This window comes from Cuculus canorus, chromosome 2 (genome assembly GCF_017976375.1).
Source record: "Cuculus canorus isolate bCucCan1 chromosome 2, bCucCan1.pri, whole genome shotgun sequence".
NCBI classification, from domain to species: domain Eukaryota; kingdom Metazoa; phylum Chordata; class Aves; order Cuculiformes; family Cuculidae; genus Cuculus; species Cuculus canorus.
Genome location: NC_071402.1, coordinates 132,983,714 through 133,119,082, shown reverse-complemented (window position 1 = coordinate 133,119,082; position 135,369 = coordinate 132,983,714). Strand labels below are relative to the sequence as shown.

The window sequence follows — 135,369 nt, the reverse complement described above, 5'->3', positions numbered from 1 at the left end:
GTGCAGACCCATTTTGAATATCGTGATTCCAGTGGCTTCCTTGGAGTCAAAGGTGAAGTGTTCTGGGCCATCTGTTTGCATCAGGTACCTTGGGATTTGAAAATAGATATTTTGTTCACCAGGTAAATGTTTTGGGGCTAGTGTGATAGTTTTGACAGACACAACAAGAAAAATTGCTTCAGGGTTGTTTCCAGCCAGATCCAGACAGATGTTGAGTCAGAAAGGAAAGAAGGACTTTAGGTCAGTGGTGAAAGAAGGACAGACAATCAGTCACTGCATCACATATGGAAAACTCTTGCAATTCTCAATATCTTAGGCTTTGATCCCTGGTAGACTTCAGCCTCTCATACTTTTGTCTTCATATAAAGCTCAAGTACGTGTTGTAAAGGAGGGTGATAAAAGGTGAGAAATAGTTGTTGAGAAAAGTGTTAATCAAGTTAGAAGGAAGAGAAGTAGGACAAGGATAAAGGAATTGAAAAAACAGACCGAATTAAAAGCCTAAATAACAGACTAAAACTTATGACCTTTTAGTTTTCATGCAGGTGTTTTTATGAAAGCATCTCTTAAAATGTCTATGACTTACGACAAATGTTATTTTAAAGTATTAAATATACATCCAGTAATCTTGAGTATGCGACAGTATCAGGAATTAACCGCAAATAGAGGAGCACTGAAGTGAGCTCTTGTACGAAAGCACTGGCAACAAAAATTAATATTATTAACTATTAATTTTAGTTTGTTACAAATCAACTTTTGCTTTGATAGTCAAGCTTAGCACAAAATTTAAAAGAACAAAAGATATGATCTCTCCTAACAGTACAAGATTAGTGATCATTCCATTTGCATACATGCGGTTCAAGGACAGTGCATTGTTTTGCTAATGTGATTTAAAAATGTATTCACTGTTCTTTCTATCATAGGTAAACAAACAATGTAATGGCAACACATAATAGATGATGAAAACAGTACTCTATTATAAAGCATGGGTGGAAATAGGCACTTTTCTCTGATTTTCCCACAGGGATTACATATACATCGGCCTTTAATAAAGATGCTGATCTTTTCTTGTTTCTTGAAAATTCTTTGGAGTAGAAATCCACTGATGTATTTAGGATAGACACATGAAAGCAGTAGATATGGTTGCTAGAATAACTTTGTCATGAAATACCGGATTTATATTTCCAGAATATGAGTATTTGTGCATTTCAGCCTTCCCTTCCATTTTCACTATGCACTAAAAAATTATATTTCTAAATATAGCAACATATTTTGTTCTTCTATAGCACTTCAAAATGAACAAGTAGAGCTCTCATAGTAAACACATTGACTTAGACCTGGTATTCTGAATGCAAAAAAAAGATTACCATGGGTCATAGATTGAACTAGTGTAACTTCTCTTAGCTTCCTTGCCAGTGTTAAATGACAAAATCCAGGACATGAAAGTTTGTATTTTTTTAATCACTTCCATTCTGATGACCTTGGATATTTATAAAGTTGTATTACTCCTTTCACTGTCACATTAGTTTTGATCAACAGTGTCAAACATTGCTCATTTTGATTATAACTTCATCAAGAACAATTTTTATATTAATAATATTGTTTAGATAAAAGAGTAGAAGGGTGAGATAATAACAACCCTGAGAATAGCTGAACTTTAAGGCTTTAGTCTAAAAGGATATTTCTAGTTGAAATTTTGCACCTAATTCATTGCTCCAGTTCTTAACACTGGTCGGTTACGTCAGGCTACACTTAAGCACTACTGGCAGCTAAACAGAGTTTGTTGCAGATGATGTTTTTATATAGAGTTATTCAAGCCTTTAGCAGAAACTTACAAACAGTAACTGAGGAGAGACTAAGATCAGCCATGTCTGCCATTCTAAGGTTTTTGAGGTGTTCTGCTGATTGCTATGGACTTTCAATCTAATTGAACTACTTACCTTATTTCAGAAAAATACCAGATTTATAGAGTAAAAGAAAGAGTTGGGGCTGTGCCTTAGAAACCATTGTCTAGAGTGTGTTGTATATATAATTATACAACACAACCCATGTCTGCTAGAGCATGATTCACAGTTTACTTTGGGACTGTAGCAGAGTTGTTTAACCTTTTTACACTGAGAAGCACATAGGAAAAGTCTAGGCTGGTGGCCTTCCAGTCTTGTAATGGCAAGCATGATTTGTTTTTATACTTTCAATAGAGTTTGATCCAGTTTTGATCTCACCTGTAGATGTGAGCTCCAGTGGCTGTAGATGCAGAACTGATCACAACTATCCTTGCTTTTGAATGAACTATCTAGTAATTACAGAGTCTATTGAGCGTGTTTATCATCTAGCGATGCAGAGGCTGGGACATGTGGCTCAAATAGGCAATGCCTGAATGTTCAAGATATATGCTGAACTAGAATGCAGAAAGAGCCTGGTTGTCCTTGATACTAAGGACACCCTAAAACCTCTGTATTATTTACAAACTGAAAACATTTTTTGTCTGCAGACAGACAGTGATGTGATAGATGTGTTGAGACAAAAGATCTTTGCCATGCTTTGATCTGAAAGGTTACCTGTTCACCTAGTGTAGCCTATATTAAAACCATACCTATAAAGATATTTTCTTCCTCAGTTTTGAAGCTGATGTAGAAGAATCACTTAGGTGAAAATCTCAGTTACCTGTGAACTGGTTTGCTTCTCTGAATCCTTTCAAGGTTACCCTGAGTGCCGAACTATTGTTTGGGGTGACATTCTCATGCACTAAGTTTCATATTTCTGCCCTGTGCCTTTGGCCTTGATACGACCATTTTAACTTTTGGCCTGCGTTCAGCAGTGAGTAAATGCACAACCTCATCACTGAGTGGGTGATGAAAGGCTGAGTATATACAAAAAACGTTTTCCTTTGCCATCTGCACGTGACAGCATCAACAGCTAAGATGGCATACATGGTGTATCCCACTTACTGGTAACGCTGGCCACCAGCAAAGTACAGCTAGTTCTCTGGAGGAAAGGGATTGACAGGGAATGATTTATACCACAGAGATGTATTTGTGCCAAAATGATGCTCAGTGCGGCTTCTGAGGTGAGATGCCTCTATTGTAATTTTCTTAGCTGCATGCATCATCACTAGCTCAAGGCTGTTTCTGGAAGTACAGACCAATCCCTTTCCATTTGTTTCTCATGAGCAGGGCTCAGCAGCAGCAAGTACCTTTATCCAAGGAAGAATGCCATCTCGTTCCCTCCAGAAGTGAATGACAGCTAGCAGTTAGACTGCATATTTTCAGGAGAGAAAGACTTTCACAACTCTAAGCTGCTTTTAAAAAAATCCTGTTCTTTTAGTATATGATTATATCAGACTTCCCTTTTTTTTAAGAGCATAGTACTCTATATAAGTCTTATTTCCTATATTTACTTGCTTGTGTTCTTTCTTATAGGAAGGTTTCATTCATCATAAGCAAATAAACAAATCCTCTAACAGATAAAACTTCTCCTATTGTCCTGAAAGACTTTGAAATGGTTAGTCTTCCACTCATTCTCAAATTTGCTGTTCCCAGGTAAAAATTCAAGCCTGCTTATCATGTTTATTTTTAGTGAATATCAAACTAAATACCTGTAACAAGTGCCAAATTGTCTATTTGTTTCTGTTGTTGAGTGCATAGAAACAGCACTGAGAAAACTCCTTCAATACTAAACCAGTACATTTTGCTTTCTCCAAAGGACAAAGAGACATGATTTTCTTATATGGATTACTTTTTCCCATCTCTTACTCCTAAAAACACATACTGTTTGACCATCAATGCCACTAATAACTCTGCCTAAATCTCTTTGTAAGTAAATCTCTATCCCTTTATAAAATAGTTCTCTTATCTTTGTTAGCTCATCTTCATTATAACTAAACCTAATTCAATCTCTTCTAAAGGATTTATTTTCTACCGGTATTAAGGGAATGACATTTGAAATATTTTCTTTGGAAAACAAAAAATCTGTAAAATCTAAATATGTAAATCAGGTTAACATTTGTTTCTGTGCTATCATTTTAACAAATGTAGAATGCAGACACACAGCACTTTCCTCCATTTTCAAAACCAGTCATATAAGAGAGAGCTGAAGAAAAAAGAGCCCTCTACATGCATCACAATTCTTTTCTTGCTGCAGCAATTTCTGATATGCTTAGGTGATACATCCATCCTCATTAGATAATGTTCTTTATGGGCAGACTATTTTGAACAATCAACTATACTAGACCTTATACAGGATAAAAAATAACATATCTTTATTCCTCTACACCCTTCTCTATGGTTTTTTGTCTCATCTTCCAATTACAATCTTTTTCAAATCATTAGAGACTTCATATTTAGTCCTGTGTGTTCATATATGCCAGAAAATTACATTTTATATGCATAAAATAGTTATGATACGTATAAGAGAGTAAAGTACAGATAAATATTATCTTATTAATGTAAGATACAGACAGTAAAATATGTTCTTGTCTACATAAGCCAGGTGCCCAACCAAATGTCTTTTACACAATGATATCTAAAGTCATTGGCTGAGGTACTTAATGACTTCTTTACTTCAATCTGTAGTAGTACCGTAAAATTTTCTCTGGTTACTCAGCCTTGTGAGCCAGAAGACAGGAAGGGGGAGTGGAACAAAGCTCCACTGATCCAAGATGAAATGATTAGAGACCTGCTTGGCAAATTAGGCATCCACAAGTCTGTGGGGGCAGATGGAATCCTCCTAAAGATAATAAGGGAGCTGGTGGATGTGCTAACCAAATCTTTTTCCATCATTTACCAGCAGTCCTGGCTGACTGGAGAAGTTCCACTTTACCGGAGGTTGCAAATGTTACACCCATTTACAAGAAGCGTTGTAAGGAGGATCTAGAGGACTCTAGGCACTCTGACCTTGGTGCCAGGGAAGGTTATGGAGCAGGTCATCTTGAGTACTATAACGCAGCACACACAAGATAAACAAATGAGTCACCATCCCCAGAGGTATAGAAAAGGCAGATAGATGAAGTGCTCAGGGATATGGTTTAACAGTGGACGGGAGCAGTTGGACTCAATTATCTCAAAGGTCTTTTCCAAACAACCAATTCTATGATTCTGTGATTCTATAAAATGCCATTAACTAACACTTGGTCATTGACAGGACAAGTTGTTTGTAGTCCCACACAAGTTTCATCCAGAAAATTTGGATTAAAAAAATGAACAAATGAAAATACCATCACTAAGTTAGTGTTAAATATCTTACAATTTGCATCTGCCCTTGTGAAAAACGCTCATGTTGATCAGCTTCATATTTCTGTGGACCAGATGACATCAAGTAATTTGAAAGGAACATATTCTACTAGTAAATGAGAAGTTAAGAATTGCTCTTGTATCTGTACATTCTCTTTCATTGTAAAGCTCTCACAAGACACTGTCCTGCTCCACTTTCTCTTTCTTCACCCAAGCCATGACACAGATATGAAAGAGGAAGGTGTATGGGAAAGCATGAGAGAATGGATTTATGCAGTTCTGTGTCTATTATACAACTGACACAGTGGAATTTAACTCCATCATTACTTTATTACCACTGATATAGTAATATAAATAGTTAGGTCAAATAGATAACTTATATCCACACTTGGACCTGCAGCTGTCATTTTCTCTGTAACTGTTCTTCCCTAGTCCTTCCTTGAGGAATGCATGCAAATCAGTGAAAACTGAGTCTGACTTGTTAATAGCAAGAATGATTTTATGCATATCAGCTTGTGGTGCCTCTCTGAGGAAGGTGCATTGTCCTGTTTCTAGTCATACTGAATACTTAGATTTTCATGTGAACCGAAATTCCATAAACTAAATTATTTTATATTATCTATTACAACAGATTTGGGTAAGGCATGTGAAAATTCATAGTGCATTGCTGCTCTTCTGTAAGTAATGATGTTGGCCATGTTCCAGCCTTTAATGTTTTCTCTTGGGCTTAATAAACTCATAAAAATATCCACTAAATTACTGTAATTTGTTTTCTAACTCTTTTCAGTGATCTTAAACTTGAATGTATACACTCTGATCTTAGAGTGTTAACATTGTGCAAATTTCAAACCCTTTAATAATCATTAACTCTGTAATCAAGATACTTTCTAATTTCTTTTCTTTTGTCCTGGTAAATCTAATTTCTGATGTAGGCAAATGTTCATTGATTTCATTTGTACAGGCTGTGCTTAAATAATTGTTTAACTTGCTTTCTATTTTCTTATCCTGTGTTTCTCTAATTCTGTGCTAATCACTTTTCTGAAGGTGACTTTTTCTCCTTTACCAGTTAGCAAAAGTGGACAGGATATTCTTAATTCTTTATGTGATAAAGCCTTCACAGAAACGTCCTTTATTATACCTCCTTTTATATGAGGTCTCTTTATTTTTATGTGCAACTTTCTCTTCCAATGCAATTGTTTGAAATTACCCCACTGAGAAATTCAGATATAAATATTAATCATATGTTTTTCAAGACAGGAGAAGCAGGAATTGAAATCATGGTTAGAAATGTTTCAGAAATATCCATAGTGAAGAGTGTGCAAAAAAGTTTTATAGCCTCCTACATCATTTCTGGATTCTGTGTTAGTCTTTGCCAGTACCTTAACATTTGTTGATAGTTTCTTTTAACTTCATGTTGGATGGCTCTGCAGAATTAAACACGAAAATCTACAATGCCCTACTGCATTTATTTTATAGCATTCAGTCATTTTCTCTCTGTTGCTATATTTTCAGTTTTTCACATTTCAGAGTTTTCAGTATCAGTGCTAAATAAGCTTAATCTAGAAACCTTGAAGGTCAAAGCTGACTCCAGGTTCCAATAGACACCTCCTATGGTTGGGCAACAACTGTGGTATTTGACATCAAAGAAAAGTGGCAGAGAATATGGATTAGTGGAATAACAGCATTATGGATGAGATTAGTGTGAAGCAGTTAATAATGGAACGGTTAACACCACTGATGTTTATATTATCACCTCCAAGTTTCAGTGTTGACTCTTTCTTAAAATGAATGGGATGTTTCATATTACTCAGAAGTGTTTTGTTATTCTACTTGGTCAGTTTTTACATTTTGTTCTTGTTTGAAAAGATATCTTTCCATTCATAAAGGACTTTACTTTTAAACAGAAATATGAACAAAAAACCCCCTCCCTCAACTGAGCTTTGGTTTATAGTGTCATAATTCCAGATTAACTTTGTTATGGACTTGATGGTCATCACGAGATAGAAAGTCTATTTTTCCTTTATCTTTACTTTTACTTTTTACCATTCGTCTAAAACAAGTGTTCAGATTTTTTCCTTTATAAATAGTTTTGAGAGTGATTTTATCACAGAAATTCCTATTATAATGAACTCTACTACATCTTTGTTACATCTCCTCTGGAAAGTCTAATAAACTAATGAGTTTTTTCATAAACATGTCTTGGTGAAACTTGAGATAAACACCAAGGAGCAGAATTTCTGTTGTCCTTCCCCAGGCTTCTGTGTTTTATATCTTAGTAAACTCAGCATCCAGGAAGCACTATCAGTTTTCCATTCTGCCCCATTACAGACACCTGCCTGACACAATTATTACATGTGTTATTTCTTAAAGATTCTTTTCATGTATGTGTTCTTCATTAGGTGACAAGATTTCACGTCACAATGTACATGGAGAAGTAGGATCACAGATTGAGACTGGTAAGACACAGATCAAATACAGAGCACTGGAAATTGTCGAATAAAAAATAAATATCTAAGTACAAAAGATGAAAAAAATATTTACTAGGTCAGCATCCCTTTCTTCTGATGATAGGAGTTCTGGAAATATTATTTCCTTTTGATCCTTCAAGAATGATAATCTCTTTATAATAGTGTAAAACGAGTAGGATACATACAGAAGATATCTTTTACTCTGAATTGTTTCTTAGATGAGAAGGAGTCTGCCTGCAGAACATATTGGGAAGTAAGGGTCTAATGCCATTAATGTAATGAACTCTACCAGATTTGAACTTGGTTAAAACTGGTCCCATTTGATATTTCTTGTAAACAATTAGGGTCAGGATAGACTTCTAATGAATACATTCCTTTGCCATTAGTAATATGTCATGCTTACTTGACTTTTTTTTGCTAGTGAAATGTCAAAAAAGGTCTGTTTCTGGAGTAAGGATCTCTATATTTGATAAAGGAAAAGTACCTTATGGAAATCTTTCAGTGAGCCATAAGACAAACTTCTCAGTATGCTGTATATTTTGTCCCATTATTTCCCTGATTGCTATGACATCCAGCATGCAAGACTGGGGTGGTATTACAGCCTTCGGTGCCTGAGTGCCTACAGAACAAGACCCCAAGACCTGGTGAATGAAGGAGTGGGAATTTTGGGCAGTCGGAGGCAGGGATGGTTAGGGTTCCTAGGCTCCCTGTCTTCTCCTTTGTAGTCACTGAGTCTCAGAGAGATATGTTTTGAATTGCTGCACAGCAGCTTGTCCTATCATTGAGGACCTAGCAGGCTTTTCTGAGTGAGAGAACTGTGAGATCCTGCTAGGTCCTGTGGCTCCCCGGTGGAGGATTCCCACAACACTGGCAGATTATTTTAACTTCTCCTGGGGAGTCACATACCGTGGTGAACTCAATGGCCCTGGATTTTTGTTTTGAGGAAAAAAATAAAGCAAAATTAATTTCTCTGAATAATAAAAATGAATATATTATTTTGTATAGAAAATCATGAAACTAAGTTTTCACCTCAGTTGATGTGAAAATTTATTTGAAAATTTGGGACTTTTTCTGGAATGAAAATACAGTATTTTGATCAACTCTGTCCACAACTGTACTATTTTGTTTATAACTTCACACTGCCCCAAGTCATATACTGCTATTACTGAAGCAATTGATGAAACATCTCATTGTGCAAATAACTCCGCAGAGCACTTTAGTAGACTTATGTGAACTACAGCCTGTTTTCCTACTCCCTCTTGTAGGTGCCCTTGGACATTTTGGGTCATTGTAGGGGAAGAATGTCTGAGTATTTACTGCAAGTATACTGCTCCCAGCACTTTACCTTTAGTTTGAACCACACGAGGTAACCTTGCTACAGCTTCTTGATGTCTTGGTGAATCAATGCAGCTTTTCATCTCTCCTACCATGACGGTCACTAATAAAATCCAAATAAAAGAGTTCTGTGCTGCATAAGGAGTACATACTCATCAAAGAAAAAAGATTTTATAATATCTTGAGGGACTGACACTGCTTCCTTTCCTGGTGGCTCCTCAACTTCATACAAGATGGAGTGGTTCATGCTTTATATGTAGGTGAAACATAACCATGTGAAACCTTACTGAAGCTCTGTAAGATCAGAACTGAGAATGAAAAGATGTATCCCACTAAAAGTGCAGTGAAAAAAACGACAAGAAATAGCAATTAAAAGGAGGATTTTTATATGACTTTAGGGTTAACATTTCTCCTATTGTAAGGAAAAGAAGGCACTTTGGAGAATTTGATTTTTTATTTTTATTGGCAGAAGATTATTTGTTTTTTTTTTTTTGTTCTAGACACTGGTTCACATGGCTCCAAACTGAAAAAAAGACCTGAAGTAAGTTGAGTCTTGGTGTCTCAGAACTAGTATCGACTAAGCTCAATGTGGTTGGCATGTCTAACATCGTGGATTAACAGAACCTTTGCAGTCAAGATTCACTGCACATCCAATGCAGACTGTTATGACTATACAGCTGACATACCATGAAAGTAATTTTAAGCCTCTGCTCATATATGGTAGTCTTCTATGTTGTTTACTCCCTAAAGCTGGCTGGGAAGCCCAGACTATCCCAGGACTGCTAAAAAGATAGTAATTACTACTTATGCATTATTGTTAAATAGTCATTACTTAATGCTATAATATACCAAATAGACGTCATAAAAACTGTCCATGAAAGAGTTAAAAACAAAGCAGTAGCATTCAGGAGCTATTAGATACTAGAGTTTTACATTTAGGATACTCAAAAGAAATGGGAAATGTTCTGGTTTGCTTTGTTTTCTGGTAGTGAAATATTTGATTTGTGCTATTGTGTTTTGGGTGGGTAGTGAAGACATTTCCTGAGCAGGAATTACTTCCACTTTATTGTTGCCAGTTCAATTAAACCTAAGTTGAATTGAGCTGTCAGTAAAATGGGCTGCTATTTTTTTTAATTCACCTCTGGACTGTTAAATGACACTGTTTCAAACACAATATGCTCTGGCTGCTGTTGGGTGTTCATAGCAAAGATATGTAAACAAAATGGACCAAGGTTGTCCCTGGCATAATTTACGGGAATTTAGCAGTGTGACACCTGGGGTGAATTTGGCTCAGTGTTTTGGCATTAGCAGTAAGGGTCACTCCTGCAGTTTGCCCTTACTATAGAAAGTGTGATCAAAAAGTTTTCCATTTTATTTCTCTTTTGATGGTCACATTAAATCTTATTACGCTGTTGGTACTTACCTCACTGGAGTGTCTGTGGGTTTTCTTTATAGGTAAAGCTTTCACCCCTGGACATCCATAAATTACTCTACTCACCACGCTTTCTTCTGCAGCCACTGAGTTAGGTTTCACAGCTAAGACAAGTGTTAGTTTCCATGTTCTGCAAATGGATTTCTGCTTCGTTTTGTCCACTTTAGAGCAATTGCATGTTAAGAAGGGCTTTCTACCCCTGGATCCTCCATTCCAATCAGCTGCATCTGCATGTTCTCCCCTGCACCATGCCTTTGATAGGACACTTATACAATTTTTCTGATTTAAGTGGATTCACTACTGAAGATACAGAGCTCTTGAAAGTAGTGGCTGCTGCTGAAGATTCTCTTTTAGAAGATTTCTGAAACAGATGCCACAATAAAAAGACAAAAACTGCAAAGTGCATATTTCTTCAATAAAAGGCTTAGTATTTATATACTTGGGGAAGTTATGACTCAGTTGTGCATTATTCAGGACTTCATTTGTGTAAGTTTCTTTCTGATTAGTTATTGATTATAATCAGAACTCTTGGAGCTAAATGTGCAATAGAGCTAATAAGCAGATCTTCTGCAGATGAAGAGGATCCTTAAATATAGTTTTGATTTTATAGTTTTGACTCTACACTTTATTGAACTTTGTTGCAAATCGCAAATTGCAGCAGGTTATTGAAACTACAGCAGTAGGAAAAGATGTGTAGTATGCTTGTAAGGAAAAGAAGAGTGTCTCAAAAAAAAGGTTTTGTTTTTCAGATTCTGAAGTCAAAGCAATACAATGAATTTGAACATATTCCAGAGTATCTAACTCAGTCTGATGCAGGCTGGTTAAATCTTACACATTGACTGTAAGACTCTGACAGTTGGTAACTCCCTCATCAGCTCTCATAGGTCAGATAGGGCACTCACAGATGAGATTCATTTGAATGAATTGGAAGATGGGAAGTGAAACAGTCAAAATTACAGCATAGTACAAAACAAGAAATAGTGAATTTGCCAATGTACATGAAATTATTTCAGAGAGAAACCCTGAAACTCCTTGAAAATGATGCATTCATTGATGACCTCTGTCCAAACATTTTAGCTTGTAATGAAAAAAAAAAAATCAGTGTTTAAATATAGGTCAAAATTTTAAAATAAAATAAAAAAATGTGTACATTTGCCTTGTTAATACAAAAAGCTCTAATACTGTGACAAAAGCATATGAAGCTCTAATACAAACTCCACTAAGACTTCCACGATGAAAGATCTTCAGCTGACATTTTTTTACCACTTGATTCATTCCTGTTATTTGATCCAAGATTCATGGCACGTCTTCCCTGCATTTTAGTTATGAAATTGTTTGATGACAATCATAAACCCCTGCCTATTAGATATAGTATCTGCAAAACCTTTTAAAATTAACTCTTGAACACACAAGAGCAGAAGAATTTTATAAGGCAGACAAATTAATGATTTTATTTTCTAAAACACCTGAAATGTCAGAACAATAAAGGCTTTCACTCTCCTGGTCAACAGAAAGGGAGACATGGTGCAAATTTATATAAAAAATCGCCGATAAATTAGATTAATACGTCACAGTGTCAGATTATGGAAGAATTGGATTCTCCCTAGGCTGAGGATCTGGCTTCTTTTATCCATTCTTCTCTGCAGAATTCATAAGACACTAACGAGTCACCCCAGATGACAAGTCCCAGACTAGATGATCATTCCACATTCTCATTCTGGAAAGTGCCTGCCTCAGACTGCCCATGCAATTAAAATAAATGAGAGCTTTGGGATTTTCACTGTTATTACACTATCTGGACTCTTCTATTTTGTATGAGGAGGAGAAATCATGAATGCAGAGAAAAAAGTTTTCTAAATGCTTCAATTTAATTTCAATCTGTATTTTATATGGGCCCATTTATTTGATTTTAAAAGGGTCTCATTAACTGATTTGAAGCTGGGTTAGAGCTTTAGAGTTTCTTTTCACTTTCTGATGGCTTAATATCTCATTTAATCATGTCACACTTTAATTCTAGCAGAAGTAAACCTAGACAACAATAATAAGTATAATAACTGTTGAGATATATGAAGTGAGATACATACCCTTTAAATCCATGTATTTACCGATTAGGATTCTTACCACTATTTTCTATGACAAAGCAAAAAGTCTTTTGCATGATTATAATAATTAAAACTGTTACACTCTCTAGAGTTAACTCCACTTACACATTGACACTTTAATGACCTTTCCCTACTGTCTTTGGGCAGGTTCTTAGTTTCAGAAGGAATGATTTGTAGGCCGATTATATCTATCTCTAACAGAACATATTATGTATTTTCTGTGCTTTCATTTAAATTGAAGGATTTTCAGTACAAACACAAGGGCTGCCAAAGTATGACTGGACAGTCATGTAGTATCTGGGACTGACATCAGACCATCAGACTATCCTTATTAAAGCCATCAATACAAGGGATGTGGTTATTATTCTCTCACTTTGTGTATGTGTATACTATACACTAGAGTGGGTGGATATTTTCCTATATGTGCTTAAAATTTTAAGACTCCAGGGCTATAAACCCCTAGTCCTAGAAAATAATATTTTAAAAATAATTTTATCCTTTGGAATGAATTTTTTTAATCTCTATTCAAAATGGATTGAAATAGAGAAAAGTCTGGACATCTGGAGATATAAAAATGTATGTACTGTGTGTGAAGTGAAACACGGTATTATCCAAAATACTCTCTAAATGTTACTAGATTTCTAATCTATTCTAACAGTCTTGTGTCAAAAATAAAGCCAAACCCCAAACCTAAACCCAACCCCCAAAACCCCAAGCCCACAAACACCTGAAGAATTTCCAGACGACATAGCTGTAGATCTGTGCTCAAAAAACATTTTGTGGTGTTGAGGATGGTAGGTATAATGATATAACAGAGTGTGAGCTTAAGAGAGCTACCAGTGATTTTGACTGTTTATCACCTGGGACTTATGAATAATATTTCCTTATACAGTAAATAGAAAGAAACAGGTACTACAGTATGATAATAGGTTCATATTATCTATGAATATTATACAAGAGTACATTTATGGTAACCCATACATTTTTCTATTAACTGGCACTCATGACTAAGAGAGAAACTGGACCTTTCATCCCGCTTTTAAACTAACAAATCTTCCCTAGTTTATGTAGGTATAGCCAATTCTCCTCACACTGAGTAGTAGAAAGTTGTATTACAGGAAAAATGATATTTTAAAGGGAGCCAGTGTGTGGAATGTTGTGGGTAAGTACATGAGGCCATGGTGAACATCTATGGTAAAAAGTTCTTTGGGCTCAGCTGTGAAAGACAGACTAAAATCTTTTGGTGTCTTCATGAAAATTCTTAGTTCCGAGACTCTACACACTCCAAAAATTTTATATATTAAACTCAGGGACGAAAATTTCCTGACCAGGCTTGTCTTCTTCATTCAGTAGAGACAAATATATTCCCTTCTCTTTTTGTGGAAAACATGTCACATACTGTACCTACATCTTTCTTTCAGGCATAGATGTGTGTTAAGGGTAGAGCACTGCCAGACTGCCAATTGCAAATTCACTCCATGGGGTGCATGTTTTAAAACTTCAGTAACTTTGATAAATTAGAACAGTTTTCAGCAGACTGAAACACAGCGGTCAACTGTACCTACTTTTTGCTTGGAAAGAAGTGACATTGTTACAAACAGCAGAAGATAATCCTTCAGGAATAGCAGCTTCGATTTACAAAAATGTGAGTAGAGATGATGCTTTTCAATAAAATTTTTGGAGCTACACTCAAATGCTCTGATTTATAATTGCTTAATGTTGTGAGAAAGATTCTTGCAAAATCATGTACAGCACTAAATAAAAATCTCAGCATTTCAAAACCAAGACATTAGGACAAGACTTTGAAAGAACTTTTATACAGTTTCAGTCCCTTTATCGTGAAATTCAGATGAATTTGTGAAAACGTCACACAATTTAGAAATAAAGCAGCTAACAGGAGAAAAAAAACATGAGGAGCATGAGTCTTGTCTAACTCTACGGTACATACTCTTTTTCAGTCAAGTGTATGTGTATATTTATGCATATGTATAACAGGTCCAAAGACATGACAGATTATAGAAAAATGCAGGAGATGATAAGACACAAAAGCAGAAGCTGTGGCTAGTAAAATCAAATGAAGTAGAAAAGATAAGTGTAAACAATAACAAAGCAAAGCAAAAAAATTTTGAAAAGTAGCTTCCTTAAGACTTCTTCAGACAGAGTAAAACAAATCTGGCAGCCTGTCAGAGTATCTGTAGAACTCATATACAGATCAAGATCTCAAATGAGTTGTCAAAGAGGATGAGGACATCAAAAAATACCAGAATGAATTATTTCACTCAGTGCTCAGTTTAGAATTTATGAAATCTAGACCTGTTGTCCAAGTGGGATAGGATAAATGAACTACCTCTGCTTGTGCTGCCATCATTTAAAGTTCTAGAAAGAACAGATGAAATGAACATTAATGCCTCCATGACTGGATATTTTTTACCCAAAAATTCTAAAGAAATTACCACATGAATCTGCCAAGTTATTAGTTGTGGTTTATAATTTATCCATTGAATCAGCCTTTGCACTGGAGAAGAAGCAAGATTGTAAGCACTAAAAGGTTTCAAAGGAAAATTTAGAGAACTGTAGGCTACTGACCCTGAAGTTTGTAATGGCCAAATCTGTTGAAACTACAATAAATAGGCTCAGTAGACACCTCATAAGGTGATAAAGTATCAGATGGCTTTTCTAGAGGGAAACGGCATTTATTAAATCTACTAGAGGTTCTTTTTCTTCTTTTGAGGAAAGAAAAACACTTGAGAGAACATTGAGTTTTGCTCATATTTTGTTATTTTTCAACATGTTTCTTAGCAAGGAATCATAACCACTCATGAAGCAAAAGGAGCGTTCCAAGGGATTTAACAAAATATAAGAAAGGGGATTTTCATTTCTGTTGGAGGCAGGATATTAGAGTGATCCCAATTAATGGATCAATTAATTATATTCGTAGGTCATCTGAGAAGAAAAAAAGATAACAACAAGTTTGCTCATAGTGCAATTAGTTCAGATGTACAACACTAACACTTCAAAGCTGAAGAGTGTCAGAGTAGCATTATGGGAGATGATTTTTTTAAACATGCAGAACAATGACCCTGAGGAAACAGTCCTGAACATGTGTGAATGATGATGGACTCAGTCTTCTTTGTTGCCAGAGAAATCAGAGAGTGCATCTGAATTATTTCTCCAAACAAATGATTATATATTAGTGTTTATAAAGAAGATTACAGAGAATGAAACAGAAATCTTAATACCCAAGCAATTAGATGAATTATTACGTGAATATTGTGCACTATTTCAGTTAATCCCCTCTCCAAATCAATATTATTGGATTTCATAAGTTACAGGGAAGTGTAACGTGAGTATTTAGAGTTATCAAATGACCTCAGTATAACAAGAGATAAAGTAGATTAGAAATTTATTTGAAAAAGACATATGTCAGGGAGGGATATTTGATAGAATACCTGTCCTGAAATACTTCATTAAGTTCTGAATACTTTACCAAAGGATATTTGGATGCCAAAAGAATATTTGAATTAAAGGGGAATAAGGACCAATCATGGACTATTACATGTAGATGTGAAGATTCGCTTATTATGAAGTCTAGAATGTGGGTGGGTATATGAAAGGTGTCGTCATACTGAAGTTCTTACTATTTTTTACAAAATTTCTTCATACAAAGTGTTACTATCCCCTTCTCAAGTGTAATTTTGGGCTAAAAGGATGACTGTTGAATTGCAGTGGCTGTTTGTATATCTTTTTGAATATGAAAAACTAGAAATACTTGTATAGTCATCGAAACTGTTAGACATTTTTAGGAAAATGTCATAGAAGCAATTGTCTTCTTGAGATGCAGATATGCATTAATACAGATGTGATAGAAGAAACTAGTTGGAGTTTTGTGTTTTTATGGAAGGGTACCCTGCATAATGCTAATTTAGAAACAGTTCAGCTTGAATCCCTGTAATGCATAGGTTGCCAGACATACCTATGTAACAATAGATCACAGGTGATAAGCACCACATGCAGGCAGAGTGCAATCCTGGTTCTTCAGTCATATTTGATGCAGAATAAGATACAAGTCATTCAAACTGATAGTTCAGTCTATAAAGAATTTTATTCCTAGAAATGACTGTGTGTAGAACAGTTCAGGTGGAGACTTCTCATACTCTTTTTGCTCAGGGTACTAACAAAATGGTAATGAAAACCTGCTGAAATGTCTCTTGGTGCCAGTGAATAACAGTGCTTGTAAGCAATTTGACTCACTGGGCCATTTCAGTTTGAATGTGTAAAATGCTTAGCAAACGGGTAAAATTTCTCTCACAGAGGTAGAGTTTACTGTGACTTCAGCAGACTATGGTAAAATCTGCTTTCTACAATCTTCAGTTTGTCTCATCACATGACAATTCATTCAAAGGGTTAATGCAGAGTTATGTAATACAGTCATATAAGTATGAACATCGATTAAATTAATGACACCACTTCAGGCTTTTTTAGCTTTTTTTCATACTGAAAATGCAAGATGACTATTAGAGTGTAGAGGCACAGAAAATCTTGTTGAAAAAAAAAGCTTTTTACAGTATTCTTGTTTAGAAGTGATATTTATTGCCTTTGTGTTCTTATGGTGTGCTTCTAAGTCAATTGAAATGCAAGTGCTAATGAAGACTCTACATAACACTTCATTCTTTCTTACACCAAATGAGTCTACTACAAGATATAAATGACTTACATATATCTGCTGCTCAGGTTTTATTGTTTTAGGTTAATTTATTCACTGTAATATTCTTAATGAAAGTAATGACTCTTCCAGTAGTTTGTATATTCATATATTGCAATTTTATTAAATCATGCTGTGAAAGTTCACATTGGCTGCTCTAAACATTCCTGAAGTTTTATGTTACACTTAATATATAAATGCAATCTTCTAGCAGATTATCAGCATAGTATATTTTGTTATTCCTTGCTCTTCCTAATTTGCTCACACCAGGATATATCTAATATACAAGGGTACTTGTACGAGCAGTGCTGTAACATTCTTATGCATTTTATTAGCACAGACCATTGCAAACACAGATCAAACTCTACAAAATAGAGCCAATTTAGCACATATATTTATGTATTTTTAATATAATTTATTGTTATCAAAACTTAGTAAAAATTTAGTGTTCTAGGAAAAAAAAAATTTGTTATCTAGAAGTGACAATTAAGGTTTTTACCTTAATTGCTCAATTTCACAGAATCACAGAATCACAAGGTTGGAAAAGACCCATTGGATCATCGAGTCCAACCATTCCTAACACTCCCTAAACCATGTCCCTCAGCACTTCATCCACCCATTTCTTAAACACCTCCAGGGAAGGTGACTCGACCACCTCCCTGGGCAGCCTGTTCCAATGACTCTTACTGTGAAGAATTTTTTTCTGATATCCAACCTGAACCTCCCCTGACGGAGCTTCAGGCCATTCCCTCTTGTTCTGTCCCCTGTCACTTGGGAGAAGAGGCCAGCTCCCTCCTCTCCACAACCTCCTTTCAGGTAGTTGTAGAGAGTAGTAAGGTCTCCCCTCAGCCTCCTCTTCTCCAGGCTAAACAACCCCAGCTCTCTCAGCCGCTCCTCGTAAGACTTGTTCTCCAGTCCCTTCACCAGCTTTGTTGCTCTTTTCAGGACCAAACAAGAAAGAAAATAATCTGGTGGCTAGAACCCTTTCACTTGTTTCACACAACTCTATAATTCTGATTACCAGCCACATGTAATCTAAACTATTGGATAATACAGGATCAAAATATATGATCAAAATCTCCTAGATTTTGGTACCTCTCTTTTGGTACCTAAACAGCTTGCATTTCCTTTTTTACTTCCATTAAACTTGTTCTGTCAATACTGCATTTCACACTTACAATATTGTTCAAACACTTGTTAGGGAACATTGGACTTCTTCTAAGAAGAAAGGATTACTAGGGCCAGTGTACAAGGAAAAACTTAAAGAGCAAAAAAAGGTTAGGTGAAATGTCCAGGGACACAGCAGGCAATAAAAAGAAGAGGTTGTGGTAACAATAAACCCTTTTCTGGCCGCTGGACTACATTTAAATCTAGCATAATCTATTTTAACAGAAAATGAAGAACATCAAGATATGAGTTTACTGACAATACTGCAGTTCTAGAAGACTGTTACCAAATTATCTTAATATCTACCAGGTGATTTGTCATGCATCATATATAGATTAGCATAAAACAATGCTTGGAATCAATCTCAGGATTATTCTCCATCCTTTTCCACTATTAAGTTAAAAAAAAACAGGTTAAAAAAACATAGATTATGAATCCTCAATAACATGTGGAAAGTCACTGAATGTTAAATCCTCTTTTTGTAAATGGCACATAAGTTTTCACTGTGCATTCTTCTCTTGCTTGCTCTACATGTAAACCAGGAACTGCTTCATGGAAGTAGTAAAGACTAAAAGTATTCATAATTGTATGCACTGGGGCAGTCAGCAATTTAATTTCCACCCGACAGCACTACTCACAGGTAACAGTCTGTTGTTTTACTGTTATGTCAAGTCACTGCAGACAGACTTTGTTTTCCAGTCCATCCTATACCAGTGCAGACGATTGGTTGGATTCTGAAAAATGTATTTTAAAATAATGAACTACTGAAATAAAACATGTTTTTCTGACTGCATTGACAAAAATGTGCCCTGCCATGCATGTTAAATTTTGTTGTATTTCTTTTTTGTAAGTTTCTTAACATGGGACATATCAGTGTCATATAATTACAAATATAGGTGCTACAATAAATGTCCATAGATAGTTTAGAATTTAGATAGAAACCATTTTGTCATTATTGCTCTGATTTGCTGAGTCTCCCTCACAGGTTTCAGATTATTAGCGACATCTAAGAACTGAGGTCATAGAAGTTCGATGCTACCTAAACTTTTGATGCCAGTCTCCAAAACAAAATCTATAGGAATCTCTCCACGGGGGTTGGAGAAGTTAGCATAAAACTCGTTAAATTCACATGCAACTAGAGTGTGTTTCAAATGTCAAGCTAAATTTGTATTATCTCTTGCTGTGAAGATGCATGGGTGTGTCACTGCAAATCTGAAATGTCACATTTCTAAATTATTCCCTTCTCCTAACTATCCAAACAGAGACTTTGCTTTCCTATATTAACATAATGACACGATACTTATATTATAACACATCAGTGAATCCCGACAAGTTTTCCAAGTACAGAGGTGTAACATACAGGAATATCCATGAAAGTCAACAAAAAATGTGTGCACAAAGTTACAAATCCAAATTGCACTGAAATTCATGCGGCTGTCTCCGGTATCTTCAAGGGACTTTGGCTTCAGCTGTCATAGCTGAGTGCAGGACACGGCTTTATATACTTTGGAATGATCATAAATATAATTTGATCACAATCCCATTAGAAGTCACTGATTTTCTGATGAGCCTGCTTTCCTCTGTGATACAACTTTGAAACATTTTGAAACCTGAAAGTGCACACTTTTAGAAATAACACTTGCAATATAATTTGAAGCTCTCTTTATGCAAAATCAACTTTCTGCATAGTTTAAGATAAACAGCTTCAGGTTTTTAGTCTAACGGCTAGAAACATTTTGTCTGTTTTTGTTCTCTCCCTTCAACAAAAGAACAAACAAAGCAGCACAACATTCTCTCTAAATGTTTAAAACAAGTGGAAAATATTTAAATGTGGGAATTTCTCTCAAAATAATCACTTAACACATCACATCTTTGTCCAGAATGTATCCTTCTATCTTCCACATTAATTTAATTCAGAATGTTAGTAGTCTGAAGGAAACTGCTGCCAACAGGTGTGTTTGAGAAATAGGATATAGCCACCCTTTTTAAGCTTTGAGCATCTCTCTGAAGTTCTTCCTCAGAAAAGCATGATTTGGTTCTGCACATTGGAGTCTTTGCTTCCTTTAGAACAGAGTCACTGTGTCTCAAAGTCAGAGACAGTCTGATGCCTGTTAATGCCAGTAACCCTAACCTGAGTACTCAAAGAAGTTTATGAATCCAGATCTCACTGAAATCCTGTCACAGCAATACGATTAGGAATCTCTGCCTTAAGTATGTAAGATGTATGGAGAACAGCAGAAGTGGAAAAAACTGGCCATGCTTTACAAAGAGCTGGAATACATATAAAACCAAGGTATTTTTGAGATTGCATGAGAAACATTTTAATGTGATTTATATCCTGTTTGAAACAAATATATATATTTGAAATACTTATAGCACTTTTCATAATTCCTTTGCTCACGTTAAGTAATCCTCACAATGAAGTGGGTGATAAATTAAGGCAGATGAAGAATTCACAACAATTAATTTATCTAGGAAATAATTATTTTCCTGAGTCTGAAGTGTCCAGAAACAGACAGGGAGATTTACTGGCTTATTTATACTTCACATCAACTGTGTTAAGATTTTATGCAGGTGTAATTCAGTCAATGGATTTCTTGCAAAATATTTAATGTGGTTGGTTTTGATGTAGAATCTTCAAGAAATTAACTGTCCATTTTTCATTGCTGTTGAGCCAAGAACACTTCTAGGCTCCTCATGCAGAACCTGTGCATGCCTTGTCCCTGTTACTGGGTAGAAACCTGTCTAAATACCAGTATCTCTTTGAAGATTGGTTTTGGGGAGGAAATTTGGGCATGTCATCTGGACTGGAGTGGTGACAAACTTCCCATTTGCCTTGGATGTGCAAGGCTGGGGGTTTTGCACCAAGAACATGTCATGGTTAAACCAGGTGCACAGCCCAATTTCGGTCAAGATACAACAAATTGCACTTGATTTAACGGCTTTTTCAGATTCAACATAGGTGGAAAATGTCTGGCCGCTTTAGCTGTTATTCAGTATTTGTAGCTTCATCTTTAAGGTGAGCTGACCGTGTTACATCAACCTGTAGTTCCTACTACCATTGCTGGTAATATGATGCAGACTACTGGTACTGACTCTTACACTCTGTATGATAGTTTACTCACAGCTGATAGTGACTACATAATTTATAGCTTCTTGTTTTACTTGAGTAAACCTATTCCAGCTTGCTTTGCGCTACTGTTTTAAGTATTAACGTCAGGAAAAAAAACAGTGAGATAACCCATTGCTAATAGAATAAAATAACTATTTTTATGAGGGCACTTTAAACAGCAGGTGAGCTATGCATAGAGTAAAATAGGAAGGGTACATGCGAGATCACAAATTTGGAGTGAGAACTTCTGTGATAATTGCCACTAATTTGTATTATGGAAAATGAGAATATTGAGTGGAACCTGCAGTAATATAATAATACTGTGTGGTGTTGTTAAAGAAAGCATTTAGTCACTTAAGAAAGAGTTCTCTACTCCATGATGGAGAAAACTATCCTCTCCCTTTAAAAGTACATCTTCTGTAATAGTCAAAGAACATAAAATATCCATGCTGAGAAACAAATATGAATGATAGCAGAAAATGAATACTTCAGGTAAATATTGTGGTTTGTTCACAGTACTGAGGTGAATTAGTTGCAAAAGGAAAGAAAATAAATAAGGATTCTAGCAAACCTTGGCCATCTATCTGAAAAGCCTAGGCTAAAGGTCCACTCAATAGAAAAAAACAGGCACCTTTAAAGGAAATGTTGCTTATTTCCAGCAGACAGTTCATGTAATTTACTTCTTTTTGCTTACCCTCCTGAGATCTCAGGTTGATCAGGTTCCTCTGTCAGTTGCTTCTTGTGGGTAAGACGTGATAGAGTAGAAAGCCTTCGTGTGAGCCAGCTATGATTTGACCAGAGCTGCCAAAGAGCAGATTTCCTGATGCTGCAGGACTTTGTCCTAACCTGCTCCAACACAAAGGTGTGATGCTGGAGGAGGGAGCTTCTCCATATCCTCTTCTCTTCACAGTGCTCACAGTAATAAGCAAAAAAAGCTGTAAGAACAGCTTTTAAATACTTCCATTCAATGATTTGCAAAAAGAATTAAGGATGTACTGAAATCTGAGAAATTCAGAACAGATCCTTTGAAATCTTGTCTTTGGATTGCATTCAAAGCTTCTAATTAGCTTTTGATTTCTATTATTTACTTAGAGGTGATCAATGACAAATCATCTTCAATATGTAACTTTCTGGTGCTAGAACAGAAATAAGATTTCCAGGCTGAAGTCAGATTGACCCTGGCTTTAACTTATTGTTGAAAGAAGGATTTAAACCTAGTCCAATGCCAGCCGTGCAAAATGGAAAACAATTCAACGTTGCCTAATTGCACGGCGTCCCATTTTTTTAAGTTAATAAAAACATAATCTATTTGTACCTGCCATTTGCCTTAGTAGAGAGCAGAAGATAATGAAAATATTTTACTATCTATTTTCGAATTATAAGCTGTTGTTTCCAAAGAAAGTCAAAACCCATGTATATTATCACATTATTGTTCTCCAGGGACTGCAGTCACTATAGTGATTGTAATTACATGGCTTCATTAACTTTCTACATTCTACCTGTTATGGGGGTTTCGCATTAAGAAAATTTGCATATACAGGAAATGAATGCTGTTTGCAAGGAGCTAATGTCATTAAACATTTAAGCAGCTTCTCTCAAGTAAACAAGGGATTTTCACTAGAAAATCCTTTTAGTGTGTGTTTAAAACTAATGCAGTTCACAATTGTCACTTTAAAGAAAAACATACAAAAACTATTTAGAGTAAGCAACAGCCATCTTTACAAAAGTACTTTAAAATTGGAAATACTTAAAGTACTCTTATAATCATTACAATACATAATCATGTGTAATATCGTCCTGTCAGATTAATAGTAACTTATGTTAAGATAGTGTATGTGTGCTTATAATATACTGCAAGCAGTGACCCATATTTAAATAGCATATTCAATGACAACTTTCATTTTCTAATCTGTAGTTACCTAATTTTTGCTATCAAAGGATTACACATAAAAATAACTTTGCATTTTTAAGTATGAGTTATAGAAAGCAAAAAGATTCTGTCAGAACAGACGTTTGATTCCATAGTGATAGGAACACAAATGCTTTGTAGTCTGTCACATTTCCATTTCATGGGCTTGATGCAAGCCCACCAATGTCAAATGGAGGTGTTTTTTTTCTTCTTTTTGCTTGACCCAGTTTTGACAGAGAATAGCTGTTCATTTCAGTAGGCAAAAGATTTTAGAAATTGTTCAAGTTTTGAAGCCCTTTGCCTTGCCCAGAACTCTTATTGTAGCATTATGCTTTAATATAGCACCTCACGTGTGCCTATATTTTTTGAAGAATCTGACTTGATTCTGATTTAATCTCTTTCTGTGTTGTGAGCATACCTAACACTCTTCTCATAGTTGTGTCCTTTGTCTTGGCTGTGATGATCACACCTTTGAGACTTTTCACTATATATCAGCTCAGTGGACAGCACAGGTGCACAGGCATTAGGAAATCAGAATTAGGAAACCCCAGGGTTTGTTCCTTCCTTGGCCCATGGGCTTGCATGTAAGATTTTCCTATAACGGCTGGGTTATAGGCAAGACCTGGTCAGCCATCCTTTCAAATGATGTCCTTAATGTTTCATCTAGGAAGCTTATTGCTCAATGTGCAGGGTTTGGGGATCATTCTTTTGATGTAATAGTCCTATACAATGTAAGAGATATTAGAATGTATAACTGTCCTTTGTAGATTCTACTTTAAGGAATTTAGAGGTTCAAAACTGAAGAATGGCCACTCTAGTACCTAATTTATAGAAATTTAAAGGCCTTTATTAGTTCTTATTCTTCATACTTTCTCCTCAATAACTCTCTGAATTAGATTTTATCTTTAAAATTCTTTCATTTTCTAACTTTTTACATGGCAGAAATGCCACAAAATCACTTTTTTTTTCCATGGGTAATTGTAAAGTTTATGTTTGTTTGGCAATTTGAGCTTTTCTGATGAAAAATACTGTAAAAACATAATATTCAATGAGCTGCACTTCATCCTGCCAACGTGAGGATGTAAAAGAAACACAATAATGTCCACTACATTCCCTTCTGTATCAGTTCTAAGTGCAATATCAATCTTCTGCTTACCCTGAATGCCAGGACTGTATTAAACTGGCAGCCATCCAAAAGCAAGATAGGGGGAACAAAGGAAGATCTAGACCAAAATATAAAGATGGAAGACTGAGGTTTATCTGTCAATCTAGCAAGAATGATTGGTGAAGTTACTGCTCTTTAGTTCATGTTGGTGGAAATACTGTCTGCACGGCCACCCAAGGTTGTGGATTTTGTGAAAATTTCCTGATCAGCTTTAGTAGGAAACTCAGCTTGTAAAGTTCCCCATGGTCATTCCAGCTAAGCTGTCTTATTTTGCAGAAAAACAAATCAGAAGCACTCACACAGCTGGAAGTGGTAAAGCTTTTGAACCGTACAATTGTTCTGTGATATAATTCCCTCCTGCCTGGCTATGCAGCACCTTGCCCAGTGCTGGCTCTCACCCCTTCTCAGGATGCCTTTTCATTGCATGGGAGAGATGTGCTTGGGGATGGAAGAGCCCTCCTGCTCTCACCTTCAACTAAGTCACTAACTCCTCGGGAGGAGAGTGAGAGGGAAATATGCTAACTGAATTGTTCATGGAGCTACAGTATGGAAAGGAGTGATGGGTGAGAGATGAATCCTCTAGTATTCAAGCCCCTCTTGCAGAGTACAACAGATAACCTACAACTCATTTTTTTGGTGTGTCCTAAATAATTTTTTCCAGTTACTGCTACCAAATTGTTTTTACAGGTTGATAAAGTTTCTTCCAAGTCAGATATAGATTTCTTGTTTGCAATAGTTCATGTTGATAGTTTCTCTTACACTTATAAAATGTACTTTCCTTTTGCAATATATTCTTCAATGTACATGATCTTGTACAGCAGTGACTTTCAAACTGCATATTACAAGTACTCAGACACTGAGATATATTGGTTTCTAAAACTGCTGCTATTGATCTGATCTTTGTCACTGGAAGCTTATGGTGAAAAACCTTTCTTCTCTTTCTTAGTTAACCAATTATTTTCTCTACATCTCGCTTTGCCTTACTTATTGCCTTGCTTACTAATTCATTTATAGTTTTTAATTCTCAGCTGTTATATTTCCTTTTCTTTAACACCTGCTTTTAAAGACTTTCAGTGTTGTATAGTTTTTTTGCAAGCTACACTGTCTTGCTCTCTTGGTACCTGCTGTCTTTACTTGAAGCCTCTAAACCAGTAATTGGTAACAAGTTTCTCTCAGTGGGTTTTACACACAGCTGCAAGGCAGAAAATAAACAGTTCTTTCAAGTGTACACTCTTAGGGTTACAGCTGTATACTAATGACTTCCTCAGCTTGCTAACGCAAATTTTAAAGAGATATCATCCATTTGTATTAACAGACTGTTGAAAGATATTTTCCACAGTTTAGGCAGGGCCTTGGAATGACAACTGTGAGAACATGACATCAGAACAATATCCTTCCTAATTAAAGCACCTTTACTAATTAAACTGGTCACTGGTGTGTAAGTTCATATCTTTTCATCAAACAATAACTCACCTTCTAAAACTTTTTTATCTTATAATTTTAAAAAATATTATGGTAAAACTACCTCACATATGGTCACTCCTAATTACTGCAGTGCTTAAATAACAGAAGAAATAGCAGAGAAAGTATCATACTACTAATAAGGTTTGTTCCAAATTTTCTTTTTATGTTTTTTGAGAAGAAATTTTCAAGTAAAAATAACACTTAAATGGGATACTTTTGCTTTTACTAAAAAATATTTGAACTTATAGGCAGTAACAGCAATAACAAGAAAGGAAGGAATGAGTCTTCAGCGAAAATGTTCTGTTCTTTTCCTCTTACACATTTGACGAAAAAGTTCGATGCTTCTTGGAAAGCGGGAGAAGGGAGAAATAAATGTTTATTCAAATATTCTCGTCTTAATAAGCTAAGTCATTACATAACACAGAAAAGGATATGTGTTTTGCTGAAAATATGGCATATGCATAAACTCAGTGTGCGCTTGCAGATAGAAGAGTAAAACAAAATTAAATAGAATTAAGGTATCTTTTGCAATTAAACGTGCTCTAGTGAGATTTTATTTTCACTTTCTAAAGTTTTCAGAGACTTTTCTCCCAAACTATCCAGTATTGGCATCTAGTTTTCATTTTTTTACAGACTAAAACAGTAATAGTAGCTCTTGTTTAAGGTTTTCATGTGACTGTTTCATCTTGTCTAATTATTCTCTCTAATAATACTTCAAAAGCTTATTTAACAGTTTCAAAAAAATCTGCATTGTTATTTGCACAGGTATGGAAATCAGACTACTAAGGTCTTTGGATGCTGGGGAAATAGTATGGTTATTCCCACTGTAAGTACAGTAGCAAGAAAAAAATATTCACTCCTATTGATTTTTAAATAGTAGATATTGTAACTACAGCAGAATAGGGATAACCTTCTATCTTAGGAGGGAGTAGCACAGTTGTTGCTCTTCTTGTATTTGTCTACCTCTACCACTATAGTGAAATGGTAAAGTGCACAGGGTCGCATGGAATTGAGTTTGGGTTCTAGTTATGTTACACTCATTCATGTCATATCTCTGTAACAACTGTTTGTTGCCTAATAAAGCAATGCTCTGTGCTCCAGGACATTTTGTAAGTGTTTTGGAAGGAAGCAAACACCCTTTGTCTCCTTATGTCCAGAACAGGAAGGAGAAGCCACCTGGCAGCAGCAAGGTGTATCTGGTACCAAATGCAGTGCCTGAGATGCTTTAGTGCAGTTGTCCATCACAGATTGACGGTTAGGAATGCAAGGTGAAGATGCAAGAAACCAAGAGCTTTCACACCTCTTCACACAACGGCTTTGTATGAACCTAAACCAGAATTTCCTTTCAACACAGGTAATGCAAAGTGGAGAGAAAAGTGGTATCAATACATTATTTTTAAGATGCCTCTGAACAGGTAACTGACTATACAAAAATATATCCTACCAGAACTGCTCCCTTTAACTTCTCTTTATCAAAGGCAGGCAAGCAAGGTTTAAAACATAAATCAAGGATAACTACAGATGTAGAGAGTTCAGAATATGTCTTTACAAATATTCTTTCATTCAGGTAATTATTAGCTTCTGTGTTCAGGTTGCCAGAGGTAACCTGGAAATGGCAGCTTACATTTTTTTTTTTCCTTGAAAAGACCTTTCTGTGAGTTCAGATGTTACTGAAATCTTGATCTTCCTGCCCTGACTCCTTATATTGAGGACTTACTATACTGACTTGTTATGTTGCATGTGTAGTATGCACAGACCGTTTGAGTTTGTTCCAGAGTGTGGGAACAAAAGCATGTTCTTTACAGATCTCATGAAGTGTGGTGAAGGGGCATTATCTTATACTTTTCTATTAGTTCCAAGCTGGCAGATACTGGTTTCCTTTATTTTAAATAAAGCAGTACTCTTGTAAATACTAAGTTGTTGAACTGACTGACAACAAACCATCTTGTGAAGCCCCTTACTTTCTAAATGCAAATTCGAATTACAGTGTGCATGGCATAGTGCAGTCTATGTTTTTTAAAATTACAAACACCAGAATAATGACAAATAGAAAACTCGACAGAACTCCTCTAGGTGTCATGGTACCTTTAGTTCCTGAACAGTGCATTCTCCCTTTTAATATTATTTACAAGGTAAAAAGTATCTGACAGTTTACAAAACTGGAACACAATCAACTTGACCACATCATATGTTGTTGCATACAAGAATTCTTAATTCTGTCTAACAAATGACTTTTTTTATCACTTTTCATTAGAGCCCCTTGTTGCCATCCAATCTTGATTTTAGAAATTAAAGCTAACAACCAGACTGAAAGAATTTGGAGAATGACAGCATGGGGCACAGTCTCAAAGCCACAACGAACAGCATGAGGCAAAGCAAACCTCAAGCTATTCCAGCTCTTAGAGAAAGAAGGGGGAGAAAAAAGCATTTACAGGAAAACTCAATTATAACAACTCACAGCTATAGTAAAGCACTTGTGAATGTTGACACTAAAGCTTTTTCTGCCTAATGTTTTAATTAAATACCTAGAAGCCAACTCTTCTTCTCAGTCAGTATCAGAGCAGTACTTCTCTATGGATAAATGTTTACAGCAAAAGCTCTGCTGAGGGTTTCAGCAAACAAGTCTCAGACAACTGAGAAGGCTTTCAGCTGAGGCACTTGAGATCAAGAAAGCACCAGTGATTAGAAACTAGCAGTACAATAACAGGACGATTTAATCCACCCAAATGTCAGTCGCTGGTTTACAGCTTGGCAATCCCATCTTCATCTGCAGACAAAAGGGCACTGGTTAGTCATCTGTTTAATTCTCTTGCTGCAGCATGTCATTTGGATGTTGAAGGAAAATCCCTTGATTCAATCTGCCATTTCTGACAGTCTCCCTCTAGACCACATTAATAAGCTTTTTAGAGAAGAGAATGCAGAATAATCAGCAGGCAGCCTGCGCTCAAAATGGAGACAGAACAGACAGCGGAAATGCCTTCTTCCCTTTGTAGTTATGGTGCATAGGTGACCCTTCTCTCACAGAGCAGCAAACGATTTAGACTAAGATTGCCTTTGAAAGCCACAATGTAATTAACCATTTTATGCATATGATGTCTGCCTAGCTTCAAAACCTGATGCACTGCAATGGAAAAGATTCAGCTGCATTTGAGTTAGATTTATGAAACATGCTAACAATAGAGCAGGCAGATAGAAAGGCTGCCTGGCATGCTGGAATACCTGGGGAATTTCACTCAGAAAACAAACATGTTACTCTTTAATGTAGACTCACATCTCATTATAAAATCACAAGTGGAATGAGACACACTTTGCCTTTGTAATTGTGTTGCCAGGAGGGAAGTAAATGTTGTGCTACAGACAGTCCTGCTAAGATCTTAATGATTTTAATATATTTTGAAAGTAAATTATTTGTTAGGTAATGGGGTCTTGCTATGGATATTTCATACTTTTATCTATTAATAATTTCTCTATTGCCAGCTATAAATTGAAATGGTCAATAGCTTTGTTTAACCTATTTTGCACTGACTGTTTCAAGGGCAGTTGAAATTTTTTCAGGTTATCCTTATCTTGTTTTGGGAAGGAGTTGCTGGTAAAACATTACTAAACACTGAAAATGAGAAAACAGAAACCTTGGAGCCCTGAAAACTGTTTTTATTTCACTTGGAGAGGAAGGAAGGAAGCACTATTAAAAATCAAGCTCCAGATATGCACATTCAGACAAGAAAAGCGAAAGGAGATTAAAAGGAGAAAGAAAGAAACGTAATCCTGTGTGATATGGTAAGATGTAGGTAAGGCTTGAGGAGGATTTTGTCAAGCAGAAAATTGACAAAACTTGCTATTAATTATTGTGCTGATGCTATCAATGGCATTACCATAATCAAAAAGTGAGGCGTGAGCATAATTCACTAGGCTCTAGGTAGCTTGGGGGTTAAATCACTTATTCTCAAAGGAGATTTTAAGAAAAAACATAATTAACAGTAAGAGAGCACAAGAATTCTTTTATGTGGGTCCTGTATTCAGTAATATCTCAGTAACAAATTCAGACATACTAGCCTGTTTGAATGGGAAGGAATAGAGAAGGATGAAAGAGGACCTTATTTGCCAACTGCAGCTACCAGGAAAGAAGACTGGATCACACCTAACCAACTTTTTGTTACAAAGTAGAAGCTAGGGTGTCTTTAAGAAACAATATTCTTGGCACTTTGCAGGCAAATACTATCATAAAGGACCTTCCAGGGCAACCTTGTATTCTAAAATATCCTGAATATTGGAAAATGTACCAAAAAGAGAGGTGATGAGGTGATAACTTTTACGAAATACTTTTTTGTTCATTTTTTTTTCCTGTTAGAGAGACAGAGAGAATAAAATATGTCAGCAAAGATGGAGACTACTAGGTTCCACTGTTTTAGAACATCACTATTCTCAACAATAACATCTTCAAGAGAAAAGATAGAAAAATTAAAAACAAGACCAAATCACCAGGTTAACCATGTAACTTGACTAATTGCCACGCAATTTAAGCTATTAAAGAAGCTGAGACAAATTCAATATTTACAGCAGTTGCTTGTTAACAAGTCAACACTTACCAACTGTTACAGGCAGAGTTGAATAAATAATGCTGAAAGTGTTTGCATATGTTACTTTGAAGAAAAACATCACATTCACTTTGATTCACAACATAGATTATTCACACATTGCAAACATTCATGCAAGCAAATCTGTGTTTATGGTGGTATTGTAATCTCTCAGGCTAATAACCATCTGCATTATTATTCACTCTGGAGAAAGTCATACAGCAGTGTTAAAAGCTCCTGGCTAATCTGAAATTCAAACAAAGAGAAATCAGCAGTAATAATCATGTGACTAGTGATACAAAATAAGCAATAGATTAGATAGGGTATTAAAGGTGAGTGTCACAATTAGAAGATCTAAAGATTTTTTTGTTTGTTTTTTTTTTTCAATGCTCAAGTTTTTGTTTTCAGAATGAAACCCAAACTGTATAAACAGTTTGGATTCTCAGACCGTTTACTACTTTAAGAAAGCCCACAAAAAACATTCTTCAAGGAGGGGTTCAGGAACAGTTGTCAATGAAGGCAAAGGGTATTGTGCTCATTGGTAAGTGGAAACTACTTGCTAATACCTTACTACAAATCTATTTTGTCTCCGAGTAATTTTGCCAGGTTGAACTGTAAATAAAGTTCTCATTTTGCAAGGAAATCTCATAGAAAAATTATAATATTGGAAGAATATTGGAACTATAGTATTGGAAGAACAGAGGATTAAATCTTTTGTGATTTTGTATAGGTCTGCCTATAGATTTTCAAGATCTAAAATGCATTTTATCAGGTGAATAAATGACTACAAAATTGTTATAAATCCCATAACATACTGATCCATTAATTACTTGTTAAATTAAATGTTGAAGAAGTAAAATCAGTATTAAAAGGAGACAACCAAATATACAGGAGAGGTCCATGTAACAAAGCTAAACATATGGATTTGAATAGTGAAAAAAGTACAGTTATTTATTCTACTATCTGCTGAAAATAGTGGAAGGAATGATTGGTTTTATATCAAACTTGTCAGCAACTTTGGCCTACTTTTCAAACGAAAAATATTTTATCCTTCTTGAAATTCAGCTATGACCTTCTAAATGATTATAAACCATTTATTATGTTTTTTAAAACTAATGACAGTAAAGAGGTTCTGATTAGTCAATATCTGAATTCTCTTGGAAGCTTTGTACTCACCCTTCAGTAGAATCACAGAATCGTTAGTTTACAAAAGACTTTTGAGATCATCATCTCCAAACATGTCTACTACTAAATCATGTACCCAAGCACCTCATCTACCTGCATTTCAAACACCTCCAGGGATGATGACTCAACCACCTCCCTGGACAGCCAGTTTCAGTGCTTGACAACACTTTCTGTGAAGAAATTTTCCTAATGTCCAATCTAAACTTCCCCTGGTGCAGCCTGACATCATTTCCTCTTGTCCTATCACCTATCACTTGGGAGAATAAACCAACACTCACCTCTCTGCAACCTCCTTTAAGGTAGTTGTAGACCAGTAAGGTTTCCCCTCAGCCTCCTCTTCTCCAGGATAAATAATCCCAGTTCCCTCAGCCACTCCTCATAAGACTTGTTCTCCAGCCCCTTCACCAGTTTCGTTGCTATTCTCTGGACACGCTCCAGGACCTCAATGTCTTTCTTATAGCGAGAGGCCCAAAACTGAGCACAGTATTCGAGGTGCGCCCTCAGCAGTGCAGAGTACAGGGGGAGAATAACTTCCCTGGTCCTGCTGGTCACAGCATCTCAGATACAAGCCAAGATGCTGTTGGCCTTCTTGGCCACCTGGGCACACTGCTGGCTCATGGTCAGTCAGCTGTCGATCAACGCCTCCAGATCTTTCTCCTCCAGGCAACTTTCAAGCTATTCTTTCCCAAGCCTGTAGCACTGCATGGGGTTGTTGTGCCCCAAGTGCAGGACTCTACATTTGGCCTTGTTAAACCTCATCCTGTTAGTCTCAGCCCATTGATCCAGCCTGTTCAGACCCCTTTGGAGCCTCCCTACTCGCAAGAAGATGGACACTTCCTCCCAGTTTAGTGTCGTCTGCAAACTTGCTAAGGGTACATTCGATTCCCTCATCCAGGCTGATCCTCTCATCCAGACCATTGATAAAGATATTGAACAGAACTGGATGCAGCAGTAAACCCTGGAGGCCACCATTTTGTGACAGGCCTCCAGCTGGATTTAACTCCATATAAGAAAGGCGAAAGCTAGCAAAGCTGTGAAAAGAAAGAGTACAACATAAGAAAGCTTTTCAAAGAGTCTTAGGCAGGTAGAGACATGTAAACTAGTATGACGTATATTTGTTGTGTTGAAATGCTGATTAGAGCATCAGTAGGGAGTAAATAGGAGTGGTGTAGGACATCCAGTGAAGGAGTGGTATTTAGGAATTTGAGGCCAAACTAGGCCAAAATTACACCATTCTTCATGGGCTACTACTGAATTATTTTGAGTGGAACATTAAACTTCAAGCTCAGGGTTCCCTAGATTGTTACTAAAATTATAGAGGTCACTAGATCAGGGCCCTCTCCATACTTGTGATATGATCGTATTTTAATATCTCCTGATAGAAATCTCTGAAAGAAACAACAACAAAATCAAATTTGTTTTAGAGGCATATACCTCTAGTTAAACAATTTTTTCCCACTTACCAATAATGTATAAGACAGTACTGAAAACCTGGAATATTGTATGACTCAAGACAAATTTTTTACTTCAGGAGACTAAACCAGCAAAGCATAAAAATTTAGTCTCTTTGCTTTATTTCTGCTTTCTTTATTGCATCCAAGTTTAAATAAGAAACCATAAATACTGTTCCTGAAATAAAATCCTCACACAAAAAAAGCTTCTAAGTCTTTGTTAAGTCTAATATCTGCACGCGGTCACATGACTTTTCAAAATTACTCACTGAAGCAGCTGTAAACGCATATGAAATTAAAAACCTCTGTCTTATGTATGATGAATATAAAATGTGCCTCTCTACTTGCTAAATATTTAGAGCTTTAATTCTATGCTTTTTCTCACTATTGTTATTAAAAATGTTTGAATTACCACTGGCAGAGAATTTTTGCTAAATTATGAGTTCGTTGGCATCTCTTGCATGGGATTAAGCTCCTGTGAAAAAGTGAATCTTTTGAACAGGATGGTCAGCTGCTGTACTGATGGTGACAATCCCTACCTTCAGAGTAACAGTGACTCCAATTGTATTCACTGAGATTACCCAAAGCATTTTTTTTCTGAATTCTTACACCCAGCTGGCTCATAGTCCTGTGTGATCATGGTCCTATGTGGTCCTTTGTGCACACGAACAATTGGCTGATATTGAATACCCTTATCTATATACAAAACATGTCCTAATTATTTTAGCTACATGCAATGTATTGTTCTTCGTGATCAAGTCTTCATCTGCAGGAGTAGTTTCTACTAATTACAAGTACGTCATCCATGTACAGGTTAGTAATCTCTGTGGCCGGAACAGCCTGGAGGAGTTTCTGGAATGACAAGGATCTCCATCCAAGACATTAATCACTATATCTAAAAATGTAAATAAAGCCCAGCAGTTGGGCTAGATACTGCAGTAGGTGTCTGTGGAAAAGTTCTGGGTCAGTCTGAAGTATCACTCACCTGAGCAAAATAAATTAGATTTGGTTTGTGGTTCCTAAAGCATCACAGGGAGGAGAGTTCTCTTGTGTTTGCTTCATTTTTTTTTTTCTAATTTAGTGATGAGACTTAATCTCTGTGAGTCTTGTTTTGAACTCTTCTATCTGCAACTGAATCAAATCAATGTTACTTGATTGGACCAGCTGTTCCTTAAGACACATCATAAAGGACGTCACTCTCCTTATTGATGCTACTAACTTAATTTTTTATTAGTCAATGCCAGGACAGTTTGTTCTGATGGCATATGATAAAGGGATATATTAATTTTTTTAAATTGTTTTGCTGATTTCCCTTTCTTCTGTCTAAGAATTTTTAGATATATCCAACACTAAAATATTTACTAATTACTATTATTTGATTTTATTGGAAACATTTCCAAATATAGAAAACCAAATAATAATTACCTTAACTCAAATGCAGAACATTAAAAAAATAAACTAATCCTTTTACCAATTATACACACAGTCTTAGGAAGAACAAAGATTACTCTTTTTGGAAGACTGTGTTATATGTCTTGAGATGTTCCCTGAGTTTTCTCAGGAAGTAATTCTTTGTTCAGTGTAAAAAGAAAACTTTAAAAATGCAAAGTATGGTAAAGAACCTTTTCAATAATTTTCTCTTGCCCTTGGATGTCTCCAATTGACTAACTACTTTAACCCCACCTCATAAATGCAGGAAGGATGCTGAAGAACTGATAATGATTTTCCAAAAGTCCAAATTAAGAGGCTGATGACTGTGATTAATGTTACCTACCCCACATTCCCCATTACACATATGCAACTTATATTTGCAAGTGATTTATATGTTAAAGTAACTCCCAGATGTTTAAATTTTAACTAGGTTTCTGTGATAATGACAAGAAAGCACCAAGGTACACAAATTTCTGTGTGAAATACACAGCTCAGCTAAAAGCGGTCTCTCTTGTCCACAAATAGACAAAGCTTGTCACAGTGGTACATTGGTGCTTATTGGAATTCAAAACTTAACATGGTCCTCATGCTACTAAGGTGCAGTGAAAATAAAAGTTTCCTCTTCAGAAGTTCACACAGCTGTCCTCAAATTCCTATTCAGTTCCAAAGCTGCACATGAAGAACTAGCTTCAAAGATATATGAATAAGTTTTATATACTTTCCATCCACAGAATTGTCAAATAACTGAATAATTTAATAAATATATAGAAAAACATATATATACACCATTACAGTAAGAGTACTTTTTTTTTCCTGGACAGCTCAGTATTAAAAATTCTCCACATTATCTTCTTGCAGCACACATTTCTGATGAGCAGAATAACAAACATGATAACTTTTGTAGAAAGAAGCGAACATTTCTATTTGACTGAACACGTTACTTGAAAAAACTTTTAAGCATAGTAGCTATCCTTCAGGGGTGAACATATAGATTCAATATAGTAATAAAATAATAGGTAAGATTTTTTTTTTTTGTCGGGGATCAATAAACAACAGTCTACAATTTTCAAGAGGAAACATTTGAAGGATTATAAGAAACTGTTATTTCCTAACTTATGGAAATGATTGCAATAGATGGCAGTATTGGAAGACAAGTTCTCACTGTGTAATGTACCAGTTATGACTTTCATCCAGCAAAAAAAAAATGCCTATGAACATGGATGGCTCTGAGGCAGAGGTGCTTAGATGTTTATGCGTTTACAAGATTCAAAAGTAATATTCAGAGACAATACGGAGTCTGGAAAAAAGGCAAAGCAGCAGAGTCTGATAGAGTGCTGGTGTGGTGCTACAGCTTGGGAAATGCTTAAGGTGACTTAATATTACACATAACTGTTATTAATTTTTCTCAAATGCAGGTTTTGGGGTTTTATTTTTATAGTGACAGCTGAAGAAATGAAATACTTCAAGAGGAATCCAAGCATCTTTGATGCTGTGCATCTTCCATATCAATAATAAAACAAAATAAAAAGGTATTACTCTATCCCCTGAACTTTACAAGGATGGAAATTCTTCTTTACATTGTATCTAAAGGCTATTTTCTCACAGTGTATATTAAAAGGTCCTAAGAAGCTGTTGATGAGACTCATGTTTTCTTTCCTTAATTGAAAGTAGTTATGAAAGAAAGATGAACCCATATTTTTAATATAAAATACCTTGTCCATTTTATAATTAGCACAACCAATAGCCATTTACTTGGTTGCTGAAGATGGGAATAAACGAGTACAGGCCCTGCTTTTATTTAGCTTCCCTCCAGTACAGCATGAGGCAGCCAGAGAGACATTTAAGCAGATTATAGGTAATACAGGAGTATGTATGCTTAATTTCCTTCTACAGTGTGCTAGATACATCTCCTTCCAGTATGTATAATAACATAATAAATGTGCATGCAGGTAGAAATAACTGAGTTGTCTAATTCAAGCAGATACACAGAACTGCACAGGGACGTTTTCATTATCTGAAATGAGAAGATACAGACATTCTAACCTGGCAAATGTTAGTGTCAGAAGGTGTTATAAATAGCACAGATCTTTTTAATTGTTCAGATCTTGTCCAAAGACCTGGATTGAGCTTGACTAATCTAGTCTGTTCTTCTTTAGGCATATTTATGAGAATACAGGCAATTAAATGATCAAAGGGGAAAAAAAAAACTAATGAAGAGATCTTTTTGAGACAGGTATTAAATTTCTAGGATGACCTTTAATTGCAAAACATTGAAGTTTTATGATATTAGAAAGATATCATGCCAACCAAAAAGAATGTAACATTTTAAACCAGGAGAGAAGTCTTTCAATTAAATAGTCTTTATTTAAAGAAGAGATCTATGTATTTTCTTTAGATGTACATAAAATATTTAATAAATGCAGTAAAGGCTATATCCTATGCTATCAAACTACCAAAGCATACCCTTCCAAGTACATGACCAGTGCTGTCAGTGGTGATTAGATAGTGTTTTATGTTATAAAGCTCTGGATCAAAATTCGCTTTTCCTAGGTGAGATGTTAGTATTCAGGTTTTCTGGATTAATCTGCATTTCACCAGGAATTACTACCACTGGCAGCAGGGGTATTTTAGATGATGAAGGAAAGTTTCCCAGTCAAAAAGAGGACAACCTAGTATTCCTTCAGAAGTTCTGTAATCCCTCACGGTACCATCAGAATATCATTGTAGGTGTGCATGTATTCAGTTCGTTTTCTTTGTTGTTGAGAAATAAGTTTTTATACTGAAAGAAACTTTTATTAAATCAAATGTTTTGAGTGAAGATGATGACTATATAATTGAAGAACACCAATAAAATTTAAACTTCATTAAATCTAAGGTGAAGTTTTTGATTTTGAATTTTTGTTCTAGTTCTGAAAATGGAGAATACTGCTTATTCATACAGCCTTGCTGTTATCAGCTTTATTCTGCTGAAACAAAACCTGTGAGTGAACAAAGTGCAAAAGAAGAACATTTTACTTAGAACATTTTTTGTAAAAATCATAAAAGGAGTAAAAATAACACACCACTCCTTTGAACATCAGTGTCTGTAGAACACTAAGTTGCAAATGCACTGAACTAACATGTTTCCAGTATCACTTAAAGCAGACAGGTTTTGATCTGTGGCACCACACTGTCATCTAAATGCCCCCTAAACAGAGGATAAGAGGGTAACATTAGAGGAAAGGTTAAGTTGTACTGTAACTTTAGAGTACCTAGGAATATTACGGAAATGTATTGCAGGAGAAAATTGTAGCAGGCAAAGAAGCTTCCTGATCAAATACATGTGGACATATTAACTAACACAATAACTGATGTAACTATTTATTTTTATTTTTTTTTAATCTGAAGACTGAATTTTGCAAATAAAGTCCAATAAAAATCTACAATGGAATATTAAAATGCAGAATGTGTGCACCTAAACCCCTTAAACTTTGTCATAGTAAGTACTCAATTCTTTGAAAATAGCATTTAATACAAGCCTTTTGAAAAGCCAAAAAGTAGGTTTAGAAATAACTTCACCAATAAAAAGCCCTCTCTGAGCACTTACAATTATTTTTATGTCTATAAATACTTAAAAGTTTAACATGATTGCTTGAGAAATAAGGTATCAGGAAACTGAGAGAAGGGTAGTATCTGGCCCATGTCAACATGAGAAATGTAGCAGCTGCTTTGTTTCAGGAAATATATATCTTGAAGGAATACCAAAAGGAATAATGTCAAAATCATATCAGCTTAATGAAAATCAAAATACTCTACTTGTCTCCTGGGCCATGGCCAATGTCTTTGCAACACTTCTATGACCAGGGAAAAGAAACCCCCCACAGCATTGTTGAGATTTTCTTGTTAAAGAGAACTAGAACAATTTTAAAAATAATTTCCCTTGTGACCTTCTGAATTCTTATAAATGTGTGGTAAAGTGCCTAGAGAATCATAAAGTACAAGGCATGCAGGATAAGAGGGATGAACTTCATCTCAGTCAGGTGTCTGGGAAGCTGTGAAGAGAGAAAATGCTTACCTAAGCCTTCTGAGCTACTGTGCAGTTTGCTAATTCAAAGAACTGGTTTAGAAATTTGTTTGGTATTTTAATTTTATGCTTATAAGTTTCAAGCGTAGACTGTCAGGTAGAAGATGAAATCCATTACCAAGAAAAATGTAATGTGCAAGTGTTATGAAAGGTTATACATCACACACATTCTTGTATATGAAAACATTTGAGTAAAAATATTAGAACTTATGAAAAAGCAAGCCATATGAAATTATGTGGAACTCCTATAAAGCACAGTGAGTGTAAAAAGGACAGAAAGCACAAAAGGAAACTGTTGAGGAAGGTTGTGTGATATGTAAAGTAGTACTCTTAGGAACTGGTTGGACAGTCACATGCAGGAAATAGGTTAGATCTGCCTTTCATATTTAATAATAAAATAGCAGAAAATATTACTGATAATTTTTCCACAACGTTTTCGGTACTTGACGTTTATTTTGGGTCAAGATTGTATTCTGGCAGAGATCCTCCCTGTAGGGACTTCTTCATGGGCTGCCTGGAGAACCTGGTAATGAGCTGTTGTGGCACAAGATTGCAGGGAATGTGGAGACTTGAGTGATTCGTTACTCCACCTCCTGTGACCGTGGGCTAATATAGAAAAGCAAATGCAAGATATGTGCAGCTGTAGGTCACTTCACATTGGACAGAAAAGGAGCAGTCAGGGAGCAATTCCACTTCAGAGTTTGTCTCAGGACTTCTTTCTTCATGACTGCCTCTAAAGCCGATCCTGTCATCTTGTAAGAAGCAAGGCGATGAGAGCAAGATTTTTTGAAGTACCTGTGTTGTGTAATAAACAACTCTGATTACCTCGGATCCTACTACTTTGGAAAACACTTGTCTGCTTTCTTAATTTCACTTTTAATATGCAAGTTATCTTTGATGAGCTCAGTAACAGACATCAAGTAATGCTACGTTTCAGGAGCAGAGAGCAGAGTCTTCCCTTTTACTTGAAGGAACCCTGTGTTATCAGAGTGAAGGTATTTTACTTCAAGAGAGGATGTCAACAGTGATACATGTATAGGAAATTAAATTGTCCGGGGAGGTTGTATACTATAACAAAACACATTTCTCTTTCCTTTCTTTTTTTCCACCCAGGGGCAACTCTAAGTCAAAAGCATGTGCAAAATAACCCTAAATCTTCACGTACCCTATTTGCTCCATGCAAATCAGTTACTGATTCCATCCCTTATTCTTTAAATAGAGTTGTCCTGGGGAACATACCATCTGCCTTATGTAAACTGCCCCGTTAATTCTCACCTGACTACAGCTGCAAAACAGATGAGAACAAGGAGAGGGAATTAATGAATAGGTCCTGGTAAAGACCTCAGTGGGGTGTCTTTTTTTATTCAGACCACATTGTTACTTAGTATGACAAGCTGTTATCACCTAATGGTTTCAGGTCCTTACGTATAATGACTCCCATGCTCTCAGTATGCCTTAGACTGGACAACTTAAACTACTGTTGTGTTTCATAACCACTGTTGTATGTTGCAGAATTCCATGTGGAATTTTTACTGAATAAGGCTTCAACATGGAAACAGTTAATTTTAATGAAAAGTCCAATTAGTAAGCTGTCAATAAATTAAAAAGTAAAAAAAACCCAAACAAACAAAACCCCAACCAATCTCCCCTAAAAATATGAAACCCTTTTGGATTTAAATATCCAGTAATATTGTTTAAAAAATTAAAAAAAGCTATTTGCATCCACTGAATATATTATAGAAATTCTTATTTGATATTTTACACATTTTCTTGCTGTTAAGAATAATATAAAATCTGAGATAATGACAGAGATGTGGTATACGAAAGTTGTTACACAAAGAAAATGTCAAAAGAATTAATTAAAACAAGTGAACATCATTAACATGAGTGAGAAAGCTAATAAAGAATCACAATAAAGGAAATCCTTGTAGTATGATGTGAAGTATGAAGAAGCTGAAGCACTTCTGAAACTTAAAAGAGTAGAAATTCAGCTTGTTCAGACAGTTATGTGTAGTAATACACAGTCTTAAACAGTTTCTTAAACCCTTCAGGAAAGATTAAACATCCAAGTTAAAACTTTAAAAGTTATTCACCTGATTTTGGACTGGTGTCTATTTTAGAAATGACTGAGGGCTTAGACATGCAAGATTTTGAAGGAAGGAAAGCAACATTCACATGCCAGATGAATAATCTATACCTGTATGCATGCTCATACCATCTTTTGCTGCCAGTGAGCCTTGCATCATTCCAACACAAAGGCTGTGCACAAAAACATTCTGCTCAAGCAAGTTAAGCAGTGGTGCCTTGTTGAATCTAAGGCATTAAGTACTGAATTACTCGCGAGGTCAGAATGGCTCTAGTCAGTCTGGATACACAAGCAACTTCCTCTTGTATCACTCAACTCAGAAGGGCTTGATGAGAGTGAGGAGAAGAAAGGCCAAAAGCAGATTCTTCTGTAAATGATTTCTAGCTGGCACAGACTGGAACCGTCATTGCACACTCAACTCTTCAACATCAGATGAGAAAAAGCAAAAAGAAGCTCATGGGCTGAAAGGGATCTGTCGCCTTGAAAGTTCTAGATGGTCTGATGAGCCATTTGTCAAAAATGTCAAAGAATGACATAGTTACTAAGGGTTACGCTGTCCTTCTGGTGAAGAGAGCTAAAGTTTTTAAGGGAAATTTTCTGTGAAAGGTAATGGTTGAATAAGCTGGCAGAGTGACTGACTGCTATTGTCCTTTTAAGAAGAACAGGAAAAGAGTGCATGGTTATACTCATAGCTGCATCTATCCCTCTTATAGGTCACATGCCAGATTTTACTTGGGGGACTTCATGATAAATGTGACTGTTTAGGAGAACTTTTTCTTGTGTTATGATTAAAAGACTTAGAAACTCTCCTCAGACTTTCCTCCTTCTGGAAGGCAGTGTACTTGTAGACGCTATGAAAAATCTATTCAAGAAGTGACATTCCAATGGATAAAGATCTAAAATCCCTGAAATGAATTATATGAGAAACTACAGGCCTTTGCCTCTTGAACAAAAACAAGGGCATGACACTTGAAGTTGTGTGCATTCTATTCACACCATAGCTAATTATCCTAGGTTTTTTCTTAGCATATTTTTGTTTAGGTAGGAGGTGCATCCACATTGTACATAATTTTGAGGTGCTTCAGCCATCTCCCTTTAAGATGACAGTTTTCTTGACAAGAGCTTTGGGAAAACTATGCCATCTAGGTATTCTTGCTTGGGTGAATAAATCTTCATGAAGATTGGTGATACCGAAAGGGGGATTCCAGTGTTAAGAAATATTTTCACCTTTACCAGAGAGAAGTCTGCTAATGAAGTTATTATCTAATCTCATGGCATTTTGAAAATAAATATTTTTATGAAGATCTGTTACTGGTTTTCTGACTGGGGAACTTCCTCTCTACTTCACACATGGAGACCATTTCTTAAAATCAATCTTCTTTTCCCTGCTGATTAAACTGAACAATAAACTCTTAATTAGGCAGTTTTCTGTTTTTGATGTTAGCTTTGGAAGTTATTCACTAAATGAGGTGATAGGATAGTGAGGGTCCTTCTGAGGCATCCCCAGTGCCCATGCTGCTATGCAGGGCATAAAAGATGTGCAGGAGAAGAGAACTAGTCAGATTTGGAACCTAATTTTACATCACTGTTACCCCTGAGATGAACTCAACTCATTAAAAAAGTTATTTCTTGGGAAGTGTCTTAAAAGGTTGTTTGAACTTAATGCTCAGGCTCTGTTGGTATTCAGACCATACCTTTTCTCTACATTATTTGGGGCCATGCTTTGAAGTTTTGTCTTTCTCCTGGGTATTCTAGCTAATATATTTCATTGTGAAATGAGAGCACAGAAAAATACGGTATCATTATATTTCTTGTCTAGACTTGAAATGCTATAAAAAATTAAAAAAGAAAATGTCTCCTACTAGAAATCAGTGCACAGCTGTAAATAAAATCTTGAAGACAACAATTTGACAAACATTTTAACTTGGTATCTTCTTTTGTCTTGTGATACATACATACATTATAGAACACATCCCCAAAAAATCTATTTTCTGTCTTTTTACTCTGTCTACTATTCAAAAGCAGCAGAATTTGCCACTGGAATATGTCAAAAGAATATGTAGTCAGATCACCATTTCTCTTTTCTATATCTGTTCTCTCAAGTTTCTCTCTGCACATAGAGTTACATATTTGCTGTGTCACTCACTCCATTGCAAAGAGTGGCAGGAGATTCACTGCTGGGTGAAAGAATACACATGAGACTGCCCTGGCCAGTCCTGAGAATTTTGGAATCTGTGTTTGAACTATGCCTTGGAGAAAACTTGGTTCCTTCATTCAGACTGTCCTTAGTTCTTTACTTTTCATCCTTTCAACTTTTCAACTCCTGGCTGGTCCTTATCACATTTCATAATTTGACGTGATACGTGAAGTTCATTGCAAATTTGTTAAAGAAGTTAAGCAATTTAAATAACTGGTTTCACTAGAAAGAAGATTTGAACCCAATGTAGATTTGAAATTAATTTTGCAAATGTAAATATTTTTATTTTTCTGTAGAGATGGTGATTTGGTTAAGCTTTCTCCAGAATACAAGAGAGAATCCTATGAGATCAAAAGACCACGTGTACAGTAGTTTCTGTTGCTTTCTCTTTTGTCACAGTAAGATTGTCCAGAAAACCATTATTTGTCCTTTCCTTTACTTTACTGAACACTTGGGTGAAAATATAGTTAAGAAAAATCATTTACACATGATGCACAGTCCCTTTTCATTAATCCTTGGTATTCAGAAGGGTCCAGTCAGATCTAACTCTTCAGGTCTGTGAGCTTACAGTGGTATACTCGGTCTTCCACATATTTCAGTGTGCCCTAGAGACAGTCCCAACCAGTAAAAGAAGTAACACAATTCCTCCCAACTCACATGAGCTGAGCTACTCAAGAAATTTATGCTGTAGCTTCTGATATTTGTGCTGACATATGTGAAAGCCCTTGAAAAAGCACTGCTGGAGATAAAGCATGGAATAGAAATGCTTGTAGAAGGAAATGCCTGTAGAAGGGGCTGCAAAACCAAAGAAAGCAAACATAAGCTCAGCTCAAAAGGGTCTTCCTTGATGACAGAAGAGCTCTATGGAAGACTGTGATAGGCAGGCAGGAGGCAGTGGAACCAGGAGGAGAATTGTCTATGTATCTGTGCCCTGGCAGTGTCTTTAAAGTACAAGTAGTCTTTTATAGAAATTATCTGATCCATAATGCAAAACTGGATTGTGATAGGATGTGAAGTAATTCAAACATATTTCACTATGTCAAAATCTACCAAAACATCTGTTCTTCTGAGAAATGTTTACAAGTGAGAAATATTACCTGTGCAAAGCATTTTAATCAAGTCACTGCTGCTCACCAGCCATATTTTTCTGAAATGTATATTTTTTCTAAATGCATTGAGATATCTTGTTTTTACTGTTAAGTGTCGTTATTTTGGAATGAATTAAATTTGTTAGAGTTTCAGGTTTTGAAATATTTTTTTCAAGCTCAGTTCTATTTCCAGGTTCAGAAAAAAATGAGTGAGAATTCTAGTTAAACTTTGTTAAAATCCCTATATGTCTCATCTTTGAGTGCAGGCAGCGTGTTTTGATGGGGGTTATTTTTATGGCTCCTAAAATATTTGTTATTACATTTTAAAAGCAATTTATGATTTGTCATTATGTGGCATATTGACATCTGTTGTAGCAGAGTGAGACAAGATGAGAGAGAAATCATTAATAATTCTTAGATTTCAATCTGAAACTGAGAAATATCAATGTTTCATTGGCTTGACTATGTCTTAAAACATTTTAGCAAACTCATAGTAAAAAAAATCTGCATATATAGGCACCTATAATGAAAGATATGAAACTAAAATAAAATAAATTCGGTGTATACCAGTGTGCATGTATAAAATAGTCCTCAGTAAAACCAGAATTTGTAAAAATAGAATAATATTTATTGTAATACCTGCAATTAATAACATGTATGAGAGGAAAAAATATGAAGACATACTGAATATGTGGGTGTTTCTATGTGTACAAAAGAGGAATGGAGATTACAAAATGGATTAAAAAAAGTCCACTGCCATCAGCACTGAGGAGAACTGCCAGAGATGCCAGGTTCATCATTTATTGCAGCTGTGCACCTGCATATGCCACCTGGATTGTCTGTCACTGCAGCAGTTTTAGAAAGGTCTGAATATTCAGCCATTCAATATTCTCACATTTTATCTACTAAAAATTCTAATTATTTTTGCTGCTTATAAATGGCAAAGGAAAAAAGTGCCCCTAGGATTTGGCTCTCTGAGCAATAGGGGTTGCAGTGGTTAAGAGTAACTTAATCTACTGCACTAACAGATGCATCTGTAGACTGCATTAAGCAATCAAATAAGGATTAAAGAAAAAGTCACATTCGCTTTAATTTTCAGTTTTACTGCTTGACATACATTGCAAGAACAATTAATTCAGGATGTTTCTAACAAACAATAACCTTCAAAAGTTTAGTGTTTAAGAACTGAAATACAATCTCCTTAAAATTTCTTCAAATTTCCTATTCTCAGAAAAGGACATAATAATACACCTCAGGAAATAGCTGTTATTATACGTTAATACCATTAGCATTCAAAATAAAAATGACTAATTGAAGCATTTTAGCTTAGATTTATTTTAAATTTAGGCACACTTCTGAAGGCAGCCAAACAGCGGAAAAGAATTGGAGAAAGTAGGGGCTGATTATCAAATCACACATGTTGTGGCCGCCAATGGGCTTGGTGATTCCAGACCGTGTGGATTTAAAATAAAAAAAAGAGGAAAATTCAAAAGGAAAGACCTGAAAAATCATGAGACAATGCCTCCACTGATACAGTCAATTTTCACATTGTTCTGAGATCTTGCTCTGTGCATCTTCACAGTTCAATGCTTTAGTATTCATCCTGAGAGCTCTGCTAAATTTCTTAGGATGAGGTGAACCTTGCTTCTTTTTTCCATTGCTTCTAACCTCTGGCATCTTTTTCATCCACCATGATCATTTGCACGTAAACACAGGCCTGGAATCAGAAATACACAGTCTCCAACCTGTTTTCTAAGAAATCCACAGAAATGAACCTAAGACCCGATCTATACCTCAGGAATTATATTTATCGTCTAAGAATATAAATGGGTGGTTAACATGATGACTGCAAAAAGTGTAAGAAAGTTCACTGCTGTGAAGGACCTTGAGGACATCATGGAGGAGGCTGAGTGGCACAGAGGGAAATGCAGAAGAGAATGGAGAAGCTCAGTGGATAATACAATGTAATAAGATCATCTCAGCAATTATATTTTTTGAGGTCTTCAGTCTATTACTGTCATGGGCAAACCACAGTCTATGCAGTATCAGTAACTATGATGATAGGGCACAGAATAAAGGTCTGACCTATGTTGAGAGAACACAAAAATGGTTTTACACTAAAAACCAGGGATGTTATGGAAAGAAATCTCATCCGTAAAATAAGTTACCAATACTTAGGTCCTTCCCTGGGTTATGTTTTAGGCTTACTAAAGTCTATTGGAAAGATATGAGTTTCAAAATGTTATAGAAGAAGAAACAGTAGGATTTATATGCTAAACTGACTTATTGAGCAGGAAGAAATAAAAAAAGGAGCAGATGGCCTCAGTGACATCTGACGCAGCAACAAATGAAGTGTATGTGGTTAGGGATGTCAGCAAGTCTACCAAGAGGCTTGTAAACTTCTTCTGTTCACTCAAACTCAACAGGAGGTTTTGAGTAAGATTGAACAAGGATGTTCTTCTATGTGAATCTTTCCCTAGAGCTGCGTTTGTAATAGAGTGGGACACACCTAGGCAGTCTTTGCGGTAAACACTAAACTTCACATACAAATATTACTAAGCAATCAAAATAATTTCATAAATTTGAATGCTTGTTTTTATTGAATAAGGAATATAGAAACATTACTACTTCACGTGGAAGCCTCTGTAGTGTTTAAAATAAGCCTTTACAAAAGTATTGTGCATTGTGTGTGCCTTCATAGCTTCTACATACTGTCAGGTAGGGCCATTTGTACAGCTAGATGATTTCTTTCCAATTTGTCATACATAAAAACAAATCACAAGTAATTTCTTGTAATTTTGCTTCTCAGTGGCTTAGCAGAAAACAACAAAACAGAAGAAAACCAATAAGAAATTTGGTAAGTTTGTCTTTGGGGACACAGCGTGCCCATTGCATAGTCAGAAGGGGCAGCATAAAGTGAAATTTCCTTCATGATTACCTACATAATGAAAAATATTTTTTTTAGAAGATACAGCATCTCTTCCCATGGGTACTTAGTCAGCTCCCTGCCCTCCTTTGGTTTTGGCAACAGGAATCTCCACAAAAGCCTTTGAATTTCTCCAAGAAGACAAACTGCTATTGGTAAAGCTGGCATGATATAGAAGATCGTTCCTTATACCTTGCTGGCATCAAAATATATGACACAATCTAGTAAACAAACTTTATTTTTAATCTACCAGCTCTCCCTTCAAAATCTTACTATATATAAAACTATTTAATTACTGTTCATAGTGATTTTCTGGTTTCCCCCAAAGTGGAAGTAAAAAATTCATTTAAGGTTATAATCCCTCAATATCCAACATTTTTTTTGGCCCTGTAATGTAGTACATGCAAACTCTATTTATGGGTAAATAGAAAAACATTTTTAGATGTAAAACTAATAATTACTTATTAGAATAATTGAAATCTCTACAGTTCAATCAAAGAATTACCATTAGTCCAGATACCTTATTCTGCACAGAATAACTACTCATTACTATTACTTATATTAAACAATCATTACTGCTACATACAAAGATAAGCAAAAATAAACAACATAGCCATTGCCACCTGTTCATTAGAAAAATCACTGTTCCAGCTAAACCAAATAAAAACAGCAGTAGCAGGCAGGCTAAATTCAGACAGAGTAAGGCGGACAATCCCCAGGCTTGAGGCTTTGCAAACTCAGTACACAGCCTATTTCTGCATCATTTTTAAGTGGCATTGAAGTACTATCAATCAAAGGTTTTATTTTCTTTACAGTCTCATACTGATCCACACTTCTATTAGTGAATCCCTTCAAAACCACAGTCTCTAATGTTCAATATGAAACACAAACAGTGAAAATACAGTACAAATGCTTACTTCAGTAATATAAGAGTCACTTTTTCTGCTCTTGATCTATAATAATGAAGCTTAATGACACTTCTTTTCAGGCAAAACTTGACAATTATTTTGCTTCCTTGTTTGTTCTCTAATTTAAATGACCTTCCTTCCTTAAGAAAAGAGCAGTTGGATTAAATCTGTGTAAGTGGTAGTGTGTGCAATGGGGACATAAAGGTAAGTAAAAAAGAGGTCTGACTCTTCTCAGATATATACCCTAAAGAAGTCTTTTCTCCTCCACTTCATTTATGTAGCAATGATGGCAAAATATTTCTGTTCCTTTAAATACATTTCTACAAGTTGTGAAATGCGCTAATTCAATTTTGCCTTATTACTTGCAACAGTTGCTCCACTTCATGTTTTTTGCTATTCTCAGGCAAAGCCAAGAAGTCATAAGGCAACTTAGTCTGAGGGTAAGTATTAGTGAACTAAAATTTTCTGCTTATCATATTTAAAGAATGCAAATATTACAATTGCCTCCTAATAACCATAGAATCATAGAATAGAATCGCAAAGAATAGTTCCAATTCCTTGCCATGGACAGGGATACCTTCAATTAGGTTGCTCGAAACCTCAAAACCTCATCCAACCTAGTCTTGAACACCTCAGTCTTGAACACCTCAAAGTCTTGAACACCTCAAGTCATCCACAACTTCTCTGGGAAACCTTTTTCAGTGTCTCACCACCCTAACTATAAAAAAATTCTTCCTAATATACAATTTATCTCCCTTCTTTCCTAATATCTCCCTTCTTTCATCTTTAAACCATTTCCCCTAATCCTATCACTACACTCCCTGTAGTGATGCAGGAGTCCCTCCCCACCTTTGTTGTAAGCCCCCTTTAGGTACCAGAAGGCTGTTATAAGGTCTCTCTGGAGCCTTCTCTTCTCTAGGCTGAACAAGCCTAACTCTCTTAGCCTGTCCTCATACGGAAGGTGTTCTAGCTCTCTGATCATTTTTGCAGCCCTTGTCTGGACTCATTCCAATAGATCTATGTCTTTCCTGTGTTGAAGATGATAGAGCTGAAAATAAAACACTATGAACTCAAGACTTCTACTGTTAAATGTGAAATAACCTAAAATGTTTTAAGATGTGAAAATATTTTAGTTATAATTTGTTATAATATGATACTGTTACCAGAATGAAGGCAAATAATTCTTTAAAATAACATTATACAATGACAATACAATTAAAGAACTTGATTGCTTGTCTTTGATCACAGTGAAGATTAAAATAAAATTTTAAATCATGTTAGATACTCCTTTTTCAAATGTTTCCCTTAACAGCTTTTCCAAGAGGCAGAATTCAGAGAAGAGATAGAAGTTTAATGGTAACAAACACTATACAGAATGACATGGAAAACTGGCAAAGGCTCAGAAAGAAATGTCAGCCTATGAAAATGATTTCTGAGGTTCAATGCCTACCACTCACATGTATCCACCAAAATGGCTGAATAACATGTTAAACACATGAGATATAATATATGCACCAGCATCTGTTTTCAGTAATTGCTCTTTTTGAAGCCCCTCTGCGAGTTACCTATTTACACTTGCTCCTATACTTCTTATGATAAAATGTAGATGTCTTTACAGTTTTGGTCAGAAAACGTTGACTAGGCCTTCAGTAAATGTTGGTCCTCTTGAAGTTATTCAAATGAAATGTCTGCAGTTGTTGCTGCTTCTCTAGCACTAAAATATGGGAGTAAGGCAGTCTCCAAAATGAGGTGACACAATTTTTATTTGTTGAACACACCCTGAGGCTCTGAGCATGTGCATCAGTCACAGCTATAGTGCAAATGGGTGGGTCTGACTGATTGTGATTGAGTAAAGTGCCAGCATAACTGAGTAAGATTGAAGATGACTGCGCCGATATGCTTGAATTGGCATTAGTATTAATGAACAGGACAGCACATATCTTGACATGAATAAGTGGTCACAGTTTGGGAGTGTGGAAGTGAGTATCAGCCCATATGACTTGGTATGAGTCTGCACAGGTGTATGTGTGACACATGAGTGATTACAGAAAGTCAGTATTGGTGGGTGGGAGTAGAATAGTGTCACTTTATATAAATGAGTATCCCTGACAAGGGGCAATTTAGTTTCTGCCTAAAGATTTCCTGTTGATAGAGACTAACCTACCACATACCACTGACAGAACATCCACTCCCTTCAGGCAGTTATCTACTGCTTTCCATTAGATTGTGATATTTCTTAACATTTCTGCAAGTACAGATACACATCACTCTGATTAAGGTTATCTCAGAGGATTTTGTTGGAATGAGATATCGTATTTAACCTTGGATAAAATCCAAGCCTTCATTATTGTATAATTTGCTCAATTTTTCTGATAGACTATATGTTTCCTGATTGATAGGATATTATCTGTCTTTCATGTTCCCTGTCAAAAGAGACATTTGAAACTATTGATGCATACACCTATTTATATGTCTGTGTATGTATTTACACACATATAGGTAAATTTATATCTTTTAGAAAAAAGTAATAAATATTACTTTATAAGAATTTAAACTTAAGTATGGTATAAACTTTATTTCAGAGCAGTAGACATCACTTCACCCAGCACTGAACTTAGAACTGGAAACATGAATGGAAGCCAAAGTGCCTGGTATGGACATGTGTTAGGTATGCATAGTCTTATGATTTTCCTCCCAAGCATGACAATGCAGTCTCTTTCTGTGGACAGATACCAGTACCTAGAAATAGCTGTTATCTCCTGATGATAGTACTCAGGGTATGACTCTCTTGAAATTCTTTTTCTTCTCTCGGGAGAAGAATGTATCTACGACTCCCCTGACTCAGCCCAGGATTATCTGTTAATTTTGTTAACCTGTTAATTATAATGTTAATTCTGTACCGGCACCACCCTAAGCAGAGCACTTAAAAGTCTCCTTCTGGTTAACAAATACAAATATAAAAAGGTGTCATAACTATCACTACAATTTTTTCAATAAACATGGGTTCTACACTTAGCTAAAGATAGAAAGAAGCAGAAGAAAAGAAGGAGAAGGAAAGAAAGCAGATCCAAATCTGACAGCTGAGACCCCAATAATGGGTATATTTCTCCTCACCCTACACATATGAGAAAGCAAAGCACTTTCTCACACACTCTCACACTCTATCTTTTCCTAAAGCTCTCAGAAACTTCTGTCTTTAGTTAACTGCTCTTGCTGTGAGTTTCTTTAGATTATAATCTTCCGAACTCTGGGGGATTTCTCTGGGTTATAGCCCCTATTTGATGAAAAAGAGAGTTGCTAAATTAACAAAGACTGACTTGAGATACGATTCCTTTTTTTTCATGGTAGAAATTCCATGATACCAGTAACTATTTTTAAGGGATCCTGTAAAAAAATATCTATGCTTGAATGTTCTTATCCCTATATTTTTTTCTGCCAAATAAGACTCTGAATTTATGTATATCACGGTCTCTGTGTGTTTCTCATTAGGAATTTGGACCTTAGCGTGTGTGCTTGCCACCTTCAACCTTAGAGATCCCAAATGTGTAGAGACCATTTAAATCAGTTTTCCCAAATCAGTTACGTTTTTGCACTCTGCATTTGTGCTGGCTCCTCTACTGATGCTTCTTATAAAGGTTGCAAATCTGTATCATGAAGAGGCATCTGCAGACTATCCACAATAACACACCTTGCAACTCCTTTTGCCTTACTTGCTGTTCATCCAGTTATTATATACCCAACACTAGTAGAGTAAAGGACTTTTTTTTTTACTCCTGGGAGTTAAAAAAGTGGGAATGGGCACAATACTGGATATACAAGTGTTGAAAAAGTATTCTTTTACAGAAGGGCAAGAGTTACAAATTGTGCTCATGTGACTTCCATTTTACAGGATGTACTCGCTCACTTAATGGCAATTTTCATGAGCCATCTAAATAAGTGACCTCATAAGTAAGAGCCCATGTATATTATGAACACCATCATGCAGGAAGATGACAGATTTTATGGATTGGTCATGGCAAAAATGGCAAATTTCACAGTTTGTCATGCATTAATGGAGATGGTACAAAAACATAAAGTCATTTATAGTGATAAAAAATGATTCTGAGAGGATTCAAGTTATCTTTCTAACAAATATAAATCATAAAGATGTGTGACAGGCTATCAATAGAATTTGGAAAGATTATTTTAAACTGGAGAAAGACACAAAAAATAAAGCAGCAAATAATGATTGTGAGGGGATTCTGTCAGAAAAACCAAGAAGTAGCATGTAAGGTTGACACCGCTTCAAATCAAATTCAATATGCTTAGAGCAGACAGTTAAATTTGCATGGAAGTTTTCAGCATGTTCAGTGTTATGAGCTCTGATCCATAAGGTAAACACAGAGGAACAGTGCAAAGACCTTTGTTAAGCCTGTATAAAGCAAGATGTTAATATGGAACACAATAAAGAACTGTTCTTATGGTAAGAAAGTTGATCTGGAATTAAAGTAGCCCTTCTAAGTGCAAAGTCTCATCCACTTTTCTGTAACCATGTCACTTTTGCCTGTGATATTTGCTGTTTAATCTAAATAGCGCTGAACCTTAGTATCTACTTAGAAGAGAAGAGATCAGCACATTCAAAAGTGTCTGCTGGGTTTTGGATTCCCTGGCTTTTGGATGTTTTCTTTTTCTGAGAGACTGTTTAAATGTTTCTGTCATTACAACCATATCCTGGCCTGCATAAGGAATAACGTGTCCAACAGGACTAGGGAAGTACCAGCCCCAGTACTCAGCACTGGTGAGGCAGCACCTCAAATACTGTGTTCTGTTTTGGGCCCCCCAATGCAAGAGGACATTGAGATGCTTGAGCATGTCCAGAGAACTGCAACAAAGTCGGTGAAGGGTTTAGAGCACAAGCCTTATGAGGAACAGCTGAGGGAGCTGGGGTGGTTTAGTCTGGAGAGAAGGACTGAGAGCAGACCTTATTGCTCTCTACAAATACCTAAAAGGAGGTTGTAGCGTAGTGGAGGTAGCTAGTGACAGGATAAGGGGAAATTGCCTCAAGATGCACCAGAGGAGATTTAGGTTGGCTATTAGGAGGGATTTCTTTACTGAAAGAGTTGTCAAGTGTTGGAATAAGCTGTCCAGGGTGTTGTTGATCACCACCCCTGGAGTTGTTTAAAAGATGAATAGATGATGTACTTGGGGAAATGGTCTAGTAGCGGACTTAGCAGGACTGGACCTATCAGTGCTGAGCTGAAATATTTCTGAACACAGCAGTCACTTTGTATGCTTAAATTACAGAGCTCACCACTGATTTGTGACCTTTAAGCAGAATTTACCTAATTAAAGGAGATTCAGAATTGCAATGTATCTAAAGTGAAAAGCAGACTTTGCTCACCCAACAGGTGGACTGCAAGGAAACACTGTAGTTTCAACAGCAACTGAACAGCTGGTGATGGAGAAAAGTGAGGCTACGATGGATGGAAAACCTCCAAATAGATCCAAAGCTGGATTTTTGAAGTATGTTTTGAAAGTGTGTTATGTTGACTAGAGAAATATTGTAGAGAAAGATTGCCTTTCTGTAGTTCTCTTTCCAAAAATTTATTTCCAGTTTATAAATCTGCAGCCTGTAAATTCTTCATCTGTAACAATCCCCAGAGTGACTTTATCTTAGCTGACAAACTCTACCATTGCTGAAGAACAAGGCTAATGTAGCAACTCCTGCAGCAAACATTTTCAGTGGGTGACATAACAGCATAACGCTAGAGAGCATTTTCAAGAGCAGTCAAAATAATTTGAGAATGCAATAGGCAATACACTATAACATACTTGCAGGAATATGGTTAAGACAATGAACTGTTTGTCTGTAACTAAAAATGTAATATTTATTTGCTTTGCATGCTTCATAAACATGATAAAATGCATCTGTTAATTCTTTCAAGTTATAATATAGTACCTGCACACAGTGTTCTTCAGTAAACTGGATTAATTTTTGCAGCAAGATCTCTTATTTCATTGGTAGTACCATGTAGCATCTTGAAAATTATGCTGTAATTTCATTTGAGATAGAAAATAAGCTGTGTAATCAGCAATATGTGCTTTATTTCTACAATACTCTTAGTTCCTTTTCATTTATTTACCTTTTCAGAATTTCCAAATTGAAAACCTCCAGACTGAAGCTGCCATTTTTCGACACTTTGATTTGGTGGCTTGTTAGCTTTTTTCTTACAAGGACATCTGCACAGAGACATGAAGATCTCCCTCCTTTTCAGGAATCTAGATAAACATACGAAGTTCGTATTTTGCTAAAATGGTCACCTTTAACAGCTGCACTGAAACGCAAATTCTCACCTTTAAGCTTCCTAGACAGTCTCACAGACTGTACCAGTACGTTCACATGACCACAAGCAATTAAGTCAACAAAGTTTAATGACCTAGGAATTCTTTGAGCCAAGGTAATGGTGTTAGCTCTCCTAGCTTGTTGCAAGTACAATATAAAACTTAATTGTTTGAAATGTGGCAGCATATGCTAATGCTTGTTATTTATTGACTGTTAAGTCTGTGTGTGCAGTAAAGGGAGAACAAACTCAAAGCAGGTTTTAAGAGTAAGAAGTTGGAAGCAAGAAATATAGAGGAAGTTAAGAACATAAAGTTGTATACACAGTCAGCTAAATTAGCTCAACCAGCCAGCAATATCTCCTTATGCTGCAGCAACACTGCTGCTGGTTGTTGTGCAAAAATAGACAGCTTGTTCACATCTTACAGAGTCGTGATCTGTACAAAGATTCAGGAAGACTTTATTTCATCGTTTTTTCTTCAAGTTTTATTTGGTACAATTTCACAACACTAGAAGAGCTGAGTGTGGGTGCGTGCGTGCACACACACATATATATGTATATTTATATGTACACATGTAAATCTCTAAAATAGATGTAGCTTAGGTTTGTCTTATTCCCACAGCAAGAAATTAATTCCACGGTACTTCCCTGAGTGCCAGTGTGATATAGATAGCTACAATATTTAAATTGACTTGTGAGAAAAAGTAAGAATAGGTTCCAGACCCAAAGGTAGCTTTGAAGAATGAAATCATAAAAGTAATGAACCTAGTTTTAGTGAAGAATACAGACTGCTATCCTTCATTCAAAATGAAATTACTGTCACCAAAATCTATTCATTGTGCCATTTTCAGTTCTCATTATGATTGTTCTCGGTAGAATTAGCTACTAAAATTCCAATTCTTCATGTGTTTTATAAATCATAGTATTAGACTTGAGTATTTTGACCTTTTCAATATTCCCTGGTTTGATTGGCTGTGTTGCCTATCTGTTCCATGTATCCTATTATTTTGCTACCACTCTAACCTATGTGGAAGTAGATGAACCAGATAGCCAATGAAAATGTAGGATATTGTAAAGGTCAAAGTACTAACATTATTGCTAAATATTTCACAGCATACTTTAAGTATTAAAGCTCTGACTGCTGTTCGTTATAACTAATGTTGAGCAAAGAGCAGAAAATAGGACAAATTTTAGTCAATGTCTTAAGTTGGCAAGAATCAAAATAACAGCATAGGCAAACTGTATTCCTTATTACAACTGTATTACTGACAACTAGCCCACATTATCTCAGAATTAAGCATTTTGGTCAATTGAATGTTATCCTCATTCCTTAGATCCCTTTCCCTGTATATAGGTATTTCATGAACCTGTGTTCATAAGCCAATGTTTCTGCAGATATGTAGGAACACTGAGGAATTGCTAATCATTTAGTAGCTCAGTTAACAGTTGTGTTGTATCTGGCTGGAGTGCTACCCAATAGGCAGTCTTTAACAACAATTTTTAAACAAAGTGGTCTGCTTACCTTTCTGTTTCTGGGACTTGAAAGAATCTGGACAAGTCAGGATAAAATTTGACTGCTCATTTCCATGATACTTTCACTTAGACTGGAAGCAATACATACCACTGCTTGTGTATTGAAACTGCTTCTACAAATTGTTTCTTCATATTTCATGGAACTTACATCATTTAAAGAGAGAAATTGAAGGTCCTGGATGTTGATTTGTAATGATCTAAGATTCAGAACTTCCAAAGAGTAGACAGGTGAACTGCTAACAGCTCATGACTTGCCTTGAAAATACAAATAAGTAGACACTGTGATATGCACAAATGTATTAGTAGAAGAAAAACACTAAAGGAGTAGCTTTATCATTACGGCAAAGATATTCCCTTCCCAATATGACTGGAGTCAGTCCAGAAAGAATATTAATACTGCGGGATGTGCACTGTGCTCTAATATCTCTTTTTACAACATTGACCTTTGATAGCATAACATTGAATAAAATCCAGGGGCACACACATCATCTTAACTGCAACAGGATCTTTTCAGTGAATGTAATAAACAGGATCATATGCATCTTAGGGTATATTGCTGCACATCGTATTGCATACCATGTAGCATACATCTTTAAAAGAGGTACAGTTATTTTAGATGCTTCAGCTGAAAGCTTTCACAATGATTGTCATCATTTTAGTAAGAAGGAGTACTTGTAAAATTACATATTATGTTATTATAATTTTGAATTTCAAATGTCAGAAAAATATTTTTAAGCTGCCTAACCCAAGTCCTAAAATAAGGCCTATTGACCTGTGTTTGAAGTATATAGGATCTACATGTTAGCAAAACCACAGTTGTGGCTGCTCTACATTTCATTTGAAGTTTATTTTTCCCAATGATGAGCCAAAATTTTTTATTTTGCTGGAGATAGTGTAAAATATCAGAGTTCTAGACTAATTTTTCATCCACCAGTGCAGTCTTGCTAACTTCAGCACTAAGACAATATGTGTCCAGGGTGAATTGCAGTACATGACCAGAACTTCTACTGAAATCTTGCTGTGAGGATTTCTTTGTTTGCTATCAATCTGCTTACAACTCAGAAGAGTACTCGAACTGACTGTAGTAGGTTATATGTTGTTAGGATTGAAGATAGCATGTTATCATTAATATAAACCATGTGTTTAGAAATCCCTTCTCTCATTCTGCTTTTTCCTGTTTCTCTCATGCCCCAAAATGCAATAGTGATTTTGTAACAGCTCAAAAACCAAAAAGCGATTCTTAAGCTGGGGTTTACCTCCATTATTTATCGTCCTTCCTCTTCCTTTAGTTTTGGGTAATGTAAGGATTGACTTATAAGGACATATCTGAGGTGATTATTATGATCTTTTCACACTGAATATAGTGTAACAAAGTTCCCTGACTGTAGAATCCAGATAAAAATCCCCCTGAATCAGATGATGAGGCAAAATGGCATTGCCTTAACAGTCATGTGTGTTGAATTCCTATTAAAGGACCATGGAGATGGATGTATTAATTTGCAGTTTGTTTAGTGTTTTTAATGGGTACCGGTGACAGTTCCTGACTCTCTACAAGCCATCCAACAAATATCATAAAAGATCATTCAAGGTCCAGTCATTAAGGCAAAAGTGAATAAAATACGAAATCAAGTGTAGTTAAATACATAATTAGAACAGATTACCTTCTCATAAGAATCCCATGCAAAAGAGATTTCTCAGCCCAGAAATGGGAGTCACCCTTATAACTGCTGATGCTATGGAAGTTATGAAATAATACCCGAATATTTTAAAGGCAATATTTGAAAGAGAGGTCTTTGAAGTAGACTCCAACATCCTTTATATTACTTGATGCCTTGGAGTCACTGCTAGAAACCCATAAGAGTCCAGGACAGCCAGAGCCCACCTGATGTCGTTTCTTTTTCCTTATACGAAGTGAGACAACTTTCAGGACTGAGAATACAAGTGTTTGTGGACTTCCTAAGGAGTACTGGGCCAGAACAAGGGGGAAGACGTTGGCGTTGATGAGTCAGGATCAGGGCACCTCCATCACTTCATATGTTCATCTCTGTGCTGAATGCATGGAATTAGAGGCAGCAGGAGTGATCTCCTGCATATCTGTCCATTTGCAGTTTGTAAGATCCTGCTGTCCACCTACTTGTCCCTAGACAGTTAGTGGACAGACTGAATTATTATTTGGAATTCATCAAGAGTCAGCAGCTGAAAGCATATATTTGTGTGTTTTTTGCACATCAGGATTTAAATACATTAAAGTGTATGTGGCTAGGTAGGTGAAAAAATACATTTCTTTGCTAGTCTGGACAACAGCTCTCAGAATGCAAAACCTTTGTTATTTTACTTTCATACTTTCATTAGGTGGTATTTATATAAGCATAACTTTATAAGTAAGTAAATCGTGGTAATAGACCTCAATTTCCGGGTTGTAGTGCCCTTTTAATGCCCTGCATGATGTTCCAATCTAAAAGGCACTAATAGAGAAGTTTCAGTGTTGAAAAGAAAAGTGAGGGAAATCAACATATAAAACTTAGCCCAGTCCTAGGTAGTAAAAGGCCTTTGTTCTGAAGATTGTTCCCCCACAGAGTAACAGAATTTTCTTTTAGCCTTTACAGTCAATTCTCATGCTGTTGAAATATCATAATCAAAGCTCTTTGCCACCTTGTGTTGAATCTACCGTACTTGAAATCTTTTTATTTAGTGAGAAACAGTGTTTCTACCCTAAATAATATGATGAAAGCATTCAAAATGTCAAATGAACATTCACTGGTTAAAAATATCTTCACTTTTTACTATCACAATGGCAGAGGGAACTGCCTGTAGGTGACTGGAATGATTAAAAAGGAATGGAGAATATACAATGGTTGCTTAAAAGGGACTGTGAGAGTTCATCACACTATCAGGTGTCACTGTTACTTTTATCCCCAATTTCCTAACCAGGATGGTGCAGTACTTTGTTCAGGATAGGTTTGCACCATTGGGAAAACTACAGTTTTGTTCGGAGTCCTTTGTCAGTTGCTTTTAGCTTGCACTTGTCATCCTCTCCATTCTTCTGTGCATAAAGGTAGTGTTAGCTTACAAATAGGTATTCCTCAAAGGAAATGAACTATTACCTTACCTGTCTGTGCACATCAGTCCATGGTGCAGACAGAAATGTTAGGAAAATGATGCATCTGAAAATTAATCGTCTGGATGTTAAGAGAATCATTTTGTGCATATCTCTATTTTCCCTAGCATCATGAAGAGCAGAACTGGTTATTGGAACCATCTAAACAAAAATAACAAGTGAATATTTTTATAGTGATAACTACTACAAATAGATAGGTTTTCAAAATGAGATCTGTTTAAAGTCTGACATGTTTCCCTTCAAAAAGACATAATGCCGTATTAGTATTTCAACACTTTTCCTAGCCTTACAGTCATTAAGAATACAGTATTCCATAGTGTCTTATTAATACACTTCTCTCTTGACGGTAGCAGACTTATCAAAATGAGAGAGGTACCCGTTCAGGGTAGGTATTAAGAATTTTATAGCACTACCTATATTCCGTCCAAAATGCCACTGACTTATAAATAAATCTAAATCACCTCATACAGCCAATATCAACAGGACCAGCAGAAAAAGATATATATTAGCAAGTGGCCTAGATCAATTGTTAAGTATGCCCATGATCAAACAGGCGTGGAATATATTTGTCAGGCAAGAGAGAGTCAGTAGTCAAAAGAAAATAAAGAAAAAGGACTGTGTAGTCACTCCTATTAAAAACATGGTTTCCCCTCCATATTTCTTTAGTGTTCTTCAATGATATATAAGGGAATATAGGCCTGAAATGGAAGTGTTCGGTATGAGAATGGAAGTGAGGAAGTATTGTTCTCTGGGTTTTTAAGTGGTGCTTTGGCACATAGTCATCTTGCCTATAGAAAAATGTTCAAGAGAACCTTGGCTGTCTAGAGGTAGTCATGCCAAGTAACTGTTGAACCATTATTTGGCATAGCTAGCTAGGCACACCGTCATCCGACAGGGTACATGCTGGGGACTACTGACTATGACATGGCACCAGATTCTCTTCATGAGGCTGCGTGATGGGCTACTGCTCACTCAGGTCTTCGCACTCCTGGGAAGTTTTGGAAGAGTGAGTCACTCCTCTCCCAGTGTAACAAATGATAGTTTCGCGGCAGTTCCTTCATTGGTGCCCTTGATGGGATGCTGATGTTCTTAATAACACACATGACCTCAGACAAGTCTTTCAGAGGACAGTCCTTTCTTTAGTTGACATGGAGCTTGATGGTATGGGATCCTATACCTCCTAACCTCCAGGATACTTCCGCTCTCTATTTGTTCCTAGTGTTCATAGTGCTCTTTTTCAACTAAGTAAGGTGCTACAAATAGAAGAGCTGTTTGTTTACCAATACTGGCAGAGTTAAAGTGTTGCTCTTTAATAGAGAAAAAAAGCACAACAGGAAAACGTCAACAAACCAAAACTCCTCAATACCACACTTTATTGTCTGCAACATTCTAGTAAATACTTTGTTGCCATTATTTTGAAAATGATGACACTATCTATTGTACCAGCATGTGAAATTTTATACGAGTCAGGCCATTTGCAATTATGCCAGAGATTCAACTTAAGTCAATTAAAGTTATAAGAAGATTGGTCTTTAAAAATGGAAAGTGAGGAGAAGGGATTTTGGAGGCTCAACTGTGCAGTTTCAGCTGTCAAAATTTAGTGGTGTGGGACTAAACTGCGACAATACTGAACACCAATCACTCGCTTCTGCAAAAGAATGACAATACAATTTCATGAGTCTGAAAATGCTCATGGCAGCCACATAGTGTACCCTTAGCAGGCATTCTTTGGTGAACAGTATTAAAACCTGTCAAAATAATGAGAATGGTGAATAGAAACTACTGAAAACAGACACCATATTCTTAAACGTAGGGGATCATAGTATTAAGTGATGCCAGTTTCTCTGTATTGTCATTGGCCTGAAATTTCAAAGTGGTGAAGTGTAACTGTTTTAGGCAAGTTATTTAATGTTGCAGAAATGGGTGAAACACATCAAGCAGGACTAGATTTGAAGTACAAATAACCTTGTTAAAACTGCAGTGCATAATTACCAGGTAGTCTAAAGCCCACATAGCTACTGGATATTGAAGCACAAAGCAAATAGCATTTCCTCTGAATAAATATATTTATATAATTATATTTTATATGCAATAAAACCTTTTAAATCTTTTTTTATATTTTGTCTTACGGAGTGTTTGCATTTCAAAATCTTACAAAGGCTATGAATATGTTTGTCTGTGTACAGACCAAAACTACAATTTTAACAAAATATTCCCTAGCATGAAGGGCCAGGACTTGGGTTTGGAAACAATCTTTTGGTTAACCATCATAATTTTGTAATATCTTCTTCCTTTCAATCTTCATTGTAAGTTTTATCTGTAAAAGGTGTTACTGTCAGTGATATATTTACTTTGGCCGAGATTTTGTCAGGCTTAAGCCATTAAGTCTTGTGCTATTTTGAAAACACTGCCTCCAAGGTGTTTTTTAGGGAAGGAAAGTTCAGCAGTGGAAGAGTGGCAGAATTTGGATGTCTGTGTCACAGCTTTGTTTCCTCCCAGTAAAGCTGGATATTCCAGAGTTCTTTTCTAATACTTCGGGATAATGAAAGTATTAAACATTATATTAGGTTTTCACATGCAGCTTACCTTAAGTGCAGTGTGTTTGGCTTTTTTATTTTTATCATAGCTATATCCTATGATTATCCAGATAGTAGTTAGTCAGGATTCACTGAGACTAGAGAAATCCCAGTCAAAACTTGAGCAATAATATCTGTGATAATTCTTTTACAAGTGTGGTAGGTCCTGAACCAGGATTATTCATTTATATAATTTAAATTATATAATAAAATAATTTAAATGCAGGCAAGTGCCTTCCTTCTCAGTTATCTTGAGACGAATAAGATAAACATGAGACAAAGAAGTTTAAAACAGCTGTTCTGTAGTAAAACTGAAGGCTCAAGGCATACGAATTTCTTAAAAAGATCACGAGTACATGTAAAGACCATGTTTGACTTGTTCTGTTTCTTGGTAAGAAAATGTATTTACTCGCACCACTAAACCTTAGTATTTGTAACTCCTTAACAGTTTTACTGCCCAAGCTATGAAGTTTCATTCCAGAGAATGAATCAGAGGCCACAGAATCCACATTCTTTAATGGTAGTGCACAGCACTTAAAATGATCAGTGCAATCTAATGGTCTTTCTTAAGTTCTCCTTCATGTTATTAAACTGTCCTTGTGTTGTGTGCATCCATAATACTGAGACAGCAATGAAAATCCCAGTTTAATATCTTGTTTTATATATTCAATAACATCTGCATTACAACATTGCCAAGGCTGAAAAACTTTTTAGAAAACCTTGAAATCAATTAAACTGTGGAAAATGTTATCCTCCTTATCCTTAAAAAAAATCAGTTTAATTATTACTAGGCATAGTTTGCTGCATTTTGCATTTTGTGGATCCTCTGTGTCGTAGCCAAAACTGGAAGCATTTGCAGTATGTCAGTGTTGTGATATTTAGGAACAGAATAGTGCCAGCAGAAGGGAAAAGTCTGAAAAGAAAGCAGGTTTTGGACTGTTTTCTAGAGTAAAACATTTCCGCTATTTAAAAGGTGCAAATCCCTGCTTTCTTTAATGATCTGGTTCTACAATTTTTTTCAGTACAAAAGAGAACAACTTTGTGTTTAGGTTTTTAAACACTCAGTTTTCATCTTAATATAATTTATATCCTAATGCACTTTCCCAGCTATGCAGGCAGTTGCTGTGGCTGATTAAAACAACAGTCTCCAAAACAGCTCTCTTTATAACCTATTATTATTAGTAGCAATATTATAATTATTGTTATCGTTATTGTTATTATTTCCACCACCATTATTCCATTGCCTCTTCATATATTTGTGTCAACAAATGATCAGTCACATGTATTGCTCATCTTGTTAAATCTGCTTCTTTCTTTGTTGCCTATGCCCTTTTGCTTTCATCTCTTACTGCAGTGCAGAGCACTGGGTTTAAGGTGCCAGGTAGGATTAAAGGCATCCCAGGGAGAATTCGCCTTTGAAGTGACAGAGAGTAAATGCTTCTTATCAGCTCTAAGTGCTCCCTGTGTCATTGGCTTTCATGGCTGTGGCATGTAATTTGTAAGAATCTCTTCTTTCTGCATGCTGTAGTAGAAAGTAATCTTACTTTTGAACAGTGTAACTATTCATCGGTAGAGGCTTCTCCAGGTGGATGATGGTGACAGATTAGTGGTAAACTAGCATCACATAAAATTCCTGTAATAGTAAAACACAAGCTTAAGTATGATATTATTTGGTTGTCTGGCTGATTATATTCCATTGTTACAAATGTGCTGTGCCTTTATTTCCAGCCTTTCTGTTTCACCTGATTTAGGAAGGGCCACGGGTTCAAGGCTGAGTGGATTTTTGAATAGCAAGTGCCAACTAGTAACACTGTGTTATGGTTCAGAAACAAATTGTCCTGGACATACCTGATGAGGAACGTTACAAGGAGTACAAAAATAACATGACTAATAGATAATTGATGTACAAAACCCTGAATTTATCATCCTTCTTTGAGAGACCTATGTTGCCTATGAGTATTTATAGGCAAAGTATGAGTGAATTCTGAATTCTGAAAAATTTAAATCTAAGTTGCTTAGTTACTTGCCTTCATTTAATAATATTTTGTTTCCTTCATTATTAGATAATAAAACAATAATTCTGTTGTTATACAGCATATATTCCAGCAGATATCCAGTTTTGTTACTGGTCATTTACACAACTGAAACTCTTGTTCAGAGGCTATATTCAAGCATTCACAGTGCAAATATAATTTTGCAGGAGGGTTTCTGCCTATAAATTTGAATGTTTATAGTAGGTGAAGATTCAAAGTGTGGCTAAATCCTGCTCAAGTTCAGAAATAAAGTTTGTTTTCTGAAATCAGGGTAATAAACAGGACACTCCAAACACTTCTATTTAGCAAATTAATTGTTTATACTCAGATCACTTCAGAGCTGAGGGTCAATCACTAAGCTATTTCCCAGCACTACTCCTTTCTGAAAATAAACAAATTGCACACACACAAATGAATTTTGTTCAGTGACTTCCTCTAAATTTGAATGATTAGAGCCCAAAGGACTGCTACTCCTCTCACTTACAGAGATGTAAAAAAGAAAAAAAAAGCTCTTTGAGCTGAGAAAATGTTGGAATTTTTCTTTGGTCACCAAAGACTAAATCCATAAACTTTTGAATGTCAAAGAAGAAATGTATTAAGAAAATCTTAAGCACAGAAAGTGCTAAGTAAAAATGCTTATGCTATGCTCTTGCATTGTGCTAAGGAAGAGAAGATTTTCCAAAAACTTGTTCAATTGACTTATGTACGTTTAAGGCTATAGGAAAACAAAATATAGTTCTTTCATTATTCTGATTTTATTTAATATTGTTTTCAGCTGGCAGTTTAAAATCCCCATACATCTAGAATTTATATGGAAAGAGCTCAGATTATAAAATTAAGACATTTTATGTAATTCAAGATATTTTAACTCTTCTTTATTTCCTTACACTTTCAAGAAGGTGGTCTGACATACTGATGTATTTTAAATTATTAATTTCTATGTATTTTTAGCAATATGCAAATATAATGCCTGTTCTTCACACCTTTTACCTTCATCCACCTAAAATTCCAACCTTCATATAACTTTGAATTCCTTTAATATCTCTCTATATTTTTTTCCATTAGTGGCAGTTCTGGATGACTTAAGTTTTACAGGCTCTTACCTTTTCTAACTTGGCTGAACTAGTTTCTCAATGGTGACAAACTTGCCGTGCATCAGAAGATATATGTATGTTTGGAAAATTTAGTACCAGCAAACCAATAAAGCCTCTCTAGAGAAAGGCTTGCTGAACATCACACAGGAGCAACACATCAATCAATTTCTCAATGTAGTCACTTTACTGTTTCCTTCTTTCCCTTCCCTTTATTTATTGATTTAAAGAATAAGGCCAGACCTTTCCGTAAAACCTTAACATTATATAAAGGTTTTGCATTCATCTCTTTATATTTTATTTATAATTCCTTTTTCAAAATAGAGCTGTTTTTCTCTATAGAAAGGGAGAGGGCATCCTGAGATCCTCAAGGTGTTTTATCAGAAAAAAAAATCTTTTTTTTTGGTAAAAAAACCCCAAATATTATTTTTTTTTAAAAAAAAATATATAATTCATAGCAACAGCATCACTTGCTACCACATATTATTCCTGTGTAAACATATGCCTCATCATCAGGGAGGTGATCCAAGACTGCCAGCATGAATTCACCAAGGGCAAATCCTGCCTGATCAACATAGTGGCTTCCTATGATGGGGTGACTGCAGCAGTGGACACGGGTAAACCGACGAAGGTGATCTATCTAGAATTCTGTAGAGCCTTCTAATTTCTCTAATTTTTGTAAAAATTGTGCTGCTTTAGTGGCAAAATTCTTTGATTAACCACATGAATTGAATGTTATTACGTTTACTTGTTTGGACACTACTGTCCTACACAAAGTCATCTGATTCTGTTATACATTTAAGTGCACATACAAATTGTATTAGATAATCAATGTCAATTTGTCAATTTAAAAAAAATATATATTTTTCAGATGAAGTTTATATCCACCTACTACAGACTAGGTAAAAATTTGGTATTGTGTATGCCTCGGAGCACAGGTATAAATGACAATGTCTTGCAGGATATGAACCAATAGATTGTTGGCTCTGCAAGTCCTCAGTTGCAAGTGACAACCTGCTAGGCAAACCACCCTGCTAAATCCTCTGAAAAGAGGAATGCAGCAATAATACAAAAGGTACAGAGGCATGACCCAAAAAATAAATAATAGCAGAAGCATGAAAATCCACATCTGGACTTTCCATTAGGGTTTTGTTTGTTTGTTGTTTCATAAACAAAACTTAAACATTAGAAATTGGATCTGCAAGTAAATACCTGGACTTGTCTCTGCAGCCAATGTGATGTTGAGGTTTCAGACCTGAAAAATTAATTCAAATAGTTCTTATTATGTCTTGGTTTCTCCATGTGTTTGCTGTATCTAGACTTTATCTGAACTGTGGACATGTCACTTAATGACAACGTATAGTAAAATTACACTGCAACTGAACTTCATATGCTCAGCTAATAAATAAATTCATTAAAAATTTTTATCCTTGCAACATTTAAATGCAGTGAGCTGAACACAAACGCATTGAGAGAAGGGATCATCACATTCTAAGTAGGGCAAAATTTGCTGTTCATTTTTAACAGACATATCTATCCAAACTGGGTAGGAACACTTTCACCTACTTACAGAAGTTATATTAATAATGTGCTACCTTGTGCATGTTGGGATTGTTTTAACTATCTAGTCAGCTACCACTATTAGCTACCTTTTCCTTTTTGCAGTGCAGCAAGATTTGCTGTGGTTAGCAGTTCATGACTCATGATTAGTGTTGGAAAACTCTCAAGAAATACTAATCTTTTTCAGGCTTATATGCATACCAAGAAAAATTGTTAGTAATAAGTTTTACTCTTCTTAGATTTTATCAGTGTGCTTATTTATTTTCCTATGTTTTCCTGTCATTTTCATTGTGTTTATAAGACAATCCCATAAGAAAAAAAGAAATAATTTTAATGAAAAATGCAAAAAACCACATTAACTGATTCAGTTAAGATTAAATTTATTTCCATCATTTATTTTCAATACACTCTTGACAGGTATCAGAACTTATATGAGTACTGTTGTAGTGCTAATTTAAGGTAAGAGCAGGCAAAGTAATCTTAAACATAGACAAGGAAAACTGAGACCAGCGTTAAAAGAACTTGGACATGCTTGTAGCATTAACAAGATACATGATGGCGTCACTCATTCCTCACTTGGCAGTCTCATCCCTTGCCCTGTTATCTGCCATTTCCATAACCATAAGGTCACTGGGAATTGTACAATTGATTTTATTGGATATTTTATCTGTGCAGACTATCATGGGTGGTGTCCTAATGAAGTACACAGCTTACTAAGGTATTTCCTCTCTCTTCTGGTCTCCCTCTCACATCTACATATAACTACACATACATAACTTGAAACATTCATCATGTAAGACACAGAAGCAATCTATGGAAAGCCATCGGAACACAGGTCTCCTCTGCAGGTGTCCTGCTTTATCGGATGGAAAAGAATTATTATATGTTCTCTTTTGCTTCTTTTTTTCTGGCTCAAATAAAAATACTGTATCCTTTTTCTTAAAATGCTTAAGTCCTTTCCTGTTAAGGAGGACATTTTGCACAAATCTTCTAGCCTCTCAAAACTAACACATAGAAAAGGCAAAAACTCACAGCCAACTCCATCTTGTTCCACTCTGATCTTGAATAAAAGCATTGGTGCCCTCTGAGGTTTCTATAGAGATTAGTCCTGACATGGGATTATTCCTGACATGGGATTAGTCCTATCAGGTTTCAAGGATCCTGATGAGAAATATTCATAGAATCGAATTATAGAATTACAGAATCATAGAATAGTATGGGATGGAAGGGACCTTTAAAAGTCATCTAGTCCACACACTCCCCTTGCCCCCAATTCCCTCACAATGAACAGGGACATTTTCAACTAGACTAGATTGTTAACAGCCTTGTCCAACCTGAGTGTTTCCAGGGATGGTTCATCTTTCACCTCTCTGGACAATCTATTCTATTGTCCTCATTTTCTTTGTAGGTACACTTAAGGTACTGAAAGGCTGCAATAAGGTCTCCCTAGAGCCTTCTCTTCTCCAAGCTAAACAACATCAACTGTCTCAGCCTGCTTTCATAGGAAAGCTGTTCCATGCCTTTGACCTTGATGCTGAACTGCTTACATCTGTCAAGATGGCCAAAGTCCTTGGTATTTTTAAAAGAAGATTTATAGGTAATTTAGGAAACTCTATTGATGAAAACTGAGATACATGTAGAATTTAGGCACTCATCTTCTAAGTAAATAAGAAGATGTCTGAGTTCAAGGCTATTACAGTTAGAATCTTAATAAAACCAGCTTGCAATTCTTATATATACTTCTTATACATACTATCTAAGGCAATTTTATGAAAAAGGTTCATTTCTGTGTATAAGCTTTGTTTACTGCCCTGAATTACATGTTCTGCATTTATATTACACTTTCTCAGCTTACTGTTTTTCAAGAGAAAATGGACAGTTAATCTCCTTCCACAACAAATCTTATTTAAAACTATTCTGGATAACCTATTCACTCCATTGCAGTTGATGGATACATTTCTACTGGTTTATTTTGCTTTCTACTTGTCTTATCATTTAACTCTCTAACCATATCACTTTATTGTCTATAACATGACAGGTCAGATCTAAGGTCCACTGAAGTCAATAGGCATCTCTCAAATGACTTAAATGGGGTATACATAAAACTCTTTGAGCTTATCATTCATATGAAAAATGACACATAAATGTAACTTTATTCTTCCATTTTATAGAGAATGAGCTTTAAACTAATACGTCTCAGAAGTCATTGTCATAATATGCAAGAAATTCTGAATGCAAGTCAGTTTTCTACTTTGTACACAGAATTAAAGCACTCGGCAGAGGCACACTCAGCTGTTGGGAAGTGGAAATTAACTTTTGAAAATGAGGTAACAAAATATGCTGCTCTTGCATAATTGGGCTTCTCATCACTTCATACAGGCACAGACAATATTTACAAATGTGATGCTGAAGGGTGCAAATATTTGCTCCACAAACAATAGGTAGGCTTTTAAAGATACTAGTTGAAGCTCTTGAAGTTAGCTGATAGGACCTGTGTGCCCACAAAAGTACAGAGATTAGAAAAAAAGCTTGCAAATATATTCATAATGAGAAAGAGGAAAGGGGTTGTGTTTGGGACATGATTAGCTGGTAATCAGTAAAGAACAAACTGATTATTAGCTGTTCAATTCTTGTCAGTCTTAGGGGATTCCACTCAGTGACCTAATTAAACTGAGCTTGAGGTCCTCACATCTCCATTCAGTGGCAATTTCATTATAATATTCAGTTCTTTGCATGAGCTTTGCCTTCTCTCTCTTTAATCATATGTTTTGCATTTGTGTAACACCTTCCTTGATTAGTTTCTCTACAGGATTAGCTTGTGATAACTGCATAGCTTATGAAAGCAAATGTCACGTATAAGACAATCCAGATATTAGAATTTATTATCAACAGTGGTATTAAAAAATCAACTAACGTAAATATTTATAATTAAGATTTTCATCCAATGGAAAACTATTAGCTTTTTATAAAGCTAATCATGTCTAGATGGCAAAACTTGTTTTGTTGGGTTTCATTTAAATGTCTGGAGTAGCCCGTGTCCACAAACATTAGTAAGTTTTGTTGAGTCTAAGATAACCATAAAGCTGAACTAAGAATCTCATCACTACAACCCAGCTGAAAGACCATGTGGTGCTGCAGACCAGTCTTGATAAAGCTGGATTATCAGTTTTCCAGCAGATGGCCCATGACACACAGATACAAAGTATCTTACCAAGAAAAATGGATGAAAAAATTTGGATTCAGATTATTCAGAATATTTCCCCATTGCTAGAACTCTAGAGATATTTAAAAAACAACTTGTATTTTCCCCCACGATTAATGTGTTTTGGCCTCATCTGTACTTTTTCTTAATGGAATCTGGAAATATAATGTCAAACTGTGCTAAGAATTTAAGATTTACAGATATATGTGTAGATACATGTATACTGAAATAAATTAAAGAAGAGTTGTACTCATTTTAATATTAGGAAAGATTTTATGCAAACCCAACATACACTGGTGTATTTTAATTTGTGTGAGTGCAGTTACTCTTGTTTCTCTCTTTCTCTTTTCTTTTTTTTTTTTTGTGAATTAGGTAACAGGAAGGAAAAGAAACACATTCCAAATCTTCCTTCCCATGGAGGCATAGGCAGGGACTTAGGGGTATATCCAAGTTTCAAATGGTGGGGTTTTTTTCACCCATGGTGACTTCTGCCGTTGAATTCAGCGGGTTTTGTGATGGCAGAAGTTGAGATTCGGAGCATAGGCTGCCACGGAGACATTTCTACATATACTGGCTGTAAGTTATATATTCTAAGCTCCACAGTTATTTAAAGAAGATGCAGAGGGAGACCCTGAGAGAAATTATCATGAGAGTCTTTGAATTTCCACTGTGGCAATGTGTATCAATTAGTCTAAGAGAGTGCATTTTGGGGACAGGAACATCACAGAAGTTATTCTAAAGTGTCATCTCCCAGAACAGGGGAAAAACACTGTAAAAACTTTCTCAGAACAATTTGTGGTTTTCTTGGTCGTGGCGGTGGAGGGTTTTGTTTGTTTTTCTTTTTGTTTTTCCTATGTTGGCATATTTTTCTCCATTATTGCTCTAAAATGTGTAATTCATTCACAGAAGAGAATTTTTAATGAAGGTTTTTAAATGTAGTAACAGTTAATTAAATCTCAAAACATTTCTATACTTAGCTGTTGTTGTTACTGCCATTGTTTTAGAAAAGAAATCAAAGCATGTACTAAAGACTATATAGCGGCAAAGCAGAGATAGAAAGCCAAGAGTCCTATCTCTCTTGACCCTATTTCATCTACTATTTTTCTGCTCCAGGTGTGATTTCTATCAGGAAAATAACAAAGTTTACTTCAGAAAAAAAAAAAAGATGCATGGGAGAATTAAAGCATTTCATAAGGCGTGAAAGGAAAAAACATGACAGCATACATTTCCAAAGAAAAGGGAAAGGATCATTTCCACTGATATGACAGTGATTCATGCTGTCTGCTTTTATCACAATAGCAATGGTGTAGGAATATAACGCAGACAACCAGTACCAGTTTGATTGTTACACAGATTGCATAGCTAGTTTATGCTAGCAATAGCAGAAAATAGTACTAGCTTAGCAGACATAGTATTAAGGCAAGGCTGAGGTTTATTTCTGTGCAAACAAGATTTAAAAAAAAAATTCTTACTTACCACACCATGTAACTTTGGCAGAATGAATAGATTCTGCATATGGACATACTGCAGATTTTCTAAGATTTACTACTCTCTCCAAGCTCATGGCTAAATTATTAATAATTATTTTTTTTTTTGCCATGTTCTTTAGCAAGCCCAGATTTGCATGTTAAATTCTTGGGTATTAAATTCTCCAACCTGTTATTTCTCACTGAAAAGAGTCAAAAGTATCTTACAGAAATAAAATCTTATGCTATTTCTACACTGATAATCAGTATTGTTTGAAATTCTTTTTGTATACTACATCATTGCATGGGCAAATTGATTGAATGTCATCTAACCCAAAGAAATGCTGGAGTAGATCCTCAGCTGGTGTAAATCAGGGTTTTCCTTACCCTTTCTATTCTGCAGATGTAGCTGGAAACTGGAATGATTTGCAATGTTAATGTTGCTGCTTCTGGGAGGTTTATTGATTTGTTTCACTTCAGTTTTTTAAAAACAGGAAATGAAAACTATTTGTCAGTAGAAGAAGACAGTAAGAAGAGAAGACTCTCAGCCTCCATTTGAACTCTCAGCCTGAATAACTTTAGTTACTGGTCATGCACTGGTGAAAAAAAAAATGCGGCTATTGGTGTTGTAAGAAGAGTAATATTCAATCATCACAAAGGCCCCTGTGAAACCATTTAAACAACTTTATTGATTTTTCCCTGGTTGGCAGTGTTTAATTCAAACATCTCCCAAGGAGTACAAGCATCACTGCAGGCAAATTATCAAGTACTCTGGCCTCCGTCACTCTTTGACCACCAGTGATACAATTGCAAGTGACAAAAATGAGCATTTCTTCCCCTTTTGTGTCTGTATTGTCCTGTGTTAAACTAACAAAGACAGTGCAAAGTGAAATCTGAACCTCTGACCTTAACTTAATGGTATTGAGAAGAAAATAAATGTCTCATGTACATACTTTTCTCACCAGTTGCTGCAAGGATGACAAATAATTTTTTAAAAGGGCTGAGGCTACCTTTATGAAACACATCCATGAATTACCATCCACAGCAATTCCTCATTAACATTTGGAAAGGACACATCTGGCCCCCTGCACATATACAAGCATCATTCAAAATAAGTACTGAGTAAGCAGTAGATCTGCTACAAAAAAGTGTTAGTCTGCCTAGCAATTTATAGGAGCAAGTATAGTAAATAGAAAATCCTAGGAACAAACAAGGTTGCTTTATGTTTCTGTTGATACATTATGTATCTATTATGTCAAGCTGATTGCAGCTAGGAACTTTCTTTTCCCCTTCATCCTGTAAAGATCAGTGCACTGAGAATCGGTTTATTTCTACAGAAAAAAAAACCCAGGTATTTTTTGCAGGCAAAAAGCGATGTTCTGTAGATATCTTACACACCTTGAAACCAGAAGTTTCCCAAGAGACAGATGATAACGATAACTACCTTGCCAGTCTCCCGGCAAGAATACTTAACATACATTGATTCAAGAAGAGATTGCAGAAACAGAGAGTACAGAATTACGCAGAGGTTAGTAAATACGAAGAAAGCCCATCCAGCTCAGAAAGTCCATGAGCTGAAAAGAGTTGGAGAGTACTAGAGGAAGTTCACACACAGTTTCTCATGCTTTTGCCCATACACAAACATGGACTCTGGATGGATCCTGTGGGCTGAGTTCCTGAATCTCTTTTCAGGAAGTCTAAAAAATAACATTTACACTTTCAAGAAGTCTTTCATTCTCATATAGTGTCCAGTGAAATGATTTTATAACTTCAATAGCCACTTCATTCCAATTCCACATTTATTTTCAAAAGTTTTTTTTTTTAAAAAAAAACCCAAACATCAGACAAAACCAAGCACCATATAGACATACATATCCAAATAAAGAACACTTGACTATGAATGAGAAAAAAATAACATAAGAATAAAAAATATACTTGAAAGAAAGATATTTGGTTGTCAAACACACTTTTGTAAAACATCTTCAGCAGTACACTTCACACAAAATATGAAATCAAATTAGTGGAAAATCATAGAAACCTTTTGAGCCTTAAGTCTTGTAAAGATGAGAGTGGGGAAGGGAGGCAATGATTATGATGACGTAATGGTTGTCTGTAAGAATAATGTGAACTTAATTTCTCCTTGTCTAAGAAAGGCAAACCCAAAAAGTGGGCAATGTGGTTTAAAGAGGGACTGCTGAAAGACCTAATGCCATAAAAGCTGCCTGTGTGTTGTAGTTTGAGGTAAATTAGAGTCAGTTTTATAATTAACTCAGTTGCTGCATAGTAGTTTCCTTTTTCTGAAAGCTGACTGCATGTTTTTGAGACAGTGTGCTTCTTTAAAGTGGTAACATGGTACATTAGTATGAAAAAGGGCCAGTGCTTATACTTAACCAAGGCCATCCTCAGGCTGGTGGAAAAGGGGCAACACCTGTGAGGAAAGGACAAATAGGGCAGATGACCCTAAACTGACCAACAGAGTATTCCATCCCATATAAGTCATACTTGGTATAAACTTGAGAGATCACAAGGGTCTTTCCCTCTTCTGCGATAGCCAATGTCCAGTGAGGACCTCGTCTGTCTGGTTGTTCCTGACCCCAGATCCATGTGTTCCTGAATCCAGGTCCCAAGTTCACCTCCTTCTTAGGCATGGATCCATTCCCTTGTATCTGCTCTACAGAGTTTGTGGTGATGTACAGTCATTGAGGGTTGGGGGCTTGATCTCGTATATTCGTTTATATTTTATTACTTTCTAATTATTTTCATTATTATTATCATTATAACTTCATTAAAGCTGTAGTTATAGTTTCCAACCTGTAAGTCTTTTTCCTCTCATTCCTCTCACTGATTTCCCTGTGGATTTTGGAGGCTAAACTACAGGGTTTTATATGCAGAATTTGGATGGGTGGGGCTAAACCATAACATTGTGAAATGGGAAAAAGGAAACAGTAGCAACAGGTAATAATCAGTTATGATTTATAAAGTAAAAAAAACCAAACCATCAAAAAGAATAAATAAGCAGCATATCAAAAAGAAAAGAGAAGCATACACCACGTAATATGAAGCTGAAGAAAACTAAACTCATTAAGACTTTAGAGCAAGACAGAATTAACAGATATCTGAAAGTGGATGAGGAGCTGAATTTCATTTCAAACTGTCTTTCAGAAAAGGAGGTTTTCAGTGAAAAGTTGTTTCAGCTCATGGTAGGCAACTAAGGTAGCAAAAAACGTATGTGTGGATGTTGATAAAGTTTTAGGCAGTTGGAAAATATGAACACATATTAATGACATTTATATTGTGTGCTTCCTCTATGTTCACGTGGCTTCTGAGACAGATAGGTAGCTAGTACACCTTGCAATTCAATGCCTATTATTAAAAAAATGTGTAAGGAAAATCGTGGAGAACAGAAGAAAAAGCAATGTTAGACTACCTCAAATGTGGGGGAAAATTTACCTTGACATTGTTTGGCATAACTAACGAAACACTAGTAGTACTTAAAGAAGTCCTCATCCTGCCTGTTGAAATAACTGGGGCTGCAAGCTAAAGCAGAAAGTAAAGAACAAATCTTAAATGTGACAGTGTGACATAGATTAAAGCAATTTCAAATTAAGTAAAATTTGAATTTGACTGTGAGAACAAGCAGACATAATTGACTCCAAGACTGGAAAAAAACGATACTTTTAACAAGCCTGAATTCTGGGAAAATGTCTTGTGAACTACAGTTTGAAGTTACCTCCTGTCTTGAAATTGTTTATATTTCATTGTTGTTTCTACCTTAACATTTTTTCTTACAAAATTTACTGTGTAGACTCATCAATGTTTTATTTTTGTATTCTTTTGTACTTGTACATTTAAATAACTGTATCATAGTATGGTCTTGGTAATGCACACTGATAATGAGAGACACACTACTAATGAATGCATTTTTTGAATAAGCAAACATATCAAGAGACACTATTAACTCCAAGAAATACCTCATTTATTACAATTAGTTTTTTTCTAATTATTCATGACAGTTCTTAAAAATTTGCTGGTAAATGTACTGTATTACTTGTACAAATGTAAAAATAATGTCATCTATTGAGACTTCCATTTCTCTGATTTGATAGCGTATCTTCTCTGAATGACAGAAGTGAACTGATTTAAAAAATGTGACTTAAAATTTGAAAATTAGTGAATTCCACAATGTAACAGAAGTCTGAAATGACTTTTAAGACTGATATTGTAGATACATCAAAGATCTCAGAAACCTTAGTGTTCACTGAGAAGTCCTCTTCGAGAGGACATTTTGTACTTGTTTTAAGTACAGTATTAATTCTTAATCCCTATGAAATTATCTGTTTTCCTGTGACTGTGTTTATAAATGGGTTTACAATTTTTCAGCATATCTTACATAGCAAGAGAAAGTTAATATAAAGATAATAAAAATCTGAGAAAGTATAGGTCATAGAGATACAGGTAACAAACTCTTTAACAGTTTACAGACACTAAGAAAATAAGAACGGATAAGATAATATTTGTCCTCAAAAAGCATTTTAGACATCAAAAGTTTGTGATATCTCCAAACGCAGGCTTTTAAGTGAGTTTATAAAATAAAACAACTTTTCATATTTCAATATTCCACAGATTTAAATGTACTTGCACTTCTTTTCCCAGTGGGGACACTTGAAGGGCTTAAGTTTCACTTAAGGAAAAGGTAGTTATGCTTCCTAAATTAAGGATTTCTACAAAAGAAATATGGAAGTTTAATACCAGAGTCTAGAGGCACTGAGCTCAGGACAAATAAGCTGAAAGCGCTTGTTCTGTTTTCTGCTGTTGTCACTGCTGCACTACTTTCTGTTACTTCTCTATGGGTAGTATTTAAGCAGACTCATCTGGCCATTTGAAAAGGAAGAGTATTTATATCTTCCCATCTCTCAGCTCTGTTCTTCGCCTCCAGGCTGTGTTACCATAATGTGCTTTATTTGGAGGTACCCTTGAAATCCACTTACAGATTGCAACTCACGTTGAATGCAGCAGCATGACTGCTCAAGGACCTTTTTCCTGCAGGACTCATGCAAACTCAACTGTCTGCCTATTATTCAAGGATGTGTGTTCAAGGTCTTGTTGTAAGTATTAGAGTCTTACACGTTCTTTCATTCCGACCTGAATTTTTAAACAAGTGACAGCTGGAATTTTTAACTGCTCAAAACGAGCATCTTTAGATAAATTCAACTTTATTTTTAGATGAAGTGAGAATAACAGAATATTCAATTACTCCTAATCTTCAGTGAACGGCAAAAGTTTTGACTGGTGCTATGATACATAGAAAGCCTTTAAAGGAGCTAGGGAAAGAACTTCCCCATTCTAAGAAAGCCATAGGATTTCCCTAAACCTGAAACATATTTCTAGAATTATAGCAGTAAACCAGAAAGAATTAGTAAAAATACAGGACTGCAGAGAGACACAAAAATGACTGTGATTACTATTATATTCATGTCCTTAGAACTTAAGGATGTTGTCTTTCATCGGATATTGCTGTGTATATTTGGGGTTCTTTTTCCATTTTAAATTCTAAGCCTACCTTCCTTCTTGAGAGCCACACTTTGTTGTTGAATGGTCTTGATTGCCTGCTCAGGTGGAAGGTTGCCTAACCTCAGGTTTCTGCTTCACAGTATACCTCACCGTTTGTACCACCCTGTACCTTACCATCCATGCCACCCCCCCACCCCCAACCAAAGAAAACCCCAAATAAAAGAAAATACTTCTTTTGATGCAGCCAAGGACACAGCAGGATTTTTTGGCTAGAAATGCATATTATCCACTCATGTTGAGATATTATCCACCAGTACCCCCAAGTCCTTCTCTTCAGAGCTACTGTAAATCTACTCTCTGCCCAGCCTGTACTTGTGCTTGGGATTGCCCCGACCCGGGTACAGGACCTTGCACTCGGCCTCACTGAACAAGGGCACAGACCCACCTTTCAAACCTGTCAAGGTCCCTCTGGATGGTGTCTCTTCCCTTCAGAGAGACAAACACACCACACAGCTCAGTGTCATCAGTAAACTTGCTGAGGATGCACTCAATCCTACTGTCCACATCACTGACAAAGATGTTAAATAATACCAGTCCCAATATCTCTCCCTGCAGAGTGCCACTCATCATCTGTCCCCATTGGACATTGAGCCGTTGACCACAAGTCTTTGCCACCATCTGGCCAATTCCTTATCCACTGTCAACCTGTCAAGTCCATGTTCACTGCAATTTAGAGACAAGGATGTAATGTGGGACAGTGTTGAATGTTTTGCACGTGTCTAGGTTGATTATGTTAGCCACTCTTCCCTTATCAACCAATGCTGTAGTCCCATCATAGAAGGCTGTTAAATTAGCCAGGTATTATTTGCCTTTAGCTGAAGCCATGCTGGTTGTCAACAGTTAACTTCTTATTTCCCATGTGCCTCAACAGAGTTTCCAGGAGGACCTATTCTTGATCTTGCTAGGCACAGAGGTGAGACTGACCATTCTGTAGTTCCCTGTGTCTTACTTTCTGACTTTTTTTAAAATGAGGGTTATATTTCCCCTTTTCCAGTCAGTGGGAACTTCACCAGGTTGCCACAACTTCTCAAATATGATGGATAGTACCCAAGAATGCTGAGGGAGCTGATGGAGGAGCTTGCCAAAGCATTCTCCACCATTTATCAGCAGTCCTGGTTAACAGGGGAGGTCCCAGATGACTGGAAGCCCAGCCAGCACGGGTTCATGAAAGGCAGGTACTGCCTGACCAACCTGATCTCCTATGACCAGGTGACCTGCCTAGTGGATGAGGGAAAGGCTGTGGATGTTTTCAGCCTGGACATTAGTGAAACCTTTAACGCTGTCTCCCACAGCATTCTCCTAGAGAAATTAGTGGCTCATGGCTTGGACAGGTATACTATTCTCTGGGTAAAAAACTGGCTGAATAACTGAACCCAGAGAGTTGTGGTGAGTAGAGTTAAATCCATTTGGCAGCCTGTCACAAGTGGTGTTCCTCAGGGCTCGTTTTTTGAATCAGTCTCATTTAATATCTTTATCAATAATATGGATGAGGGGATTGAGTGCTTCCTCAGTTTGCAGGTGACACCAAATTAGGCAGGACTGTTGGTCTGCTCAAGAGTAGGAAGGTTCTGCAGACAGATCTGGACAGGCTGGATCAATAAGCTGAGGTCAACTGTATTACTTTTAACAAGGCCAGGTGCTGGGTCTTGCACTTGGGTCATAAAAATCCCATGCAGTGCTAGAGGCTTGGGAAAGAGCAGCTGGAATATTGCCCAGTGGAAAATAACCTTGGTATGCTGGTTGACAGGTGGTTAAACATGAGCCAGCAGTGTGCCCAGGTGGCCAAGAAGAACAATAGCACCCCGGCTTGTATCAAAAATGGTGTGATCAGTAGGAGCAGAGAAGGGATCACGCACATGTTCTCAGTACTGGTGGGGCCACACCTTGAATACTGTGTTCAGTTTTGGGCCCCTCAGTACAAGGAAGTCCTTGAGGTCCTGGATCGTGTCCACAGAAGGGAAATGAAGCTGGTGAAGGGTCAGGAGCACAAGTCTTACGAGGAGTGTCTGATGCAACTGGGGCTGCTTAATCTTGGGATAAGGAGGTTGAAGGGAGACTTTATTGCTCTCTACAGTTACCTGAGAAGAAGTTATACTGATGTGGATGCTGGTCTCTTCTCCCAAGTAATGAGTGACAGGATGAGAGGAAATGGCCTGAAATTATGTACAGGGAAGTTTATATTGGATTTTGGAAAATTAATGAAAGAGTGGTGAAGCATTGGAACACGCTGGCCAGGGAAGTGGAGGAGTCACCATCCCTGGAGATGTTAAAAAAAAAATCATGCAGATGTGGCACTTTGAGACACGTTTTAATAGGCATGGTGGTGGTGGGCTGATGGTTGGACTTGATATTAGAAGTCTTTTCCAGTCTAAATGATTCTATGATTCGGTGATAGGGAGGGATGGTTTGTCAGGGGGTGTAGTGACAGGATGAGGGATAACACATTTAAGATATAAGAGGTTAGATTTAAATTAGATATTAGGAAGAATTTTTTTATTATGGGGGTGGTGAGGCACTGGAACAGGTTGCCCAGAGAAGTTGTGATCTAGTGGAAGGTGTCCCTGCCTATGGCAGGGGGTTGGAATTACATAATATTTAAAGTCCCCTCCAATCCAACCTCTCAGCAGAGACAGGGGAATTTCCTTAAACCACCAGCTACAGGAAAAATTGGATTGGCATGGAACAAGGCACTTTTACTTAAGAAGTGCGTCTCAGTCCATTTGAAAAATGAAAGATTGTTTGAGTTTCCCTTTAAAAGTTAAGCACCTATGCGTCTGTAATGATGATGATGTGATGGATAGTTAAGAAGCCTCTGCTTGTTAATGTCCTGCCAATTTCTGGGTTCAGATCAGTCATTTCTAAAATTTCTTTAGGAATCTTTCTGAGCTGTGACAGAATTGCTGAGCACGAGCAGGGGAGTCCTGTGAGAGATGCCCTGCCCTCAGCTATTCAAGATGACAACGGAAAGACAGTAAAGATGTGTACTTATTGATGTCTCATGCTGGCCAGTTTCTACTGTCAAACAGTGTCAAAAACTCAAATCAAGTCTATGAAAGGGGAACATCTGTGTGTTCATACTACAACTTTCCTCAATCCACATGTGAACTCCCCAAGGTAAATACACAGCCCTCTCTGCAGCATCACTGTGAAGTCATTTGCATCACCATTGAGTCATAATCTACAGTTCATCATGTAACGAAGATCAAGAAAACTATGTTTGAAATTCCTCCTTTTATAGCCCTGTCACTGGAGGGCACTGGGCATTACGGAGCTATCTAGAAGCTGTTGCAATGTTATATCATTGTCACCATCTTCACGATTCTTATTAAATGAGAATAGCAAAAGTTTACTGTTCAAAAAGATTCTTTACTGATCCCCAAAGCAAGCTAAGTACATAAATAAGAAAATTTTGCATCAATTAAGATTTTGAAAATTTTGTGTTGTTAATTAAGATTTTAAAATTTCTGAAGTCTTTTTTTCTCATCCTTTTTAGCAGTGTGTCCATATTCTATGTATAAAATACATGTATTTCTTTTTTATAAGGCAGAACTATGATTATGCAAATAAAAAAATGAATAATATCAAACACACATTGCAACATTCCTAGGCAAACTATAGGTAGGCAAAATACAAATAGTTCTCCTTTGAAGATGTAGGTGTTGTAACTCTCATTTCTATTTTGTTTTGGTCTCTTTCCTGCCCACAAAATTTGTGATGGACAGCTGTTGCTAATGGTTGTGTTGATTATAGGCAGGCATTACATTAAGATTAAAGATGTTACTTGGTTTCTTTACTATAACTCAAAACTTTTTTTCCCAAACTAAAATATTATTGCCTATCATGAAAGAATCTCTGCAAAGTCTGATGGTCTGGGCTTGTAGAGAGGAACGTAGTATTATCTTCCTTACTAACAATGAAATTCTTCCGCTGGTGACAGGGCTCAGGTGTTGGGGTAACTGTTCAACCACATCAGAGACTTTTCATGCCCAAGATGCAGCACTGTGCAAGATACACATTTGTTTTATAACTGCCGCTGTTTGTTTTCACATGCGTATGGTATGACATTAAAACAATGATTTGGTGTGTATATTTGAAATTTATTGCCTTATCTCATTTGGTTTCACTGCCTTTCAAGTTTACAAAGCTGTTTGTGCATACGCCTTGCAGCGAGGGCTATGACATAATTTGCCTTTGCTAGCCATTGGCATGCTGTCAGCGAAACAAAAGCACATCTGAACAGCACACCTGCGCTGCACTACTTGCAGTTCATTCTGAGGTAGGTGCTTCATTCAGCACTCCACTTGATACTCCTTAGGATTAATATACTCAATGTTAAAACTGAGGGAAGTGATTTTAGTCTCATGCTCTTTAACAGCACTTACTACTCACTTCTGTGCTTTTGGTGAGAGCAATACTCAGGTTCAGATGTTTTGGGCTTTATATTTCACATCTACTGCATTTAATAATCCAGGGGAGCCATGAACCTCCTAAATGGAGAATGACATCAGCAGAGTCATACACTAACAATCCAAGACAGTAGTAGTCCTCTGATTAAGCTTTACTCCTTCCCCTTCTGCAGTTATGGGCCTTTCCCATATCATCCTGCTATTATTCACTGCCCCATTATAGCCCCTCACGACGGATCGCTCCAGTGAATCTTTCAGAAGGTGTGAGATGCTAAGATGTGCCCAGAAAAGGATTATAAAATTTACTGCTTCCGACAAAGTTTTCATATTGTTTCAGGTTCTTTCATTCATTTTACTGTTGTTCATATTGCAATTCACCCTGGTTAGAAACCTGTTATCTCTGTGGGTGTTGTACATGAGCAATGATCATGCAAGCAGGCCATATGGGCCCCATCTGCTTCCAAGGAAGTAAGGACAGTTTGACCATCGTCTTTAAGGGTAACAAGACCATGCTCTTCATAAACAGAATGCATAACATTTCCTAAATTGGCAGCAGATGCACAAGAAGACAGTAAAGCAAAGTGAGACTCTCCAGGGTTGCCACAGGATCTGTGAGAGTTTGCCAGTTCAACATTTTACTAGTGTATAGTCTCCAGCTCACTATCCACTGCCTCTTATTTCTTGTCTAAACACTATCAATTTCATCCATTTTTTATACTGACACATGCTCTATTTTTGTTGTTGTCTTTATTGTGCCTATTTACCTTCTAGCACGCTACTGAAAAGCACCATTCAAATTTAATTTCTGGTTCTTGACTGACCTTCATAACTTGCTTAGAGTAAAAGAGTTAAACCAAAATCTTGGCCACTGATGCAAGGAAAATGATTGAACTATCCAATGGTAGCTGGGTTTTTTTTGTTAATTTTATTCATTTTTTGATTTATTTTTATATTTTACATTAGCTGAAGAGCTGATCCTTAGTTTTATACTTATTAATTAATTTGTAGAGTTGTCTAATGTTGAAAAAATATTACAGAAATACAGTGCAATGATAGAGGAGGGTATAACTTAGGAAGTGATTAAAAAGAGAAATGAGAATAACATTTGGACCTGTTTTGCTAATGTACTAAGTCATGAAATAACCTAGACCTTTTTTTTTATAATTTATAAGCATATCATTAGTTTCGTTAGTCAAGTGTGGTCTTCCAGGTTAAGATCTGCCAGCTAAACCAAACTTAAAACCCCTTCAACAGTCTAACCTTCTGCTGGTGGGATATCATACCCATCTAACACTGTGTCTTAGGCACTGACCCTCAGGGCAGGATCTAATGCTAACAATAAATATTTGTCTGACGAGTGAAAGCTGCTTTCCCCAGCACTGTTTTCCCTAATTGGTTGCTATAGTTTATGGAACATCCTAAAGGTGTTTCACTTGATCTACGTTTTATGCTCTATTTCTTTCATTAAAGATTTCTTTCTTATTTCAGGAAACCTGCTTTTAAGACTCATGTTTCCCATTATGTAGACAGACTAATTAATTTTTTCTTTTTGCAGGGCTTGATCTGCACCTATACCGTATTATTTTGAAGGAATATTACATTGTGTGAGCAATTCTAAGATACTAATTGGAGTTAATTGGCTTTCTGTCATTCACTGTACTGATTTAAAATTATATATACTTTAAACAGGAAGAATAAACATAGGTAGAAGCTGAATTTTTTAAAGCAAATTAACTTTTCTCTGAACATGTGTCTTCAATAAACCAGAACTAATTCTGGATATGGGTCGAAATTAGTAATATGTTTTAGCTGGATTAAAAAACTTCTTTTAATGATAGGGAAAACATTTTGAATTTTCTAAATGGATGATCATTGTGCTTACAAGGCAAAACTAACAAGCCTGCTCTCCTAGGATTTAGATATGCACATGTCCCAGCTACAAGATGTCATGATGAAATACAATTCCTCACTGCCACAGCTTCTGAGAGACTTCAACAAGGCAGTGAAATGGTAGGATGTGCTGACGTCGAGAGCTTCTTGTGGAACGTCACTATTTGTATAAAATAGTTATTCACCAGTCCACGTGATCCTATGTTTCTTTTCCACGAAAACAGAAAGTCAAGGCAGTGCTGCATAAGAAGTTTGTCAAGATGTGCAGGTTCCATAACGCTTATATTTGTATATTGCTTCCATTTTTTTCTACAGATGTGCTGAGTTATAATTGAAAAGTACAGCCCGAATGGCTATGAAAGCAGATGGAATAATAAGAAAATTCTTGGAGTATATCTGCTAGTCCTCGAGTAAGTAACCTCCTCTCATCTTGTGTTCCTTTTTCACTTTCCAAGGGCATTTAAAATTATCTTCAGAATCAAGGCATTTCTCTGTTGCCCTGAATAAGGTAATTGATAATAATTTTATACATTCCTGGCTTTGCCTTTAGCTTTAGTGAACTGCTTCTCTGCAGGGTTTCTTAAGAACAAAGCCCTGCATTTAGGTTACATGTTCCACAGATCTGTGTCTAGATCCAAATTTCTGAGACAAAGCAGGAGAAGGAATGAGGATCAATCATGTCTGGGGCCTCATAATCTCCTTCTTCCCCTCCATTGCCCTGGGGTGATACTGGTTTGTTTTGTGTGTTTTTTTGTTGATTTTTCTTTAAGCAGAAATTCTTTTGTTATGCCTTGATTCAGAGGTTTCTTGTGACTGTTTTAAAAGCTGACTATTAAATCAGTGCCTCGTATGCACAGTAGGTTTAAAAAGTTATAAACTTCTGGAAACCTGTGGAGCCGCACATAATGAGAATTCCTCTTCATGTACATTAGTTGAAACTGCATATCATAAAACAGCAGGTTTCTGTTTTCTAAATACTCAGTGCTATGATGTGTGTTGGGTTGGGTAGAATAATGAAGGATCAAGCAGATTACAACATCCTGACACGTTCTTACAAATTCAAGCTGTAGTCAGTAGAATCTCAGGTTCAATCTTATTAGTGGAAATATGGAAGCATCAGAAATGACATTTTAGTTGTCGAGTTGCTGCCAAAACCTATAGCAGGAGGGAAAAGGGGCTTTATTTTATATCTACTTTTGGCTGGCTATTTTATCACTGCAGTGGATCTGCCAGGCAGCAATCCCAATCTTATTAAGCTACTAAGAAGCAGACCTATGCAGTCATATTACAAACAGGCGGTTTTGCCATACTGTCTTTCCAAGTACTGGAGGATTTTACTTGGAATCAGATTGGGGACTAAAACTAAAGTGTCATGTGAGCAGCACTTACTTATTAAAGGAAGCTTCTTTTCAAGACAAAAGCCATTTTCAGAGACTGTTATGGTATTGATCTCAGATCTGAGAAGCTATAGGCTGCCTGACCTTGGCCCAAGATGTGGATAGGTAGGGCTTTTAATCTCTCATTACAAGTAGAAAAGAGCATTTTATGATGCTGTCAATATATGTTTCCTAGATCATAAATCTTGCCACAAGTTATTCTATGCTTTTAATGTAGTCATTTTTTGCGTCTTATCTGAAAAGACACATGTACTGTATATGCTAATTAAAAAATTGTGTTTTCCTTTTGATAGACGGCCATAGTAGGGATTAGTTCTCTGTCCCAATAACAGACTAAAATCTCTGGCCTACTAATTTTTGTATGTTTATATATTGCTTTTATGCTTTGGGGTTTTATTTAATCTACTCATATTTATTCAGCATGTCTTTTTTCTCTTTTTTTAATGAAGAACTCCATGGGTCTTTTGTTCTTGAAGATTAATGTCAGAAAGAGAAGGAAGAATCAGAAGGTGCAAACTAATTCATGAAGACAAGAAAGAAAGACTCAAGAGAGAGGCGCTGAAAGTATAATATTTAATATTATTTTTGGACACTAAAATAATAACAAATTCCATCAAAATTAAAATGTTTTTCCAAACTCTTGAAAAAAATCAACTGAAAGCTTTAGTTATCAATATGCAATAACACAGTCTGCATAAAATGTCTTTGCTACTAATTGGAATGAATTCATGCCTTCCCTATTGTAAGTCAAAACTGCACAAGCTTTCTCTCTCTGATAATGTTGCAAAGGTAGCCTCAATTCCATCTATTAATGTCATCTCTAGTGTGCCTGTGAAATTTGCCAGAACTGATTAGAGCAGATATTAAATGATAATTGGACATTTAGTGCTCGTCAAACAGAAAGTGACAGATGGGCAACTAATTAAATTATAGTTCTGACATTATTCACAATGGTTTATGAATCTTCACTAGTGACCTTCATGCATCTCTTTTCTCTTTTTGCAGATAAGAGAGTGATAAGAAAAAAAAAAAAGAAGACACTATTAAAAATGTTAACATATATGTGCAAAGTGAAAAACTTTTTTTTCCATAATTGATCCCTACATAGAGTTAGGTAATTAATTATAAAATAGAGCAACAAATAATGAGATTCATATAAATCACGTTGGGTGGCTAAAATTGGGAGAAGAAATTAATCATACTCTGAAAGATGTATGCATGTTTTAACTGGGTTTTCATTGTAGAAAAAAGAAATGTGCCTATACATAATCTGATCCTGGAAAAGGAAATCCAGTGCCTCTTGTAGTATGCTGTTTTACTTATTAACTCAAGACTGCACTACTATCTTTACCAGCTAAATGAAAGACTTCACTTAATGCAAGAGGGTAAAGCCCTGAAACAGTCACAGTTACTGAGCCAGAACTACACTTTCACTTTCAATTAAAAAGAAAAACACACCATTAATTAATTGTATCTTTAGTTTCAAGAGTCTTACTTCAATTTAAAAGTTTTAAAAGTAACAGCTTTAATATCCCTGATTATTTCATAGATAGACTGGTATCCCAGCCTATATTTTTGTGCAATCTGTCTTCCAATAATTGGACAAATAGTATTTGTATGAAGAATAGTCAGGTAAATAAATAAATAAATAAATGTTAGCTCTAGTGTTTCCATATAGTTCTCTTTGTTTATAACATCGTACAGGCATTACTGTATTAATTATATGGTTATATAAATATATATCATATTGCATGCACGAATATCATTACACATATGCATATACTGTAAGAATTCAGAGACCTGATGTTATGATAAAAAATGAGTAACAATTATTTAAGTAAGTAGCCTTGTTATTTTCAAGAGGGACTGGTTACCACGGCAAAAATCCCATCTATGTGTTGCTAGATATTATCTTCCTAATATGAAGACATACAGGCATACATCTAAAGTTTTACAAATAACTATATATACATATTTTTCCACTTTTCTTATTTAAGAGCTGTTGGTATAGGCATTATTCATGAAGTCACTATGATTGTATACCTTTGTAACTTTAATTTGTGACCTGTATTTTCTTAAAGGTGTAAAGTATAATAACTGTCAGAACTGAAGCTCACAAAAAACCCCAAATCACCCTCACTTCCACCCCCAACTTTTGAAACTTGTGGAATAGATAGAAATAAATGCAATCCTTAATATGTTTTATTAATATTCTTTTTTTTTCTACACTATGCAAAAAGAACTCTAGTTTTGATAAACAGTATTTTTTTCTTCATATGAGCCCTGCTTTTTGGTCATATGTCTAAGCTTTCAGTAATGCAGTAGAAATTTTTTTATCTTTATGATTCCTAAAGTGTCTCACACATGATCAGAACTTTCAAAAGAATGTAAAACACACAATACTCAAATCCATATAAATCGTACAGTAAAGCAAGAGATCAAACAGATATAAAACTCAGAAAGTATAAGAAAATGCCTATAGAAAATAAGTATTTTTTTATTGGAATTCAAAAGTGTTTGGCATCAAATACATCTAATGTAAAAGACATAGTATATCCTGAGTGAATTTTAAAACACTCTATCCAAATAGTAAAAACTAAAATGCTGAAGTAAAGCAAAATGCTATTGTTCTGAAAGGACTGCTCTCCTCTGAGTTTTCAGGAGACTCCTGCTGTGAAAGTCATTTGGGCTTAATGGAAAACTCCTTGATTCAATTATACTCTATGAACCTTTTTCTTCTCTCTGTTAAACTGGTATAAATGTGGAGTAACTTCACTGTCTTTAGTAGTTACTCTGGATTTATACTGCTGCCCTGGTCCATCTAATATTACACTTCTGTTCAGTAATGGGTATTTGCAGAGGTAAGTAGCTTTGGTGGATAGTCTTCTTTACATTTATTTTCATTCTTTTTCAAGCTGCCAACACGAGAAAGCCCATTAATTGCTGCTCATGAGATCTGTGTTATACTTGCTACATTATGTTCTGGAATGCTCTTAAATTCATCATAATTTCTCTTTAGATTCTTTCACAGTATTTAATTTCTGCAAAGCAAAAATGCTTTTTACTTCTAAGGTATTTTATATCTGAAAGTCTGAGTCTATTTTAGATATGCCATGCAATGAGCCATCTGTTTGAATTTAACTTACACTTTCAAAACTGCCTATTAATCTGCTTCCTCAGCAGAAATCAACTCAGTTGTACCGCAAAATACAGGGACTTACTATGTCTGTGAAGTGGCACAAGAAAACAAGTGCAGAATTTCCCCAGTCAGAGTAGATTTCAACCTTGCAGTGGGGCACACCCCCTGGTTTAAATGTTTTTAAACTGGAAGAAATGCTCCTATGTATTTCACAACTTGTGTCAGGCCCCTGAGCAAATTTCTCCCCTCCTGGGAGTCCATGCAGCTGAGTGAAGGGGTTTAGCTGGGTGAGCCCAAGTTCAGTTACTTCCCTGATAAAAGCTGTTGTGAAGAAAGGTAGAAGTGGGGGCTTACTTCGCCTTTCCCTTTGCAATTGCTTTTGGAAAGAGACACTGCTTACAGCTCCAGCTGACTCTGCATATGGGCAGCAGAGAAGTCTATGCTCCATCTCATAACCATCCTGCCCCAAAACACTTCTTCTGATTGAATGTTCTGGCCTTCTCTGGAACTTTAGTTGTCATTGCACTATGAGATTGCACAGGAGATCATTGCACTATGTCTGACTGGTCACAGTCTCTGGATCTGATCCTGATGCTTATTTGTCAATCTGTATCCGTGCTGATCATCAGAGAACACCTCTTCCCTACTTTCTGAAGAGGGCAGGGAGGAGAATAAGAATGGCAACTTTGCAAGATGACTAAGGATAGATGCTTCTTTTGGTAGTTGTGGGGCTGTTGACAACAAATAGACAGTCAAGAGCTCACAACAGGAATATGAGATCTTCAATCCAGGAACCAAGGGAAAGGGAGAGGGCTCAGCCATCTAAACTCCTTAACTCAACCATGTAATTCAAACAAGTAAATTCAGCCAAATAAAGGGTCAGCTGCTCTCCAGGACCTAATGTCCAAGTTTGTAGGAAAGTGCCATCTCAATTCTTTGAAAGAAATATTAGTGGCAATGTTTATGTCATGGAGGAGTGAAACATGAGTCTTTCTTCTGGGCAAATATTTCATATTGGTCATCTCTGTACATCAGTATGCTGGCAACCTGAACTTCCTTCCCACTTCGCACGCACTGCACCTACAAGGAACACAAAGAAAAACAAACAAACAATCCCCTAGTTTTTCAGTTAAGAAGATTGTGAACACATATTTTGAAGCTGATAGAATGCAAAGGTTTGGGGCATCTTCATTCTTATCATTTGTTTCCCCTGCCTGTTGGTAGCTAATAGCGCAAAAATCAAAATTTCCTGAACCTCTTCCTCACTGACAACAAAGCAGGACAAGGTAGCAGTGGATTCAGGGAAGAGAGTGACACCAAGACCTTATGAGTCCCAGAAGATGCTCAGAAAAATATTGTCACACCATGTGAACAGGCTTCATATATACATATTGTGCACAGTCTGGTTTAACATTTTGATACGCTTTTCTCTTCCAAGCTTTTACTTTTCAGAAATATTCGGGTTTTTTTCATTATGACTTTTTGTTTACCATGGATATCATGGTTATTGCTCACAGGGAAAACAGCAACTGAGGTACAGGAGAGAAATAAAATTGATGGAAGCATCCTCAGATAGCAAATTTTAAAACAAAATCAGGGCCTGAGCAGAGAGAGGGATAAACATGTGATTCCATACCTGGACTGAGAGAGAGGTTCGGGTTCCCATGATGGTGCTCTCAAAAGCTGTCAACAATGTCTGCTGTTGGAAGTTGAGAACTTGTTCTGTCCATACTTTTTGCTGGCAGCGTATGGTTAAACCTTGAACTGAGAGTTGGAATAGAGTTTGGTTAGCAGAATTTTGCCAGTTAGGATCAGGATGAAGGCGGTTTGTTTCTGTCCACAGTGTATTATGCAGACATGTCAAAGAGACCAGTAGGATCCTCACATGTCTTTAGGCCTGATAAGGTAATAAAAGTAACAACTGATGCAGCTGAATGATCTTATGGAATATCCGTATTTTGTCACTGCTTTTCTGTACCACTCATGCTCTCACTGATAGCATTCCTCGGCACTTGTCAAACCTATAGCAGATCTAACAAGGTTACTGGTTGCTTGTGCTGGCAGATGATGTATAAAACCATAAATGGTGCAAATAACAGCCAATGGGGGTGAGGGGAGAACATACAGATGTTTGGTAGAAGGTGGAAGGAAGAGTCTGAGGAAGTGCTGCCATGAGTCGAGTCCATGCTGCCAGTCAAGCTTGACCTGACATGATGACAGTTGGTCAGAGTGTCCTCTTTCCCTGGATCCATGATGTACTGGTCTAAATTGGATTTAGGGGATTAAACTTTGATTTGTCTGCATATTTTGCATTTTGTGGAATAAGAATTGCTATACCACTCCCAACACTGATCTAGCACGATTAATACATTTATCAGTACACATTGCTGACTGCTGTGGTTGCTCCAAGTGTTCCTCCAACCCACTTTTCCATCTGTCATTATCATATATGCATTCATTATAGCTCGTGTCACCATATAATGGGTTGCATGGAAAAGAAAAGGAGAAGAGGAAGCATGAAAACCCTCACATGCTTGCTTAAGTGCACACATTTATCCCTTTCCACACTTAGAAAAGTTACAAAGCTTCAAAATTCCTCATTCATCTTCTGCTATTGCTGAACTCAAAATAACTTACTATCTCTAGGTGCAAATCTCCCTCACAGCCGTTCTTAACATGGAAGCATTTCCATTTTTTTAAATCTTAAATAATTTCAAATGTCTAGATCGGGCTACTTGTTAAATGATATGCATGATTTTTTGGGAGTGCCTTCTATCACAAGAATGCTGCTTATTATGCAAAATAATGACCAAAAGTTAAGGAAGATATATTTTCAGTCTTTGTTCCTATATTCTCTGCAGTTCTTAATTATTTTTTTTAGTCATGACTGATAATATTTTCAATTTGTTCAGCAACAGGGATTCATTTGATCAGTTTCTCAGAAAATTAGAAAGAATTCAGGAGTGAAGTGCTACTGCATATTTGTTATTTTCCACAGGATCATTGTCTTAAAAAAAATTAAGCAATTGATCTGATGAGGTAAGTTTCAAGAACAAAAAGTTAATCTTAATTTTTTTTTTCTTTTCTTTAATGGCACTTATAATTCAGTAGAAAAAAAAGAAAGAACAAATCTAATTTTTTGTCATTAAGATATTTAGGCTTAAAAATGTCATAAAATTGATTAGCGTCTTTGCTCGAGGGATGCAGTTACAAATTGACTCATGTTAGACCGCAATGAGCATGGCTTTCTCCTTTACTTCTGATTTGCCTGATGCTGCAAAGGGAGTAAATTGCTGCAGAGATGACCTGTCATCCTTCCCCTTGCTTACCTGCTTCACCTGCCACTTTCTTCCAGTGATTCAGATGATTAGTCCACTGCTTTATAGTATCATTCTTACTAAAAGAACAGGCTTTTTCAGGCACATGTCCACTTCTGTCTTATAGGGTATGCTTTACTGTTTGGGCTGTATTGACAACCCCTTGATTAGGATAATAGATTTTGATTCAGTATATGCTTTGTGTTGTGCTTTGTGAAGAACTTGTAAAAGAAAAGATTTTTTCTTTTTCCAAGAACTTAGGATTTGTGAATGTATCAATATTTGTCACAGAGGTTTAAAATAATTTTTGGTTTACTTTAACCATCAGAACAGTGCTTCCAACAATACTTTGGTCATAGCATATACAGTATACAATATATATTCCTGAGATATGTACTGTATTTAAGATATGATTATTAATTTATTCTGCAGACAGTAAGAAGCAATAGATGCTGCTAAAAAAAGAGTTAGAAATCAGCTCAATTTTATGCTTAAATTATTGATAATAATGTAATGATTCCTTCAACCTATAGCAGTCACAGGTAAATAAAGAACTTTGTGTCATTTGAGATAAGTCGTTACAGCCTGTCCAGAACCCAGTAATTATCCAGGCTGTGCATGGTACAGCAGGTGAAACAGAGGTATTATCTTTGATGAATGATAGATGGGAATAACTGCTTGCTGCTGATTATGAACATTTTGCATTGTCATCCTGCAGATCCTTTAACACTTTTTCTTGTAATAGGAGTAACTGCTTTAGAAATTATAATGTATATATAAAGCACTGATATCTGAAAAACACATATGTGCCGATGTGATAACAGTTATTTGTAGACTTTACCGTACAATGAGTAGTAAACAAAGCTTTACTGGAATGCCAGATGTGATTGATTGTGCACTAGTTTAACTGGTTAATTCAATGTTTTTGGCTCCATGCACAGAAAGAACGAACTATCACTTTTACTACCAGGAGAGCTAGCTCAGCTTGTCCATGAAATTCTTCTGAAACGACGGACTGAGTCTTGCCTAATATTGACCCCCCCATCATTTTTCACTAGTCTCCAAGGTCTGATGAAACTATGACTTTCTTTGGTCAACAAAGCATACAATCCTTTGTAAAATAAGTACTTATGCAACTATACACCAAAGCCATTATGTGTTTCTAGCAACTGCTGTATGTATGCAACTTCTATATAAATACTGTAGATTACTGTATGCTGCTCTTGTTTATACCTGCTTTAAAAACATTTATCTTATAATTTATGGTGATAGTCAGTTCCTGAAATATGGTATTTTCTCTGCAGAGCTTAAGAACAAACCAATAAAACTTAGAAGAACCTGATACAAAAATTAATAGCAGTGCTGTTGGAACAGGTCCAGAGGAGGGTCACAAGGAGGATCAGAGGGCTGGAGCACCTCCCATATGAGGACAGGCTGAGAGGGTTAGGGTTATTCAGCCTGGAGAAGAAAAGGCTCCAAGGTGACCTTACAGTGACCTTCCAGTATCGGAAAGGGCTACAAGAAAGGTGGGGAGGGACTGTTCACAAAGTCTTGTAGTGACAGGACTGGGGAGATGGGTATTAACTGGAGAGGGGCAGATTTAGACTAGGCATAAGGAAGAATTTCTTCATGATGAGGGTGATGAGGCACTGAAACATGTTGCCCAGGGAAGTTGTGGATGCCCCATCCTTGGAGGTGTTCAAGGCCAGGCTGGATGGGGCCTTGGACAGCCTTATCTGGGGACTAGATGATCTTTAATGTCCCTTCCAACCCAAACCATTTTATGACTCTTGTATGCAAACTATATTGAAAATAAAAGTGAACATATATGTTGCAACAGATTATGCATATCGATTATATCTGATGCATTATGTTATGTCATATAATCTGTATAGTATTATATAATATAAATACCTTTAATGCCTTTAGGTTTCCCACATCCCTCTAGGCCTGGTAAAGGGACATGAATTGTTTAGTTCAGTAGCTAAGTTATCTAACTAAATCTTTCAACTGTGAATCACCAGGCTAGAGGATTGCCTCTCTTGTCAACTGCAGTGTAAACATACCAGTGATTTGGCAAAGCTGAAAATCTTGCTTAATGTATAGATGCAAATATCTCTTTCATGGTAGCAGTGTCCATTAAGGTACTTCTTCCATTGACGATTCAGCCAGCCTTTCTGCCACCAGTTGACTCAATACATCTGATTTTAGACTGTCTTATATATCAACCAGTGAACTGACAGACTAAAAATAACTTATGGGAGAAATTTAAAATGCCAACTCCTTAAGCTGGCATTGCCATAAAGTAAGGTAAGCGTAGACCTTAGTTACAAATTGGTAGAACAGATCTTAGGTAATTCATTTAAAAATTACAGAACATAAGTTAAGATATAATGAGCAAGAAAAGTTTAAATCGGTAAGAATGAAAAACCACTTTGATTGTGGAAGACATACGACAGAAAAAATGCTGATGGAGATATTGCAAGTGATGAGTGGTGACAGTTCATGCTGTCCTAATGGATAGTCTGTGTGCTTGAAAACTAAGGAAATTAGTGGCTTACTACCAATAAAAATGTCCCCCCTATTTAATGGGAAAAAAATAATCTCATGAAGCCATTAGATGAATACTCAATTGGGACTCGGTTCATCACTGTCAATTAATCATGAAACCCATCTCATTAGCATGATGTATATGTGGCTGCTATCATTATATGGAAGCCCTTTACATACACAATCTGAAATTGTGGCCTGCAATTTTTTTCAGTAAGGTAAACACGACTAAAACTCTTTTGTTGACACCTCATTTTGTGCCATATCTCACAGTTACTAGGCTTCTAATTGAAAAGTGAGTCTATTTTGTAAAAAAATGAGAGTGCAGTTAAATTTTTCAATCTATTTTTGAAAATTCTTAGAAAAATTGTTGTTCAGTCTAGACTCTGGTAGAATGAGTCAAGTCCTTTTACTCCCCTATCCAACTTAAATATGTCTTTCCTAGAAGCTAGAGGTTTGGAAAATTATGATCTGTTTGCTGAATATTATGTAGCTCTTGCAGTGGGTTAACATCAAAGACACCAGACCTTTTTCACCTGTTGACCAGAAATCTGGACGCTTATTTCTCAGAGGTCAGAAAGCTTTTTAGTGGAGAGGATCATTGTAGAAACTTAGTGCTTCACACACGTTAATAGATTAAATTTCACAGTGTCCTGAGTTTGAACTTAAACATGCAAAGATCCATTCTCCAAGTTTAGCTGCTAAAAAGACTCAGACTTTTCATCTGCTTCTGGTTTTGCTTTTTTGAGTGTTGTTTTGGGTTCTTTTTAATTATAATACTCCCCTCCATGCTTAAGTAAACTGTAATCTGTCCATAATTCTGCTTAGTAGGATAAAAGGCATGTACAAGTAAAGAACATGACTGTTCCAGCAGACTCTTTGGTGCAGACAGAAAGTATGTGAAATATAGTGAAGCACTAGAAAACATGGTCAACAGAAAGAGAGGAATCTAGGTTAGGACTGGTAACAACTGGAGTCAGTGGAAAATTCCAGTGTTTGAATAATTTCCCTGAAAAAACTGGATTTTGGAATCTGAAGTAGCAATGTAAATGCACGTGTTCCTGTTCCTTTCCTCAAGTCAGGAGAAGATTAGGATTTATATAAGCTGTGTGAGGTGAATAAGAAATTGTTTACATGGAAGATGACAATAAGTTATGTTCAAGGGAGAATTTGGAGGCTAGACAAGATAATCGGAGTCCTTCAACAAATACATTTACATGTGATCTTATTTAATGTTTTAATTAATGACCTTAGCATAAAGTGAATCATACTAGGGAACTATGCTCATGCATGACACAAGCTTGGAAGACATGATCTATGTAGAGAAAAAGTGAGGTATCTTACAAGAAGGATTAGCAGACCTGAGGTAGTAAAATATGATTTCATAGGGTATAGTAACAATATTTTAGTATTGCCTAGAAACTGATCAGTAAGAAATGAAAAAACAATGACTTTTTGTATTAGTCACTGAAGGGGTAACGATGTGCTGGAAGTCAGAAATAGTGCCTGCAACACTCACAGAATCACAGAATCATGAAATGGTAGGGGCTGGAAGGAACCTCTGGAGATCATTTAGTCCAACACTCCTGGTAAAGTATGTTCACCTACAGCTGGTTGCATAGGAATCCATCTAGTCAGGTTTTGAATAGCTCCAGAAAAGGAGACTCCACAGCCTGTTCCAGCATTCTGTCACCCTTATGGTAAAGAAGATTTTCCTCATGTTGAGGTGGAACTTCCTGTATTCCATTTTGTGCCCCTTGCTCCTTGTCCTGTCATTTTGGGGGCCCTCTGATGGACTGTTTCCAGTAGTTCCTTGCCTTTCTTGAGCTGGGGATCTCAGAACTGGACACAGTACATCAGATGGGATATCACTAGGTCAGAGTAGAGGGGGAGAATAAATTCCCTTGACATGCTGGCCAAAATCTTCTTAATGCACCCCAGGATACCATCGGCATTTTTGGCCACAACGGCACTTCAATGTCTCACTGACAGTTTGCTGTCCACCAGAACTCCCAGGTCCTTCGCCGCAGTGCTGCTTTCCAGGATTCAACCCCTAACCTGTACTGGTGCATAGGGCTATTCCTGCCTAGGTGCAGAACCCTATACTTGCCTTTGTTGAACTTCATTAAGTTCCTATGCACCAAACTCTCTAGCCTGTCCAGGTCTCACTGAATGGCTGCACAGCCTTCCAGTGTATCAGCCACTCCTCCTAGTTTTGTATCATCAGCAAATTTTCTGGGCGTGCACTCTGTCCTTTCAGACAACTCATTGATGAATATGCTGAACTCAGACCGACTTAAGCCTACAGGGTCTTCCATTTACAGTAGTCAGAATATCAGAGTATTGAGCTCCTCATTGCAAGAAGAACCACAGAAGAGCAATGAAGATGGTGAAGGGTTTGGAGCACAAGTCTTATAAGGAATAGTTGAGGGAGAAGAGGAGGCTGAGGGGAGGCCTTATCACTCTCTACAACTAATTGAAAGGAGGTTGTATGGAGGTGGGTGTTGATCTCTTCTCCCAAGTAACAAATGATAGGATAAGAAGAAATGGCCTCAAGTTGTGTCTGGTGAGGTTTAGATGGATTTTAGGAAAAATTTCTTTAGTGAAAGAGTGGCATAGCATTGGAACAGGCTGCCCAGGAAAGTGGTGAAATCACAGTCCCTGGAGGTGTTCAAAAAACGTGTAGACACGGCACTTCAAGGCATGTTTTAGTAGGCATGGTGGTGTTGGGTTTATGGTTGGACTTGACAATCTTTGAGTTCTTTTTCAATGTTAATGATTCTACAGTTCTATGATTCTATGTTTCTATGATTCTGTGATCACATGTTTCCTAGTGGTGTGTTTTACTGGAGACAAAAAGGTGACTATTAGAGAAACAGAAAGACTAAAGCAGTTTAACAGCCTGGTGCGACACATGGGTTCAAGAAATGTGAGTAGCAGAGCAGATGCAAACAAAGTCTATTTGAATATATTAAAGCACACTACAGTTGATGAAGAAATTTTTATTTGTTTATTCTAGTAAAATGTATGTGGAGGGCTTCTAAATGGACAGGTTATAAAAAGTGTACAGCAGAGTGGGAAGAATATTTACGACTAAGGGAATCAACTACATTTTAAGCTGAAGGGCTATAAAGAAATGTGAATTAAGCCGCAATTTTTGTTAAATGAAAATCTGAATGTTAATTACAGCCAGAGAAATTATTCAATTCTTGAATAAACTGCTGTTATTTCCAGGAGAAATGATGGGGACCAAAATCCTTAATACAGCTGAAGAATGAATTTGAGCCAATGAATATCCAAAAGCTGCATATACGTCCATACAGGCACAGAAAATATAGGTAGTAGATTCAAGGACACAAAGAATATGGGATCATAAAGCTGGAACATAGCATAGAAGCTTATTGAGTTCCTGCTTAGAGTTTTAGCCTCACATCAATGTTCAATCTTTTTTTTCGCACATATTAGGTTATTTTCAGCTCAAAGCATTTTAATGTACCAACCACCTTATTGCATTCCCTGAGTTCTAATTGCTTTAGAGGGAAGATCTTGAGACAAAATCTCCTACGCTGAATCCTGAATTCATCATATTCATTAGAGGAGATCATTATTACAGATTTTTTCTTACAAAAGTATATGCATTATAAATTGCAGTTTCATAATAATGTATGAACCCGTTTCCAGGGATAACCCTTGGCATATACATATAGATTAGTAGAAACCGTTATCTTGGACATAATGACTTACTGTCATTGTAACAAACGTAAAAATAACCCACAAAATTATTAACGTTTATTACCTCCAAATCTAGAGAAATCTGCAATGTGATTTTACATTATCCTCTTCAAAATCTAAAGAAGTTTGTATTAGACTAGTCTCTCTGGTAGCAAATGAACAAAAGTATGAAAAATAAAAGGAGAGATAAATGGAAAATTAAAGTAAATGAAGCATTTTAAATGAAAACTATTAAAAGAACAAATTAAGCTAAAATGTCACTGTCATTAAGCTATATTTAGCAAATGTCAAAAAAATACCTATAAAGCACTTCAGAACCTTCAGGAAAGTCTTGTCTCAACAGCTAGGAAAGATAAAATATTATTGTTATATACATCGCTCCACCCAAGTTTAATATAATGTATTATGCTGTCCACTTCTGGGTAGGGAACCATTTTGGATCTTTTTTCTTCCTTTCAGCAACATGGGTTCAATATACAGAACTGTCATGTAGTCTCATTCTTTTATGACAAATCTAAGAAACACTTACAATGCAATGTGGATATAAATAAATCTCTTACCTACTTATCATATGTTTTGGACTGTTGTTCACAAGGAGAAAATCTGTCGACCAGTTTGCTGTTCTTTTAAAACTAGCATATTTTTCATTCCTAATACTCTGAGTTATGGTAAAGAGAGAAATATGTGGCTTTCCAGGTGTACACAAACTGGAATTGTTCAAAGTACATTAGGCTTAAAAAAAGTCTCATCTTTGTAAAGCTTCAATGTATTCAAGATAAAGAAAGTAAAATAAGGTAAGCAATGCCTTGTTATACCTGTCTGTCAGGGCTTTCATCAAACCCACTGTAATCACCAGAAATCAATGAAAAGACCCCCATTTACCATCAAAGGTATAGAATTCTCAGCTGGTAAATTAAAAAAAAAAAAATTGACTTCAAGTTCTGTACTTCCGTTCAAATCAAAAGGTGTCTTTCTTACCAGTCTTAATTTTCTCTAAAATCTTGTGAACCCAGTCCTTGTGATTCAATGAGATCCAAGGAGTAAGACGTCGAGATGTCATTACTTTAATATTTTCCCCTTTCCAAAGATTCAGTCGTCGAGCTCCGAAACAGAGGTAGAAGGTACTATTTAATACAGTTCGTACTGATTTGGCTTCAAGCAGTACAGTCCATCACTCAGACAAGCGTATTTTAGTGGTAAATTGCAAGCAGTGAGCACTACTTCATTTGTTTTTGTTTTTTTGGTTTTGGTTTTGGGTTTTTGTTTTTGGTTTTGGTTTTGGGTTTTTGCTTGGTTAGTTTTTGGTTTTATTTTTTGTTTTTTTCCACCAGCAGTACAATCATGTGGAATGTTATTAGGAAACACTCATACAAGTGTGATTCTTTAGGCCTTCTGGGGAAGTACCCACACCAGCCCATGTTATTGCAAAAGGGAGTTTGATTTTACATTGCCTTATCTTTATCTCTGAAATGATGGTGACATTGGTAATTTAACTAGGCATTCTATGATGACAGAATATAAATGTCATTTGCTGAGCAGTTGTAACATTATTATATTTAAAAATTGCTTCTTTACTTCTAACTGTTTTTTTTCTTTATGCACTATTATTTATTTATTTATCACCATTCCTATTATATGTTACACAGATATGGCCACGGTTTCATATCTTACCTTGTGTAAAACTAGGGTATCACCATGCTATAAATCTACATGAAGATATTATGAATAAGCTTTCGAGATGCCTACCTCTTTCTATGGCTGTAATCGGAGCCTTGAGGACTAGCCTCAAATGGGACCCTAGCATTTAGATATATGAAGTTAAATAAAATTCACCTTAAATTCAAAATATAAGATTTGAGTGGAGTACTGCAAGGTATCTATCATACTATTTTCCATTTGATTTATTATTGTGTTCTGGACAGCTTCTAGGCTCCAACCAGATAAAATACATGTCTTTGTAGTTTTCTCCTATAGCCCTGTTTGTAGACTTAAAATTATCCCAATGTTTTCATATGTCAATGTTTACATAATAAGGCATTCACCTCTGAGAAAGGTTGTTGAACAAGTGTAATTTTCTCCATGTAGAGTCAGTAACTTCTAAGTTTTGCATTTATTACTTGTGTGCATATTACTGAAATCACCTTCCTAACAATTTACTTAAGAATGGCACTAGCCTATGCCAAAAAATATTTGATGAAAACAAGTGAAGATTATTCTGTTAAAGGTAAGATAGTAAGAAGATAGAAAATGAACTGTAATGTGAAGAGATTCTCCAAGATTATAAGGAATCATCCTTTAAACTTAGCACTGCACCATTTCTTCATGTGATTGCATACAAATTGTTGATCATTTTTGTTTACAGCATTAACTGGTTTTCATTTTTTTTTTTTAGAATGAATTTGATAGCTTTTCAGTAAAACCAAATAACATACATGCAGGTTATGGGGTTTTACAGATAACATAAACCTATGAAATAATTTAAAATTCATTTGCCTTTGAGATGTGTGTCTAATGAAAATTCTGTCATTAAGCCTCTTAATTTAAAACACTGTACTTGATTTAATTGGACCTACTGTTTAAAAACAATTATCATGCTGTAGTATTAACTCTACACTGGACTAGTCTTCCCTCCTTAAAGTAAATACAAATTTCTAAAGCATTGATTAAAATATGCTAAATGGTATCTACTTGTGGGGTTTTTCTTTCTTTTCCTTTTAAAACAGATCTTTTAATATTAATATTTCTTCTGATTTAGAAAATGCACATGCTGCTTACCTAAATCCTATCTGTGTAGAAATATACTGCAGAAGCCTAAACATTTTAAGATTTCACCTTTAACATGTCTAAAAGCTGTGTTCCTGCTGTTAAGAAAAGTTGGTCAGCACTGCTTTCTGGAAATCACCAAAAACATTTGAGAGGATACGTTCAAAATGCAATTCAGTTTGAAAACAATTGGGCAACTCTCACAGTACATAATCCTCTATACTCACTCCCCATTTATATACTGGATGAAATCAGCTATTACTGTGTTACAGTTATTGTCATTTTGCTTTGGGGTTATCCACTGTGGGGTTTTACTGCTTTCTCTGATGGTAAGCAATCCGCACAAATAGGCAGGGTATGTGAATTACTTTTGAAGGATCACTACAAATTATTCAGAAAACATAAGCTACTGTGTTTACTTGTATCCAAATTGCTTTTTGAGTATTATTACTATAGAACATAAAACCCTCAGTGCCAGATCTGAAAAGCAGAGAGGTTGGAATTCAGATTGGGAAATAAGAGAAAATCATAAAGTTAAAACAGTCAGAATTGCATGAATTAACCCTTTTTGAAGTGTCTGCTTCTGGATTCAGTGCCAGTTGCAAGGCCTTCGTTTAGTTTTCTTGTGTCTTATGTTTCTACTCCCATAGACAGCTTTCTGTTTCATCTGTAGCAATGAAAAACAGAGGCTTTGTGTCTCTGAGGGACATTTCTTAAAACTTATATGAATAAATTTCAAGTAAAACACAGCTTTATTTGAAAGACATTACAATTTGACATTTGTGTTTGAATTTTAAGTGAGCTTAGGAAGAGCCATAACCACCTCAGGCAGATATTGTTGTCTATTTCTGTGATAATGAGGTACCCTCTGTTTTCCACACTCACAGTGCAGATCTTGTGGAGAAGTATCTTATTTATATTCATTTCTATTGTGTCTTCCCAAGTTCATAGAATAAATAACATTTACAAATCTTAATTTCTTTTATCATTTGTACGCACAGAAACTTTACAATAAAAATGAGCAGGGTTTTTTTTTTTTCTGACAGAATGTAGAATGAGCTACTGAACAAGCAAAAGGCTACAGGACTTCAGTCAGTGTTCTTGATCTACTAGAAATCCCGGGTAAGATGAAATGCACAAGTGCTAGGTCAAGGGAACAGAAAAGAATGTGGGCTTTGAATTTACAAGGAAAGACAAAATGCCTTAGTGGTCTTTAAAAATGGTATTTCTTAGAACTCCTTAAAGGCTTTTGGCAGCATAAATCACGGCCGTGTCACCACTGACTTCAGTTCTTTTATTTCCAGATGCCTTTTGGATTTTGAATTGTCTTTGAGGGAGGAACAAATTCTCTCTCATAATCCTTCTTTGAGCTAAAAGAGAGAGATGATGAAAATAAAGACTGCCCAGTAATTTTAACAGAAGCAAGATTAAATATGATAGGTACCTAACACAGGTGGTTTGAGGGTGTTAGATTTGTGGACTGTATTATCAGAACATGGAAGGGTCATAAGAAAAATAAATATTTCAGGGAATTGGGAATTCTGTCATTACCAAAAAAAAAATGAATACACACTTTCCATTTTGATTCATACACACAGTAACACAAACTCCAGTAACACTCATATATTTGCAAGAAAATAGCCCCAACATGTGGAAAAACACATAGAGATTCACAGATCAACAATATGAAATGACAGAGAAGATGTGTTAAAGTTTCAATATAGACAAAAAAGGTCTCTGAATTTAACTGTTCTGCACATGTTAAATTAAGCTCAAGGAACTTTTTCAAAAGGCAACGTATTCCTCTTGCACTGAGCTAACCACTCACAGGTCCAATCAGTTTAGGCTCATACCATTAGATACTGTAATGATGCCTAATTCAGAGCTGTGGTCAGACATCTGACATCAGTGGCACAAGGTGAAAAAATTCTCTGCATCAAGTGATGTTACAGGTAATTAGAACATTGATGTATCTAACAAAAAGATAAGGGAATTAAATTGTAAATCTAGTCACTCAAGATAAGAGTCATCTCATTAAATTTAGATATCTAGAATTTAAGTAATTACTCTCAATTAATCATCCAGGCATTGAGTTTATTACACGGAAGACAAAGCTACCTCAGGAGTGATTCTTCCTCACGTATCTCAGCTTGTGGATCCATTTTCTACATCCATAATTTAGACTAGACTTCTCTTTCCTACATTGGTACTTTGTTGCTTATTATGTTTTGGAAAAAGGCATGTTATGGGAGATACACAGGCACACTGATATATTTGCAGAAATATTTTTAATTAGGCTATTATGCGCACTATCAGCAAATGCACAAACACACTGTGCTCTTTGTCACTCACCTTCTTTCCTCAAAAATCAGACTTGCGTTCCATGTGTGAAAAGACATGGCATTGCAGTTGGACTTGTGTTTTAAGCAAAGGACATTAAAGGACCAAAATAGTTTCCTCACCCATTGATGTCAAACCTGAAAGAAGGCCATGTTTGCATAAGCACTTCAAGATTATAATTTCAAGCTAGTTGCTTTTCCTGATAATACGAGGAGAGGGGAGCAAAAAGGCTTAAAACAATCAATACGTCACAATAAGTTGCATGATTCATAATTCCTTGGTAAATGGGGGCAAAGTCCTCTTCTCCAAATCCTGCATTTGGTCAGGTTTTTTTTGTCCCTAACTCTGTGCTGATTTAGACAACCAGCCTTTGTGACAGAGCCAATATACGTATTCCTTTTAATCATCCATAGTGCATTTCAAATATCACTTTTTTCTTCATCTTTTACAAAAATATGTTACCTGTACATGCAAAACATAAAGGGCTGACTGAACTTTTACTGTCCTTCTTATCAAGCAACGTAACTGGTGTGTTCAAGAAACGTGATTTAGAGAAAAGTGGCTGAAGAAAGACTATTCTCAGCCGTTCTGGGTATCAAAGTCAGGCCGTAGAGCTTCCAATGCTTGATTTTAAACCAGGGCAGGCCACAGTTTTTGTTTCACAGAATCATTTCTTATGGCTCCATCCTAAAGCCAGGGGAGTCATTATCACATAGAAAAGATTGCAAGGAAATGTAACTTTTTTAAAAACAGAATGGTATCACTGAATCATATTTTCTGCCTCCAAGAAAGAGTTATGATACTGTAAAAGAATGGTTTTTTTTAAACTTTCTCTTAAATGCATACCATTGTACAAACTTAAACCAATCTTCTATAAATGTCTTTGAAATAAATATAGCAAATAAACAAAGATTTACTCCTCAAAAAGGGGGGAGGGTAGGCTGCTTTTATTTTGCTTTTCCAAAATGAGATTTTTTTTTTTACAGTAATGGTGTTCAATGAAGAATCAAGTGAAATGGTGGCTTGTCCTTCTCTTGGCATCTTCAAATTAGCCTATTTTGGAGGATGTCCTTCCACTGAGGACATGCTAATGGACTCAATACAGTTGAAATTAAAGGAATATGATTAAAATATTGGAGGTTAGACATCATTATGCAGTGGTAGGGTTCTTTTACCTTGCACTCAGGGTGAGGAGGAGAAAAATCATAACTCTTGTTAACTCAGGAGTTTTGTTGAGGGCATCTACTAATGATCTGAAGTATTTGCCCAAGATTTGGGCAACTAAGTATAAACCAGATTGTTTGTCTCTAAGGAATATAGCCATGTTATCATGTCCAAGACATTATGCCACATCTCTCAGCATTCAATTACTTCATCTGATACTTTCTGAGCCAGTGTAGGCATTTAGGCACATCACTACATTCTAACAAGGCTTACCTGCCTTCTGGACAGGTCTGCCTCTGAGCTACAAAGGCTGGAATGCAAGCAAAAGGAGGAAAATGCCTCATTGTTTTTCTCCAGGAGTTAAATGGATCAAAATGGCAAAGTTAACCCCTCTTTTTTTTCTGTGGAGATTATTTCAGGGGAAGTGCATAATGCATTCTTAACATCATGATTGCAAATAATAAGCCTAGCCTCTGTTGTTCCCCAGTAGGGTAAGAATACATTCCATTGACCTAATGACACAGTTGTAATCTGCAACTTTGCATTGTTTTTCTCCAATTCCTGAATGGGCCTTGTCTGTGGCTGGAAGAACAGAGAGGAACAGAGAGGAAGAAAGAATATCCTTTGCATTCCAGTGCAGTTTGTCAGTGTGAAAATTAAATGGGTGTTTCTGGTTAAGAAGAAGGAGATTACATACACAGTACACTTTCTAATTATTTTCTCCATCCTGCAGTAAAATATATGAGCAGGTATATTCTGTATATTGTGAAACATTGCTAGAGGCATGTAAGGAAATACAAGGAAACCTGATGTACTTTGAGGCAGTTGTGCCTTAATAAACCAAAAATACATTTACATAGCTATCGAAGAACCAAATAACTGTTTGAAAAGAAAACCCTGTAGTCTTGAGTCTACTGATTTTTTAATAACACTGAAGTTAGGAAATCAATCTTTGCATATTTGTTGGGGGTTTTATTTTTTTCCCTGAAATTAAACCTAAATATAGATAAAGAAAATAAAATAACCTAAACCCGAAATCTCCTTAAAAGTATGTACTACAGTGCAACTTGAACTATGAAGCAAAAAACTATGTATCTACCATTTTGCTAAGACATGCAGATTTATATTCACTTGTTAAAAAGTAATAATGAGGTTTGGTTCTTTGTGGTTATAAAATTTTCACCAAATAAGTTTTACTGAATTTGATTCACCAAACTGGTTAAAGTTTTGGGGGTGATGTTTCTTTCAGATTTATCAGAAAAATAATAAATAGTAAAAAGCCTCATATTATTTCTTGGCTAAAGAAAATCTGCTAGATACATTAGAATAAACAGGAAGGCAAGATATGGATATTTCACAGCAAAACATAAGAAAAATGTGAGATTCTCAAAAGCAGCCAATATAATAATATTTTCTTCAAGACAAGTGAAAACATACTACTGCAATCATTGAATGTTTAACCATAGTTTTCTATGGGATCAGGTTTTCATTCGGTATTTCAAAATTAGTCAATAAACACCTACATTTGAATTTTTCTCAAATGAAGGCTGTCAGAACTTTACTTTTTTTTCTAGAACCACTGTTTTGGTTATATGAGTTTTTGACACAACCTAATATGACCACAAGTTCTTCCTAATCAATATTACTATATGCAAATAAATATTTATTTTTCCTTTACTATTACGTCTGATATTAAAATAAGGTTGAGAGAATATTTTCATTTCATGCCAGCTATACCAAGGCTATTTACAATAACAGCCATGACAATGACATAAATCGTGGTTTCCACAATGTGAATTTTTTAAATCTTGAGTTTCTAATTGAAGACCAAAATCTCTTGAAGAAGAGATTTGAGGATTAATTTTTAAATCAGTTTTTAATCTGCTTATTGAGTTTTCATTACTGTGCAGTGGAAATAAATAATGAAAAATAGAGTACTTAACCTTTAATAATTCTCCTGTTTTCAATATACTTAATCCGAAAGGACCAAAAGGCACTATTCATCTGAAGAATATTATAGGGAGAAAGACACACAGCTCAAGTCATATTGCATATGTTTTATTTTACTGTTCATATATTAAACAAACTTTTAAAATATTCATTATACCTGCCATGCAATCAATCATTCTACAAAGATCTTTTAATTGTCTCTAGAGGTTTTATCTGGTTGTCCTTTGCCAGATTGTAGGAACCATCTTGGAAGGTCATTCTAGGTAGGACACAACACCTCCTACCACCAGATAGTACCTTAAGACATGTAAGTTGGGCCCTCGATGAAGCTGACTTACTGGCTGGAAATCCTTTGTGCTGCTCTTCAGGTGCTCTCTTGCTGACCTGTGATCCTTCGTCAGGCTCTGGGCATGTATTGCTGGCACTGTATCAAACTTGTAGGAGTAGGATGGATTGTGGTTCCCCTCCCCTGGCAACTTTAGTTTAAAGCCCTTTCTACCAGACTGCCAAGCCTATGACCAAAGATGCTCTTTGCCTTCTCCAACAGGTAGACCCCATCAGCCCCCATCAGCCCACGATTCTCAAAGTGAATCTCATGGTCTAAGTAGCCAAACGCCTGACTGCAGCACCGGTCTTGTAATCAGCTGGCCCTTTCTAATCCCATCCATTTGACTGGGAGGACTGATGAAAACACTACCTGTGCTCCAGTGAAACAACAGCAGTGGATAGTAGTCAGTGGGCTGTACTAGGTAGCCTTTCAGTAACATCCCTAATACGAGCCCCTGGTAAGCAGCACATCTCTGTAGTGACTGGGCAAATAGATGCCTTTGTACACCAGAAGAGAGTCACCTACTACTATGACATGTTGCCTTTTCTTCGCTGTGCTTGTTGCTATCCACGGAGCAGATCCGGCTGCCTTACTCAGATCCAGTGTCTTTCCTGATTTGATAGGTTCTTCCTCTTTGGTCTGCAGAGTGATAAAGATGTTCTGCAAAGGCACCTCAGGCTTCAGGTGAAACCTTTTCCTCCTGCTGGTCCTTGCCCTTGTGAGCTTCTGTTCGTCATTATTCCCTGCCCACCCATTATCCCCCCCTCCCCCCTTCTGTGTGTGCTGGTGGGGAAGGTTTTGGCTATTTGTCCCTAGGCTGCCGACTGCACCTGGAACCTGCTATCTAGCTGCTTCTCTTCCTCTCTTGATGTTTCACAGCCTTCTCACCACCTCCTGCAGTTCGGCAACCAACTGCAGATGTTCCTCCACCTGAGCACACCTTTTGCAGGCAGGCCTGCTGCCTGTCCCTGCTCCAGGAGAAGGTCTAGGCACTTTCTGTAGTCTGAGGTCCACACTACAAGCCATGTCCTGGGCAGCTCCTTCTGTGTGGAGGCACTGGGCCCTGCTGGGGTAGATGGTACAGATTGCCCAGGCGGAGCTGCCGCTTTTGCTCTGAAATGAGCGCCTACCATTCTGCCTTGAGGGTCAGGTAGGATGAGCGCCCTTGAACTGGGCAGATGATAGCAGAACTCTGACCAGATGCTGGATTCTGCATACCTCGTGTCCCACTCAGTCAGTGGAATGCCTCCCTTTGAAAAGGCACCCTGCCTGCATGCTCTTCCTCATGAACTGCTGCACAAACTGCTCTGCCGTGCTCTGGCTGACATGCCATGCTCCGTTTGCCCTGTTAGCAGTGGCCCTGGTCACTAGTGCTCCCTAGGGTTGCCTCTTGTGGGAGCTGGGGGTGGCTGTCGTTAATGCTGGCCCTGATCATGTCATTTCAGCCACCCTCACAAGAGCTGCCACTTCCTAGTGAGTCCCAATGGCTCTCTGCACTCCCCCTGGAGTTTCACTGTCTCAGGAAACCCCTCTGTACACCACGGTCCTCTGCTGTGTCACATGCCTGCACTAGAACTGATCACCTCTGCAGTGACTGCTGCTGGCGGTTTTGCCATATTTAAATCTCCCACTGTTACTGCTGGTGCTGCCCACGCCATGTCAGCCATCCTCACAAAAGCTGCCACTTTCTGGTGTGTTTTGTAGGGTCTCTGTGCTCTCTCTGAAGCTTCCCTGGCTCAGAAAACACCCTTGTAAGCCATGCTGCCTTGTTCTGCTGTGGCAGATGTCTGCACCAATATTTCCTACTGTTTTCTTAACCCAGCAGTGGGTTTCAGAAAACTTTAGTGAAGCCTGGAGGGAAGCACAGAGTGAATGCATGCACACCCATCAGGGAGAGTTGCACAAGGGCTCTGGTGCATAAAAAGCCACAGTGATGGCTAAGGACCTAGCTGAAAAAAGGCTGAAGCTTATGGCTTGCTTTATACTCTCTCAGCTACTTAGCTGCTTCTTCTCTGCTACTAAAGCAGTTCTGATGCTCAGTGTTGCCCTAAGAAGCAGAAGAGATACCACTCCACAAACCTGCATGTGTTTATTCTCTTCAGACTTAGTGTAGTGACCAAGGATAGTCCTCAAGGAGCAGATTGCACAAGCCAGGCCCATGGCAGCCGGCAAGCCTGGCTAGATGTTTATAGTATAGCAGTGTTGGCAATTTTGTTGTTGTTTGGGGTTTTTTTTCTGTTTTGTTTTGTAGCAAACACAAGTAGGAACTCATAGAGGCTGAGAGAATGGCTGAAAAATGTTTTGAAAATGTTACATTCTGAAAGCCAGCAAACTTTCTGCCAATTTGGCCTTAAAGTTGTATGGATCGGCTGAGTCTGGAAGGGACTTTTCACCGTATGTGGTATTTAAAGAGTTTAATTGATTTTCTAAGATTTTTTCCCCTCCTCCCTTTATAGTTCTGATATAACTGTTTCTGATTAAGATGTTCCCTCTTTCAAGGGATATTGCCCTGTTCACAAATCGCTTTCAGAAAATAAAGAACTTTCTTTTCTTAACCTTACATTGTCCTTGCTTTTATGATGTACAGTATTAAATTGAAAGTAGCTAAGATGTATGAGCAAGGGTGACATTCTTTTTGGAGGGGAAGCATTTTTCAGAAACTGCCAAAAGCTAAAATTCACTTTAGTCACAAAAAGTCTTTTCCATATAGTTTTTTCCTTACACATTTTCTTTATCTTTGAACTGAAAACTATAGTAATATTATTCTTATTCTGAAGTTCGCAGTTCATTGATACAACAGAATATCATTCAAATTGAAATATCATTCAATAAAAGAGGTGTATAATTATCTTGCTTGGTAAAATAGGCTCTAGATATATTTTCCACTGTGCCTACGTGCATAATCACATTTAACAATTTACTTGTTAAAAAGTTCTTTGAACAATGCATTTCAAATGAATACTTCATTGCTTTCTACCAAAACATTCCCAAAACTTGAGCACTGCAATGGCAGTACTCTGATTCAATGCTCTGAACAAAGGGCTCCAGTCCTCGGTAGAGGCTTAATCAAATATTTTGCATTGTGGACATGAAGAGATACCTCACTCCACCCTGCAAAAAACATCCTTTCTTGTAGAAAATAATTTAATATTTAGTGATTTACCCATAAAGTAAATCTCCCAACAATGCTGTACTGTGCTGCTAGGATAATCAGTTAGAAATGAGGCTTCTCCATTTCAGTCTTCCTTACAGTGAATGTTCACTTAACCGTACAAGATGATAGGACACATTTTGTTAGCTATGTATAGCAGTATGTGTTTTAGGGAATCTGAGGTAGCATTTCTAGGCTGTGGGTACACACAATTTTTTTTCTAGGTTTGTTCAGGATTCTCTTAAACCATTTTGCAGCCTATATAGACCATGGAATGGTTTGAGTTGGAAAGGATCTTAAGCTCATCAAAATCCAATGCCCCTGCCATGGCCAGGGACACCTACCCTAGATCAGGCTGCCCAAGGCCCCATCCAACCTAGCCTTGAACACTTCCAGGGATGGGGCATCCACAAATTCCCAGGTCAATCTCTTCCAGTGCCTCACCACGCTCATTGTGCAGAATTTCTTCCTTATGTCCTATTTAAATTTTCCACCTTCTAATTTAAAGCCATTCCCTCTCATACTATCCCTACATGCCCTTGCAAAATGTCCCTCCTCAGCTTTTCTGTAGAACCCTTGCAGGTACTGGGAGGCCACTATAAGGTTTCCTTGGAGCCTTCTCTTCTTCAAGTTGAACAGCCCCAACTTTCTCAGCCTGTCTTCATAGCAGAGATGCTCCAGCTGTCTGATCATTTTTGAAGCCCTCCTCTGAACCCGTTCCAATAGTTCCATATCCTTCTTATGCTGGGGATTCTAGAACTGGACAAAGTGCTCCAGGTGGGTTCTCATGAGAGTGAACTAGGGAGGGAGAACCACCTCCCTCGACCAGCTGGCCAGGCTTCTTTTGATGTAGTCTAGGATACAATTGGCCTTCTGGACTGTGAGCGCACATTGCCAGTTCATGTTGATCTTCTCATCAACCAGCACTTCAAGCCCTTCTCTGCAGGGCAGCTCTCAATCACGTCGTCTCTCAGCATGTGTTGAAACCAAGGATTGCCTTGTCCCAGGTGTAGGACCTTGCAGATAAGTCCCTTGCTCAGTGAATATAACTTAATAAAATTCCATCCTAAAATCAAGTAGGTAATTGACTGTATGCACTCTTCTTGCAATGCAGTGACAGAACCCCTAATGGTTAGGAGTCATTTTAGAACTTAGAGCCCTGATTTATTTGTACTGATTTATGCAGTTTTGCTCGTGCACAGATGTTAATTTCTAATTAAGTAGATAATTTTAATTCCTAAAGTTTTTCACCTTTTCCTCCTCAATGCATTTATGTTCTTTACTTAACTTCACTTTTCCAACAGTGTATTCTCTCTACACCAGAGTCTTCTTGCTTCCATTTGCAACACAATTTACCATTGATTACTTTGGTAGACCATTTCTGCTCTGGTTGCATCTTAAATGAACAATTTTTCGAAGAAAAGGTGATTGGACTTCTGCTTTTGCCAGGGTTGTCCTGTAGGATGACTTTAACCTATCACTGTTTCTTTGGAAAATGGCTGTTGCTTGCTATTTATGTATCTTCTGTGGTGCACCTCATGCATATGGGCATGTGTCATTCCTATATAATTTTGCTTCCTTCTGTGGACTACTTAGGAAAAATTCTGCCTTTGCATTGCAAAACATTATTTCCTCCATTCTGCTTCTCACTGAGCAGTTGACCTTAATGTTATAATCTCTTTGCCTGCATCATTGTGCTACTGAACCTTGTGTCCCATCCCAAAATGACTGCAAGAAAACCCAAGCTGCCAGACACTGCTATTTCTGTCAGTTCCTAATTTAATCAGGTAAGCAAAACACAAAAGCAAAGTTTCATATTAATATCTTCCCAAAGCTCACCCTGGATGAGACTAAGAAGGTGAAAGAAGATAACATTTCTGGGCAAAAGACCAATATCTCTAAGTGGGAAGAATGACAGAAGCAATGTGCTGCATGGACAGTGGTACAGACACAAATATATCCTTCCACAGTGCCCTGCAGAGACGTTTTGCCCTTCAATTGTAGAAACTTACTGCCTACTAAATGGATTAGTCAGTATCCAAGCAGAAATTCTTCTTCATTAATTTCACCTCTTTTAGTCATATTTTCAAAAACAATATTAATCCTACTCAAGATGCCCTTAACTGTCTTGACTAGGTCTCTATCATCTTTAAAGGGAGTCAAGAATAACAACATGTCTGGATTTAGTCAAATATATTTTTCTGGTTTTGGTTCCCAAAGACCTGTTTGCTTTCTTTAGACTCAGGTGGCTTGTGGCTTACTCTTAAATAAAAAGAAAAAAGTTAAAACCTGAGCCTATTAAAATACAGTTACGTCTTTGGTTTTATTCAGGTCCTGTTTGTCTGTCTCCAGGTTTGTGTGCGTCTGTGATCTCAGAAAGAACGATTTAAAGGAAAAGTATGGTTTTCAGTTGAAACCAATGAACATCCAGTCCTTTAGAGCAGTCTATTCCTTTTCTCGTTTTATTCTTTCAGGGAAAGGTAGGACACACACACACACACACAAAGGAATTCTTTCTGTGAAGTTACCTACATGCTAACATAAGGATGCAAGACATAAGGCTTTAAGAACTGAAATATTTGGGCCTATGTTTTTTCTCAAAACCATGAAGATTTGTCATTGTCAACATGTAAGTGGATCAGGAGTAGTCAGCAGCTTTGCTCTAACTGCATTGCACCCAAGGGGCTGTTTATCTGTGTTTGCATTTCACAACTTTTAGCAAAGGTATTTGTATATGGAGGATCTACATGGCTTCACATTCCATCTCTTTGCAGACCCCTGATTCACAGTTTGGAAGTTTTTAATTTTTATTTGTACGACAGAAAAAGATTGATAATATATTAAAATAACAGTTGGATATTGTCATTGGAACTCATTCTCTATAATATTTCTGTTAATCTGAGATTTTTAATTAGAAATCCCAAAAAAACTCTTTCAAAATCTGGCATACTAAAATTCTTATTGACATTGATTTCTTGAAGAATATTTCTCAATAGAAGAGTAGATAGACAGATGATATTTTGGGTAATCAAAATTGATTCTCCTGTTAATTAACCCTTAGCTCTGAAGCTTGACATATGGTATGGTGTGCTCTGTAAAACATGTGGTAATGTACATACTTTTCAAAATATATTATATATTCTCTTGTCAGTATTGTGAATCCTAGACCATTGTGAATGTTACATCACTATTTTTCAGAAACATGCTAAAGAAACTCTCACAAGTTCTGGGAAAGCAATCTCCACAGGATAGTATTGAGCTGACTTTATATAAGTATGGGGAAATAGGGAGCCATATCTTTCTTTCCTGAATGGTATCAAGCTATTCTTTGCAGAGCTTTCTAAGCCTCTATTGTTCCTATATCCTCAGGCTTCTCACTGCAGGTCTTCATACTGCAGGTGTGATTTTTATCTCTGTTTCTGATTCATTCCTAAAACCACTCTAATCCAGTTGTAAATGGATCATTCAGCCTAAGTAGTCAAAAGTAGCTAAACTTTATTGTAGTCATATTGCTTCTTCTGCAGTGTTGACTATAATGAATTACTCTTAATATTTACCTACAGAAACTTCCAGGCTTATCTTAACCAAGCCAGCCTGCAGGCAGGGGGATCATTTCATCTAACATGGGCTTTTAGCAACCAGCTCTCAGGTTTCAATCACTGCATTGTCCATCAGTGTCTCACAGAAAGGTCTTGAAGGCAGTTACTGCCATGCTAGTTGAGATAGAAAATTCCTCATTTTACTACTAGAAGCCTGAGGCAAACAAATATGAAGTTTCACATCCCTAATAGCATTGAGACCTCCAAAACCCCTAGCAAATCCTTCTACTCTTGGGCAAACTAAAATTAAACAGAAAACCTGAATAAGAGCTATTTCTTCCATCCTGTGACCACTGATGTACACTTCCCATTTAGGTCCCCCTAAAAGAAAGAAGAAAAACAAAGGACTCAGCAAGATTCTTCTCAGAATAATGTTCCAAATTCTATTTTTTGAGTCTTGAGATTTTTCAAGCTTGTGTAACAGGTGATATTCTTTCTCCAAAGCTGAATATCTACTTGAGGCACACAGCCAAGAGTCTTAAAACACTAATCACACACTACCAGCTGCAAGCAATCATATGGGTTTCCCTATCTCCCTGAAAACGATAACCACAGTGTGGTGGTGTGTATGTGTGTCTATTTCTGTCTGCGAAGATATGTGAAAGTGGGTTAAGATCACATAGTATTTCTTTCCATATGTATTTGTTTTTCTCTTTAGTGACTTACCATCTAAACCTACAGACAAAATATGATGTTTTTTTAAAAAAATCATTCTACAGAATATATGAACATAAATTTTCATATTTTTGTGTGCTATGTAAGATAACTTTTACGATAAGAATATAACAATTTTTTCCTGTTGTTATCTTTTGCATTCAGAAAGAAAACAACAAGTAGAACCCTTTGAATGGGTTACTTCACGTTCATTAAAAAGTCAATAATTGGACCTGGCATTGATACAATGAAAAGCCCACACTGGTTTTAGATACGTGTCTATAAACTACTGTACTGAAATGACAGTGTGTATTTGGGTCTGCTAGCTCCAACCTTTTTCTTTTTCAGAGAGAGAAAGGGAAAAGAAATGAGGGAAAAAGCAGGAGACTGATTAGTGTTAAGTAAGAGAAAATGACTATTATAAAATTACTACATTCAACAGAATGGATTAAAGATCATGCTTGTCAGAATCACTGTTAACATGGTTGGGGTTTTTTTTTACTTTTATTTTCAGTAAGGCATTTTTTGCATGGGAATGTCCTACAAGACCCTCAACAGTAAGTTTGCTCAGAAGTGTTCTAATTAACTGTACCAAATGGTCTCCTAACTGTCAAGTTAATGCCTTCTATCTGGCTGTTCACTGGCCATCATGTATCATTGTTCAGCGAATGACAGCAGTCAGGTTATTAAAGGTGTAGATATTAAATTAACAACAGTGGTAAACATTGTAGCTGTACTTCACATCTCAGCAGAGCCAATGAAGTGGATGACACTGAATCCATGCTGATATGCTGCAATGACAGATGGGCGTCATTTAACACAATACATCAGTGGGCAACCCACGTACCACAGCTGTCCTCCACTAAACGAATTAGATCAGGGTAATTAATCTAAGGCAGAAAGTATTACTAAAGTGGGTCCTCAGTGGAATTAGAAACGAATAAAATACTCTGTTTAAAAAGTGAAGGAAAAAAAGAAAATAAAAAAAAAAAGAGAGAAAAAGAAAAAAGGCCTCAGTTCAGCATTAGTGTGGAAATTATTGCCAAGTATTTTAATTCCACACACAAAAGACAATGCCCTTCTCCTTGTGTGACAGAGTATATAACGAACACCCTTTTGTTCTCCAGTATTTTATCATAATCTCTTTTGTCACCACAGGCAACAAGGGAGACAACAAGAACAACAGCAAGGGATCACGACCAAGATGATACATTTGACAAATAATGCAAGAAAATTCTATCACCTTTATTACTTACATGCTGATGAAATTATTCATTGTTACAGATCCTCTACTGATATTGATTGAGCTGTTAAATTTCTATGGCATTTTATCTGAGGTATTTCTTATTTCCTTTTTTGGCCAGGGGGTAGCTGTAAAAGAACCCTACACAATGCCCTTTCCTTCACACAAAATTTGTAGTGTTTCTATGTTATTGTTATTTGCTCTCACCTCTCCTACCTGTGTTGGGTCAAAAAAAAAAAAAGACTGGCAAGAAGAACTAAAACAAGTTTGTCCTTTTGCCATGCTTGTTGGTTACAAAAATATTTCAACACTTTTTATGATGCTTTGATATCAATGTTCTATATGAATAAGTTGCAAGTTGTTTTTTGAATAAAAACAAATCAATGTTGTGATGCAAGTTTGAGATTATAAACAGTTTAAATATCAAAGGCTTAACTTAAAGCTAGGGTTCAACAATACATCCTAAATGTAGTCAATTTAAAGAGCAGTTATAGAAGGGGAAGAGCAACAAAGAATTGCAGACCTGAAAATTTCTTTGTTAGTCTTGCCTGTTCTGTATTAATTCCTTTCCACTTAATTTAGTATATGACATCTGCAATGGAATATTTCCCTAAAGAATGTCTCTGACAATGGCAAGCATTGATCAAGCATCATGTACTCACTTGATTCTGTCAGCTCACTTGCAGCATCCTCTTTATTCTTTTCTCTTTGCCTAAGAGAGCCATCATCCTTTGAAACATTTCCTTCTCTGTAGGTAGACACTGAGGTTTGCTAATAGTTTTAACCTGTAAGGGAAAAGGGAAAAGGGAAAAAGGAAAAGGGAAAAGGGAAGGAGAATTATTTTGGGAATAGGTATTATAGCAGTGATTAAGTTAGACTGGTGCAATGAAATTTTTTTCAGCTACCAGACTGGGGTGAACCTACAAGCAATCCCTGAAATGTATTTATTTTTATGATAGCGAGGTTTATAAACAAGCCACAGTATGTGTGGGAACTCTTCAGTGTATTTAAAGTGCATCTGAAGGACTAAACACATATTTACAGTTGTTTGGGTGTGCTCTCCACTGTGAAACAAACCTTATTTCCAGTGAGCATTGCAAGCTTTCTTCTAGCCTCTCTACACTGGTAAAAGAGAGTAGACTTATGAAAAGGTTATATAGCATGTACTTTGCAATTCCAGCATAGCATACTTGTACGTAAGTTGGTTTTTTCATGTGTAAATACTTCAAAACTGACAAAATGACAAGCCTTCAGTTATTCCTAGTTAATATCCATACTACTTCTACTTTTGTACTGTTAACATTTTTTTCTGTGGCATTAAGAAAAATGTTGGTCCAACAAACAGACACAACCTCTTACTAATCCATTTCTCATTTCATCATTGCATCCTCCTCTTTGTGTTCCTTGAAACACATTTTACCACTATGCACAAAACCTAACTGCTCAGATCAGCTTTTTCCCTGTAGCCTTGAGCATGTAATGGATTTCCTCCACCTTTAGCTTCAAGATGCAGCATAACTCTTGTCTGTCTAGTTTTATGCTGGTGGATTTTTTCTTTGCACAGATAATCATGACATGCCTTCTCTTACCAAAGGGACACTCCTGTTTTCTTATCTTCAGGTTTTATTTCTTTTCTGGTTCCTCCCAGAAAATCAACCAACTAGCATTGTCTCAATCAAGCAGCATGTGTAGTTTTATGACGCTTTTGAGCTTATTCCTATGCAATATATCACTGTTTTGAACACATTCATATATGGTTTCTACATGAGTATGACATCAGTTTTAACCTTTAAGACCTTCAGTCATTGATGTCTTGTTTTTAAATACTTCACTCTTTTATAAAAATCCTACATATTATAGCTATTTGAGATCAGGGATCATACACACCTACGATTTTAGAAACAGTCATTGCTATGATTATGAACACTATGAAATAAAGCATGGACTGTAATATAAATTATATGTGTAGAATATGATATCTGTGAATTTGGGGGGAAACAAAATGCTTTCAGCTTTCCTCTATTACACTTGTTCTGATTTGCAGAAAGCTTTATGCCTTTGCAAGGAATATCCTTTCCCTCAAACTATGCCAGCAGTCTCGTAAGAAAGTTGCATATGTTTCTTTGTTGCATGAGACACTGGGAACTCAAAGGAGACAATAAATTCATAAATTCACTCTGTGTAGATGATCAAAACACTTTGGATAGTCATATCTTCAGTTTCTTCTGATTTGATCCCAAGTTGAATTGCTGGCTTTGAGGTGCAATGCTACAAATGCCACATTACTACTATCTTTTCTGACTTGGCCTCCAAAAAATTATCAACTTTTTGCAAACTTTTGAAAATTAGCATCTGTAACGAAGTGTAATCAGCTACGTTGCAGAAAAATCAAGCATAAACTAAGTTAGAAATAAATGATGATTTATCAAGGTGTCAGATGTCATGTGGTGATGGATGAACCACAAAGATATAATGTTTCAGCTTGCATACTCATTGAAATGCTGCATATTCATCAGCAATATATTCCTATAGCTTGTTTTGAAAATAAGCTGAAAACCTTAGAAGAAACAACTGCCACTTCGTGTACTCCACAGTCTCATAGTGCCCAAACTTTCTGATACAACTTGTCTCTTACAAGTCGTCTGAAAGTCCAGTGATGAAGGTTTTATCTCCTATGCTGACTGCACTGAAATTCAGAAGATGACATGTTTAAGGACTGTATTAGATGTGCATGAAGTATTCAGCAAAAAGGACTCATCATCACCGTTAGCTTTTAGATACTTTTACAACTTTAGAATTAACACTTAATATAATAGTTATTTTCTATTAATATGAAAGTTAATATTTCTCCTAGTGTGCTAATATGGCTTCTTTTACAACATAACATTGAAGTGCTTAGACCTTAGGTACTAGAGGAGACATGGACATGTCATCTCAGCACAGAGGGAGATTGTATAGAGATGCAATAATGCAATATTGCACTTTTTTTCCTGTCTTTTCAAAGAATTAATGATACAGTTTTCAGCACTGGTAAAAGCTGAAAGCTATGTAGATACTCTGTGGACTGCATTCCTCTGGTTAACTACAAAACCACTTCACCTGAGGCAAAAGTAACACTTTTCATGAGATTCATCCGTCACACTAGGGATTATCATGAAAGATAGAGAGTACAAATCATTCTTCATTACAATTTAATTCTATATATAGTTTGCTGAATCAACCCAGAAAAGGTTACAATGTTATGTGAGCAACGACCCACGGAGAATGGAAGAACTAATCAGAATATGATCACATAAGATTTCACAATCAGCAGATGATAACATCTCAAAACTGTTGACTTCAAAGGAAAAAAAATGGTTTCAAAGGGCATTGCTAAAACTCTCCTGCAATCTACCTTCTCTTTGAAATTGCACTTCAACTTTTCTTCCGTCTCTTGTTCACTGCCATCATTACTCTTACTTTTATGCTACATGTTCCATATGGAACTAGAGAGAGTTTCTAGGCCTGTAGTTTCATAAGAAAAATATTTCTTAACCTGATTTATAATGAAGGTCCTTCTATTACATAACCTCCAACCTAAGTTTGGGCAGAGAAATCTGCTAGCCAGCTTCTTCAAAAAAGTATGAAATGTGAAGATACTTTGTTAATTAAATTTAGCTGTAAACATTTAAGTTCAATCAACTTTGAGGAATGTTGAGAATTAGTTTTGTAAGAGTAGGGTACCACAGTACAATGTAAACTCATTTTTTAGGATCCATTTTCAGCGTGTACTATTTGATTTACTATTTCAGGTTTCCAAAATAGCTCTCTATACATGCATAAATTCTTGAAACGCCTGCTGTATAGAAACAGAAAATTAAACTGAACGAAACCATTGACACTATCTCAGAATTTTCACTGCACTTACTAAGTTTTCAGGACTTTTTTCTTATTGAATCTATACAGTATTTCTGAACAAGTAGCACCATAATAGCATCCCATCTCAGGCTCTAGTCTATCCTTCAGTAAGAACTAAACAACATTTTCACTGACTTCCAAGCAACTGAAAAGATTACAAAATGCTTTTTTGGCCCTAAATCTCTTATCAGAAGACATCAGGTTAAGTGATCATAACCACCTTCTTTTCCTGATCTAGTTTGATGAGGCTAATTAATGCCAGCATCGGCTCCCAGCAGTCTTTGCAATCTTGATAATTGTAAGTACGTAATGTTGCTGCAAGGCAAGTGCAGAGAGGAATGACTTTTTGTGTCCTTTTTCTTTCCTTATGCACAAGCGTATAGCTAATCTCAATAAATCTGTGTGATCTATTTTATCATCCTTGACACAAGAACTGGGAGAGAGGAAGTTTCCCTAGAAGAGAATATTTAGTTCTTATTGGAGATGTATGTGTTTTCATTCTGGGAGTTCTAGTCCACACATTTTAGTCTTCCTGGTGGGTAACTATTTTATTACAGGGGTTGTGAATAAAGCTCACCTAATTTTCTGCTGCAGTTCGTCCTTCTTGCTTCTCTGTCTATTGAAACTAAAAGGCTGCCTGCTGGGCTAGTTGAGTTCTGGTGTACTGAAACTTGAGGAGAGGAGCATGCTGGAAAACAAAACAGAGAGTATAAAAAATGTCAGGAAAGATGAATAAACTAATCAGAACCAAGAACTCTGCTCACCAAGGGAAGCAACATTTTATTTATAGTACTCAGGAAGGAGATCAGTAACTCACTAGTTTTGTCTGTCAACAATTATCAGGCCTTATCTCATAACCTATAATACTGTGGATCTCAGATAAATCTTCAATACCAAGTAAAGAAATAAACATTTTATCTGTGAACCAGAAACAGAGGACATTCACTGGGCTCCAAGTCTTGCATTTGTGAGATAAAACCAAATATCAATCTAAAGCCAATCTATGTCACTGCAGGGTTTTCCTCCAGCTTTTATCGGCTTTGAATCAGGCCGTTGATAAATCGTGTCTCTCTTAAGGAATTATTTCCTCAGTCGTTTTCCCTTGTTCTTCCCCATTTTCTGTCCCTGCTTTCCTTGAAATGGTCTTCTCATTGTATTCGATTGTTGTGCTTTCTGGTCCCCTGAAATCCAAAACTGGAATTAGAGTACAGAGTTGAAAGGAATGTTTCATTGGTCATAGCAGAACGGACCCATGGATATGTTGTGCTAATCACAGCATTTATTGGAACTAGTTCTAGTTCTAATAGTGTGAAAATAGAGGGCAGATCTGTTGAAGTTCTTCACACCAAAAAAAATGAGGAGATTTGTAGCAAAGAATTTAAATAGAACTTGTGTCAACAGTTGAAATATACTGGTGAAATGATCCTCAGCATTATTCAGAAACATGAGAATAGGAACTTCACTGTTATAAACCAACCTCAATAAGCTGGCTGTAATTTCTGTTCTCTTACATTGGTGAAACCACACGAGGCCTAAATGTCCTGTATTTAATCTTGTTATTTCATACTAATCTAACAAAAGTTTGGCAGTATAGTGTTATTTTGCACCCATTGTTTTCATGGCATCATAAGTGACAAGATGAGTTAAAAAGCAGTTGAGTTCCTGAAGTGCAAAGCTGTTACAGACTTTTTCAGAATTGCTCTAGCATCTTCTTCAAATGCTTTGTGCCTATTCCTCAGGGTAGAATAGTATGCAGTAAAGCATTCAGCTATACTATTTGGCATTGTTTCCCAATGTACACACTGTTATTTCTTTATATTAGAGTTAGAAAGGTTGAAGAAGTGTGTGTTGACCTGCTCGTTTCCTTGCAGACCACACAAGAGAAGTGTTTTTTTTCAGGAAACAATTACACAAGGAGAGGGCAATGGCTTTTCTGACCTGTTCTGGTAGGGCACTTAATTCATACTGATAATGGGAAGAAAGCCATGCAATATTTGTGTGTTGGTAGGACTTGAATCATTGGTGAAGATGTGGTGTGATATGATAAGAGAGTGGATGAAATTGATTCAAAGGAAAAATCATCAAAACACTCTTTCAAACAGAGCTCTTAACAGAATGTTATTCCTGTATTCCCTTTTATAATTAACATCCAGTTCTTATCAGACTTCTTTCTGAAGTCTAAATAAATGCCCCTGTGTGGCTTCTGGCTCATATCTTGTAGAAGATACAAGTTCTAGTTCATCATTAAAAACAAATTCTAGTTTTACAAGACATACAAAGAATTAGGTAGCCTATGGCTGTAATTGAGTTACTGTTTTTTATCTCACTATAGTCTGTTGGATGTCTCTCTAGCTATAAAACAAGCAATTTTACAAAGGCCCTTCGGTGAATAGAGTAAGGCTTTTGGCTCTCTAGTTATTTAGTTCCCTGTTTTCTCTTTTTTCCAGAGGTATCAGATGCAAATTAGGTTTCCCGTTTCTCTTATCTCTTTGTTCCTTCCAAAGTGGAGATTGATAGCTTTAAGGAGATCAAAGTCAATTTTCAAATGTATCCCAAATTGATAATCTCCAGACTATCATACACCTTGTACTCAGAACAAAAACCTAAAATCCATAATGACATGAGCATGGTAAATATGGCTTTTCTGTTAGACTAAGTAAAAGTAGATTACACATGTTTTTCAGACTTCAAAGGCCTGTCCTTTCAGTCTGGTTTCTTGAAGGTCTCAAAGGCACTGTGCACTCCCTTTTGTGTAAAAATAATAAAAGACACCACAGCAAGAACATGAGAGGATCTTTTTTCTGCTAACCTTGCAGTTTCAAAGACAAATGGACAAAATATTTTGAGAAAATGAGGGGCATTTCTAGTTTATTTACCATAAATATAGAAGTATAATGTACAGCAAAACTAGTTTGTGCTTACTATCTGGCCTTATAAACTCTACTTTGTTTTGTATATAACGGCTGAATAGGTTACCAGAAAATAAATAAAAATGAAAGACCCTTATATTCTCTTCCTATGCCAAGAAAAACAAAGAAAAAAAGTACATTTCTGACAGTAGAAATTCTGCAGGTCTAATCCAAAACTGGTTCTCATTGACACTAATAAATAACAACAATATTTCCTAATGTCGATATTTTGAACAGAACTGCTCGGTGCAAATGAGACTACTGTTGGGGCACACAGAATATTGCATGAACAGAGGTGTGTTAAAACCATTGGTGCAGATCACTCATATCCACAAGCTGTCACTGCAGAGTGGCTCTCCGGCAGGGGCAGGACAGCTGGCAGGAAGCCATTCTGCTTACTGGCTGGCAGCCAGTGGCTCTTCTCTGTGCCTCTGTGATCAGACTGTGATAACTAATCCCAGGTTTAGGGAGAGTTTTAGTATGCGCTCAGTGGGAAAATAAAGTGTCAGGAAGACCTACATCTTCCCTTTCAGGAGTGTCTGTTTTTTCTTTCACCCAATACCTATTTTGGAGAGCTCAAAAGCAGACGAGGAGAAACAAAAATTTCGATCCTTCCAACTCTCTGGTCTCTTACATAACACAAAGATGTTTGTGTGCATGTGAGAGGAGAAAAATAATCCTACTGTACAAGACGGATAAATACTTCTGTGATTTCTACATATAAGTATTTGTACGAGATAGTACTTGGTAATCTGTTTATGGGCTAACAAATACATTTTTTCCAATAACCTGCCTTCCTGGTATAGTACTGGGTCACAACTAGATCCTATATATGCTTATAAAATATATGTTTTGTTATTTTCAGTGCAGTGCTGGAAGCACCTGTTTCCCTTATGGGAAATCTATTGTGATGCAACAGATCTTTTCAGACAGCACTTCTGGGAAATATCAGAAACTCTTCATAGCACTAAAGATAGAAAAAATAGTGGAGTTTGATTGCTTTTACAGCTCAAGAAGCCTTAGAAAACCATATTGCAAAAACACTAGATTGCCAAAAGAATTCCCTTCATTAACTAGTTAAAAAACATCAACAAGAGTGTGCCATCCTCAGGTTGTTCATTGTTGTGACCCAGATCACATAAATAAGGATAAGAAAGTGCATTGGCCTCTGTTGTAGTCACTCAGCTGAGACTACCAGTAAAGGTACAAGTTGTTATAAGTTCTTATTACTTGGTATGTGTTATAACTTAGGCCTAATTGGAAAAATAACTGATAATCTGTGACTTGTCCCTATACACTGAAACCGATTCATGATCACATCTGCAAGTGGATAAAAGCTATGTCTGTGTCAGGCTGAAGTGAAGCGTTTCATCCAAAGAAATTAAAAATCTGATTCCCCCTGGAATACAACTAGGTTTTAAAGAAAAGCTGAAAGATGAAGAGAAATTTTTTTTTTTTTTTGAGTCTGTCAGGGCATTTAATTCAAAGAACAGGGAGAGCAAGAAAATTACGGCATGGGTACTCATTTTTCTCACTCGCCTGTACCTAGACAAGAAAAAAAGCCTTGTTTCACCTGAAGTCCTTTAGTATAAGCCCCTCCTGTGACTTTCCAGAGCTCTGCAGAACCAGAGAGGACAAGTAAGGTGGGAAGAGGTGGGGAACTGAGCTCTCTTTTTCTTACCCCAATTCTGCTCACATCTGTCAGTAGTTACACAGGTGGGAAGGAGAGAATACATCTTGGGCCTTGCCAAAATGGCTCTAAAACTTCATCAGCGGGTTTGGTCTGCTGGTTCCATCTGTCTGTGCCTCAGTGCACATGCAAGGTATTTTTAAGCCATCTGCTTTTGATACAGTGGTTTCTTTTTCTTTTGCCAGAGTGGCATTCAGACTTACAAGATCAAACTATTGATTGGAATTCTGTGGGAAGCTTAATATTATCCCTAAACCTTAACTTGCATGTCTAAATTCCCATTAGACTAAACCCTGAAGGACTGGAACATTTTCTGAAGTATTTATTTTTCACCATAGTGACACTACCATTATAACTATGGATGCTGCCTTTGATCATAACAAAATTATCCTAACTACATGGATTCTTTTTTTTTTTCTGTACACTCACTATTACTCAAGACTTGGACCAAGGTGGACTAATGAAGGTTGAACTAAAGAACACTTTATTCTTCCATTCTCTTATGCTAGTACAGAAAAAAAAGAAAAAGACCAAACAAGATGTTAACACATTCACAACAGGAATTGTGTCGTATGTCATCCAACATCTGAATATTTCCAGTAAAAACAGGGGAGGAATAGAAGTGTGGAAACTCTGACTGTTCTGTGTTTTCAAACTATCGCAGTGCCTTCTGTTGTGCAAGCCAAGTTCACTCATATAATGATAGAAAATGAGGAAAGCATGATAAAAAGGGCACAAAAGTCATTAAAGTCATAATGTGTTTTTTCTACCAATATGGGAGAAGGCATGTTTGGGTTTGAATTTGATGAGAAAAGGCTTTGTCCTTAAAATGTGAAGACTTAAAGGCTCCACTATTTTTTGTATGCTGGTGCAGGTGGCCGCTGTTCTGGCATGCCTATAACGTCAACAAGTGAGTACAGACCAAATGGCCATCGGTCTGAAGCTTGCTAGCTAGTCTAAAGTCCTTGACTCTTTAAGCTGTACTCATGGGATAGTGGTGAAATGTGCGAGAAATGAAGAAGCAGAAAGCAAAGCAATGAGATAAGGTGTACATTTCTATCTGTAGTTTCATGTTTATGAAGTCAAGTAGTGGAATTTTAATGGTATAGCTGCTAACAAGCTAGATGAGAGTATAAAACCCCTGTACTTTTACTCAATAAATGATTTTGTTTACACCTCAAATGGAGTCCATGCCCAATCAGTCACCACATACCAATACTAAAGCTTTTCATGTTTTTAAAAGGACAGGTAAGAACTCAGTGTCAGAGGAAGAGCTTCAGACTTTAATTGTAAAGTTATAACATTTTCTGCAATTTTTTTTCTTTATTTATTTCAAGCATCACTTGAGTCAATGTTTTGACAATGATTTCTATGGAAAAGTTTTACTGTACAGAGATTCCCTAGTCCATCAAGCATTTGCAGTATTGAAACAGTAAATCTGGTAATTCATAGAATAATAGAATCATAGAATCACTAGGCTGGAAGGGACCCACTGGGTCATCGAGTCCAACCATTCCTAGCACTCCCTAAACCATACCCCTCAGTACCTCGTCCATCCCTTAAACACCTCCAGGGAGGATGACTCAACCACCTCCCTGGGCAGCTTGTTCCCATGCCCAATGACCCTTTCCGTGAAAAATGTTTTCCTGATGTCAAACCTGAACCTCCCCTGGCAGACCTTGGCCATTCCCCCTTGTCCTGTCCCCTGTCACTTGGGAGAAAAGGCCAGCACCCTCCTCTCTACAACCTCCTTTCAGGTAGTTGTAGAGAGCAATAAGGTCTCCCCTCAGCCTCCTCTTCTCCAGGCTAAACAAACCCAGCTCTCTCTGCCGCTCCTCGTAAGACTTGTTCTCCAGCCCCCTCACCAGCTTCGTTGCTCTTCTCTGGACACGCTGCAGAGCCTCAACATCCTTCTTGTGGTGAGGGGCCCAGAACTGAACACAGTTCTCAAGGTGCGGTCTCACCAGTGCCGAATACAGAGGGAGAATAACCTCCCTGGACCTGCTGGTCACACCGTTTCTGATACAAGCCAAGATGCCATTGGCCTTCTTGGCCACCTGGGCACACTGCTGGCTCATGTTCAGTCGGCTGTCAACCAACACCCCCAGGTCCTTCTCCTCTAGGCGGCTTTCTAGACAGACTTCTCCTAGTCTGTAGCATTGCATAGGGTTGTTGTGTCCCAAGTGCAGGACCTGGCATTTGGCCTTGTTAAACCTCATACCATTGGTCTCGGCCCAGCAGTCCAGCCTGTTCAGATCCCTTTGCAGAGCCTCCCTACCCTCCAGCAGATCCACACTTCCACCCAGTTTAGTGTCATCTGCAAACTTGCTAAGGGTGCACTCAATGCCTTCATCCAGGTCATTGATAAAGACATTGAACAGGGCTGGACCCAGTACCGGGCCCTGGGGACCCCCACTTGTAACTGGCCTCCAGCTGGAGTTAACTCCATTTACCACCACTCTCTGGGCCCGGCCATCCAACCAGTTTTCAACCCAGGAGAGTGTGCACCTGTCCAGGCCAGAGGCTGACAGTTTCTGAAGCAGAATGCTATGAGAGACTGTGTCAAAGACTTTACTGAAGTCCAAGAAGCCTACGTCCACAGCCTTTCCCCCATCCAGTAGTCGAGTCACTTTGTCATAGAAGGTGATTAGGTTAGTTTGGCAAGATCTGCCTTTCGTGAACCCATGTTGACTGGGCCTGATGACCCGGTTCTATTGCATGTGCTTCATGATAGCACTCAAGATCACCTGTTCCATGACTTTCCCTGCCACTGAGGTCAGACTGACAGGCCTGTAGTTCCACAGACCCTCTTTGCAACCCCTCTTGTAGATGGGCACAACATCAGCCAGCTTCCAGTCCAGAGGAACTTCCCCAGTCAGCCAGGACCACTGGAAGATGATGGAAAAAAATTCAGTTTGTATTGTAAATTTACACTTACAAGTATGAAACAGAGAGTTTTCTTCATCTCTTCCAAGTATCTTCTTAAAATTTTGTAAAGGATGACATATTTTAGGAGATGTTTTGAATACTTCCAAGAGAAAAGAGATTCAAGAATTCTTTCCCCCCCAAATATTTCTTTCAGTGAACCAAAGTCAAGTAAATCTTTGTGATGCCTGTGTATGCTTATGTATATGTCTGTGTAAACTAAGAAAGAAAATGTAAAAAATAATTTCCACCATTTCAATATATTAAAAATGAAATTACTTATTTTGAAGTACTGCTATTAATTTAGTTTGATATCAAGAAGTGAGGAAAAAGATCGTTTGGTAGGTTAATAACACAACTATATGAAAATATGGATAAAAAAATGAAATATTACTTTGAAGTGAGATATATTTATTTACTGAGAGGAAACAATACGACTTCCTTAGTGCAATTAATTTGAAGATAAAATTATATTTGGGGACACCTTCTATGAAAAGCTATCATTGCTTACGCCAAAACTCTCAATGACAAGGCAAGACATTATCTGCAGTTTAACAGGCTTCCACCAAAGCAAGGCGGTGTCAGTAATGTTATGAGATATATTGTAAGTTTATGTCACGTATTGGCTTACAGATCCGTCTTTGATTGTAACCATTTGGAACCCAGGAACCAGGAAGAACTGCTTGTTAAAATGATCTTCCTCAATAGCTTCCAGCCTATTGCAGCTTGGCTTTATCAATCAAGCTGTAACCAATAAACCCTGTGGTACATAATCTAGCACCCTGATATCTGTAAGGACACCTACATAAAACAAAGGACTAAAGGATTAGTAAGAACTAACTGTGTCACAAGCTTGGCCCACTGTCTTTATGGTAGGTCACCCACCATTTAATCTAAAGAGGTGACAGAACATTAGTCCTATTCTAACTTGAGGTCATCTATTCTTCTTGGCCATAATAGATTATGTCTTTGGATCTCCCCAGCACTTTGTAACTACATGATATTGTTAGGCAGATTACAGTAGTGAGGCTCCAGAGTAAATAAACTGGCCCTTTGGTAAGCATTTACGGTATAGGCATTGCTAATTATTTATTTCCTGCTGTTAAGCAGAAAACAGGCTTGACTGCCCTCACAACAGCTGCAGCATTACAATGTGAGAAACACTATGAACTTTATGTGCTAGCTCTCCTGAAGAGCTCTAGGGGCAATGGGTATTACAAGCAGGTAGACTAGTTGTCAGAAGAGCCTTCTGAAGAGTCCTAGTGCATCAGCAGCAATTAATGCAGGTGGCATTTTAGACAAGGGAGCTAATGAGCTTTAATATGCATGCAGGTGAGGGAGTGCTGAATCAGTAGAGCCATTAATGAACCTATGACAGCCTAATTAGCTACAATTTAAAATCTATGGAATCTAATCAGAAGAGCTGAACACTGCTGCAAATCTGTGTATGAATGAGTCTTTCTAAATACTCCAATCTGTTGCTTAGTCACTGATTGATAGTAATTGCTTTTTTTCCTCTATTGTGTATAGGAAAATGCCCAATTTTGTTCTGATAGAGGAGGACACAACATTGAAGTTAAATGCCTGAGATGTTTGACTGTTTAACTTTTAATCAAGAGATGTTTTAAAAAAAAATCAAAGTAAAATTAATTTCCAGCTCTGAATATAGATGATTAAAAATATGCCACCAACTTTTCATGTATTTGGCTGGCAGAGATTATATGCTAGTTAATCAAATTCAAATATCTTATATGAAATTAAAGATAGAACTACAGCTGAAGTGGCATAAAATACACATATTAATATAAGAACTTCTTTATATAGGAATTTTATTAAACTCCTTAGATGAATGATTTTTAATACAAATGAAAAAGAATTTTCATATAAAAGGAAAACAATAGTATGTCCTGAATGTTGTTATAAAAACCCTCAAAAATAATGAGAAACCTATTATGAAACATTATAATTTCCTTTCCAAAATTCACTATGAGGAAGAGTATTCAGGGGTGCACAGTAGGTGAAATACACAACAGAGCTAAAGGATATGTCCAGTATTCTCTGAGATACGACATATTCTAAATAAAGGGTTATATACCTGAAACTTTATGAATTTTCCTTATGTTGAAGGCTCAGATTCTACTACTTTATGTAGATGAGACTGTATAAGAATTTTCCTTTACTACCTGTCTCTTTCAATAGTACAGTAGGCACATATTTATTAGATTAGTGAGCAGGAATTTGCTGAAGAAATGAGGATGCCTTTTGTTTGGCTCAATCCACTTAATACTGTAGATAACTATCCTTGGTATCCTTTGTAAACGTTACTGTACTGGATATGGATATTAACATAATTCTAAAGGGAAAAAAAAGATAGATATAGAGAATTTTAAATCATAGTGTTCGGTGTCACTATGGACACTTTTATGTAGAAACAAACCATTTGAAAACAGAAAATGTGAGACGCAAGAGTTTTCAGACATATATGATGCCCGCAAGCGTGGAATTGCTATTTAGAAAAGACTGCATGCGTAGCAGTTTGACCAAGAAGAAAGAAGGGTGGAGAGAAGAGGATTTTAAAGACAATTTGCATCTTAAATATTGCTTCCTCCTTCATGTGACTCCGTGGTAGCTGAAACCACCTAATGCTCTCGAAAGCCCAGCTTCCCTCCTTTGCCACCCTAGAGGTCAATCAGGAAACATCAGCGGAAAAGTACTGTGTAGTATTTCTAAGGGGGAGCTATTGGCTCTTTTGCTTGCTTTTTCCTCTGCCTGAAAGTGACTGCATTTAAAGGAGAAGTTGCTCAAGACAACTGCTTTCTTAAGTATTTTAAGCTTTCTCACCATAACTTATGTTAAGCCTCTGTTTCCCAGAATTAGCATAAAGAACTGCATTTTCAGCCAGACAGCCTTTATTGAAAGGGGTTCATATATACTTTATCCAAGATGTTTGTAGGAAGCTGGTGAGAAAAGGCTCTGTCGGGACATCTGCTACCTGACAAACTCTTGGAGACAAATACAGGCTTCAGGACAGGTGTGGACTTTGAATAGCTGTTTGTGAATATCTTTTGGATCAAGATGTACTCAGTGATGACATCTCTTAACAAACAATTCTGAATGAAAAATAATACAGTGAGAATCACTGTCTGATCACAGACAAATCATGGACAGAAGAAATGGTGAAATTCACCGAATAAATTATTTGCTAGGAATTATTTCCATGGTTGTAATCATCACTGCCACTCACACAGTAATTTGCTGAAACAGCAACAGTAACTTTACTGCAGATGAACTTTATTTCTGGTGCTAATTTATTTTGAGATCATGAAGAGATATTGAAGCCTGATTTCACACATTCCAACTGCACAATTTTCTTCTTTTTACAAAGTGAAGAGCTATGTCTCAATAGGTTCCATTTTATATATATTTTTTTAGCTTGCAATTCTGATTATTGAATTATACAGTACAAGGACGAAATAAATAAGTGATGGGCCCGATCCTGAAAGTTTTATTCATACAAATATGAACTTTGCCTGAATTTTGTATGCAGAACTAATCCCTAAGAGGTTCAATATATTTATTTTAGCTTCCTCTAAAGTAGTCAAATATTTTAATTTCATGGACATATGTGTTACAATAACCGCGTTGTCATACAGTAGCTTTTGGTTGAGATTGATCTTTTAGTTCTCTTGCTCTCTGCAACTATATATATACACACACGTATAACTACTTACATTCACAGAGGTATTTACTGTGTATAATGTGAGTTTATCTTCCCTGATTTTAGAGTAATGCTACTTTAAATCTTCAATTCTTAGCTCATCATTTTTTCCAAGACCATAAATATCTTTCATGTCATTTTTCTCCACAGTCTTTTTTTTCTGCAAACATTCAGATCAGAACTTTCTATTAGTGCAGTCAAAATTGTCTGAACCACATCGTGAACGATAGCCCAGGGCCTGACTGCACCTGGACCAGTAGGGAAAGACAGGGATACATAGAATAAAAATTAGAGGATGATGTCTGAGTAAGATTGCCTGTTCTTACTACCACAGAAAATCTTACGTGTTAGAATAGAGGTGAATTCTGCTGGGAGAAGTGATGGAGTCTAGCTTTTCTATTTGTACAGCAGTGATAGGCATAGTGGCTTTCCAATGCTTGACGTGGATAAATAGGTAACCAATCTAGATCTGCTATAACACAGCAGAATCACTGCTTCCTTTGCTGCCCCAAGGCTGTTCTAGACACAGAGAAGGCTTCAGGTAATCTAGATAGTAAAGGATTTTTCCAGATTGACAAACCTATCTCATACAAAAATCCTGGTGAAATATAGAGCATGAGTATTTATAAGTTCATGATGTTCATCTTACTTGCATATGAAACAATGGCCTGCAATAATGATACCAAACGCTCCATCTAAGAGTGGCAAGAAGGTAGTTGGCTGTTGCTTATTTGTAAAAATAAGTAAACCATGACTTGCAGGGCTAACAATTATATCCAAGCCTGCACTGTCAATGGCAAAGCCAAGCTGATGACTAAAAGACTGACTGTGTTGTCTCTTCCACCACTGTGTATTAAAAACAACCTCAATGAGTCAAGTGCAATTACATATGCCATAGTAGAATCAGGCCCCAACATGCTCCTTCCTGGTCATTAGGTGATTCTTGACTTTAAAGATATTGTGCTTCCATGCAACTTTAGGTATCACTTTCATAACTTAAACATACAGCGAAAGAAGATGGATTCCCAGTGAAAATCTTAACTGGGCTGGAAAAGAATCTTTTAGAACAGCTCTACCACTCTCTTGAAAACAGGCTTGCAAGAAACAATATAGTTTAAAATATAATTTGAAGAGATCAGATGTGAAAGATGGTGAGCTTAATCATGTGTAAACCTGAGGTAGGAGGGACTCTCGCATGCTTCTGTTTAAAAGCACATTGGATGTGCTTGTTGAATGAGGTCAGGAAGTGTCCTGTTAAGAATGAAGCCACTGATGAATAGATATGTCTTTATGCCTCACTAATACAATACAAACTATATAAAACTTTTTTAAAGGACCTCTTTATTTTAACTTGTTTGAAAATATTTTTGTTTCTTTATTTTCACAAAATGGAAATTTTATTTCTTATAGTGTTTCCTGCTGGGGCATAGTTGAATAAATTTATTTTAAGATGGTTGGTAAACTATTTTCTTTCTGTACATATCTAGTGATGCATTTTTTAATAAATCATTTTTAAGGTGGCTTTTTCAGTATTTTTCTTTTTATTTCCTGCTGTGGAGATGAGGGCCTTAATAAACAATTTTTTGAAATGGCTATTTTTACATTTTTACTCCTGTATCCTGCTGTTACAGTGCTGTAAGCTTGTTACGTGTTCATTAGTTTTAAATAGCTGCTGTTCCTTGGTTTTTTTAGAAGTTATTCTTGTACATTAGCCTTCATTTTGAGAATTTTCTTCTCTCTTCTAAATAAAACTGAATAAGAAAAGGTAGTGGAACAGACTTCAAAAAAAATATTAGAGTTACAAGTCACAGGAATAACTAACTTGAGGACTCAGTTGTAATAACATAACTATTCCACACTAATAAGTTCAGGCTTGTCACAGTCAAAGTAATTTTGCTAAGTTTAAGCTTATTCTAATTAGCTTGGTGTAGTACATCACAGGCTGAGTGCTTACGTGGAATCACGACAGTTCAGCTGACCCATAATAACATTTCAGGATGTGCTCAATCAACCATGGATTTGAATGCTGGTCTCTGTGTAGCGGATAGTAAATGCAGTCACAGTGAAACAATTTCTAAATTTAAAATCCATTGATTACTCCTTTATCAATATGACACAATTCATAGAAAGGTTGACAAATTTCATGTTGATTTTTTTTAATTTTTTGAAAACTTGACCAGAAAAAAAAAATTATGATTTATCAGAAAAAAAAATTACATGACAAACCTGGTATTCATTCAGTTCGACTAGGACACTACTAGGAATTTTTTAGTAGCAGATGAGTTCTGTCAAGCCAAGAACCACTAGGAGAATGAAGAGAACAACATATTGAGACCAGAAGGCTGATGTGAGTAAGTAGAGAGGACTAGGGATATACGACTATGAAAATAAGGGAAAATCCTGTAGATTTCATTTCATTCAACACGATCATCTAGAGGGCTGATAAACAGTTGAAGCTACACATTTTGGCTCTCAATAGTTTCTGGACATTAACTAAACACAAAAGAATCTCAGAAGTATGATGTAGCCTGTAACTATTTCAGATATCTACCTTAGAATGGGATGATTGCTCTCCAGAAGCATCACTCACTACAGAGAACAGCTGGGTGCTTCACTGTAGAGCAAGTGAATTTGGGTGTAACAAACTTACCTTTTAGTTCGATTTTGTGAACAGGAAGGCCTTCCACAAGAAGGAAGAGCAGTTAACAGGACTAGTAGTGTCTAAGGTCACATCTTTGACCATTGAAGGTCCCTCTTCAATTTTGTGATTATACTGGTTCACTGAATATGAATGAAGTTTGGGCAATACTGAACTGAATAGAAGCTTCAATATAGTGATAGTTGTTTGAAATGTTTAGTCTCACTGCCAGTTTGCAAAGGGTAGCTTAATTCAACTGACTTCTGCTTCTCTGAAGCAGATGAGCAACAGCTTACGATGAACTGTTGTTTGCCTACTGAGGATGCACAGTCTGGTTTTATCACCAACATAAATAGTTATTGTGTGCTCTATAAACCAGTCCTTGGACAGAAGGAGTCACAAACAATGCAGTGATCTGTCCTAACAACAAGTTTTCAGGCAGTGACTCTGACCAGAGAGGATTAAGACAGAAAGGAACTCCCTCATTGCTTGCCAGATATTACACAAAGACCAGAACATAAACATCAATACACCCTATCTCAAGGGTACATTCTTGCAAGCTAAGAACTTGAATGACTGGAGTTCGATATATTGACCCCTGTCCTAGTCTGGCATTCTGTTTTATCTCTCTAAAATATATTTACCTACAGATTAAATCATAGAGCACACTGAAGGAAAGATATGTGTTCAAATGCACCTGTAATCGTATTTTCATTCATTACTACTGCAGGGCTTCACTTCCTTTGCACAGTGTAGAGAGCTTAAAAATCCAGTTTTTTCTTAAGAAAAAGGTATGTTGTATTGAAACCCGTTCACAGAACTTGCTTGGGGAAGACAGCCAGACTTTTATGTACAAAACAGTCTTCATAATTGCTACTTTGTATTTACAGGGAATTGCAAGAGTCTGTGAAATAAAGTCTTCAAAAACATTTATTAGCCTTACTTTCCATTTTAATTCCTATCCTTATCAAATTAACTCCTCAAACTCATTTAATGCTGCATGGCCTATAGGTAAATGGAATATATTTGTCTGTGTATTTGGCCATTTTCATTTCACAAAAAAATGCTTATTAATTCAGAATATGTGTACATACCTGCACCAAATTAAAGCAGATTGAAAAGTGGCTCCACTTGTTGACCAAATCCTGAGGTGATTAAAGTAAAGTTCTAATTCAAGTTTTGAAGCAGTATATTTTCATTACAACTAGTCTGGAAGTTTGTCTTTCCCAATCAATATAAAAGGAACCTTGCAACTGACATCTGAAGAGTAGAAGAGCTGGAGGTAGAAGGGGAATGAAAAAAAGGTAGTGATAAAGTTGTTCAGTTAGGAGACCCTCATCATCGAAAGAAGAAGTTGTAACTGATATTTTGAAAGTCAAAGTATCTATCAGGAACTTCATTTAAGTGAAAGTTCAAAAGAAGAAAAGCTTAAGTAATTCTTCAAAGCTAAACATACCGTTCAGGATGAACTCTTCTTGATGTTATCTTTTCAGCTTGAACTGAAATGCTCTGCTTTCCCATGGGGGCCTCAGTTCCGCTCTGATTTCCATCTTCTGGTCTATAAAATTGCTTGGTACTTAATAAAACCATGGTCACAATATCTGTATTTCACAATGATGATATTGGCCTAATCCAATTTCTTTTGTGTTATCTTAGCTGCTTACATTTCCTACGAATAAGGTGTTAGTTGTTAATTATAATTGGAGGTCTCCACAAATTGCCACAAAATTCTATGTTATCAACAGCTATGTATAGGGCACGAATGCATACATTTTGATTCTACAGGAAATCAAGACTAAAAAAACCATTGCCTTATTGGGGAAAATGGGGGGGGGGGAAAGGTGCTTCAACACCACTGTGATAAGCTGTGGTACAAAAATAGCTGATTACTGGAGATCAGAGTATATATAAAATCAACTTTCTCTGGCACTTAAAATTTGCTTTGTTTTCATAAAGTATGAGCATCTTGCTTGATTGGGACAAGATATTTTGATATCATTTTTGACTAGAAAAAAAAATTTGTTTTACACTATGTGAGAAAATTTATCAATGTACAAAATAAACTTTTTATGGACTTCCTGAAATATTGAAGCTGTGACTGCTCCTAGAGATATGATTAAAAATATCAAAATTTTACAAAGACTGGAGCTATCGTTGCAAAGCAAATGAATTTGAGCTGCTAATAATATTAGGTATTACCTTGTGCTGCCTCTGTCTTTCTTCTTTATTTTTTGCCTCACTTGAGTATGAAGATATCCTGTGTGATTGAACTATCGAGTACTGAAGAGTCAGCATTGCTGCTGCATTTGAAAGAGCTACACTGAGAACTTTATTATGCACATCTAAAAGACAAAATCAGTAATTACAAACAACTTACAGGACAGCTGAATGTTGTTAAATAATTTACTTCCAATACACCCACAATCTTAAAGTGCTTTACTATACAAAACCATATTCACAGCTGCAGAGTGTTTATTTGACAAGCATTCTCTCTTAAGCTTATAGATTTTTTTTTTTTAATGAAGGTATATCTGTTCCTTTTTAAGCAGAAGGTAACCACAGGTGAAAGGACATCTGTCTGCTTGTTAGTTCCTAGAAGCTACTCTGATCATGGCTAATAAAGCAGAGAACTGTGTAACACAATGCAGACCATTTTCCCTCCATCGTCTTACAAAACACTGTAGAAACTACTTATGTGATCTTAAGTGAAGGGAACAATAAGGCTGTTATATCATAATGAACTGTTGAAACAGCATTAAAACATACTATTAATGGATAAGTGTGAAGATATAGAGACAATCAGAGATGCATAGACATCTCTATGCATCTGTCATCACATCTACAAATGTCTGATTATCTCCAGCCTTTTCTCTATATATCCGGGTTTGGAATTTTATGAAAAGTCATAAGAACCAGGAGACTCACATACCTTTCAAGTGGGAAATGTCTGTGCAGAAAAAAGTTTGGAACATTTTTCTATGAATAGATGTTGATTCTTATTACACAGGTTTAATGTTTAATTTTTTTGAACATCACGTACTGGGGCCTTCTCTGAGGGATACTTATTTCTGTTTTAAAGTCAAGCCTCTGAGATCTTTGAAATGTGTGGTTATGCAGGAAGTAATATGCTGGAGGCTTTGAAACTTAAAGCCCAAAACCTTGGGAGATCCCACGTCTGCCTTTCAGCCAACAATGTACTCTGAAGCAGAGCTGCATTTCAAGCCGTGAATTCAGTCTCACAGTGGTTTAGCCACTCTATTCTTCACTGGTAATTACACCACAGGAGTAACTTTTTAAATAGAATCCTGTGCTATAATTACATTTTTGGAAAAATGATTACAATCTACAAGACAGTTTTCAATTTAAACTTCCAAGTTTTAATTCAAAACAACTTTATAGTAACAATTTAGACCTGACAATATACAGTCTTTAAAGTGAAACAACTCATATTCAGTTATTTGTACTGCTTCTTTATAAAAATATTTCTGGCATTTCTGAAGATTAAATTA

The 135,369-nt window shown here is 36.5% G+C and overlaps 1 long non-coding RNA gene across 1 annotated transcript; it reads left to right on the top strand.

Moving 5' to 3' along the window:
* Positions 1-14,099: 14,099 nt before the first annotated feature.
* Positions 14,100-86,153, top strand: LOC128851358 (uncharacterized). Its single transcript, XR_008448717.1, has 3 exons — positions 14,100-14,207; positions 83,072-83,166; positions 84,603-86,153. It is a non-coding gene; the product is annotated as an uncharacterized LOC128851358 (long non-coding RNA).
* The last annotated feature ends 49,216 nt before the right edge of the window (positions 86,154-135,369 follow it).